General features: G+C 60.2%; 7 protein-coding genes across 11 annotated transcripts; 4 read left to right on the forward strand and 3 right to left on the reverse strand.

Annotated features, from left to right (window-relative positions):
• The first annotated feature begins 697 nt into the window (after nucleotides 1–697).
• On the forward strand, nucleotides 698–2,375 carry TMEM35B (transmembrane protein 35B). Its single transcript, XM_075438021.1, has 3 exons — nucleotides 698–867; nucleotides 1,678–1,858; nucleotides 1,954–2,375. Exons 1-3 carry the CDS (start codon nucleotides 760–762, stop codon nucleotides 2,082–2,084), a joined length of 420 nt encoding a protein of 139 aa, XP_075294136.1. The 5' UTR covers nucleotides 698–759; the 3' UTR covers nucleotides 2,085–2,375.
• A 2,017-nt stretch (nucleotides 2,376–4,392) lies between these two features.
• LOC142363405 (platelet-activating factor receptor-like) lies at nucleotides 4,393–5,376 on the forward strand. The gene has a single exon (XM_075437720.1). It carries the CDS (start codon nucleotides 4,393–4,395, stop codon nucleotides 5,374–5,376), a length of 984 nt encoding a protein of 327 aa, XP_075293835.1.
• A 2,584-nt stretch (nucleotides 5,377–7,960) lies between these two features.
• Nucleotides 7,961–33,621, forward strand: DLGAP3 (DLG associated protein 3). 4 transcript variants are annotated; one of them, XM_075438023.1, is made up of 12 exons: nucleotides 7,961–8,118; nucleotides 24,012–24,095; nucleotides 26,582–27,659; nucleotides 28,612–28,817; nucleotides 29,236–29,350; nucleotides 29,482–29,716; nucleotides 30,197–30,537; nucleotides 30,665–30,750; nucleotides 31,391–31,815; nucleotides 32,117–32,208; nucleotides 32,417–32,560; nucleotides 32,806–33,621. In XM_075438023.1, the coding sequence occupies exons 3-12, from the start codon at nucleotides 26,640–26,642 to the stop codon at nucleotides 33,022–33,024; spliced, it is 2,883 nt and encodes a 960-aa protein (XP_075294138.1). In that variant the 5' UTR covers nucleotides 7,961–8,118; nucleotides 24,012–24,095; nucleotides 26,582–26,639; the 3' UTR covers nucleotides 33,025–33,621. The 4 variants fall into 4 exon arrangements, with proteins under 4 accessions (XP_075294138.1, XP_075294140.1, XP_075294141.1 ...); XM_075438026.1 differs by having other exon boundaries at nucleotides 7,962–8,118; nucleotides 29,284–29,350; XM_075438024.1 differs by lacking the exon at nucleotides 7,961–8,118 and adding an exon at nucleotides 9,373–10,257.
• Nucleotides 33,622–35,380: 1,759 nt separating this feature from the next.
• SMIM12 (small integral membrane protein 12) lies at nucleotides 35,381–36,802 on the forward strand. The gene has a single exon (XM_075437943.1). It carries the CDS (start codon nucleotides 35,634–35,636, stop codon nucleotides 35,910–35,912), a length of 279 nt encoding a protein of 92 aa, XP_075294058.1. The 5' UTR covers nucleotides 35,381–35,633; the 3' UTR covers nucleotides 35,913–36,802.
• Nucleotides 36,803–43,103: 6,301 nt separating this feature from the next.
• GJA4 (gap junction protein alpha 4) lies at nucleotides 43,104–46,261 on the reverse strand. Of its 2 annotated transcripts, none has more exons than XM_075437854.1 (2): nucleotides 46,171–46,261; nucleotides 43,104–45,319 (listed from the first exon to the last, which is right to left on the reverse strand). In XM_075437854.1, the coding sequence occupies exon 2, from the start codon at nucleotides 45,296–45,298 to the stop codon at nucleotides 44,273–44,275; it is 1,026 nt and encodes a 341-aa protein (XP_075293969.1). In that variant the 5' UTR covers nucleotides 45,299–45,319; nucleotides 46,171–46,261; the 3' UTR covers nucleotides 43,104–44,272. The 2 variants fall into 2 exon arrangements, with proteins under 2 accessions (XP_075293969.1, XP_075293970.1); XM_075437855.1 differs by lacking the exon at nucleotides 46,171–46,261 and adding an exon at nucleotides 45,983–46,007.
• Nucleotides 46,262–49,151: 2,890 nt separating this feature from the next.
• On the reverse strand, nucleotides 49,152–49,958 carry GJB3 (gap junction protein beta 3). The gene has a single exon (XM_009935943.2). It carries the CDS (start codon nucleotides 49,956–49,958, stop codon nucleotides 49,152–49,154), a length of 807 nt encoding a protein of 268 aa, XP_009934245.2.
• Nucleotides 49,959–56,756: 6,798 nt separating this feature from the next.
• On the reverse strand, nucleotides 56,757–66,651 carry LOC104332832 (gap junction beta-5 protein). The gene is made up of 3 exons (XM_075438149.1): nucleotides 66,599–66,651; nucleotides 59,128–59,239; nucleotides 56,757–57,922 (listed from the first exon to the last, which is right to left on the reverse strand). Exon 3 carries the CDS (start codon nucleotides 57,896–57,898, stop codon nucleotides 57,083–57,085), a length of 816 nt encoding a protein of 271 aa, XP_075294264.1. The 5' UTR covers nucleotides 57,899–57,922; nucleotides 59,128–59,239; nucleotides 66,599–66,651; the 3' UTR covers nucleotides 56,757–57,082.
• Nucleotides 66,652–137,200: the final 70,549 nt, after the last annotated feature.

The raw sequence follows: 137,200 nt of genomic DNA on the forward strand, positions 1-137,200 counted from the left end.
GGTTGCTCAGCAGCCGCGCTGCGGGGGGCTGGGTTTCGCTGCCGCTCCCGCAGGCTCCCGCAGCCTCTTCCTCCTCGCACTGTTACTCCCCAGTAACTTGTCCCGATTTCCATTCTGCTGTTCCTGCCTGAAGGCGATCCCAGCGCCCACCCCCGCCTCCTCCCGCACTCCGGGTGCGGGGGGTAGCGGCGCGGAGCTGCGCACCTCGCCCCTAGGGTACCGGCCTCCGGCTGGCACAGCCCACCGCCTCCTCGCAGATATTTCATAATTAAAAACCGGAGGCGGGGGGCGGGCGGGGGGGACCGGGCCCAGCCGCGGAGCGGGGGCCCGCAGGCTCGGGAGCGGCCGGGGGCTGCTCGGGGCCCCGCCGCTCGCTGCCGGTGCGGGAGATGGCGGGCTTCGCGCCCCGGGACTCGCCGTTCTCGGGAGCCTCGGCGCCAGCGGTGGTGACGCAGGCGGTGACGCAAGCGCGGGGAGCGCACACACACATCCCCCCCCCCCGGGGCCTTCCCGGTGCGGCGGCACCGGTACCGGCCTGGCTGCCCGCCCCGGGGCTGCGGGGGCTGGTGCGGCGCTCCGCCCACCCCCAGCTGCGGGGTCTGGGGGGTCTCGCTGCCCTTCACTGGGCGCTGGCGGGGGGGTCACAGCCCCGGGGGGGGGGGGGGGGGGGGGACGGGACACGGCCCATCGGAGCCCCCCCCCGGCCAGGGCCCCGCCCCTGCCTGCCCCCGCCGGGCTGAGCCGGCCCCGCCCCCCGCCATGGCGGCCGCCTTCACCGCCCTGCGCGTCCTGCTCGGGCTCTTCTTCCTGCTGGCGGGAGCCGCCAAGCTCTCGGACCGGCTCTCGGCCGAGCTGCACCGGGACCTGGTGAGCTGGGGGGGCGGGGGGGAGCCCCGGGGCGCGGGGCTGAGCCTGGGGGGGGCCGCGCGGCTTGGGGTGCGGGGCTGAGCCCTGGGGGGACGAGCAAGCTGGGGTGCTGGGCGGGGGCTGAGCCCTCGGGGGGGGCTGAGCGGGTTGGGGTGCTGAGTAAGTTGGGGTGCGGAGTAATTTGGGGTGCTGGGCATAGGCGTGAGCTCTTGGGGGGTTGAGCCCTCGAGGGGGGCTGAGTGGGTTGGGGTACGGAGCTGAGCCCTGGCGGGACGAGCAAGCTGGGGGACTGGGCGGGGGGCTGAGCCCTTTGGGGGGGCTGAGTGGGTTGGGGTGCTGGGCATGGGGCTGAGCCCTCGGGGGGCTGAGGAGGTTGGGGTGCAGGGCTGAGCCCTTGGGGGATGAGCAAGCTGGGGTGTGGAGGAAGTTGGGGTGCTGGGCATGGGGCTGAGCCCTCGGGGGGGGCTGAGCCCTTGGGGGATGAGCAAGCTGGGGTGCAGAATAAGTTGGGGTGCTGGGCAGGGGCCTGAGCCCTCGGGGGGGGGGGGCTGACAGGTTGGGATGCTGAGTAAGTTGGGGTGCTTGGCATGGGGCTGAGCCCTTGGGGGTCTGAGTGGGTTTGGGGTGCTAAGTTGGGGTGCTGGGCATGGGGCTGAGCCATTGCGGGGGCTGAGCAGGCTGGGGCACAGGGCTGAGCCCTTTGGGGTGCAGGGCTGAGGCCCTGGGGGTGCGGGGCTGAGCAGAGCAGACCCCCCCTGGAGGAGCTGTACCCCGCAGCCCGGGCTCAGGGCTGCCCCGCGCCCTCGGCAGCAGTCGCAGTTCGTCCGCTTCGCCGAGGTCTTCCCGCTGCAGCCGCTGGGCCTGGCGCTGGAGCCGGGCGGGTTCCTGGCGGCCGTGGGCTGGGTGGAGGCGGTGGCCGGGCTGCTGCTGGCCGTCGGGCCCCAGCTCCTGCAGGAGATCAGCAACTTCGTCCTCAGCGTCGTCATGATCGGTGAGAGCCAGCGGGCGCCCGCCGCCCCGCGCGGGGTCTCGGGGGGGGCCCCTCGGGTGGGGACCCCCGGCTGCCACGCTCCGCTCCTTGCCCAGGGGCCATCTACACGCTGCTGGTGCTGCGCGAGCCGCTGGCCACCTGCGCCCCGGCCACGCTCTGCCTCGGGCTCCTGCTGCTGCTCAACGTCCGCGGGCACGCGGCCCCCGCCAAGGCCAAGCTCGACTGACCGGAGGGCGGAGGATGGACGGCGGGGAGCAGCGCCCGTACGGTGCTTTCGGGGTAACTTCCCGCTGCTGCGCCGTGTGTCCTCTCCCGCAGACCCCGGTGCTGGTTGTCCCCGCGCGGTGGCATCCGGACCGGTGCTGGGGGACGGTGGCCGTGGCACCGCCGCCGCTCCGGCAGCTTCGTTGCTGAACTCGTGCGAGGTGTCTGGCTCTTCCCGGCGTTTGGCCGCGCCGGGGCTGGCTCTGCTCTCCCGGGAGCTTTCGTGTTTTGGAATAAAGCCTCTTGTTTTTCACCTTTTGCCTCCCCCCGGTTTATTTCTGCCTCCCCCCCATACGGAGCCGCAGGGGCTGAGGCGATGTCGCGGGGCTGGAGACCCCGATCCGCCAGAGCGGTGCCTGGGGACGAGACCCGGGGACAGGCAGGAGCCGGTGGCAGCTGGCACAGAGACAGACAGCCGGTGGGGAGAGCCCGCTGGGACAGGAGCCCCCCGGAGCCACCCAGCGATGTGACCCCCCCCAAACCCCGCACCCGGGCAGGCAACGTGGTTTTTGGGGACCTTGCTCCCACAGAGACCCCTTGGCCACCCCGGATGGCCACGGCCAACGCCGCCCGCGTGGGGTGAACCCCAAGATCGCGCTGGAACCCGGTGTGTCTCCCAGCAAGGCAGCTGGGATAGCGGGGGGGGGGGGGGTAGACTGGCCATCTTGGGCTGAGCAGAGGGGGTACAACACCCCCGCACCCCCAGCGGGACCTGAACCAGCTTGGGGTGGCACCTTTGGTGTCCCAAGGGAACACCCACAAACTGCACGGCAGTCGGATGCTGACAGAGCTTTCTGGGGGGGGCTGGGCTGCTCTCCCCCCCCGCAAAAAATCCAGCTTTGAAGCCAACAAAACCAGCAAGAGCTGGGAGGGGGCAGATTCCTGCTTTGATCCCTTTCAGGGTCAAACTTGCCCCCAGCGTGGGTGGGAAAAGGGCTCTGGGAAATGGTCCTAGACGGGGTTGGGGGCACGCAGGGGGGGGCTGGCCGCGCCGGTACCGGCGCGGCCAGCCCCCCCTGCGTGCCCCCAACCCCGTCAGCCGGCGCGGGGGGTCTTAGCGTGGCTCCAGCGCGGAATCCCCCGTTACATACACACGCAGGTGCTTTCCCCCCTCCAGCTGCCATCCCGCAGGCAGTGGGGGCTTGGGACGGGGAGGAGAAGGGGGGGGGGGGATCAGGCAGCCCCTGCCTCCCCCCAGCACTTAAAGCCCATTCCCCTCCCGGCTGGACCAGACGGCGAGGAGCAGCCGGAGGGGACGCAACCAGTCCAGCTTGGGGTGAGTAACTGGCTGGGTGTGGGAGAGATGGAGCATCCGCCATGCCATGGGTGGGGGAGGGAATGGGGGACTGATACAAGAGCTGGGGGGTCCTTGGGGGTCTGCCCTGGCTCCACAGAAGAAGCGAAGCCCACCGGGATGAGCCCTGAATCCCTCCCCTAGCTCGGCAGCTCGTGCCCTCCGTGCCTGGGCGCGGTGTTGGGTGCTGCGTGTGCCGAATCCGGCCCTGCCGTGGTGGAGAACACCCGCTGGGTGACTGGGTGCTGCTGGTGAGGGGTGGGCAGGCGATGACGGGAGGTGACATACATACAGCGGCTGCGGCACTGCCTGGTTTGCTACGGCCGGGGACTGGCAGGCAGTGGGGTGGCAAACTAGAGGACTAGTTAGGTGGGACTAGATGACCCACAGAGGTCCCTTCCAACCCCTACCATTCTGTGACTGTGTGAAACCTGCCCTGTGCAGGGCTGGGGGACACGGGGGGCTGCCAGCCCCATGCTCGTACCCCCACCTCTCTCCCCTCCGGTGCACGCTGAGCTGCTGGGTGACTGCCCCGTGGTTGGGCTCTGGGGGGTGGATTTGGGGTGCTAGGAGCGGGATGGGGCCGGGTGGTCCCATCCGGACTGGGCTGGTGGGAGGTGTTCAGCCCCCCAGAGCCGGTGCAGCACCTCCGGCCATGGCTCTGCCCCTCGGCGCAGCTGCGGCTGCTGCTCCCGGGGACCCTTGGCTGGGCGGCCGGCGGTGGCCTCGGGGGTCCCTCCTGGTGTGGGGGGGACATGGCCAGGGCTAGGCTGGGAGGGGGTCCCGCAGCCCCTCGTCTCTGGCAAGGAGCCGTTGGGAGGCTGAGCCCCTCTGGCAGACGATGGCATCCCGGCCGCGGGGCTCTGCCGCCGGTGCCTGGCAGCTGCCAGCCGGAGGGGTCGTATGGTCCGGGCTGACGTCCCTTCCCTGTCCCCAAGGGCTGCTGACCGTCCCCTCGTCTTCGCAGGAGCCCGGGATGAACGGCTCGGCGCCGGGGCACCCTGGCGAGTGCGTGCCCAGCGACCCGGTGCAGTTCGTGCTGGTCCCCGCCGTCTACTGCCTGGTGCTGTGCGTGGGGCTGCCGGGCAACCTGGTGGCCTTGCTGGTCTTCCTGCAGAGCGGCAAGGTGAGGAAGGCCATCCGCATCTACCTCATCAACCTCACACTGGCCGACATCCTCTTCAACCTCACCCTGCCCCTCTGGATCCCCTACTACCTGGCCGGGGGGGACTGGGGGCTGTCGGAGGCCGCCTGCCGCCTGGCCGGGGCTGCCTACTACCTGGCGACCTACAGCGCCGTCACCTTCATGGCGCTCATCAGCTTCAACCGGTGCCGCGCGGTGCGGGCGGCGCGGCGGGAGCGGCCGCTGGCGGGGCGACGGGCGGCCGTGCTGACCTGCGCCGCGGCCTGGCTGCTGGGGCTGGGCTGCGCCGTGCCCACCCTGGCCGCCCGGCAGAGCTTCCCCGCCCGTGCCGGGACCACCGCCTGCTTCGAGCAGCACGGCCGGCAGCGCCTGTACGCCTACGCCATGGTGGGCTTCTTTGCCGCCGCCCTGCTGGTGGTGCTGGGCAGCTACGCCTCCATCGCCCGAGCGCTCTCGGCGCCCGCTGCCGCCTCGCCGGGCTCCCACCGGCAGCAGGCGCGCGCCATGGTGCTGGGGATGCTGCTGGTCTTCGTGGTCTGCGTGGCCCCGTACCACCTCACGCTGGCCCCCTGGGTGGGCAGCCGGCCCCCCGCGCCGCTCTGCGGGCCCCCGGCCGCCCTGGACGTGCTGCACGCGCTGAGCGTGGCCCTGCTCAGCCTCAACAGCTGCCTCGACCCCCTCGTCTACTGCTTCTCCCTCCGGCGCTTCCGCGCCGACCTGCGACGGACCCTGCGCAAGGCCGGCCGGTGCCTCCCGCGCTCCCCCCCAGCGCCCACCGCGCCCAGCGTCCGCGTGGCCTCCTGCGCTTCCTCGTAGCTGGGCGGGCGCTGGGGTCCTGCCCCCCCGGCTGCCCCAGCGCCGTGGTCCCAGTGGGATGGGGTCCCCGGTGCCAGGCTATGGATGGGGAGCAGCGTGGGGGGAGCGCTGGCTTTGTGGACCCCCCGAGATCCCCTCTGCGTGTTCCCGTGCCCTCGTGGCGTGAGCCGGGCTGCTCGGGGTGGGGGGGGGGGTGGGGGTCTCTCCTGCAGCGGGCCCGAGCCCGGACCCACATCCCGCCTGCCCTCGGCTGGGATTAAAACCGGATGAGCCAAAGGCTGCCCCGGTCTCGTTGCTGGCGGGCGCCTGCGCCACGCGGTGAGCAGCACTGGCTGCTCCTGTGCCGTGGGGCAGGGCCTGGTGTGGGGCAGCCCCCGGCCCCCAGCCACGGCCCCCCAGCCACAGCCATGGACCCCCAGCCAAGGAACCCCAGCCACAGCCATGGAACCCCATCCCCACCCACGGGCCCCCACCCACAGCCACAGCCCCCCTACCATGGCCCCCCAGTCACCACCCCCCAGCCATGGACCTCCAGCCACAGCCATGGCCCCCCCAGCCATGGCTCCCCATCCCCAGCCACGGCCACCCACCCATGGCCCCCATCCCCAGCCACAGCTCCCCATCCCTATCCAAGCCCCCCATCCCTAGCTGCAGCCCCCCAGCCATGCCCCCATCCCCATCCATGGCCCCCCATTCCCAGCCGCAGCTCAGCCCGGCTCGTGCGGCAGGACCCTGCCCCAGGGACTGCCGAGCCCTGCTCCCTGCTCCCCGCGCCCCGTCCCCCACCCTGCCCACGGGTGGGTGGCCATGGTGGGCGCAGCGCAGCCCCCAGCCCCGCGCCCGCCTTGGCGGTGAGCCCCGGCGCGTGGCGGGGCCGTGGGCGGCTGCGTGGGTGGCAGATGGCGTTCTCCCAGCCCTGGCTGGTTCCTGCTGCCGCCGCAGCTCCGCTCCCCGGCGTGGCACGGACCACGGCAGCGGGCACTGCGCAGCCACACGGGCTCCGGGACACACGGGGGCCGCGGGCTGGGGGATTGGGGGTGCCTCAGTGGCCCTCGACCAGGGGTCTTGCCCCTGGCACAGGGCTGCTCTCTGGCACGCTCCAGCTCCCCAGTGCCTGGGGAGGAATCGCAGAATCCCAGCATGGCAGGGGTTGGCAGGGCCCTCTGTGGGTCCCCCAGCCCAACACCCTGCCCAAGCAGGGTCACCCAGAGCAGGGGGCACAGCACCGCGGCCAGGCGGGGCTGGAATATCTCCAGAGAAGGAGACTCCACAGCCCCTCTGGGCAGCCTGGGCCAGGGCTCCGCCACCCTCAGAGGGAAGAAGTTCTTCCTCGGGTTCAGCTGGAGCTTCCTCTGCTTCCGTTTGTGCCCGTTGCCCCTTGCCCTGTCGCTGGGCACCACTGGAAAGAGTCTGGCCCCGTCCTCCTGACCCCCACCCTGCAGATATTTAGAGGCATTTCTAAGGTCCCCTCTCAGCCTTCTCTTCTCCAGGCTGAACAAGCCCAGCTCCCTCAGCTTCTCCTCGTAGGAGAGATGCTCCAGTCCCCTCCTCATCCTCATAGCCCTCCGCTGGACTCTCTCCAGTAGCTCCTCATCTTTCTTGAACTGGGGAGCCCAGAACCGGACGCAGCACTGCAGATGGGGCCTTGTTCATCCTGGAGAAGAGAAGGCTGAGAGGGGACCTTAGAAATGCCTACAAATATCTGCAGGGTGGGGGTCAGGAGGACGGGGCCAGACTCTTTCCAGTGGTGCCCAGCGCCAGGACAAGGGGCAACGGGCACAAACTGGAGCAGAGGAAGCTCCAGCTGAACCCGAGGAAGAACTTCTTCCCTCTGAGGGTGACGGAGCCCTGGCCCAGGCTGCCCAGGGAGGCTGTGGAGTCTCCTTCTCTGGAGATATTCCAGCCCCGCCTGGCCGCGGTGCTGTGCAGCCTGCTCTGGGTGACCCTGCTTGGGCAGGGTGTTGGGCTGGGGGACCCACAGAGGGCCCTGCCAACCCCCCCAATGCTGGGATTCTGTGATTCTGTGCCCCCCGTGCTCGGGGCAGGGGCTCCCACGCAGCGGGTGGCTTCGGGCCGTGCTGTGGCTCCCGCCACCGCGCCCAGCGAGGCGTCCACCAGGTCACTGCTCCGCTGCACTGTCACCTGCACACCCGTCATTATTATTATTATTATTATTATTATTATTACAGCAAATTGCTCGGCGCGGTGCGAGGGGCTCGGTCGGCCCCGGTCTGCGGGGGGGGCTGGGCCCCCGGGGGGGCTGCACCGTGCGCGGGGGCTCTCCCGGTACCCGGCAGCGGGGTGATGGGGGTCTGGGGGGGTGACGCGTCCCGGGGTGTCCCAGGGGGATGCCCACGGGTGGGTGCCCCCCCCCCACCCCCCCCCCCCACCCCACCCCCCCCCCAGCACCGCGGGGCAGACCCCCCGCTGCGCGTCCCGCTGGCGGCAGCCCCCCGGCCCCAGGCTGGGGGGGGGTCGGAGGGGTCCGGGGGTCGCTCGGCGGCGGGAGGCGGGGGCAGAGCCGCGCCGGAGCCATCTTGAGCCGCCTCCTCCTCCTCCTCCTCCTCCTCCCGCTCTGACTCCCGGGGAAAATCCACCGCCGCGTCTTGGCTGCGCCCCCGCCCCGCGCCCACCCGCGCCCACCCGCGCTGCAGTGCGGGGCCGCCACTCGCATGCTGCCGCCGGGCCGGGCCGCGGGGAGCCCCCCGCCAGCGCCCGCAGGATGTAGGCGGCGGGAGCGGGGTAAGAGCGGCGGGGCGGGGGGCTGCGGGGGCCCCCACCGGGACCGGGGCATCGCCGGGCGGGCGGGGGGCTGCGGGCCGGGGGCTGCGGGGTGCCCGGGCGGGCGGGGGGCTGCGGGGCCGGGGGATGCGGAGTGCCTGGGGCGGGGGGGGCTGTCCCCGGGGGGATGCGCGGGGCCGTGCGGGACGGGCCGTGTCCCCCGGGGACCGATCCGTCGCCGCCGGGCGGGGGGCTGGGGGGGGTCGGGGGGGTGGGAGGATGGCTGGGGGCATCGCAGCGGCACCGCGGGGAGCGGCTGGTCGGGATCCCCCCGTGGGAGTGGGAGCAGGGGCGCGGGCACCCCCCATCCCCCGGTGCGCCAGGCGTTGGGGAGGGGGCTCGCAGCCCCTCCAGCCTCCCCCCGCACCAGCCATGCTGGGGCCAGCGATGGGCAGGCCCGGGAGACCTCTCCCCAGCCCGGTGGTCTCCCGTCTCGCCGGCCTGGGGGGCTGCGAGGCCCCCAGGGTTGGTGCTAGGCTGGTGCTGGGTGCGGGAGCCGTGTCCCGGCCGCGCCGGTGCGGGTGCGGGGCTGCCGGCGGGTGCTGGGAGCTGGCACAGAGCGGGAGCCGAGCGGCGACCCTCACCGCGCATCCCGGCTCCGTGGCAAGGGGAGCTTTTGGGGGGCCCGGGTCTGGGTGCCCCTCTCCTCTCGTCACCCTCCTCCCCCCGGACGGCCGGGGTGGGTCGGGGGAGCCAGCCGGGTCCCTCCAGCCCGTGCCAAACCCGCAGAGCAAGTTGGCGCTGGGACCGCTGGTCTCCATCCATCCATCCCGTGACACCCAGCCCCGCACGTCACCTCGCTGGCGGGGCGCGGGGCAGCGCTGCCCGCAGCGGGTCCCTGCCTGCTCCCCGGGCGGGCGGGAGGGGACAGAGCCGGGCTGCTGGGCGCCAGCTGCCCCGTGGGAGCCCGGGCTGGGAGCAGGAGGCCTCGCGTGGTGTAAATCGGGGCAGGATCTGGCCAGCAATGCAGATTCAGCTTTAGGAAATGGATGTCATCTCCAGTCTATCTCGATTCCTCGCCCTCGTGCTCCCAGTGTCCTCCCGCACTCGTCCGCGGTGCCCAGCCCTCGGGGACCCCGTCTGCCGGGGGACGGAGCAGGGGGACGGGCACGGCCACACGCGGGAGGCTGGGAGGTGGCACGCTGGCCCTCTCGCAGCGTTGTTCTGGCACCGGCAGGTCCGAGAGGGAAAGAGCAGCCATCGAGGTGACCGCGGAGCGTCGGAGCGGGAGGGGTCCCTCCCGGCTGCGGGGCGGCGCAGGCGTGGGCTACGTCTGGGGCAGCCGTGGGTGTTGTCACCCCACCGAGCCCGGGCTCCGGGCATCCCTGCTGCGGGGGAACGGGGTGACACCACCGCGGTGTCCCCAGTCCAGCCTGGGCAAGCTGGTGCTGAGCCCTCGGCGCCCAGATCTCCCTCCTGAGCGCCAGGGCTCGTCCCATGCGGGATGGGGATGGCAGGGTGGGCTGGAGGGGCAGCACCCAGCCCTCCTGCGGGCCGGGCCCCCCGCAGCCGGGAGCGGAGGGTGACTGGGGGTCCCCGAGGGGTCCCTTCCCGCACCCTCGCCGTTGTGAGCTCGGTGGGGACAGAGCTGCGGGATGCAGAGCCGCGGGACACGGCGCCCGTGCGGAGCCCCGAGGCTGGCGGCCGCACCGCTGCGTGCGTCTCCACGGCTCTGCCCACCCGCGAGGGCAGGATCCGGCCCCGCGCTGGGGTCTCGAGCCCAGGCGCCGCGGCCGGGGCTGGCGCTGGGGCTCCAGATCCAGGTTTTGCAGGCGCTTGCGCCTCTCTGACGAGCTGAGCCGAAACCCTGGATCCCACCCAGCCAGAAATTTGGATCTGGAGCCAAAGGTGACTCTTGGCCCTTCTGGCCGTGATGGGCGAAGTGAAAATCTGGATCTGAGCGGCGACGTGAGGAGCCTGGATCCGGCTCAGGAGCTGGATGCGTGGCTTGTGCTCCTTCTGCCCATCACGTTGGATTTCCCGAAATAGCCTGTTGAAGACCAGAGCCCGGCAGGGACCGAACGACGGGTCACCAGGGGTGTGGAAGCCTCGCCACGATCCTGGCTGCCTGCTTCGAGACGTTGGCAGCCAGCAGTGATAGTAAGATACGGTGCCATCGCCGGGAGAGCGCAGAGCCGGGGAGCTAAGAATAGCAGGCGAGACGTGCCGGCAGCGGGGGGACGCGCGGGGAGGGCCGGGGGCCGGGGCCGCGCGGCTGGATGTGTCCCGGGGGACATCCCGGCCATGGGGTGCGTGGGGGTGGCTGCCTGCCTTCCTCACGGGGGGAGGACGTCACCGCATGGCGGGGCACGGCGGGTCCCAGCGAGGGGACAGGGACGTGCAGGGCAGTGCCCGGTGCCACCGAGCCTGTGTGGTGCCCGTCAGCGTGGCCTCGGGGCTCTGCCGGCCCCGAGAGCTGGGGGTGCAGCCTGCGCTGTCGAAGTGCTCCGTGCCCTCCGGATTGCGCCCATCTTGATGGCCCCGTGACGCCCGGTCCCCCTGCGAGCAGCAGCACGGGGCGGCGGGCACCCCGGGGTGATGGAGAGGGCAGCACCCCGTGTTGGCTCCCCTCCACCGGGCAGGATCGAGCCCCTTCTGCTCCCCCTGCCCTGCCCAGCTCCCCGGGCCCGTACGGCGTCGGGCGCAGAGGGACCGAGGGGACGTGGCCGCCGTGGGCACAGGAGCTGTGCGAGCCGTGGGCACGCCGGCAGCACGTGGCAGCAGAGCAAGGGCCCATCAGACGAAGCAGAACGAATCCCTACTTCCCCCGTTTCCTCGGGGCCGGGGGTGCTGCGGGCGCCCGGTGTCCCCCTCCCGTGAGCAGCTGTGCTCCCGCAGGTCCCGTGCCTGCGCCTCCACCCCCTGCCCTCCATCCTCATTAAATTATCCACGCCGTGTCCCCCCCCCTCCCCGCGAAGCTCACTCCTCCCCGAGCACCGGCTTGGGCAGGAGCCATGACGTGGTTTCTGATCAGCTGCTGAATCCGGATTTCTCTCGGCTGCCGTCACAGGAGGCTTTGGCTGCTGCTGCCCGAGTGGGGGGCTCAGACCCCGCAACCCGGAGCCGGCGGGTGCCGGGGCTGCGGTGCTGTGCCGCCGGTGCCGTGCCGCCGCCGCCGTTCTGGGACCCGTTCCGCGTCGCTCCCACGGGGCCGGGGCGGGAGCCGGGCACCGTGCCCCGCGCACCCGTCCTGGCACAGCTCCGCCGCGGCCGCTGCGGTGCGGGGTTTGGCTCCTTTCCTGGCACCCGGCGCTCGCCGGCCGCGAGTTGTGGCTCTGAGCGAAGCCAGGGGACGGAAACGTCACCCAGCGCTGCCGAGCCCCAGTTCGTAGCCTGTGAATCGCGACGCCGCTGCAAGAGCAGCTGTTTGCGGCGCGGCTGCCAGCGCTGGGCGTCGCGCCGAGGGTCTGCGCGGCCTTCAGCCGGCGGCTGCGGGCGGTGGTGGGACCCCGCTGCCTGCCCGGCCCTCTCCCCCGGCGCGGCCGGGAGCCGTTTGGGCCGGGAATTGGCTGGAGTTTCTGGTGGGCAGAGCGGAGCGGGAGAACAGCCTGTCCGTGGGCGTCTGCGGGTGCCGCCTCGGCGCGCGAGGGCTGCGGAAGCTGGAGGTGCCGAATGCCGGCAGCGTGCCCGGCGGGCGACCGGCCGGGGTCCCATCGCCTGCGCCACCGCCTTGGCTCCGGGGCAGCCCCCGTCTCCCTGAGGGGCTGTGGCAGGACCCCCAGGCTCTTGGGTTTGGGGGTTGGTGAACTGGTTGTTACTGGGGGTACTGGGATGTGGCTGTCGCCACCGTGGCGGTGCGGGGTGGCTGGGTGGGTGTCCCCAGCCAGCGGGTCGGGGCGAGCCCCCGTGTCCCCGAGGGGCTGTGGTGGGACCCCCAGGCTCTTGGGTTTGGGGGTTGGTGAACTGGTTGTTACTGGGGATACTGGGATGTGGCTGTCCCCACCGTGGCGGTGCGGGGTGGCTGGGTGGGTGTCCCCAGCCAGCGCGTCGGGGCGAGCCCCCGGGGGGGTTGGAGCACCCCGAGCCGGTGCCGGCCACGCAGCCGGGCCCAGGGACGGTCACGGTGCTTCACGTCACGACACGCGTCTGCCCCGGGACCCCCGGGACCCCCGGAGTGGGGGGAGCGGGGAGGGCCCCGCGGCGGGTGCCGGTGGGCGTGCGGGGGGGGGGCTGCGTGCGGGGTGCAGAGAGGCGGGGGGGGTGGGGGCCGCCGCGGGGTGGGTGTGCGGGGGGGTGGGGGGCGTTTGCAGGGCCGTGCGTCCGCCCGCGCGTGGGCGCTGCGGGCGTGGGCAGCCCCGTGCCGTGGGGTGCGGGGCTTGCGCGCGGGGGCGGGCGGAGCGCGCCGGGGAGCGCGCGCGGGTGTGTCCCCGAGCGCGCGGGGAGCGTGGCCGCCGCCGCCACGCGTGGCCGTGACCCGGGGGACCCGGAGCGGAGAGAGCCCCGGCGCCGCGCCCCGCCCCGCCCGGCCCCGCAACCCCGCGGCTGGCGGCAGGGTGAGTGGGTCGGGGGGGGTGCGGAGGGGTGCGGGGGGAGGGGGTCCCCGCTTGGCAGAGCCCCTCTCCCGAGAGAGCTCCGCTTTGTGCCCGGATGCGCAGCGGGGGGGGGGGGGGAAGCCGAGACCACCCCCAGCCCAGGCCGAGCGGGAGCCCCCCGCGCAGCCCCCCCCCCCCCGCTCCTAACCCCTGCGTGGCCGGGTTCCCCTCCCCGCAGCCCCCTCCTCGTCGCGGCGTGCAGCGGGGGGCTCCCGGCCAGCCCTCGCCCAGCGCAGCCCTGGAGCTCGCCCGGCCGGGCGGGGGGCAGCCCCCGGCCCCGGGGTCTCTCCCCCCCTGTCCCCGCAGCCCTGCGCTGGGCCGGGGCTGGGGGCTGCGTGCACTGGGGGTCGCAGCCTGGGCTGTGCCTGAGCTGAGCTCACTCTTGGGGATGTGGTGGTCTCAGCCCTGGGGACACGCTGTGCTCAGCTTTGGGAACACGGTGGTCTCAGCCCTGGGGACACGGTGGTCTCAGCTCTGGGGATGCGGTGGTATCAGCTTTGGGGACGTGGTGGTCTCAGCTCTGGGGGACACGATGTGCTCACCCTTGGAGACGTGGTGGTCTCAGCCCTGGGGACACGATGTGCTCACCCTTGGGGACATGGTGGTTTCAGCCCTGGGGACACGATGTGCTCACCCTTGGGGATGCAGTGGTCTCAGCCCTGGGGACGCGGTGGTCTCAGCCCTGGGGACGGTGGTCTCAGAGCGGGCGTGTGCTCAGGATGGGGGAGGTGAGACCCCCGCTGCTCCCGGCCCAGCCCTGCACTGGGCCGCACTGCGCTGTGCCGGCTGTCCCCGAGCTGGGCAGTGCTGGGGGCCACGGCCGGCGGCGGGGGCGAGGAGGGAGCGGGCTGGGGGGGGGGCTTTGCTGCGTGCTCAGGGCAGGGGGGACGTGCGGGCCTTGCCCGAGCCCCCTGTGGGGCGGGGGTCCGTTTCCCTGCCCGTTGCGTTCCAGAGCGTGGAGCAGCGTCCCAGGGCGGCCGGGGCGAGCGTGTCCCGGCAGTGTGGGGAGCGGGGTCCGCACCTCGCTGTGTGCGGGGCGGGGGTCCCCTCCCGGTGTCCTCTGTTGGGCCCTGGGTGCAGCCGGGGAGCCCTGGGCCGCCTGCCTGCCAGACGGCCTCGCTGCCAGCGAGCGGCACGGCCGGCGCCGACATCTGCGCCTCGAGCCCTGCCCGTCTGCGGGTGGCTCCTCGGCACAGTCGCGTGGCCGTCGGGTCCCTCCGTGCCTCTCCATGGTGTTCCCCCGCCACCTCACCTCTCCGTCAGGCGAACCTCTGTTCTCCGGCGTGCTTTCTTGGAGGGGAAACTGAGGCAGGGGGGAGGGAAGTAGCAGAGCGCTCTCCTGGTTCCCCATCCCCCTCCGGCTCGATCCCACGCCCCACCCCACCCTGAGTTGTTTTTTCCCTGCCAAGCGATGCCAAGAGCCCGGGGGAAGCAAGGGCGTCCCGGGACACTGCTCCCGGCCGTGTCTGCTCCAGGCCCTGGAGCCGCCCGGCTCCTCCTGCCGCCGCCTGGCGCGTCCCTGGCCTGGGGCTGCGAGAGGGGCTGGTGGCGGGGCTGCTGTCTGCAGTGACAGTGGTGGCCATGGTGGCTGTGGTGGCTGTGATGGCTGTGTTGCCCATGGTGGCTGCAGTGGCTGTGGTGCCCATGGTGGCCATGGTGGGTGCAGTGCCCATGGTGGCCGTGGTGGCCTTGATGGGCATGGTGGGTGCAGTGCCTGTGGTGGCCCTGGTGCCTGTGGTGGCTGTTGTGGCTGCAGTGCCCATGGTGGCCATGGTGCCCGTGGTGGCGATGGTGGTGATGGTGGCCGTGGTTGCCGGCCATCGTGGCTGCAGTGCCCGTGGTGCCCATGATGCCCATGGTGCCCATGGTGGCCCTGGTGCCCATGGTGCCCATGGTGGCTGTGGTGGCCATGGTGGCCGTGGTGGCCATGGTGGGTGCAGTGCCCATGGTGCCCATGGTGGCTGCGGTGGCCATGGTGGCCGTGGTGGCCATGGTGGGTGCAGTGCCCGTGGTGCCCATGGTGGCCCTGGTGCCCATGGTGGCCGTGGTGCCCATGGTGGCCCTGGTGGCCCTGGTGGCCCTGGTGGCGGCGGGCGCTGTCCGCGGTGCTGACCGGCCCCTCGCCCGCAGACGGGCGGGGGAAGGGGCCCCGTGTCCCGCACCCCCCGGTCCCCCCGGGGCTGCCGCTGGGCGCTGCGGGGCTCGGGGCCCCCCCGCTCCCCGGGACGTCCCGGCCCGCCCCGGCCTTTGATGTGCGGCGGCTGCGGACGGGGCTGGCGGGCCCGCAGCCCCCCCACGGCCGGGCCGGGAGCCGGGCCGGGGAGCGGGGGGAGCCGTCGGGCCCCGCCGGGTCTGGACCAGGCCGGGGAGCTGCTGCCGGCTCTGCTCGGGGCACCCCGAGGGTGCGGGGGGGCCGGGGCAGAGCTGCGGGATGGGGACGCTGTGCCCACCGCTGCCCCCCGCCGCCGTGACCCCCAACTCTGCCCCCCGCCTCTGCCCCCCACCGCCGTGCCTCCCGCCTCTGCCCCCTGCCACCGTGACACCCCCTCTGCCCCCCAGTTCTGCCCCCCGCCTCTATCCCCCCGCTGCCGTGCCCCCCAACTCTGCCCCCCGCCTCTGCCCCCCGCCGCGGGGCCGGTGTCGGGGCTCCAGACCCAAATGTCAAACCATGCAAATGAGGCTGCGGGAGAGGCTGATTGAAGGGCCCTGCCCCGCCTCGGAGTTGCAATCAAATATGCAAATGGCTCCCGAGGAGGCTAGTGAAGGCTATTAATAGCGGGGGGGGGGATGAGGCTGTGAGAAAGCATGGCGTTCCTGGAGAGGGTGAGGCTGGGGGCTGAGTGGGCTCTGCGTGTCCCTGTGCCCTGCGTGTGCCACCCGGGTGGGCGCCTGCCTCTCTGCCCATGCCCTGATGGGTGTTGGGGGGTCCCCAGGGGTCCCCGGGGGCTCCAGGTACCGCTTTGGCCGCCGTGACCCTGTGCAGAGCGGGTGCTGCCCATGTCCCCGCGCTCCTGCCCGCCGTCCCGCATCAGCGTTGCGTGTCCCCGTGCCGAGCGGCTCGGAGACCCCACGGGGGAATCGCGCCGAGGTGGTCCCCGTGGGGAGTCCGGCCTCGAGCAGAGAGGAATTAGGAACCCCGGGGGGGTTTGCTGGGGCTCGGTCTGGCGGGGGGAGCTCGGCCTGAAGCAGGCGTCACCGTGTCGGTGTAGGGAGGGAGGACGGGGTTGGGGAGGGCTCCTCCCGGCCCCCCATCCTTCACCCTCCGCTTCCATCTCCCCTTCTCCCTCCTGGTTTCGTGCTGTTGCCGTCGAGGCAGAGGACGTCCCTCTCCTGCCAGCTCCAGTGCGAGCACGAGGCGGGTTCCCGCTGTGGCACTGGTGGGGACGGTGCTGTCCCCAGCGTCCCCAGCCAGCGTGGGGGGCTCGGTGAGCCTGGGCCCCCGCCGCAGCCCCGCTGCCTCGTCTCACGGGTTTCAGGAGCCGGGAGCCACCTGACCTTTTTAGAAAATTGTGGAAGCAAGGCTGGAGACAACGGTAACTAATTATTTAAAATCTGAAACTGCAATAATTAGCCCAATTAACAGTCTCAGGTGACATCTTATACCATCTGATAACAGCCTGAGGAAGAGGGGAATTAATTAACCCGTCAGCCTGACGTTTGTAGGTCACCGCTGGCTCCTTGCACCCGGCCGGGCGGGAGGAGGGGGCTCGGGGGGGCCCATCCCGCTTGGCACAAGGGGTCTGCATCTGTTGGGGGTCTCGGTGTAGGGAGGGCGGCTGCGGGTGAGCCCAGGCACCGGCCAGGGCAGACGGGCTGGGGGCTGCTGGGTGGGGGGAGAGGGTGCCGTGGCCTGAGGCCGGGGTGATGGGCAGGGGGCCGGGGCTCGGCGTCCCCCAGGACCGCCACCAGCGCAGGTTCGTTAGCGAGGTGGCAGCTGTAGGCCTGTGAGGTTGCTGTGGAAACGGTGGTTTTCGTTAACGGGAGGAGCCTCCTGCTTCCCAGGCAGGGCCCCCCCATCGCTGCGGGAGGGGGACCCCCGCCCTGGACACCCGGGGACGCGCAGACCCCCGTGTCCGGGGAGGGACATGGCGAGGCCACCGTGCTGCTGGCTGCGCAGCTCCCTGCGGGCCGGACCCCCTCCGCCACAGCCCCCCCAGCCCGCTTGGCGTGGCCGGTGGTGCCAGGCAGGGCTGCACATGCCTGCACACGCCTGCACACGCGTGTATCCCCGCACAGCACGGGGTGCCAGGCAGGGCTGCACATGCCCGCACACGCCTGCACACGCGTGTATCCCCGCACAGCGCGGGGTGCCTGCGTGCGCAGCTCCCCGGGCAGCACCGCCAGGACCCCGCACCCCCTCGGGACCCGGTCCTCGCACCTCCGCCGGCACGGGAGCGGGCACGGGAGCGGGCACGTGTGCACGTGTGAGGCCTTGGTGCCGTGCTCGGCTCGTGGAGTTTTAATGAGGTAAATGGTATAAAAAGCTCCGTTTGCCCTAAATGCCCATCGCTGCGTGAAGCCGCTGCGGCGCAGCCCGGGCCCACCCCGGGAGCTGGGCAGGGGGCTGCGGGGCTGGGCACACGCTGCTGGGTTGGGCACATGGCAGCGGCAGGAGGAGGAGGAGGAGGATGAAGGCGTTTTAGCACATTTGCAATCATTTCCCTCCTCCCCCCCCAAGTTTACAGCTTAGCTCAGCGGCTTATCAGCCTCCAATCTCATTAAATCAAGCAAATTGTAGCATCTGATATTTTATGGAGATTAAGGTGTGCGCCCAGACTCTGTAATTATCGGCAAAGATGTATTTACAATACCTTGCTGCTAGTAAACAAAAAATAACTTCGGATCAAAGCGCTTTTACAGGGAAATAAATCTGCCGATAGAGCCCCGCTGCGGGGGGACGTCGGTGCTGCCCGGGGTGGGTGGGCATCGCGGGGGGACGCGGCGGGGGGTGGTCTGGGGATGTCCCTGGTCCTGCGTGGCCGTGGTGGGTCCCCTGTGCTGGGGCCATCCCCGCGCCTGGGTCTCTTGTCGGCAGCTCCCATGGGTGCCCACCCCTCCGGCCGCGGCTCTGCTGGGGATTTCCACCCCGGAGACCTCCCAGTGCTGCTGCTGACACAGGACTGGGATTTACTGGCTCAGGCGTGGTAGTACCTTGCCCCTCGATTTTTCCTCGAGGTGGGCGCGCTGCGGATTACCGATGCGGCGACGCTGGTTTATTGCTGCCTGAGGTGGATTTATCCGCGTGGCACGGCCCGGGCTCGCCGCCGGTGTAAATCACCGCAGCGCGGCCGGTGCGAGCCCAGCGCGGTGGCTGTCTGCCACCGGGCCAGGGCGTTCCAGCCTCCCCCGAGGGGTTCGTGTCGGGGTTCCCCGTGGGGCTGTACCCTGCACAACCCAGCTTGGCTGCGTGGCGGTGGGCATGGCTGTCCCTTCTCCGTCTCGCTCTCCTGCCCGCTGAAACGAGAATAAAACGGTGATAATGCCGCAGACGTCCTCTGGAAAGGGCTCTGAGGCAGATGAAAAGCCCTACTTAAAGAGTGAGGCCATTATTATTAATAACTCGGAGCAAGGCTGTAAATTCAGCCGACACAGCTATTACGGGAAATGAACCTGCTCCTGCGCCGGATCCAAGGCTGCGCGGGCACGGGACAGGGATGGGGACAGGGATGGGGACAGCAGAGCGGGGCTGGGCAGCCGCGGGGCTGCTGGCTGGGTCGTGTCCGCAGCCGTTGGGGCAGCATGGCTGGAGGGGGCAAAACCTCTTGGCAGACCCTGGCTCCGTCTGGGCTCTCTGGGACCACGTCCTGGCATTTCTGGGAAGGTCGGAGGTGTGAGGGAGGGGACCCGGAGCGCGGGTCTCCCCCCAGCACGAAGGGAGGTGGCTGAGGTTTGCAGCAAGGCTGAGGCCTGGCTGGAGCTCAGGACAGGGGTGATGCGGGCTGCGAGGAGCGCGGCTGGGGCCGGTGCCGGGGTGGGCGCGGGGAGAGGGGCCGTGGTGCCGCAGCCGGCGCGGGGCTGAGCTGGGCAGGACCCGCCGTGACCGTCCTGGCGCAGGCTGTGCCCATCTGGGGAGCGTCCGTGGGAATATTACACCCTGGCAAAGGTTACGTGAAAATAAAAATAACCCGGTGCCATTTGTCGCCTGGCGCCTGCAGCCGGGTCAGCAAAAGGCGAGGAGCTGCCGCGGCTCCCGCTCCGTCGGGATCGCTTCACCCCTGGCCACGAGCGGGGCTGGGGGGCTGTGGGTAGCCAGGGTGGGTGTGGGGCTGGGCAGGGGGTCCTGGGGGGCGCGGGGGGCCGTGGCCGTGGGCTCGTGGTGCTGCCTGCACCCGGCTCGGGAGCTTCTGCGGGGGAACGGGCTTTGATATAAATATCTTTTTGCTCAGCGCACGACCTACTTTCCAGACAATGCCATTACCCTCCCGACTCCCTCATTCATCTTCGCCGTCCTCCCCCAGCCCGCCCCGCACCCCGTAACTCGCCCGTGATGTGGCGAGGCAGGACGGGCGCCCGGCTCGGGGGCACCGTGGGGACCCCCGTGCTGGGGCTCGGGGCCAGGCAGCAGCCCCGTCCCCACGGCTGGCGGGGGTTTCTGCTGCCCGGCCCCTACCCCTGCTCGGGGCTTGCAGGGGGTGGCCAGGTCCCCTCGGGGGTTTCTCCACCCCATCCTGGTGGGTGCTCAGCTCCGTCATCCCTTCCCACTCCCCCTAGCCCCATTCCCTGGCTCAGTCCGTGCCCTGGCTGCCCGACATCCTCGTCAGGGACATCCTCGCTGGGGCAGGGTGGGAGCACGGTGGAGCAGGCAGCAGCCAAGCACTGGCTCAAGGCTGGCCCATGGGCAGCGTGTGGGGGCCAGGGCCCCCCTGAGCCCCCCGGAGCATCCCTGGCGCTGGGGCCACGCACGTGGTTCATCCGGGGACGATCCCGTGGGAGCTCCCGTGTGGCGGCAGAGGCCGTGCCGCGCAGTTGGCAGCCGGCGAGCGGCTGCTGGGATTCGGGGCAGGTTGGGCAGGGGGTGCCCGGTCCCACCGGCGTGGGGCTGCCCAGCCCCCGGTGACAGCCCTGGCATCGGTTTTGCCCTGAGAGCTGGAAATGCCTCCCCCGAGGCAGGGCAGCCCCCGCGCCCACCGCCCGCACACCTCCACGTGCGCCCGGGACCGAGCCCCCGCACCTCCCCTGCAGCTAAAATTAAATATTCAATTTGTATTGCTGGTAAATCCTGTAAATCTCTTTTATCTCTAAGCTCTGGTAGCAGGAGTATCGATGGTGTAATCTCCGCGGGGGCCTGTCCTGCCACCCTTCGCAGCTCTCCGGCTCGGACCACGCTCTCCTTTCCCCACGTCTCCCCAGGGGATGCTTCAGAGCGAGGTGGTGGGGTGGGACCGTGGTGCCCGCGGCAGAGCACCCCGCGGCCCCTGCCCTGCCTGTGCTGCCCGCTGCGGGGGTGATGGGGAAGCAGAGGAAGCTCCAGCTGAATCCAAGGAAGAACTTCTTCCCTCTGAGGGTGCCGGAGCCCTGGCCCAGGCTGCCCAGGGAGGCTGTGGAGTCTCCTTCTCTGGAGATATTCCAGCCCCGCCTGGACACGGTGCTGTGCAGCCTGCTCTGGGTGACCCTGCTTGGGCAGGGGGTTGGGCTGGGGGACCCACAGAGGTCCCTTCCAACCCCTGCCATGCTGGGATTCTGTGCCTGGGCGACCGACGTGGTCCTGCCAGAGAGCCCGCCATGCCCCCCGCTCGCCAGCCACGTACCCCCACCTTGCTCTGCCCCCGTGCCAGGCCTGTGCTAAGAGCGTTGTGCAGAATTATGTATTTAAATATTTAGGCTTTCATCAGCTTTGCAAATGAAGCCCATCCATTAAAGCAGCAGTTTGGGTCCTCCGCTGGCGAGCTGGGCTGCGCCGTGCCCCGGGCTCGCGGTGCCGGTGCCGGCGCTGGCCCCGAGGGACGCCGGGGGTGGGATGCAGCCTGGGAATGGGGCATGGCGGCCTGGAGCATCCCTGCCGGCACAGGGACCAAGGGCTTTGCTTCCTCGCCGTTCCCAGCTCCTGCTTGCTGGAAACCCCGGCCCCTGCGGCCCCGCTGCGGGAAGAGCTGTGGGATGGGATGGTGTTGAAAGGGAACTGGTTGGGCTGGGTGCTGTTATTTGAGGTTGGAGCGGAGGATGCCGCACGCAGGGAAGGCGCAGAACGGAGAAATGGCCGGTGGCAGTGAGAGCCCTGGCACGGTTGAGCACCTGGCGGGAGCGGAGCTGGGGATGGAAGCGCTGGCTTGGCAGGGGTGGGCAGGGGACGGCCGGAGATCGTCGGCACCGCTGCTCTCGGCGCTAACGCCGTGCCGCCCCGCGCTCGCCGAAGCGGCTTTGAAGCGATCCCTGGCTTAAGCCACTACGCCGCGTGGCCGGGGACATGAGTGGCTTTTTAAGCCGAGGCAGCACGGCCCATGCGGGTGCGGAGGGGGAAGCGGCACAGCTGGGTGGGGAAGCGGGGTTCACCCGGCACCGCTGCCAGCCGGGGGTCCTGGCACAGCCAGCAGCGCCCGGGGGGCTGCCGTGGCCCCAGGTGCCTGGAGAGGGTCCTCCAGCGGGAGCAGGTCCGAATCCAGCGGGATGTCTGGAGCCCACCGCCTGGCGCTCCGCTGGGCACTGGAGCAAGGTGCCCGGTGCGGATGTGGGCAGACCCCCAGGGTGAGCGCGGAGTGGTGATGCCCCTGCTTGTCCCTTCCCTTTGCTGCAGGTGGACACTGTTGGTCTCGCGTTGGCTTTCTGTCCCACCGGGCTCCCTGGGGTCACCTGCGTGTCCCCCCTTTCCACCAAGCACTGGAGGGGCACCGGGGGAGCGTGCTGGCTGCTGCCGGCTCCGGGCAGCACGGGCAGATGTTGAGTGTGTCCGTGGGAGGGAAGCTGTCCGTGGGCGTAACTGGTGATGGGTGCTCATCCGTGCGGCGCAGCGCCCATGAACCCTGCGCCAGCTGGTGTGGGCTGGGGTCTCTGGGGCGCTGCTTGGCCTGGGGGTCCTTCCAGGGTGGTCTCCCAACTCGGCTGGCTGCGCTCCTGCTGCTCTGGCCGTGGGGTCCTGGCTCCAGCCGGTGGCTCCCCGTGTGTTGTGCTGGCTCCCGTGGGCAGGATGAGCATCCCTGGGGGGCCGAGGGCGCCGGGGGTGCCTGAGCCTTGGGGCAGCGCACCCCTGCCCGCCCTGCCTCTGCCCGCGCCCGCCCGGGGATGCTGCTGCGGCCGCTTCTTTGCTTCTCAGCCAGCTTCTCTGTGGGCTCTGGCCACTGGCCCCGGCCGTTCCGGGCTCGTACCGGGCTTTTGAAGAGGTGGCTCTTCCGCCGAGATCCAGGTCTGGGCTTTGCGAAGGTGGAGCGCCAGGCTCCCTGCTCCGCTGGCTTCGCCCCGGCAGCTCGGGGGTGTCCTGGCTCCCTCGCACAGGAGTGTGGCCCTGGCCCTGGGGATGTCGGCTCTGGGGACCCGGGTGTCTGTCCGTCCGGGCGGTGCTGGGCTGCGCGTGCTGTGCGGGGCGGGGGTCCCGTTCCCCCCGCAGCGGCGGCTGCGTTGCGGCGGGGAGTCCCGGCGCTGGCGGCCGTGCCGGGATCCCTGGCAGCTGGGGTGTGTCGCGGCCGTATTTCCTCGCTCTGCTCCAGGAGTAATTGCTCAGATGGGGACTTGGGGCAACTCCCATCCCTCTCCCGGCATGGTAATGAGTCAAGAAGACTCAAAGACAAATGGCTCATTAAGAAGCAGTGCTGCATTGCAGGATTTTTCATCCCACCAACCGCTGCATCAGCAGAGGCAGCACCTCTCGCGCTCGCTCTCCCCAGCCCTGGAGAAGGAGCTGTCAGGCAGCCGGGGCCGGTGCCAGAATTAATCATGCGCTTAATAACCCTCCCCTCCCGTCGAAGGGCCCGTCCTCAGCCTCCCCGCACGCCGAGCACGGCGGCAGCGCTGGGCTCCAGCCCTGGGCACCCTGGGTTTGGTGCCCGGGAAGCACCCACGCTCAGCGAGATGCCAGGGGAGATGCCCCCCAGCATGGGGGTGCCCGGGACCCCCAGCCCGGCTCCGTCGGGGGGCTGGGCAGCGCGATGCCGCCGGCCCCTCTCGGCAGCCTGGGCAAACACCTCTTGCTCCGCTCACATTTGCAGTTCTGGTGTTTGTCCTCCATCACTTCCCACAAATCTTGCCTCATCGCTTGTTCAGAGCCCGGCGGGTTCCTGCCCCTCACAACCCTCTGCTGGGTTTGCTTTCGTTAACAGTAATTGGCTTTGATTTCCTCAGTGCATCGAGCGCATTTGCTGCCATCTTTGCACCCTGCTAGCTCCCCTTCCCTTCCCTTTCCCGCTCCCTTTCCCCATCTCCTTCCCCTCCCGGGCCCAGCCGTGCCGGGGTGACGAGCCTCTCCCTAACGACGCTCCCGTCCCTGCCCGACACGAGGAGTGAACCAGCGGTGGGCTGCTTCCCGCTAATTCAGCTTCTGAGAAAATAATGACTCGGCGCAGAGTTGTGTACTAAATTAGGTGATCTCTTACTAAGCCCCGGTTCTTTTTTTTTTTTTCCAGGCTGAGTAAATTTACTAATACAGCCTAATAAAATAACAGAGCAATTAGTAATAAAATAAAATGTTTGCTCTCCACAATCCTTCTCGCTTACCGTGAGTTGGGAAAAAGTAAATAGATTAAAAGCGCGGTGGAAGTGACCTGGCGGTATTCCATATTTATTTTCTTCCAACCACTGTAGATCAAATTTGCTCGGCTCCGAAGTGGGAAGACCACTTTATTTTTTTTTTTTCCCGCAGGCTCCAGCTTGCGCGCGGTGCCAGGCGCTCACGCTGCGCGTTTGTTCTCTCCTGCTTTCATCCCCAGCCATAAAGCTCCCCGGCAGGACCCGTGCTGGCAGAACCTCGTGCTAATTTGCAAAGCAGAACGGGCCGAGCTCGCGCCGCTGCTGGGCCAGCGGCTGGAAAAAAAATCCCTTTGCTCGCGCTGGAGGGCCGGGGCGGCGGGAGGAGGCTTTGTAGAGCGTACGGCCGGATCCGGAGCAAATCAAAGTGGATGGCGAGGTGGCTGCTGGGCCAGCCCTGGCACCCGCTGGCAGGGGATTGCATAAGAGGATGGGGCTGGGGATGGTTTTGGGGCGAAGCTGGGCGAAACACGTGTCCGCGGCCATGCGGAGCCCTCCCCGTCGCTGCCGGTGCCTACGGGGCGGCCTCGGGGGAGGAAGGAAGGCTGGGCTGATGAAAAAATACACGGAGAGCTGGGTCAGGCTGGTTTGGGGGAGGAACACCCTTGCTCTTCCTCCCTGGGCTTCATCCCCCTCGTGTCGCTCCCCCAGAGCCTGCTGCCCCCGGGAGACCCAGCGTGGCGGAGCGGCCGGCGGCCGGGGCCATGAGGACGGCATCCCCCTGAGCGCCGGGCGGTAAGTGCCAGCGCCGGGCACCGCTGGGACCCCGGCAGGGGGCTGGGGACCCCCGGGCACAGGGCCGTCGGCCCCAGCTCGCGGGGTTTGACCTGGCGATCTCGGGAAGCCCAGCTTTTTCCTGCGCCGGGGCGGTTTGCCGGGAAGCAGAGCTGCCTCTGCCAAGTGCCCCCGTGGGAAATTAAGTGTGGGGGGCTGAATTTCGGCATGGCCCGCAGTGCCGGGGGCTGTGGGCCCCTCTCCTCGCTGCACCGACCCTCGTGGTGGGGAGAGCCGCGGTGGGAGCAGACATCAGAGGGAAGGTGGTGGTGGGGGAATCGCCGGTGGGAGTTTCTCCAGGCTTTGGATGCAATAAAGGCAAGAAGTGAGTTATTTGTAATGGTAATTATCCTCTTCCAGTTTATCCTAGCACATAATTGTGTGGGCGGTAGGTTCCCACTGGTGGTAATTACCCTGGTGTTAAATGGCACAAAATTCAGCCGGGCTGGGTTGTCCCCCCCCTTTTGGAGTCTGCGGTTGGGTGGTGCAGATCCCCTCCTTCCCGAGGGCTGCGCGGCGAGAGCGGCCGGCAGCAGGGCACGGCTCTGGCTCTCGGCCGTCCACCCACGAGCCGTGCTCCGGCCGGCACCTCCTGCCCACCCTGCCCGGGGAGAGGAGGGGGCTCGGTGCCTTCTCCTGCCCTCTGCCTGTTGCCATCCCCACTGGGACATGGGGATGGGGACCCTCGGCCGCGCTGCCTGTGCAGAGACCTGCAGAATGGCTGCCGACCCCTTCCCCATCCCCAGGGTGCCCACGGCGGGTCCGGCCGGTCCCTGGCCAGGGTGCGGGCACCTGCGTGGCGTTGGTGAGCTGGGGCGCAGCGTCCTTCACCGCGGCACGTCCCCATCCTCAGCCCGTCCCGCGGCCGTGGCAGAGCTGCCGTGCCGGGGCCCAGCTTTGGTGAATTCCTGCGCCTGCTGAGCACAACAGCCCGCGGGGCTGGTGCTGGCGGGATGCTCAGCTATTTTGACTCCCTCTTCCCACCGCAGCGGCAATATTTGGATCAGCTGAGGGCTTCCCTCCCCAAGCAGGAGATGATAGCTCAGCCCGTGGAGGCAGAGCTGGGGCTGGGAGCCCATCGGTCCGTCCGTCCATCCTGCTGTCGACGGCCAGGGCAGCCCCCTCCCACGCTGCCGTGCCCGCTCCGCGCAGCTGCTCTCCCAGGAGGGCAGAGGCAGGTCTTTCTGGAACGGGCTGCATCATCAGTCGGTTCAGATGCAGTAATTAGGGAGCCTCGTTAGAGCAGGAGTGCGGCTGTGAGGGTGTGGGGAGAGGCGCAGGACTGCGCCGTCCGGCCTTGGAGCCGGGGAGGAAGGCGGCAGGGGCTGATGAGCGCAGACGCCTTCCCCGGGTGCTGCCACAGCCCCGTCTGCCGCTCGCCGCCAGCGCGCCCGTCGCGGGGTCCCCGGCCCCTCGCCCCTCCGTCCCTGTGCATCCTCAGCCCTCCCAGCGGCTCCAGTCCCCACGTGTCCCACGGACCCCCGGCCCCTCGCCCCTCCGTCCCTGTGCATCCTCAGCCCTCCCAGCAGCTCCAGTCCCCGCATGTCCCACGGACCCCCTGTGCCTTGGGGACCGTCCCGCCGTCACCTTTCCCTGCAGCTGGTCTCAGAGACGGGCTGTCCGCAGCACCCTGCCCAAAGGTGGTAATAAGAGCGTTGATGATACCTCTTAATTAGCCAGGCTACACTGGAGAATAAGTAATTTCCTCATTTACAGTCATACCAAAGGCAGAGCCTTTGAGAGACCGTAAGGAAGACAAACCGTGATGGGTGCGTGCATCTCCAGCGTCCCGGCAGCCGGCGCGGGGCTCGACGCCGTCCGTCCTCCTCCTTCTGCGTGGGGATGCCCCAGGCGTAGCCGTCTCCGCTCCCCGGCTCCCCATCCGCGGGGGCTGGCAGGGCCGGGGGGCCGGCGGGGCGGCCGCTCGTGGGGCTCCATCGGCAGTGCCACGGCCAGGGCCGTGCCGGGGGGACCGGCTGGATGGAGACGTCAGAACGTGGCCCCCCCCGCGCCCCGCAGCGGCTCCGTGAATCGCAACGGCTGAAAAACTCAGCCGGAACCGTTTTCCTAATGGAGAAACACTTCATAATATTTGGTGTCGGAGAAGAAAACAAGTTTCTGATGATGGCAGCGTGTCCTCCCTCGCCGTCTGCAGGCCCCGCGCTGCCTGCGTCGCTGCCAGCGGCACCTTCTCCTTCCCACTCCCCCCTTAGCGCTGCCCGCGCCGAGCTGGGGGTGACCCCGGATGCCCGGCCCCGGCACTGTGCCCCCCTCGCCCCATGGTTTCTGGCACTCCAGCCTGGCTTCAGAGGGGCTCAGCCAGGGCTGGATCCTGCCCTGGGAGCTTCCCAGCCCCCTCGGTCGGTTCCTGCGGGACAGCCCCCAAGTTTCGCCGGCGGCGGGGCGCGGGGGGGAGCGTGACGCCAAGGCTGTCCCTGTCCCCGCAGGTGAGCCCGCAGGGACGACCCTGCAGGATGCCGAGGCTACGGGGAGGATGCTGACACCATGAAGGGCTACCATGGGGAGCGTAGCCAGGCACAGCCCTCCTCCGGCCACCGCTGCCGCTGCATCCCAGAGGACTGCGAGCATCCTGCCGACTACGTCCAGCACGGCCCCGGGGGCCGGCCGCCATACCTCCTCAGCCCCAGCGAGCCGTGTTCCCTGGAGCATCCCTACTGCCCGGCACGGAGCCCCGGCGCGGCCGGCGAGTGCCCAGGCGGGCCCCTGAGCGAGCCGCCCTCCGCCAGCGCCAGCAGCACCTTCCCGAGGATGCACCACGCGCAGCAGCCCTACGACTCCTGCGACGAATGCATGGCGACCGCCCACCCCGCCAGCAAGATCAACCGCCTGCCCCCCACGCTGCTGGACCAGTTCGAGAAGCAGCTGCCGCTGCACCACGACGGCTTCCACACGCTGCAGTACCCGCGGGCCGGCGGCGCCGAGCCCCGCAGCGAGAGCCCCAGCCGCATCCGCCACCTCGTCCACTCCGTCCAGAAGCTCTTCGCCAAGTCCCACTCCCTGGAGGCGCCGGCCAAGCGGGACTATAACGGCACCAAGATGGACGGCCGCGGGGACGGCTACCACCACCACCACCACCACCACCACCACCATCACCACCAGTCCCGCCACAGCAAGCGCAGCAAGAGCAAGGAGCGCAAGGTGGACTCCCGGCACCGGTCCAAGGTGATGGGCTGGTGGAGCTCCGATGACAACCTGGACAGCGACAGCAGCTACATGGTGTCCGGCCGGCACGCCGCCGACCAGGGCACCCAGTACTGCGTGGACGCTCCCGAAAGTGCCTTCAGAGACTTGACCTTGAAGAGTCTAAAGGGCGGCGGGGAAGGCAAGTGCCTGGCCTGTGCCGGCATGTCCATGTCTCTGGACGGCCAGACGCTCAAGAGGAGTGCCTGGCACACCATGACCGTCAGCCAGGCCCGCGAAGCCTACCCCAGCGCCGGCGGCACCGAGAAGACCTTGATGCTTCAGGAGGCAAAGGCCAAAGACCGAGCGTACCAGTACCTGCAGGTGAGGGGCTGGGCAGGGTGGGGGGCTGCCCCGGGGACCGCGGCTCGTGATGCCGTGGGGCGAGCCAGGGCTGGGACCCTCCACCCGGCGTGGTGCAGGGATGCTCCAGCTCCGCTCCACGTCCCCAGCGCCTGCGCCCTGTCCCTGGGGGTCCCGTGCTGGTCCCCGCTGTCCCCTCGCCGGCAGCATGAAGCCCCCCATCTGCCACCTCCTGCCCCGTGCCCGTGGGGTCAGACCACCGCTGTCGGCTCGGGGCTGCCGGTGGCCCCGAGCCCGCTCTCGTCTCGCAGCTTTTATCCTGCTTGCGCCTGGCCGGGTGCCAGCGCCTGCCTCGTCACCAGGCTCCCTTCTAGGTCACCCCCCCTTCCGATTAAAAACTAATTAACTCTTCTCTCCCTTTTCCCGGGGGAAGGAGACAGCAATGCCGCGCTGGCCAGGGGTGGGGGGCGGCCGGGGCCTCTCTCCGCCGGCAGCGGGGGCATCGGGGCAGGGTGACGGCCGCCCACCCTCCCCGTGGGGCCCGGGGGACGCCGTCCCACCGCCGCAGCCCGGTGAGGACCCCGTGGTGCCGGCGTCAGCGGCGCGTGGCGGGACTGGCAGCCGCTGCGTCAGCCGGGCGGCCGCGCTGGCATGGGTGGGATTTGGCCCAGCCGGGGGGGCCGCGAGGTGGGACCGGCTGCGCTGCCCGGTGCGTTGGGATCGGCGGGGAGCCGTGGCCGTCAGGAGCAGTCAGCTCTCCTGCATTGAGGGGCTCTCCCAGGGGCGTCGGAGCCCCCAGGGTCTGTCCCCACCACCCCAGGGTGCTGTGGGGAGGGCAGGGGGGCCATGCCAGCATACGCACCCCAGGCTCGGGCCGTGCCCGCACGCCGGGTTCGAGCCACGCGCATGCGTCAGGGTCAGGCTGGGACGGGGCTCGGCCGCCGCGTCCTCCCACGCTTCCCTCCTGCCCCAGGTGCCGCAGGACGACTGGAGCGGGTACCCCGCGGCGGGCAAGGACGGGGAGATCCCGTGCCGGCGGATGCGCAGCGGCAGCTACATCAAGGCCATGGGCGACGAGGACAGCGCCGACTCGGACGCCAGCGCCAAAGTCTCGCCCAGGGCGGCCATGCGGCGAGACAGCTACCGCCGCTCCTCCAGCGCCGACCAGGCCAGGACCAAGTAAGGGCTGTCGCCTCCCAGCCCCGTCTCAGCGCTGCGGGCGGCAGCGGGGCCGTGGGCTGGGGGTCCCCGGGAGCTGTCGCTGCTCTCGGTGGGTGCTGGGGGGGGATGGGGCTGCGCCGGGCTTCGGGCTGGGACCCGATGCTGCAGCCGTGAGCGACGGCTGGGGAGGAGAGACGCGTTCAAAAGGAGACGACTGGGATGTGACCCAGTCCTGGGGGGTGGCAGGCTGGCTCCTGGTCCCCAGCCCCTCTCCCAGGGGACAGGTCCGTGCCCCCAGGACCGCGTTTCGGGGCAGTTGGGAGCAGGGCCGGCGGCGGTGGCCGGCGGGAGCGTCGCTGCAGCTGCGTTTCCGAATGCTCTGCTTTGAAGTGTTGCTTTTGGTGCGACCCCTTCTGTTCCCACTGTCTCTCATTAGGTTTGCGAGTAGGCACTATTCTGATTCATATATCTGTAACTGTCCCAGCTGCTGCACGCCGCCGCGAGTGCTCCCGCGGGGACAGAGCTACGGGCGATCCTTCACCACCGGCCAGGTAGGGTCCCAAGTCACGGGTGCCGTGGGGCAGGTTGGGGCGCGGGGAGGGTGGTGGATGCTCCTCTGAGCATCTCCAGCCCCGCTCGGCCCCGGCTCGCTGCCGGCCGCCTCACCCGCCGCTCTCCGCAGATCAACGACGAGCTCAACCACCAGTTCGAAGCCGTCTGCGAGTCGGTTTTCGGCGAGGTGGAGTCGCAGGCCGTGGAGGCACTGGACCTGCCCGGCTGCTTCCGCATGCGGAGCCACAGCTACCTGCGGGCCATCCAGGCGGGCTGCTCCCAGGACGACGACTGCCTCTCGCTCTTCTCCATGTCAGCCCCCGCCGGGACGCCCATCACCAGCAGCATCCTGAAGCCCAGCACCTGTGAGTCCCGGGGGGTGAGGGGGGCTTGGCCGCGTGAGGGACCCCCCCGCGTCTCCCTCCCTGCTTGCCCCGGTCCCCGCCAACGGCGGCTGCTGCCCCTGCTCCTGCCCCCGGCCCCATGCAGCCCCCAGCACGGGGCACGAGCATCCCGCTCGTGGCTCAGCCCTGGTCAGAGGGCTGCTCTGTGCCCCCAGCACCCGCCTGCTGTTCCCTCCTTCCCCCCACTTCTTTCCCCCTACTTTGTTTCCCCATCTCTCCCCCTTGCTGGGAGCTGCAGCGGCATGGCCAACATGGGTCTGGGGTGGTTTCCAGTCCCTTTCTGGAGATGAACTGGCCAAACCGCTCCTCTGGGCTCCAGCCCAGATCTCAGGCAGCCGAGGTGCAAACCCCCTTTCCCCTGGGGCCCCCCATTCGCGGCGGAAAATGAGCAAATGCCTGTGTTTTCACGAGCCTTTTCATCCTGCGCCTCTCCCACAACAGCCTTCAGTTACAGAAAAGCTCCACCTCCCATCCCTCCAGGAACCAAAGCCAAACCCCTCATCTCCGTCACGGCGCAGAGCAGCACCGAGTCCACCCATGAGAGCTACCTGCCCGGCGAGGCCGCCCGCAGCTCTGCCTGGTCCAAAGACGCCGCGGCCCGTTGCAACTCGGCCGAGAGCCTGGAGAGCTCCAAGGTGACGGCCGTGGCCCTCGACCTGCCGCCGGTCCAGCCCCGCACGGCTCCCAAGCCCTCTACACTCATCATCAAGGCCATCCCCGGCCGGGAGGAGCTGAGGAGCTTGGCTCGGCAGCGGAAGTGGCGTCCGTCCATCGGCGTCCAGGTGGGCTTCGCTGCTCCCTGTGGGCTCCGAGCCGGCTCCGAGCCTGCCCGAGTGGCGTGGGCGATGCTGAGCCGCTGTGCCACATCTCGGGGCTGCCCTCCAGCGCTCTCCCTCTGCCCCTTGGCAGGTTGAAGCCATCTCTGACTCGGATACAGAAAGCCGGAGCCAGAGGGAGTTCCACTCCATTGGGGTGCAGGTGGAGGAGGACAAAAGGTACCGCACGGCCGGGCTGGGCTGAGACCTGCCACGCTCGTGGCACCAGGGGGCTTGGGTACCCCCAAGGCTTCCTGAGCTGCCCCACAGCGTCTTTTCGCTCGCTGCTCTAGCTGAGGCCCCCAGAGCTCAGCACCGTCCCCATCGCAGGGCACATGTCCCCGGACTGCCCGGGGAGGGGGCTCCCCTGCTCCCACCCCGCACTCCGTTCTCCTTTGCTGGGGCTCAGCCCCGGGGTTGGAGCCTGGCCCAGGCGTGGATGAAACCTCTGGGCTTTTCTGCAGTGAAGCATGACGTTTTGGCTGGGGTGGGAGTGCCACGTGCCGGGACCTGCGCGGCCCGTGGGAGGGGAGCTCCGGCAACGTGCCCACGCAGCCCTGGTGCACGCTCCTCTCCATCCTCGGTCCAGCACCGGTAGCCATGGAAACGGGCTGAGAGCAGAGGAGATGAGGGACCGATGGGTTGCGTTGTGGCTGCTCAGGGCTTTCCCCGCAGCCCCGAATGCTCCGGGATCCAGACCGGCATCCCCAGCCCCACCCTGCCCGCAGGCACCCCTCACCCTGCCCACCATGGCACCCGGCACGGGGACAGGGCAGCAGGGCTGGCTGCAAGGGTCCCCACGCGCTCTCGCTCTCCGCAGGCGAGCCCGCTTCAAGCGCTCCAACAGCGTGACGGCGGGCGTGCAGGCGGACCTGGAGCTGGAGGGCTTCGCCGGCCTGGCTGTGGCCACCGAGGACAAAGCCCTGCAGTTCGGGCGCCCCTTCCAGCGGCACTCCTCGGAGCCCGAGTCCGGCCGGCAGTACGCTGTCTACAAGACGGTGCACACGCAGGGGCAGTGGGCGTACCGGGAGGACTACCAGCTGCAGTACGACACGGTGGAGGTGCCCCGGCGGGATGCCTGGATGGAGCGGGGCTCCCGCAGCCTCCCCGACTCCGGCCGGGCCTCCCCCTGCCACCGCGACGGGGAGTGGTTCATCAAGCTGCTGCAGGCGGAGGTGGAGAAGATGGAGGGCTGGTGCCAGCAGATGGAGAGGGAGGCGGAGGACTACGACCTGCCGGAGGAGAGTGAGTCGGGGCGGTTGTGCGGGTTGGGAGGGACTGGGGGTCCCGTCGGGCTGGGGGGACACAGCCATGGTTCTGCAGTGCTCCCACCTTGGGACCACCTTGGAGCGTTTCCCCTGCCAAGGCTGAAGAGGTTGGGTGGGGGCAAGAAACTCTGGGACTTGGTGGGCTTTGGAGAAAGGAGGAGGCACTGCATGGGTTTGGGGGTCCGAGCTGCCCAGGCTGTCCCGCTGCCCCTGAGGGGGTGCAGGGGGGAGGCTCCGTGCCCTGTGGGAATGCTGACCTTGTGCTCTCCCCCCGCCAGTCCTGGAGAAGATCCGGAGCGCCGTGGGCAGCGCCCAGCTCCTCATGTCCCAGAAGGTGCAGCAGTTTTACCGCCTCTGCCAGCAGAACATGGTGAGCGCCGGGCAGCGGTGCCACGGGGTCAGCCACGCGGGCAGGGGGTCTCGTACCCTTATCCGGTGGAAAAGGGGCTTTGTAATGCCCTGGGGGAGAGCCAGACAGAGAAACCCCCCAGCAGCGTGGGGCTGGGGTGGCCGTGTGGCCAGTGGAGCCGATGTCCCGCAGCGGACATGGATGACGCGGTGTCCCTCTGTCCCCGCAGGATCCCAACGCGTTCCCTGTGCCCACCTTCCAAGACCTGGCCGGCTTCTGGGACCTCCTGCAGCTCTCCATTGAGGACGTCAGCATGAAGTTCGCCGAGCTCCAGCAGCTCAAGGCCAACGGGTGGAAGATCGTGGAGCCCAAGGTAAGGGCAGGGCTCTGCCGCTGGCGCTGGTCCCCTGTCACCTCCCTCCCTCCTCCTCCCCAAGCGCGTTGGTGCCCAAACTGCCGCTGCCGGGCTGTCGCCGGTGACTGCTTTTAGCAAACACTCGAAGAACAGAGCTGGAACACAACGAGGATGGAGAAGGGGCTGTGCCGAGTCCGCCGGGACACCCATTCCCCGGAGGTCCCGGCCCCGTGCCCACCCTGAAGCCCCCATTCTCTGTGCAGGAGGAGAAGAAGGTGCCTCCCCCGATACCAAAGAAGCCGCCGCGGTCCAAGGTGCACCCGGTGAAGGAACGCTCCCTGGACTCGGTGGACCGGCAGCGGCAGGAGGCCCGCAAGCGGCTCCTGGCAGCCAAGCGAGCTGCCTCCTTCCGCCAGAGCTCGGCCACCGAGAGCGCGGACAGCATCGAGATCTACATCCCCGAGGCGCAGACCCGGCTGTGACCGCAGCCTCCGCTTTTCTACCCGGACTGGACGGCGCGGCCGTAGCTCACTGTGATGGGGGGCCGCGGGGACACCCTGGGGCAGCTCTTGGCCCCACTCACAGCTTCTCTCTTTTCTATCTTCGACCTTTTGTGGATCCGACGGCGGGTGAACGCAAGCCCGGTTCTGCCCCGTTCCGTTGCCCCCCGCCCGCATGCCCCTGCCAGCCTCTCCCGGGGTCCGGGGCTCTCCCTCCCTCTGCCCTCCCTGGGGCCGTGTCCCAGCTCTCTGCCCCCTTCCCAACCCCCAGCCCTCCTGCACCCCCCCAGCCCGTGTCCCAGCCGCAAGAGAGGTGACCCTCAGCCCCCAGCCCCGCCAGGCTGGAGGGGAGGGGGCCGCAGGCAGGCCCCCCACCTCGCTGTACTCAGTGCAATCCCCCCGCCTGCAGCAGGGACGGGGCCCCCAGCCCCCCACCTGGCCAGAGCCCCCCAGCCCCGCACCCCGGCCCTGCCGGCGCGAGGCTTCGGGACGTGGCGGGGACGAGGGGCTCCCCAGGGCCCCTTCCCCTCTATACATATATAAATATAACCGGAGGAATAAACCAGAGGCTACACGTGAGCAGCGCCGTGTTCTGGCTGGTGGGACGGCCCGGAGCAGCAGAAAGCCCCCGTCCCGGCGAGCCGCCCCGCTGCCGGAGCATCGCGACGCGCTTCCCCGCTTCCCGCTCAGCCCTCCTCGCCCATCAGTCTGTCCCCCCGTCTGTCCGTCCGTCCATCCCTCCTGCCAGCCTGGGGTCCGGGAGCACCTCTGCAGCGTGGCACCAGCCGGCGACGGGGGAGAGGGTCCGGCTGCCGGTGGGATCCGCGTCCCTGTGGTGCCGGGGACCGCGGCGGGATGGGAGCATGGACGTGGCCAGCGGCTGCCCCTTGAGCGCGGGGCTGCTGGAGATCACCCCGGGGGTCACCCCTTCTTCTCCCTGAGCCCCCGGTGCCCGTGGGGATGGGACACCCCGGGATGCTGCTGCTCCCAGCTCCCCCACTGGAGCCGGGGGGTCCCCAAGGTCCCCTGCAGGGCAGAGCAGCATGGCGGGGCAGGAGGTCACATCTCCCCCGTTTCTGTGCCCATCCCCATCCCTGGTCCCTCTCCGAGCATCCCGTCCCCCCTCAGTGTCCCTCTCGGTGGCAGAAGGGGGAAGACGCTGTCCCCAGCCCTGCCGCGGCCATGCCAGGGACCCCACGCAGCATCGCCAGCCACCCCCCAGGCAGGGCCGGTGGGTGCCGGGCAGCTCCCCAAATCCGGGGCCAAACCTCGCCCAGGGCGGTGGGGTCGGAGGCAGCCGGGACCCCCAGCTCTTGCCCCCCATGTAGCGGGGGGGCCGGGGTCCCTCACCCCGGGGCTCTGTTGGTGCTAAAGACCCCCGGGACGGCAGCACCCGCTCAGCCACCCCAAAGCCCTTCCCCACCCCACTCCCCCCCCCACACCCCAGATTTAGGGACGTGCCTGGGAAGGGCCCCCCGGCCCCCGCCCCGGCCAGCGCCGTGCAGTGACCGTGACACGTGGCTCCCTTTTTATTGTAACGAAACCGCCGCAATTAATAAAGACGACTTTGGTTACTCCGAGTCAGCGGCCACCTCCCCCGGGGACGCGGCCGGCGCTGGGGTCACCCTCCCCCCCCCGCCACCCCTTGGTGTCCGTGGGGCGGGAGGGGGGCAGAGGCAGATCTCCCCGTGGGGTCGCAGGGGGTGTCTGCGGGGCTCCCCGGGGGTCTCTCCCCAGAGATCTCCCTGGGGGTCTCCTTGCGTGGGTCTCCCCATGGCTGTCTCTCCCGGGGGGGTCTCTCCCACGATGACCCTCTCCGCGTTGCATCCCCATGGCTCTCCCTGGGGGTGTCCCCATGGGGGTCTCCAGGTGGCTCCCTGCCCCGGGTCCCCCCAGGTCACTCCTGGGTCAGGGGTCTCTCCCTGTGGCTCTCCCTGGGGGTCTCTCCCTGGGGGTCTCTCCCACAAGGAGCCTTTCTGCGTGGGTCTCCCTGTGGGTTACCCCGGGGGTCTCTCCCTGTGGGTCTTCCTGGGGGTCTCTCTCCGTGGCTCTCCCCCCGTGTCTCTTCCCCCGTGTCTCCCCGCCCCCCGTGTCTCTCCCCCCCGTGTCTCCCTCCCTCAGGTCTCTCCCCCCCGTGTCTCCCCCCGTGTCTCTCCCCCCCCGTGTCTCTCCCTCCCGGGTCTCTCCCCCCCGTGCCCCTCCCCGGGCCGCTCCTCCAGCGCCGCCGATCCCGCGCTGTCCGCCAGGGGGAAGCACCGCCTCACCCGCGGGGCCGCCTCGCCCCCTCCCTCCCCCCGTCCCGCGCTGACCGGAAGGGGCGGGGCGACGGGGCCGGCGGCGGCGGGGCCGGGCCCAGGTGAGCGGGGGCCGCCCGGGGCTCGCTCCGGCTCCGGCTGCGGCTGCGGGGGGGCCCCGCGGGGGCCGGTCTGCGGGGGGGCCGAGTGGGGGTCCCGGCGCGGCCCGATTCCCCCCGGGTCACTCCTGAAGGGCCCCGGTGCGGCCTTGCCCGCCGCCGGCCCGCAGGCCTCGGGCGCCGCGGTTGGGGCCGGGCCCGCCCGGTGCCGGCCGCGCTTGGGGCCGGGCCCGGCGCCATGTGGTCCGTGCTGTGGGCCGCCGTGCGCTCCAAGGCCCCCTACGTCACCTTCCCGGTAGCCTTCGTGGTGGGGCTGGTGGGCTACCACCTGGAGCGGGTCCTGCGCGGGGACCCCCCGCCCGCGGCCGAGGAGGAGCGGAGCATCTCGGAGCAGCGGGAGGAGCGCAAGCTGCGGGAGATCGCGGGCGAGGACCTGACGCAGGTGGTGAGCCTCAAGGACAAGCTCGAGTTCGCCCCTCGGGCCGTGCTGAACAGGAACCGCCCGGAGAAGAGTTAAAGAAAGTGACTGGGGGCCCGGCGCGCCGGTTCCTGGGGCTGGGGCCGGCTGCCGCAGGGCCGTGTCCCGCCGCTCCGCGCTGGGGACTCGCCTGTCACCTGCGCATCATCTGCCAGCCGCAGAACCACAGACTGGTGGGGGTTGGCAGGGCCCTCTGTGGGTCCCCCAGCCCAACCCCGTGCCCAAGCAGGGTCACCCAGAGCAGGCTGCACAGCACCGCGTCCAGCCGGGGCTGGAATATCTCCAGAGAAGGAGACTCCACAGCCTCCCTGGGCAGCCTGGGCCAGGGCTCCGTCACCCTCAGAGGGAAGATGCTCTGTGCCCGCTGCAGCTCCTCACCCTCCCGGGGTGTGCCCACCCCGCAGAAGCGCTCGAGGCGCAGCCCCCAGGCCTGCTCTGTGGCGGAGCGGGCGGGGAGCCGTGCGTTGGAAGTGGAGCGTGTCTGGGACTCTGCAGCTCTCGGCCTGGCCCCTGAACCACGAAGCCCTCTTGGCCTGGTGCCGCCCACGTCTCCGTAGGTTTGGTCTCTTCTGTGGCATGAAGGTAGAAGAAACTTGGACTGAGTGACATGGGGTGGGGTCAGCGAACTGCCTGCGGCGGGGGCTCTGCTGTCCTGCTTGCAGCTCTCCCGTGCGAGCCCCGGCCTCAGCACCGCGCCGCCATGTTACCCCCACGGGAGCCTCGGCGGCGGTGGAGATCTCTGGGGAGCCCCTCTCTGCCCCATCCCCAGGCTTCGCAGCGAGGAGGGGGGATGGGGGGAGGTGGAAGTCCTGGCCCTGCTTCCATCGTCGAGCTCCGAGCATGGCAGTGGCTTTGGGCTGGTGTGTAGAGAAGGGGGAGATCTCTGCCCGGTATGGGAATGGCCAGAATAAACTTCTGTCAGCCCTTGGGCCTGTGTGTCCTCTGCATCAGCACCTGGCCCCAACCCTGGCTCAGGGGGTGTTTCTGCTCCCCGTATTTTCAAGAAGCAACCTCTTCTACAATGGGAGAAATGCTGTCGCCGTCCCTGGCCTGGTGCTGAGCACGGCCTGGCACGGGGTGGTGGGCAGAAAGGAGGGGAGGCACCAAAATCCTGGCCTGTGCTGCGGCCGTGCCTCGCTCCGTCTCCCCCCGCCATGTCATCTGCTTCCTTTCCACCTCCTTACCTAGCCAAGGGCTGGGGCCGTGCCGGGTGGGGGGATGGGGGGGTCCCGCTGGGCTGCGGAGCAGGACAGTGTGTGGCTGGAGAGGCTGGCGGCGAGCGCTGGGGACCGGTGTTGGGTCCCCTCCTGCCTCGAGTGTCCCCAGCATGGCAGGACCAAACCCTGGCTGCCCGAGCAGGGCTGGCCGCGTGCCGGGGCTGAGCGGCCGTCGCCGGGGTTATCGCTGCCTCCCGGCTTGTTTTTTCCCCTGATGCCTGCGCGAGGCCTCGCTGCTGCCCCGGCCCGGCCTTCCCCTCCCGGGGATGATAAATCTGTCGTGTGCGGTGCGAAGCCCTGAGGTCAGCAGCCAGTTCAGCGTTTCGTGTTGCTCCGTCCCGCTTCCTCGAGGCTGCCTCCTGCCCCGCTGACAGCTTTACTGTCGCAGGCCTTCGCCGTCGCGGCGCGGGAGGCAGCTGAGGCTGGGTTAGAAGGTGCTGGAGGAGTCTGAGGGTGATGCAGAGGCTGTCCCAGCCCTGCCCCACGGCCGCCGCCTGCGCTGGGGCTCACAGCACCCCTCGTGCCACTGCCCCGATCCCCTTGGCAGACTGGCACTGTCCCCTGGGCCGGCCCCTGCCCTTGGCCTCCTGCTTTCCCAGCCTGGCTGCGGGGTGACGCTGGGCGATGGCTGTTCCCTATTGTGTGCTGGGGTGGGAATGGTCCCGTCCCTTCCCCCAGCTCGGAAACGTCTTCCGAAACCCCTTTGTTCACCCCGCGATGGAGCGGCTCCCTCGGCTCCTCACAGCCCATTGATCTGCCTGTTCCCAGGGCCGGCCGGGCACAGTCACGCTTTGGGGGGGCCTCGCTGCCCTGTTTCCTCCCCTGGGCCCACGCGGGGTCGGCCGGGGGGGCTGCTCCGGCACAGCGCTGGAGCGATGCCCTCGGCAAGGAGGGAGACCCCTGACGGGACCTGGCTGGGCAGCCCCTGCCCTGCTCCCACCGCGGCTGCCTTGCTGGTCCCACCGTGTTTCCAGCTGGTGTCCGTGCGGCTGGGGACGCTCGGCCATCCCCACGACGGACGAGACGGCATTGCTGCGGGGCCACGGTTCCCCGCAGGCGCTGGGGCAGGGGGGAAGCCGCTTCCCAGAGACCAGCAGCCTGTCTCCTAAACCCTCAGTGCCGTAAACCCACCCTTCCTCCCATTGAATCCCAACAATGTGCTGCCTGGGAAGCGCCGGCGGGACAAGAATAGGAGCTGACAAGCACTCACGGCTGGGCCGAGCAGCCACGGTGGCTCGCGAAGGGTGAGAGGAAGCTTTATTGACTAAACCACGGTGGCAAAAAACTGGCTGCCCACGCCTGCACCCAGCCGCTCCAGCGCCAGCCCTTGGTCCGGCCCGGCGAGGCTGTAACCCAGCTGTTCCCAGCACGGCGCGTGGCGAGGAGCCGGGGCTGTGCGAGGGGGAAGCATGTCCCGGGGCAGGAGTGCCACGCCTGGCCTGGAGACCGGTGTTTTCACAGAATCACAGAGTGGTCAGGGTTGGAAGGGACCTCTGTGGGTCCCCCAGTCCAACCCCCTGCCCAAGCAGGGTCACCCAGAGCAGGCTGCACAGCACCATGTCCAGGTGGGGCTGGAATATCTCCAGAGAAGGAGACTCCACAGCCTCCCTGGGCAGCCTGGGCCAGGGCTCCGTCACCCTCAGAGGGAAGAAGTTCTTCCTCGGGTTCAGCTGGAGCTTCCTCTGCTCCAGTTTGTGCCCGTTGCCCCTTGTCCTGTCGCTGGGCACCACTGGAAAGAGTCTGGCCCCATCCTCCTGATGCCCACCCTGCAGATATTTGTAAGCATTTCTAAGGTCCCCTCGCAGCCTTCCCCAGTTTTGCTGGGCAGCATCCACCCAGGGCTCGTCCGGCTTCGGGGCTGTCCCTGCGGCAGGGCTGGCCGCGGCTTCACGGTGCCGCTGAGCAGGGATGGAGTCCGGCAGCTGCCGGAGTGCTGCCTGTCCCTGCCCAGCCCGCCGTGGCCGTGCCCCGGGCTCAGGGGAGCAAGCGGCTGCTCTGCTCTTGGCGTGGCCCCGCTACCTTGCTGCTTCCCCCCCTTTGGCTCCGAGGGCGGCTGCAGCTCCCGGGCTGACCCTCGTCCCTGCTCGGGGCTGCGGTTGCTCCCGGTGTCCTTCGCCAGCGGCGTGCGGGACGAGCCGGTGGTTCCCGGAGCCAGGATGCCGGGAGCGAGCCGGGGCTGTGGCAGAGCCAGGCTGTGCCCCGGCTCACTGGGGGTCCTGGAGGCCAGGACAGCTGCTGTGCAGGCAGGGACAGGGGGGCCAGAGCCCCTCCGGCAGCTCGGCACAGCTCGGCACACCTGGGCGGATGTCCGGTTGGATCAGAGCAGGGACACCCCAGCTGCGCGGGGCTGCGGGCGCTGTGACCCTGCGCTGGCACAGGAGCTGCTCAGAGCCACCCGACCCTTCTCGAGGCCCGGAGCCACGCTGCTCTGGGGAGGAGAGGAGCGGGGCGGAGGGCTGGGGCCCACAGGGACTCACGCTCTGGTGTCCTGTCCTGGAGCAGCGCAGTCACCCGGGGCACTCGGGGTGAGCCCTGGGACACGGAGGGTGCTCGCCCCGGCTGCAAACGGCGCGTTCCTGGGGACATCTGCTCCCTCCCCTGCCCCGGCCAGCCGAGGCTGTTTCCCAGGCTCCGGTTTTGCCGTTTCCCCGAGGGCGGCTGAGCCCTTTCCCAGCCTCATCTCGCTCGCCTCTGCCTTGCCGTGCCTGACTTCTACAGCTGGCAAAAGCCCTGAAGCGCAGCTTTGCTCTACACCAAGACTCTTTCCCGAGCCCTAGACAGGGACATCTGGAGAGTGACGAGTTCCCTTCCCACTCGGCATCGCCTCTTCTTGCAGCCACAGCTCAGGGCTGACTCCCCATCCCCAGCACCCCAGGGCTCCCTGCTTTTAGACCACATCGCCCTCCCCATGCCAGGAAAAGCCCCCAGCTCTGCAGGCAGCAGCCCCTGCCCTCCTGGTGCTGCGTCGGGACGATGCCCCGCGCCGCTGGCAGGGGCAGGACCCATCCCGGGTGGGCACGGGGTGCTGGGTGCCGTGGTCCCGTTCGCCCCGCGTGAGGAAGCGGCGGGAGAGGAGCGACAATGTCAGGATGCGGGAAGTCGTCGGGGCTATTGAGCGCGTTTCCGCCCGCCCGCGGTTCTCACGCGGGGCCGCATTGTCTGCCATGCCCGCGCGTGGAGGGCTAAATATAACCCGGGGGGGAGGAAGGGAGCTGCTTGGGGTTTGCTTCTCCTTTGCTGTGCACTGTTGGCAGCGGCGCTGGTGAGGGCAGGATTGTGCCTGGCTTGGTGTTGCCTCAATGGTGGGTGCTGTGGGCACGGGGTGCTGGGGGTCGGGGGCCCATGCCTGGCCCAGGAGGATGCTCCTGGCTGCGCCCACTCTGCCTGGGGGCTGTGGGAAATGGGGTGCTGGGAGCTGTGGGCAGAGCCCTGGGCATGGCAGGATGGGGGGGGCCCATGCTGTGGCCCCGGCTGGCACCCCCCTGCCCAGCCCTCTGCCCGTCCTCCCCTCCCAGCTGCGATTTTGCTCCCGCCACGGCTCTTCCTGCAAGCGGGTCGGATTTAGACACTTGCTATTTTCTGTACGCTGGGAAAGCTTAAAAATAAACTCCTTGGTGCTCGGCCAGCGCCTCGCGCAGAGCCTTGCAGGCAGGACATGCTGTGGCAGCCCTCGTGGCTCCTCTCCCCCAGCCCAGGGCAGAATAGTGCAGGGGGAGACCAGCATGGACTGGGCCTAACTGGGAGGAGGGCAGGAACCTCCCTTCAAACCTGTGGCTGTGGAGCAGAGTCACTGGTGCGGGCTCCTGGGGGCTGTGACTGGTGTCAGAGCAATGTCCCCTGCAGGAATTGGGGTCCCAGAGCTGGCAGAGCTGCCCCAAAGCCTTTCCTGACCCAGGGGGTGCTCTGAGTGTGTCGTGTCCCCCCCCCCCCCCCCCCAAGCATCCTCCCGAGGTGCTGTCGGGCAGCAGAGGGGTGACAGCGGTGCTGGCCATGCGCCGAAGGGACACCCTGTGCCTGTGCACCCCCAGCCTCAGGCTGTTGGGTGCCAGGTGCCCGTCAGTCTGTCCAGCCACCTCTCTGCTGCTGCCTTTGGCTCCTGCAGCGATGTCACCTCCCTCTCTGGGCACTCGCTTGCTGCCAGGGGCAGAGGACGCGGGAGCTGGTGGCTGGGCACCGCGGCACGGCACAGGCAGCTCTCGCTCCCCGAGGTGCTTCTGGGGGGCTGCAGCTGGGAAGGTCCATCCAGCCTTGGACTGGGATAAACCCCACAAGGCTGTTGGGTAGGGGTACAAAAGCTGCTCTCACCAAAAACCCATGCCTAGGGCAGTGCCACCGTGGGGGTGACAGCCTGCGAGTGGCCACAGGAGCAGCCCCGCAGTGCTCCCTCCCCATGGGTGCTGCTGCTGTGCTGGCTGGGCGGCTGCAGTCAGTCCCGGTGCCCGTGCGTCCAGGCACGTCCTCGGGGCTGTGCTTGCTGCCCGTTATCCCAGAGCTGGACCCGGGTGCCCACGGGCAGCCCCTCACCGCAGCCCCCTGGCTACCCGTGCCGCTGCAGGGCTCAGCATCACGGCACGGGGCCGGGCTTCGGGGCGGCGAGCGCGGTTCCCAGAACGGGACCGGAGGGGCCTGTTTACTCAGGAGGGAGCGCGGAGGTGTGAGAAAGGCCGTGCGTGTCCGGCCGGCCGCTATCTGTCCCCGAGCCGTGCCAAAGGGCTTCACCGGGCCAGCCCGCACCCTTATCAGCCGCAAACTTTTATTTGCCTAAGGGCCGCCCGCCCGCGTTCTGGGGGGCTGCTGCCAGCGCCGGCCCCCGCTGCCGCCCCACCGCGCAGGTGAGCCCCTCGCTGTTGTTGTTGGCTTGCGGGTCCCGGCGGCGTGGGGGTCACGCCGGCCGCCCCGAGCCGCCTTGTCACAACACGGGAACAATAGCGGGACGTGGAGCCGTGTTTGCGCAGCGCCCGCGGCCGGGCACCGCGTCCAGGCAAGGGGGTCTCGGCCGTCTTGTTTTCCACCTTGCAGGGCCGTTCGGAAAAGCGTGATGCTCCCCCGGTGCCAACAAAAATATCAGCCCGGGCGAGGGGAGGCGAGCGGGGGTGTAAACACGCGGCACGGCTGCGCCGTTACCTTTCACATGGGCATTTCCTCCCGGCCTCGCGCGCCGCGCTGCGCTTGCCAGAAAGCCACGGTGCTGGGGGGCTTTGTGGCACCACTGATGCCTGGCTGGGCTGTGGCCCCCCCCACTGCACTGGGATGGCTCGGGGGGTCCCCGGTGAGCCACGGTGGGAGCAGGGCAGTGTCCCTGCAGAGATGGTGGGAGCAGGGCAGGGTCCCTGCGGGCGGGATCTGCCCCGGCATCCTCATGGAGGGCGCTGGGGAGGGCTGGGAGCTGGCAGTGGGCACCCCGGACCCCCACCCCCGGGGATTTCGCACCCCCGGCCCCAGCAGGGAGGGAAGCCAAGGGCAGGCTCGGCCGCCAGCCCAGGCTCGACGTGGAGGGCAGCATAGCCGGGTGCCTCCCTCTCCGCTTCCTCCAGTGGCTGATGGCAGCGATATCACCCCGTATCACCCATATTTCATTTTCTCCAGGGTATTTTTAGCCCGTCCCACCCTCGCTGAAGAGGCCCTCGGCGAGAGCAGGCTCTGCCCTGGGCTGGCTTGGCCAGAGCAGCTAAACAAGAGCCCCAGCCACATTGTGTGCCTTTATCTGCGGCTCATTTCCACCTATTATGCGGCCGTGAGCAGCTCCATGGCCTCGGCCGGGTTTATCTGCGGCAGAGGGGCTGGCTGCGGGGCTGGGCTCCCCGTCGGGTCCCCCAGAGCCTGCGCCCTGGGCTGAAGCTGGGCTCAGGACACTACAGCAGCGAGGGTTGCGACACCAGCAGCACAGCTGGAGCTCAGAGGGTGCCCACGCTCACCCCCCCACCCACGGGACAGCAGCTTCCCTCTCCCGCAGCCCCCAACCCTCGCCCCCTTCCCCGAGTCACGCCACACTTCACCCGTTTCATTCCTCCAACTTTATTCAACACGACGCAGCACTGAGTCTGCCGGGGGAAAGGAAACAGCGTCGAGGAGCAATGCCTGCGTCCCACGCTCGTGCCCGGGTCACGCAGGACCCACAGCCCCTCAGTCACGGCACGGCCTTCCCCTCTCACAGCATCGGTGGGCCGGGGAGGTCAGGGCAGCCGCTCTCCCGGTGGCAGCTGGTTCTTTGGTCCCCCAGCACCTCAGCCCGCAGCAGGAGATGACCAGTGCAAAGTACTAAACCCAGCAGCCCCCCAAACCAGCAGTTGCTGGGCTGATTGCTCCCCAGAACCCGCAGGGGTGGAGGGCGCGTGGCCCAGGCTGGACCCCGCTCCCCAAATCCCCCGCACGACTGCAACTTTAAGGCAGAGAGCTCAGCGCTCAGGCCAGCAAGTTAAAAATAACTTAGAGAGACACATCGCATGGGAAAGGGTCCAGGGCCAGGAGGCAGGGGGGGGCTCGCACTCCCGGGGCACCAAGCAGTGACCCTGCAGCCATCGGGACCGGTCGGTCACTGCAGGGTCACCGCAGAGCCCCGGCTGTGCGCTGCCCCTGGCTTAACCCCCCCGGTGCCCCGTGGGGAAGGGGCAGCTCCTGCAGCAGACCCTGGGCAGCAGCCGCTGGCTCCCTGCCGGGGTGACAGAACAGGACAGGGCTGGTGGCCAGGACCCTTCGGGCAGCGCTGCCCCAGCCCAGCTCCCCCCAGCCCACCCGGTGCGGAGGCTGGAGGCGAGCGGCTTCCCACGGCCGCACGCCCGGCTCTCACACCGGTGGCGGCTCCGGCAAGCTCCGGGGTCCGGCCGAGCCGCGGCTCCCGAGGGGCTGCAGCCTCCCGCCACGGCCCTGGGGACAGCCTGTTCCCAGCCAGGCGGCTCCAGGGATCGCTCCCTTTCCCACGGCGAGGCACGCGGGACGCGCCGTCCCGGGGAACTTTCCGCAGTTTCCTTCCTCGCGGGGTCTGTGGGGAAAACAGGCGGGAGCGGAGGCTCCGCTCCAGGGCAGCGCTCGGCCCCGCTCCCGACCGTCACGTCCCCGGGGTGGGCAGGGGACCTGTCCGGGTGGCACAGCACTGGGCAGGAGCCGCTGCCTGCCTGCGGCCAGCACCTTCGCAGGCACGAGGGACCGAGGAAGGTCCCCTCGGCCGGCCGGGCCAGCCCGGCACTAGACATACTGCTTTTTGGAAGCTGAGCTCCCGGGCCGGCTGCAGAGCTTCTCCTCCGGGGCGGGGGCTTCGGCAGCCCTGGGGGCGTAGGGGTCTGACAGGGGCCCGCTGCCCAGCGCCAGGTTCTCCTCGTTGCGGAAGTTGGCCCAGTTCTGCTCGCTGGAGAGCTTGTTGTAGGCCTGGTAGGGTGGCGTGTGGCTCTCGGCCATGGGCAGGAAGGGGTAGTGCTTGGGCGGGTAGGGACCCAAGACCACGTCGTCGGCAAAGGCGTCCCGGCTCAGGCCAGCCGGTCCCGACACCTTCTTGATGTTGCTAAGCAGGTTCTTGCAGCAGAGGTGGAACAGCTCCAGGAGGTTCAGGATTAAGGAGATCAGGCCCATCACCAGCATGAAGATGATGAAGATGCTCTTCTCAGTGGGGCGGGAGATGAAGCAGTCCACCTGATGGGGGCAAGGGTCCCTCTTGCACACGTAGCGGGGCACCATGGAGAAGCCGTACAGGTACCACTGCCCAACGAGGAAGCCAGCCTCGAAGATGCTCTTGCAGATCACGCTGATGATGTACGTCCACATCAGCGCCCCTCGGATCTTGAGCCGCCCGTCCTCCGTCACGTAGATCTTGGACATCTTCTTCTCCACGGCTGCCAGGGCCTGCTCGATCTTTGGGTCCTTGCTGTGGATAGCCCGAAGCTCGCTCTCCTGCTGCTTCAGCTTCTCCTCCTTCCGGGAGAGATAGATAACGTGGCCGAGGTAAATCAGGGTTGGGGTGCTGACAAAGAGGAACTGGAGCACCCAGTAGCGAATGTGGGAGATGGGGAAGGCTTTGTCATAGCAGACGTTGGTGCAGCCCGGCTGCTTGGTGTTGCACACGAAATCCGACTGCTCGTCCCCCCACACGGACTCCCCGGCCAAGCCCAGGATGAGGATGCGGAAGATGAAGAGCACGGTGAGCCAGATCTTCCCAATCACAGTGGAGTGCTCCTGGACTTGGTCCAGCAGTTTCTCCAGGAAACCCCAGTCGCCCATCTTCTAGGGAACCCCGTGCCTCTGCCAGCAGAGAGAGGAGAGCAGGGGAGGGGAGAGGAGCCAAGTCAATTCTCCGTTTCCACGCTGAAGAGCACGGGGCAGACAGGGCTGCCCAAACCCCAGGCGTTCTCAGGACACGGCTGCTCTGCAGAGGGTCCCCGCAAACCCAGACCCACCGAGGAGCACCCTACAGCTGGGAGAGGGAGCCAGGCAGGATTTCTGAGCCCAGGAGGGCTCCCACTGCACCCCACTGCCCAGTACAGACACACGGGGCTGGGGCAGAAGGGGCAGCGCAGGGATTCACCTCCCCCAGCAGCACCCAGCCTGCAGCACCCACGGCTCCCGGCTGCCCCGGCCCCCCACGATGCAGCCCGCAGCGAGGGGCTCACCGGCCGGTTTGGGGCTGCCCCGGGGGTCAGGGCCACAGCCCCCAGAGAGGGGGCACGGCGGGGGCTCGCCAGAGCAGCCCAGATTCGTCTCCCACAGCCCCCTGCCCTGGCTTCACCCAGGGGCAGCGAGCAGCAGGGTGTGTGTGGGGGGAGAAGCAGAGACCCCCGGGGTACAGCACCCACCCTGCTCCCCTCTCAGGGCTCACCCCCAGCTGAAGGGACAGCCCCCCCACCCAGCTCCCTCGCTGCGGGGCGATGCCACCCCCTTGCCCAGGGGACCCCCGGGACCACTCACCGCACGCAGCCCCGACGCCGCTCCGGGGACCCCCGGCCAGCCCAACCCCGCATCCCCCCCGGCACCGCGGGCAGCTCAGCCCCGCAGCCCAGCAGCGAGAAAGGAAGCGACCGCAGCCCCGGCTCCTAATTAACCCCTGCCAATTAAGCAGGCAGAGGGGCCGGCTGGGCCGTTCCGGGCTCACTCACCTCCGCCGGGCACCTCCCGCCTGCCGGGGCCGCGCTGGCTGTGAGCGGCCGGGCCGGGCCGGGCCGTGCGGGGCCCGGGGGAGGAGCGCGGGCAGGAAGCGGGGGCCGGGGCTCGGGGCTCAGCCGCAGGTGTGCAGGGCCGGCCCGCTGCCCCCCCCGCCCGAGGGGGCGGCCCCGACGAGGCGGGGCGGGGCGGGGGGTCTGCGGGAACAGCCGGGACCCCCGGGGGCTGCGGGTGCTGTCGGCAGCGCGGGGTGTCCCTGCCCGCTCGTCCCCGGGGGAGTGCGGGGACAGCCCGGTGACCGCTGCGGCTCCGCCAGCGGGACAAACTCGCTGAGCGGGGAGGACCCACCCGCACCCGCACCCGCACCCGCACCCGCACCCTGCTCTCGGGTGGGACCCTCAGCACGCCACCCCACGCCGCGCCCCTCAAGCCCCCGCGCTGTCGGTGCCCGCACGGCGGGCGGGGGGCTCCAGGGGAGCTGGGGCCTGGGAGATGCCCCGGGGTGGGGGTCCCGGGGGTGCCCCGTCCCCTGCCCGCGCCCGGGCGGGCGCTGGGTGGTGCTGGAGCCCCACCGGAGACCGGGGCTGCCCCCGGCCCCCCCCCCCGGCCCCGCTCCGCCGGGCATCCCCGGGCTGGGACCCACCGCCGGGGGCTTTGCTGTCGGGGGGCTCCGACCGGGCGTTGCGGGGGGTGCGGAGGCAACGCAACAAGGCGGGGGGGGGGAACAGCAGGAGGGCAGATGTTGGTTTTATATGCACGGGCTTTAGTCCTGCTGCCTTCGTGGGGGGGGGGAAAAAACCCCCGTGTGTGCCACCCCCCCCCGTCCGGCAGCGGCCGAAGGGCTGGCACGCTTGGCGTGGGCTGCGTGGGGCCAGCCAAGGGCGGTGGGCTTGGGGTCTCAAAACCAGAAACTGGGCCAGTCCGCACACCCAGCTGGGAGCTGGGACCTCTCCTGCACTAGGACGTGGCATTTCCTCCGCACAGACCGTGCTGGGGCTGAGCGGAGGGCAGAGCCGGAACAGCGTCGTTATGTTTAATATGAAATAATCACCGTGCCTCAGGTAGTGCCCACGTGCCGCTCGGTGCCGTGGCACCGGGGTGCTGCGGGCCCCGGCGCCTGTCTCCCAGCCAGCCCACCGTGACCACTGCTTCCCCGTCCCACCGCCCCGGGGTTGCACGGCCCGCTCTCGGCGCCTCTCCCCAGTGATGCTCCGTGCCCCGCCAGCCCTCGGTGGGTGGAAATGATCACCTCTGGTGAGCTGCTCCAGAACCACCAAGGAACCGGAGCTGCCCTCACCCGCGGCTGTGCCAGCTCCCGCCGGGAGGACGGTCCCCAGCACGGGCTTCACCCGCGCCAGGCACAGGCCCCAGTGAGCTGTGCGGGTCTCCCAAAGCGGACCCATGCTGGTGCCAGAGCCGCTTCCCCGTCAGTCACCTCGTGCTGTTCACCCCCCTGGAGCACCTTTCCTCTGGCACAGGCTGCCCCGTGCGCGGGGCTGGCACCAGAGGTGACACGGGTGACACAGTGCTGGGGTGCCCACGGGAGCAGCCCGTGCTGGAAGCACTTTTTCTGTGTCCCAGCACAGACACGTCACCCTCCTGGCAGCGTGGGCATCACTGTCACGGCCTCTCGCAGCGGCACGAGCCCCGGCTGTGCCAGCACGCACCACGACACGCTCGTGGGTCTGGGGGAGTGGGGGGGGCCGAGCAGAGCTCCGGCAGACCTCCACGTAGCGCTGCTTCAGCAGAGATTAAACGGGAATAATTTCTATTTATTGTAATATTTATCAAGGGTTAGTAAATAATTGATGCTGATCCCTCCTTGATTTCCTTGGGGTCCAGTGTGTGATTCTGGTGAATTAAAGTTTAACGACGCGTGACAAGCTGGGAGGAGGCGGGGCGGGCGGACGCTGGGCTCGACCTGCGCTGCCCTGGCACGGGTGGGAGCGAGGAGCACCCGGCCGCGGGCTCCTGGGGAACCTCTGCAAATCCATTTCTTCGGCCCTCACCGGTGCCCTGGACTGACGGCCCCAGAGCGGGTCCCGGTGTCTACGAACAGCGCGGTGTTCCCGGCGCTTTGGGCTGAGGCGGTGCGTGACGCGGCCGGCTGAGGCGAGGGGGGACACGGTGGCATCGAGGGGAGCAGCAGAGCCAGCAAAGCCATTTGGGCAGGACATCGACACGGCACTCGTGGGGGAAAAGCTGCTCCCGCCCCAGCTGGCAAACTGGGGACTGTCACCGCGCTGGGGTGACACCAGCCCTGACCAGGTGCCGACCAATGCGTTCATACCCGGCGTGGGAGCGGCAGAGCTGGAGGACCCAGGAGAAGCTGTCGGGACACGGGAGCCCCCCTGGTGCCCCCGGCCAGCCCCAGCCCCGTGTGCCCACCAAGGTCAACAGCTCCGTCCCTGCAGCGTTCGGCCGGGCTCGCCGCCGGGCCGGCCAGCGCTGGCTGCCGTGGTGGGGCTGCTCGGCAGTGGTGCGCGGTGTCTGTGCGTCGGTGTGATGTCCGAGCCCTGCGGCACCACCGCCTGCAGCCGGCAGAGCTCCGGGGCTGTCCTCGCCTTACCTGTGCTGCTCGGGCACCCACGGGCGTCTCGCAGGTGACTTTGTTGGGTGATGTCTTTTCTCACGCAGGGTGACTCTGAAGGGTTTGGGGACTCGGCAGGCTTGAAAAGCTGCTGGGCTGAGGGGAAGGCGAACCGGCTGGGACGGGTAAGCTCACAGCTCCTCTCCTCTGTGGAAAGAACAGACATCCTCAGGCATGCCAGCACCCACCAAGCGTGCCCATGCCACCAGGACACCCAGGGACGTGCCCATGGCCCCAGGCAGGAGAGTTCCCGTGGATGTGACCCCCTCCGCTTTAGAGCCGTCGAGGTCCTGGATGAAGAGTCTGGTGGTGGCATCACCGGTGGCCATCTCTGGGGCCAGCCATCCCTGGACACGTCTCCCTCCCTCTTCCCCTCCCAGCACCCCATCAGCCAGCAGCCAGGCTGGGGGCTGAGGCCCGCAGGGCTGCCACAGACCTAGACAGGGACGACTTGTCCTTCTCCTCCGTCTTGAGGGGGTACCGGCAGTTGGAGGCTTTCGTGTAGCTGATGGAGCGCTTGGTGGACTTCCTCCACTTCTGTGCACCCCGCACAATCCGCTTGAAGATGAGGTAGAAGATCTCACAGACGGTGAGGACGATGCAGATGGAGGAGGCTCCGACCATGAAATAGGTGAAGATTCTCTTCTCGGTTGGCCGAGCGATGTAGCAGTCCACAGTGTTGGGGCAGGGGTCCACGTTGGTGCACTTGACCAGCCTTGGCAAGTCGAAGCTGTCCCACATCTTGTGGAGGAGGTAGAGGAACAGGATCTCTATGACAAGCTTGAAGAAGAGGCTGAGCAGGTAGGTCCACCACAGCCCACCGTGCTTCTTGCCCGTGTTGCTGTAAAGCCTGCGGCAATTCTCCCCGTGCTTCTGCCGGTTCTTCTTCTCGCGGTCCTCCCGGTAGGCCACGTGCATGATGACCAGGAGGGAAGGGCAAGTGACAAAGATGAGCTGCAGGGCCCAGAGGCGGATGTGGGACATGGGGAAGAAGTGGTCGTAGCAGACGTTGGTGCAGCCCGGCTGCCGTGTGTTGCAGTCAAAGTCCTTCTGCTCATCTCCCCACACGCGCTCAGCTGCCACCACATAGACCAGCACGCGGAAGACGAAGACCACGGAGAGCCAGATGCGGCTGAAGGCCGTGGAGTACTTGTTGACCCCGCTGAGCAGCCCTTGCAGCGTTTTCCAATCCATGGCGGCTGGTGGAGACCAGAGTCACCCGACCTGGAGGACAGCAGCAGAAGCAGTAGGTGAAGAGATGCGACGGGTGACAGTGACGGGGCAGCTCATCTCTCGCGGCACCTCATCTCCTTGACCTCCTGACTCTGTCCCTCGCCACGTTACACTCATATGGGCTGGAGGGACCATCCCAATCGTGGGCAGTAAAGCCCAGCCCTGCACTCTCCTGGTGACAACCAGGGGTGACTCAACCTCTCCCCACTTCCTTCTCGGATGCTCCCGGGGGGCTTTTTGCAGCCTCTTTGCCCTCGCAGGAATTCACCCAGTTCTGCGGGTCCGCGCGCGACGGCGAGGACACGCTGCGGGCCGGCTCCTCGCAGGGCTGCGGGGGTCTGCAGCCGGGGGTCTGCAGCGCCGGGCGCTGGAAGGGATGTGCCGGAGCCCGGCAGGAGCCCAGCGGGATGGGACCGGGGCCGGGCGGGCAGCACCGCGGCTGGCAAACGCTGCCAGGGGCAACACGTCCCACCTATCACCAGCCCCAACGTTTTATTTCTAAAAGATATGTTTTACCTAAGAAAAATACGGGTTTTTTCGGACAAATGCTGTGCCTCTGGCTGCTGACCAGCCCTCCTGGGGAGTACGGCACAGCCCAAGAGCCAACGGACCGCTCCAATCTCAGGCCAGATCGAAAGCTTCGTTCTCCCCCAAGCGCTAATTCCTCGTTTCCCCGCTGCTCCGGCCGACCCGCACCGCGCGCTCACATTCCCGGTGGGAGCCCCGCTGCCGACCCGGTGCCCCCCGAGACGTACCTGGAGGAGGCTCAGGCTGCTTCCCCGCTCACCGGGGGCTGTGGGGTGGGACGTGCCCAGTGCTGGGCATGGCCGGGGCACGACAGCACACGGAGATCAGGGTCCCCTGGCCCGGGGAGGGCTGCACCGTGCCACGAGGAGTCCTGGAGCTGGAGGGAAGGAGCAGAGCCTGGAGCACTGCCTGGAGCCCACCGGGCTGCCCGGAGCCTGTCCCTGGCTGGGACCACCCCACCGCGAGCCCTGAACCTGCCGCTGTGCTCCCATGTTGGTGGCTGGGGGACGCATCGAGGAGCGCGGCTGAGCCGAGCGGGGCTGAGCTGGGGTCCTGTGCCAGCGTGTGCCAAGCGCCGGGGCAGCGTCTCTGCCCAGCCCTGCACCCCTCCGCTCACCGCCCCATCTGAAACCAGGAGATTCTCCTCGCCAGCAAACCCACACCAGCGAGCCGGGGTGGGGAGCAACCGCAGCGCTCCCGCCCGGTCCTTCGCTTTAAATTTGGAAGAGAGGAGCTGCTGCTCTCCCCTCCTCAGCCGAAAGCTGGAGCTGATGGCCAGAGCCCCTGCATGCCCCCACTGCCCCCTCACCAGCCTGAAAATTCACCCGTGGCCCCATCCCTGGTGCCCCGCCAGCGATGCCACCCAGCACCCACCTGCCCGGCTCAGCCCAGCACCGGCTCCGGCCATGGACCCTCCGGCCGTGGGACCCCCGCAGCCCGGCCGGCGCTGGCTGGCAGCCGGGCAGAGCGGGGGCAATGCTCCTGTGCTCAGCTCTGCTCGCAGCGCTGGTTTGCCTCCCGTGACACCCAGCACCCTCGCCAGCCCCCGACGTGCCAGCCCTCTGCGTCACGGCCGGGTCCTGCCCCGCGTGGGTGCAGGGCGTGGGGCCCGAATGCGCCCGGCTCCTGCACGGGGGGCAAACGCGGCAGAGTGGGGCTGTGTGCCTTCTCCTGGGGGGGCTCAGCCTCTTTTGGTCCCTGGGGAGGGCGATGGGACAGAGCAGCAGGGCCTGTGGTGGCCGTTCCTGCTCCTTGGGGTGCCACGCCGTGCCACCCCCTCCACCACCCCCCAGCTGCGCAGACCCATGGGTCAGGGACCCCGGCACTGCCCGCAGGGTCCCGATGTGGCACTGCACGATGTCGGGGTCCCCACCTTCAGCCACCGCCGGCGCAGCAGCCCCAGCCGTAACACCGCTCCCACCGGCCCCGTTAGCGCCGTGGGGTCCGTCCCCCCACAACCTGCAGGTTGTCAAAGATTTTATTCTATTCTATAATCAATCTTTATAATCAAGAGTGGCCCAACTCTGAGTTGTGAATAAAGCAATACCTAGGGTAACCCACTCATGTGAGAATAAAATCTTTAACAAGGTCCCCAGCAGCCCAGCGAGCACCCTTGCCTCTGCCCCGGCGCGGGAGGTACCTGCCCGGCTGGCGAAGCGCTGGAGGGACGAGGCTGGATCCGGGCAGCTCTGGGAGCCGGGAGGCTCTCGCTCTCGGCCGGGTCGTCCGCAGCCCTCCTGCGTGCCCGGCTCTGCCCGCAGCGCCGAGTGTCTGCGGGGAGGGGAAGGGTGGTTTGTTCTGTTCCCAGTAACTGGGTGAGTCTGGCAAACAGCTCCTGAAGAGGATCTTGTCTGCGCACATGCACACACACGCTCGGGTTGAACAATAAAGGCGGGTCAAATCCTGCGGTGAGATCAGCAGGGCCGGATTCCTCTGCCGGCAACGCCAGCGGCCCCTGCCAGGTGATGCTCCGTCCCCTGCACGGTGGCTCTGGGCGCTGCCAACCCAGCAGCAGACCCCGGGCAAGACCAGGGCGGCCGGGGGCTGGAGCCGGGCTCACCGCCCACCCAGCGATGGGGCAGCCGGCGACCCTTGCTAAGAATCACAAATTGCGCAATCACAACCCACTTTCCAAATGATTTTGCCTTAGTAAGAGTTTCGCAACAGCTCATCGGTATCTCCAACCTGCAGCCACCGCCCTGCCAGCGCCCAGGCGTCCTGGATGAGACCTCTACCAAGGCGCAGCGCGGACGCAGGGTCCCCACCCTGCCAGCCCCTTCCAGTGACATCCCCGTAGGAGCTGGGACTTGTCCCTGCGGGCGATGTCCCTCTCCGCAGAGCGCCGGTGGCCCGCGGGAGGCTGAGTCAGCCCCTCCCTGCCCACGCAGCCGGGTGCCCCGTCAGCCTCTCCCCCCGTTTCGTGCCTCTGCAGACCTGGCCCGGGCAGGAATGCGTTTCCGCTCACCCGTGGTTCACCCAGCCTCTCAGACACCCCGAGGCTTTCCGGGCATCGCTCCGAGCACACGGCGACGTTCTCCTGGGTGCTGCCAGCCCCGCAGAGCCCCCCGCAGCCCCTTGCCAGGGTGACCCCTCCCACGGGGACACGTCCGAAGAGCCCCGCCGGCGCTTGGTGCTGCGGGAGGTTTGCTCCCCGCACCCGTGGCAGACAAGGAGCCACTCACCCAGCACCTTTTTGGCTCCTGGACATCAAATAAAGCGTGCGGGGGTTTGCCGGGCTGGGGAAATGGTGGGGAGAGGCCACGGGGATGGAACCCAAGAGCAAACCTCTGTGGGAGCCTGGGGGTGCGGAGCAGAGGAGGGGGCAGACGCAGGCACCCGCACCCCGGGCGAGAGCCAAGGGAGGGCTCCGGAGCGGCCAGCAGCCTCCCCTCGCCCGGGAGCTGCCTGTGCGCGGTTCTATCGACAGGATCAGGAATTTGAGCTATGTTGTAGAGAGCCGGCGTGGCTGGAGCTCCGGCAGGAATCTGGGGGCTGTGGCCTTCGACACGAAAAACCCAGGAGAGGGGGAAGAGAGCGAGACCCACCCGCAGGTCTGATTCCTTGCAAAAGGCAGCAGCTCCTTGCCCAGTGGTAAAACCCCGTAAGGGCCTCAAGAGTGGGGCCAGATCCCCCCCAGCAACCTCTCGCCTGCAATTTTGGAGCTTCAGGAGAGGCCACGTGGCCACGGTGAGAAAGTTCAGGTGCCTGTTGGTGCAGGCAGGAGATTTCACTGAAGGCAGCTGGGTGGGGAATGGAAACACCCCGTGTTTCGCAGTGTTTTGCAGTGCTGAGCCGGGTATTTGGGCGTCCCAGCAACGGGCAAGTCCCTGCGTCCCCTCCGTCAGCCCTCTGCCTGCTGATTCAGCGCGGGCACAGGGTCAAGGTGCCAATGTGGTTCGGCAGCTCGCGGCACTGGGGAGCCCTCGGAGGACCCCAGCTGCCTGCCCGGAGCACGTTGCCCTGCTGTCACCCCGCTCCGACTCGGTGGGGTGACGGGTGAGAGGCTTCAGCGCCAGATGTGAACACTGAAAGCACCCAGTGACTTCCAGCGGCCCGACCTCGGGTCCTCCATAAGGGAACAGCCTGAGCAGTGCAGCAGGCGGACGCCAGACCAGCAGGAAAACCTCAAAGTCTCTTTAAAAGGGTCTCAAACGGGGCATTGCGGGAGGCAGCATTCAGCCGCCTGCCGGGGCTGGGACCCAGCCCTGCCAAGAGCCATCGGCTGTCCCACTCCAGGGCTGTGTCCCCAGGGAGGAGACCCTGGGCGCTGGGGCTCGGGAGTCGCGGGGGCCTGGGAGCCGGCAGCCGGGGCAGCCGCTCGCTCCGCCACGCTGGACGTCAATCAGAGCTCCCCTTCAAATCCCAGCAAACGGGCGCGTTTTGGGCAGGGGACGAACAGGCACCCCCGGGAAGGAGGGGCTGCCCCGACCGGCACGGCCGCACGCGAGCCCCTCCACCTCCCTGGAGCTGGGCTGGAGTCACTGGCGGTTTTGTTTTAAATCACCAAAATTCAGGGGGACTGCTGGGCACCCCCAGAAGCAAACGCAGCCCCCTGTATGACGATGCAAAGTCTGGGACATATTCAGCTCTCCCTGTGACGTCCCCCGGTTTCTTCGCCTTACCGCCGACGCCGGTCCTGCCGCTCAGCCCGGAGCCCTGCGTCCCGGGAGGTGGCACAGCCCCCAGCCCCCCATTCCCGCAGCGGGGCAACCTCAGCTCCCCAGGGTGCAGAGCCCAGCGACCGAGCCCGAGCCCCGATGGCTGCAAGCGAGACAAAGCAGGACGACGACAAACGGCGACCGGATCGTCCGGTCTCTCGCCACCGGCAGCGGCTTCGATCTGCGGGAGCGGGGCAGGCGGGCAGGGTGGGTGCTCTGGGTCCCATCTTTGCAGAGCTTCGGGCTTGCAGCTGGGGAACACCTCCGGGTTTCGCCGATCGAGGACAGCCTTCGTCAGGAGCAGCCAACCTTGCTTGAAAACAAACAGCCCAGCCCTTGCTCTTTAGATCGGCGGCGATGGCTCGTGCCCAAAGAACGACTCCTATCCGCTGACGTTAAAGGCTTCAGTAAAGAAAAATTTCAGGTGGATAATCCAGCAAGCACAGCCAGGAGAGCGGACAGCAGGCAGGCAGCGATCAGAACAGCTTCACATGAAGCAGGAGGAGGAAACCCACCTGCGTTTCACCGTCTGCCTCAGCCCAGAGCTCTCCAGGCTCGCCAGTGTCTCTGCAAGGAGCCACCGTGTGCTCAGAGGGTCCCAGGCTGGTGGCAGGGATCCCCCCAGGGCTCCTCCACCCTCCCCAGCCTCATGGGGTGGCCGGTCTGGTCCCATGCCCCCCCCTTTCAGCCCACCCAGGCCGGTCCCCGTCCCCAGGGTGGGCCATGGGAAGGAGCTCAGCTCTGCCCAGCGAGGGTCTCGGGTGGGAGCTGGTTTGCTGGGTCACTGCTGCAAAGCAGCAGGAGCTGCAGTGACCCGACTCGGAGAAGGGCCCTGGTCCCAAAGGACGGGGTGACAGCATCCCCCAGCCAACACCGCGTCCTTCGCAGCAGAGCCAGCGAGTGCTGGGGCTGCCGGCGCTCATGGGAAAAATAATAATTGTACCCTCTAAATAAAGCGAAAGCAGTAACAGATCGAGCTGCATGTTCAAAGTTAATGTTACTTACGAGTGCATTTGCCATGAAATGATTGTTAATTATTCATCCCGGCTAATGCTCGGTTACCGCTGATGGCCTTAGAAATTGCAGTGCCGCCTGCGTCGTGGCAGAAGGCAACGTATTACAGCAATAAAGGAGATCCTATTCTGCCATTTAGTGTGATTGTTTAATCAGTGGTCGGGGTGTTTTTCCTCTCTTTTATTCAGCTGTTTTGCTCGGGTGTTTTCCTTGGGCTGGGCAGGAAGCGCCGGCAGCCCACAGCGGGCTCTGCCTGCCCGGCCAGATCCTCACTCCCGCACTTTGCCATGGCTGCTGCTGCACCAAGCACGTGCTCTCGTCCCACTCAGCTAATGAGCGTTATTAATGATGATTGCCTCAGTCTGACACGGCCCTAACACTTGCGGTGCAGCTTGCGCAGGGTGGGGGAGGCGGGGTGCCCCAGTGAGGGGTTCCCTGGGGATCTCCAGGGTGCCCGTCCCGGCTGGCCCCTCTCTCCCACCACCTCCACGCTGGTTTGGAAACTCGTGACATGTTTAAATGGCTCCAGCCTGTCCCCGGCAGCAAAGGGGTCTCCTGCCTGCTGGGTGCACCTGCCTGTGCCCAGCTGCCCATCTTAAATCAAGAATTTCTTTATTTTTTTTAAAGCCAGGGAGCACAGGGAGATAATCACGCTGTCCTCCTCACTCACCTGCATCCAGTGCCTGGTGACTGCAGCAAGAGTTTTGCCACTGACTTGCTGGGTGCAAGGACAAGCCCTTCCCCAGGCAGCGCAGACCTCGTAGCACCCCATGCATCCCAAAAACCGCCCACCCAGCCATGGCACTCCCACCCCTGGCCAAAGCCATTGCTCATGCCCAGCTCCAGGGGCTGCTCCGGTTTCCAGTGGCTTTTCTCCAGCAGAATGGAGCCTCCAGCCAGTGGTTTGCCAACTCAGCTGGTCCAAAGCCAGCCCGGAGCTGCCCGCGGGAGCGATGCCTTCCTGGGGGTGACGCAGCCCTGACTGCCCTCTTGACAGCGTTGTGCCCGAGGAGCAGGAGAACAACGGCTCTGGCTATCAATTCGTTGTGACAGAAATTTTTATTGACTGCAAGGACGTGCTCAGGACCAGCTAAGCCAGCCTGGCTGGGACGGGCTTGACCTCCAGGCACCGCTGCCTGTTCACAGCCGTGGCGGAGCCGCTCGTGCCTGTTGGCTCTCCAGGACCACACGAGTGTCCTGCAATGCTGGGTTTACCCCGGGCTCGCAGCAGAGCGATGCAACGTGCCTTCCCCAGGGCAGGAGAGGCAGAGAGCCCGACTCTGAGGTGCTGCCACCCCCCACACTCCAGGGGCAGGGGGACGGAGGAAGGCGAGGAGGAGGACGGTGCGGGGCAGACGAGGGGCTCCTGCCTTCCCCTGGGCAGCTCTAGGGTTGATCCTCCTCCCTGGGCAGCATGCCGGGGCTGGAGGCCACGGTGGGGACGGGGGCTGTGGGGGGTTTGTAGTCTGCCCCGTGGAAAACCTGTCCTCCCGCGTCCACAGGCTCGGCGCGGGGCAGCTTGCGGTCCCGGCTGAGCCGGCGGCTGGTCAGGAAGCTCTCGCAGCACCGCTTGCCGATCAGGTAGGCAGCCTCGATGAGGCTCAGCGCGATGCAGATGCAGGTGGTGATCACCATGAAGAGGGTGAAGATGTTCTTCTCGGTGGGTCGGGAGATGAAGCAGTCCACCACGTTGGGGCAGGGGGGCAGCTCGCACTTCACCACCCGGGGCAGGGTGTAGTTCTTGTAGAAGCGGTAGAAGATGTAGAGGAAGACCACGTCCACGCCAGCCTTGCAGACAAGGCTGAACAGGTAGGTCCACCACAGCCCGCCCCGTTTCTTGCCGGGGTTGGTGTAGATGCGGTGGCAGCCATCCCCTCCGGCAGCACGGTGCCTCTTCTCCTTGCCCTCCCGGTAGGCCACGTGCATGATGACCAGAAGGGATGGACAGGTCACCAGGATCAGCTGCAGGGCCCAGAGGCGGATGTGGGAGACGGGGAAGAAGTGGTCGAAGCAGACGTTGCTGCAGCCCGGCTGCTGCGTGTTGCAGTCAAAGTCCTTGTGGTCATCGCTCCAGACCCGCTCGGCTGCCACCACGTAGACCAGCAGGCGGAAGATGAAGACGAGCGAGAGCCAGATGCGGCCGAAGGCCGTGGAGTACTTGTTGACCCCACTGAGGAGCCCTTCGAACACCCCCCAGTTCATGGTGCCCCGATCCCGTTAGCGAGCCTGGGAGGAGAAAGACAGTACAGTCACATCGAACAGGCAGCGAGAGGTCCCCGTCGCAGCACCTGCGTGCCCCAAAGCACTGCCTCCCACTTAGGTGGCCTCAGGGACCATCTCCCGCCTCTGCTTGCACACAGGGACGCGCACCAACATGTGTCCCGGCACAGACCTGGTCTGGGCAATGCGTCTCCAAGGAGCACCGTCCCCCTCTGCGGGGTCCCACCAAAGCTTGCTGGTTCTGCTGTGGCCAAAGCACCCTTCAGCCAGCGCCCACCACAGTCCATGCCCAGCTCAGCCCTTCACCACCCTCCACCTCCCGCTCCATCTCTCACCTCGTTGCCCAGCTATGTTATTAATTTTCCTTGCGTTGCCAGTCCTGGCCCAGGCAGACGACAAAAGGAGCAGCCGGGCCATGACTCATCACGGCCACGTCCTCTCCCATCGCTGGAATCTGCCGCTGCCTCCGCTCCCCAGCGCGGGAGGAGCCCGGTGCCGACACACGGTGGGCACGGCGAGGGGACACCATGGAGCGGAGGCAGCGGGCGAGCTGGGGGGGCTGCACAGCCCCAGGCAACACCGAGGGGCTGACCCAGGGCTTGGTGGCCGCAATAACTGATTTTCATCAGCTCAGAGCGATCTCAGCCCATGGCAGCACCAGGAACCTGAGCAGCCGGTTTGCCCCTGGATTGCATCGCGCCGGGTAAACGCACCCCACATGGCGCAGGGCCGCAACCAAGCGGGACCCCCAGAGCTGTGCTCAGCACCCACCCCTTAAACATTTTACTGATCAGTAAAATAACAAGAATCCCGCTCACTGGTAGTGCTTTTGGGGGTGAACACACCCCGCTGCTCCGCACAGCCCAGCCCGTGCAATGCGCCTGCTCGCGGGGCTGCAGTGGGTGCCGATGCTCCCGGGGCACTTCCCTCCCGTGGGAGCTGGCAGCTCCCATCTCGATGCTCCCCGGGCACTTCCCTCCCGTGGGAGCTGGCAGCTCCCATCTCGCCGGGGCGATCCCAGGGGACACGCACACAAACAAACCCCAGATTCCTCCTTCCCCGTGCTCTCTTCTCGCAGCGGCCCAGGACGTGCCCATCGCCCCGGCGTCGGGTCGGGTGCCACGGCGTGTGGCAGCTGCCCCGTCCCCAGCCCCAGCGCTGCTGGCCCAGGGCTGGGGGCTGCAGCAGCGCAGCGTTCCCGTGCCGCTTACCTGCGGGGCGTCCGTCCCGAGCCAGCGCGGCTGCCGGTGGGTGCTGGCCCGCAGCGGGAGCGCATTGCCCGGTGCGAGAGGTGCGGACGCCGCGTGAGTCATCGCCGGGCTCCTGGGAGCGAGGAGGAGGTTCCGATGGGGCAGGGACGGGCGTCGAGCAGAGCCCCACGTGTCCCGTCGGCTGCCAGGTTTCCTGGGGTGAAGGACTGCGCCGCAGCGTCAGGGGCCCAATCCTGCTGCTGTGCTGGGGTGGGCTGCATCAGCTGCTCCACAGCAGGGTGGGTGCTTGGGGTCTTCTGCACCAGCGATGCCAGGGTGCCCAGCATGAACCGGGGTCCTGTCCGGTCCTGTCCAGTCTTGTCCCCCCCTCCCTGTGCCCATCTTTGCTCGGACTTGCAGGGGTGACGTGGCCAAAGCCCCAGAAGCCACTTCCTGAGACACCCAGAGCTGCTCAGCCAAACACCTCCCTCTATAATCCTTTTTTACTCAAACTTTGCACCATGGCAACAACTCCAGAGCCTTTAACCCTCCCCACCTTCTGACGAGTGGGCGGCAGTTGATTATCTCCCTGGGAATTAATTAACCACTTTCCCTGCGCTTCCCTCACCTGCAAGCCGGCACAACCCTCCTCCCCAGCACCCCCTCCCCGTCGCCAGAGCCCAGGAGCCCTCCCGCGATGAGACCCTCACTCAGAGAACCCCCTCTTCGAGACCTGACCCCCAGCTTGCGGCTTGGGGGTGCGGCGGGGAGCACAGAGCAAGGGTGGGGGTCCCAGGAGTGGGTGCTGCCGCGTGGGGTGCGAGAGCTCAGGTGCAGCTGGAGTCGTCTGAGGTGCAAACACACCTCTCGTTTGCAGTTCTGCTGGGTTTTTAAAAAAAAAATGTAGAGAAACAAATCTAAACAGCTGTAAAGTAAATTACCACTGTTTGCAGATGGCTCCAGGGAAGAGTTCTGCAGTTTGAAATCAAACAAGCCCATTTTAATTTATTTTTTTTTAACGTGTCTGTGCGGTGGCTGTTTCGGGAGGGGGGTTCCTGGGGGCTGCTGCAGGGAGGGCACGGAGCAGCACCCATCCCGCTGGCACCCAGCGCTTGCTGGGGGGGACGTTCTGCCCCAGGCGTGCAGGTGTCTGAAGGGGCCCTTCTGCCTTGCTGCTCTCTGGGTTAAAATCCTCTCTTTTGGGGAGCTGCTGGACGTGATGGGCAGTTCCGGCGGGTGTTGGGCTCCAGGCAGAGCACCCCTCCACCGCTCCACAGCACCCAACGGCCCTCCTGGGAGTGCGGGCATGGCCACCGCGACCCCACCTCGTCCCCCTGCCCGGCTCTGATGGCAGGAGGAGAAGGTGAGCAGCTTCCCTCCACCTCCCACCGGTCAGGGCTGCCTGGCTGAGCCGGAGCGGAGATCAGCCCTGGCTGCCTGGCAAACACCTGCTGGAAGCACGAAAAGAATTAAACAGGCAGGGAGAAAAACTGAGTGAGGTGCAGCAAGAGGCAGGAGCTGCTCTGCCAACGTCTCTCCCTCCCGAGCAGCAGACGGGGCTGATGCCGGCCAGCGAGAGCCATGACGGGCAGCAAAGCATCTCGCCGCCCGTCCTCTGCCCCTGGGCTGACGGGCACCCAGCGCCTGCCGCCAGAGCTGCCGTCCCACCGCTGCGGTTTGCTGGAGAGTCCCGTTTCCCAGAGGCTGGGGGGGTGCTGAAGGCTGCACCCTCCGCCAGCCGAAAGCAGCCAGCCCGCGGCGCTGGGGACACGGAGGTGTGTTGATGGCAGCACTTGTATCTTCCAGGAACAAGCCCCATTAGTATATTTTCACTATGACATGAAATATTAATAACACTTTGCATTTATATAGCATCATTCATCCAGGAGTCACCAGCCGAGCTGCTGACATGAATCAAACAGCACAGCCAGCTCCCAAGGGGGCAGGTGAGCAGGATTATACCCATTTTCCTGCTGTGCACATCGAGGCACAGCGTTTCCTCCCGGGCACTGGTGCTTTGTGCCGATGCCCGTCATGGGTGAGACCCCCAGTGCTCCTCTGCCCACCGTCAGAAGATGCCACCGCTCAAAAGCTCACGGGGCCGCCTGCCCTGCATGGGGCATCTCTGTGTGGCCCACCCGCTTGGCCGGGAGTTTTGCTGTCGTCAGACAGAAGCTGCTGCAGAAACACAAAAGGCTTCCTTGGGTCACTGGCACGTTGCTTTTCCTTGAAGGTTTTGGAATTGCAAGAAAAGTTTTTCCACTTTGTAAAACAACAACAACAATAATAATATTCAGAGCTTTTTTGGTCCCTTCTGTGACAGATTTTGCAGACGTGGAGCACAGCAAACCTTGTGCCTGTTACTTCACCCCTTCAGCACAGCTGGACGCTGCTCCGCTCTCCGGGACGCGAAGAGCATCGCTGGGTGATACTTCAAAGCATCTCCTGTCCTTCTGCCAGCAGCTCCTGCAGGCTTTGCTGCCCAAGGTGGGCAGGAGCCAGCGTGTCACCCGGAGGGACGCTGTACGGCTGGCCCAGGAGTGTTTCTGCTGGCTGCTGCAGCCCCTACCCCAGCAACCCAGCTGCGTGAACGACCTCGGCGTTGTTAATTCACCTGCGGCAGCAGCAGGGCAGTTGGGCAGCAGCACGGTCCCCGCCGAGCTCGGGTCCCCACGGCTCTCCACGGCCGAAGGCTGAGCCCCAGGTGGGCGCAGGCAGCGGCCGCAGCCCCACGCCACGCGGGTGACAGGTTCCATCTCCCTCCAGCGCATCTCCAGGCTGGGGGACCTTTGCTGCGGGCGCCAGCAGCCCGGCTGCGGCGTGCCGGGCGGGGGCTGTTGGCTTGGGCTGAAAATCACCGTCAAGGAAGGAGGGATGTTCTACATTCGTGCTGTGAAGAGTGAGCTGCCTGGGTGCTCTCTTTGGAGCAGGACCCCACGGGCACACGGCTGCTCTCCAGGACCGTCTGCTGAGCTTCACCAGCTCCAGGGACTCGCAGGGTCCCAGCAGACCCGGGGCACCGCGATGTCTGGGAAGGTCCCGAGGTCTCTGCTTTGCTTTTACTCCGGTGAAACCACCATCGACAGCTGGGAAAAGTTTGATTTTCTGAAAAAAAAGTCGACCTGTGGCAGTTTTGGGGGCCACAGCGCAGCCACATGGGACCAGCAGCCGCTGCCGGGTGGCCCTGGCTGGCGCTGAGCCGCTGCCGCTCGGCTGCTCCGACGCGAAGCCGTGCCGGTGTTCAGCGAGGGGAGCCGTGCGGTGCGGCCAGGAAACCTGTCAGCCCACGGACACAACGCGAGGGCCCCTGCGGCACGAGAGAGCGAGCAGCAAACCAGTGGGGAGAGGGCTATTTTCATCTTATTCGAGAGCTTTATCCTCAAACCCTCCTTCAGGTCTGTAGCACAGGATGACTGCAAAGGCTTTCACACTCTGACTCCGCAGGAATCGCTGCTGCTGCCGGTGCCGTTGCACGCAGATGCTGGTTAGCAGGGTGGAATCCCACTATTGATGCTGGATAAATATGAAAAAATAGGTGCTGGGTGCAGGCACGGAGCGGGGGGCGAGCAGGGGGGAAGCGCTGTTTGCACAGACCCGCCACCGGCTGCACCGCTGCTGTTCAAAGAAGCAGGCACCTTGTTTGCAGATAATTAAAAACCCCAAACAGATTAGTGAAAACTAAACACACAGAGCAGGCTGGATGCCGGCTAAACCGCCAGGAGACCCGCGTCAGCCGCCGTCGCTCCTGCAGCCACACCGCTGCGTGCCTGGGTCAGCCCCGTCCACGGCCCGTGGCTCCCCGACGGGCTGCACCCTGCTCCCGTCCCGGGGGTCCTGCGGGCGGTCGGCACCTCCCCACGCTGCCAACGCCTTGCAAGGCTTGCAGACCCCCCAGGGATTACCTTGGGGGGCTCCCACACCTTTTTTTGGCCTCCAGCCCTGGCAGGGAGTGCCAGGAACGGGTGGTGACAGGTCCTGCAGATGCTGGTGGCTGGGGGACACGCGCTGTGGGACTGAGCTCCCACCTCCCAGCAGACGTGAGAAGAACCAGCGCAGCCCCAGCACCACAGCGGGGGGCTCAGCAGGAGGGGAGGGGGGCGCGGGGGCTTCCAACCCTTGTTTTTAACAGGTCCCAAGGGGCCCTGGGGAAGTTCTCACCCAAGGTGCTGCTGGGGAAGGAGGGAGGCTACAGTGAAAGGGAGCACGGTGAGAAGGTGGCACTGCTAACGAGGCCGACGGCAATTAAACCGCTCTGCTGGCACAGCAGAGGTGAGGGCAGTGGTGCTGCCTGGCGAAGGCACCTGGACCCAGCGGCACCAAACGGTGCCAGGGCCGTGGTTCTGCTGCGGCTGGACCTGTGGGTACGCGGGGCGAGGGGTGCCGTACCCCCGGCACCCACCACACCGGCTCCCAGCCCCGAGGCACGGAAAGGACCCTTCGCTGCCCCGTGTCAGCACCAGCCCCGAGCTGCCCAAAGAGCCGCCGGTGGTCACGCTTCCCTGGTGGGGATGGTGGCCTGCAGACATGCTGGCTCTGTTCAGAATGTCTCCCGTGGCAAACCCATCTTCGAGGACTGTCTGGACGAGGGCAGGCAGACCCTCCGCAGCCCAGCCTGGGAGCAGCCATCTAACATGGCCAGGACCCATTAATCTGCTGATATTTAGAAGTGAGACTGCAGGGAGTAACCTCATTTCTAGGGAGAGCTTAATTAATCACGGAATCAAACTGACTCGAGGAGACGCTTTGCTACCGAGGAGATAAATTCGCATGGTCAGTGGTGGCTGAGGACGGGGATGGGGTTAGCAGGGACCTAAATCATGGCAGCTGATGGTGGTGAGCAGAGCAGGGGACAGGGTGAGCTGGGGGACAGGGCACGCCTGGCTGCAAACCCTTTCTCTGCGCTGGGAAGCAAGCGAGGGGGGCACAGAGGGGAGATGCTGCGGTGGCACTTTGCCTCTAAGAGGGCAAAAATAAGAGCATTCCCAGTCTGTGCAGACCACGTCCCTGCAATGACGCCAAGGGAAGAAGGCAGAGGGCAAACTCACAAGCTGGAGGGGACCGTGGGCAATAACCCGGCCCTAAAACCCAGGCAGGGAGGGTCAGGGTCTCGGGATGCTCCCCAAAGTGGGAGCAGAGTCCAACCCAGCCTCAGACCCTGCTGACTGCTGCGAAGGGGCCCGGTTACGGCTGTGTTGGCTTGTTTGGCCAAACAACCATCGAGCAAACGACATCCTTGCCCTTGCCGCTGACCTTGGCGGCGTTCAAACGGGCGACCTCCAGGTCAAAGTCTTTCTATCCTATTACCAGTCTCCTGAGTCACGCCTGTCCCCCGGCAAGTTATATTCTTCTGAAATGGCAGCTAAACGGGAAAGAGGTCACGCTCCCAATATGGTGACAATAGGACATGACAGCACTTTTCTGAGTGATTAAGCCTCAGGTGATGTCGGGGCTACGACACAAGTGGCTGAAGGCTGAAAGACTTTAATCACCCTGGACATGTCATTGTATCCTCACGCTCCATCCTGCCGGGGTGGGCGTCCAGTGCGAAACGGAAGAAACAGAAAAAATAATCAAGCCCAACCTGCGCACTCACCAGTTAGTTATCCGTGCTGCAGGTACCGCTGTTAATAATCAGCTGGAGCAGCCTGTTGGCCCTCAAAGACCATTCTGTGATAAATAAGCTCTGATGCCTTAAAATCAGTGTCTGGGGCCGCCGGAGCAGACGCTAGATGGCATTGGGAGAACGCGCCGTGCGGCGCCGGACGCCTGCCCTGGAACAGTCTGGCAAAGCAGAGCAGAAAACTCAGGATGACGGAGCAGAAAATGTCTCTGCCGGGGAGAGGCTGCCCGCTCACCTTCAGCCTTGCACCAACCTTGCGTCGGGGCGACTTCCCGGGGATGAGCATGGCAGCGTGGTGGAGCTCACGGTGCTCAGCCGCTTTGCTGAGCTCAGAAAACAGTTTCTCCCAATATATGTTATTTTTTTTTTAATAAGGAGCTGGGGGCTGGACCCCGCTGGCTGCTCCCTGGAGCCCGGCTGCCCCGGTCAGCACCCATGCGGGGCTGCGCGGGTGCCTGCTCGGCCGGGTGTGTGTGCAGCCGGCCGCCCCGCACAAGGGATGGCTGCGTGGAGCAGGGCTCTGAAGTGAGTTCAAAGCTGAACGCTGCTGCTGACCTGTCCCTCCCCTGTGACACCAGAATCCTGCCAGCTCCCCTCGCACCAAAAGGAAGGGCTTTTTTTACCAGCAGACAGAGGAGTCCGTGGGGGAGCGGGGAGTGGGGACTCGGGGGCTGCAGCCCCACAGCCAGGCAGAGGCGTCAGGCACAGGAAGGTGGCCGAGGGTTCACCCTGGAGAGGGCAGGGGACGGGCAGCTCTGCTTGGCAGGGGAAGGCAGAGCAGTGCCAGGGGCTAAGATGCCCCAATCCACCCCAACTCGGTGCCTTGGGAACCCCAGCAAGGCAGACCCTGCCTGCCACCCGCCGTCCCTCTGGCCTGAAGCGCCTGGCCCTGGGCTGATTTGCCCCAAGAGGTCTCTGCCAGGGACAGGCTCTGCATCAGCCCAGCTCGGCGTTTCGCCCCGGAGTGGTGTTTGCAGCTGTAGCCTCCAGCCAGCTCGGGGCTGTGACAGCGATCAACCCCTCGCTCCAGATCAGCCTACCAAGGCCTGCCTGTCTGTCTGTCCATCCACCCCTCTGCATCTCGCTCACCCCCTCACCTGGGTGCGTCGGGGTTTATTTGTGTCACCACAGCATCCCTAGGGCCGGTGTGGACTGGCCCCTCCTGGGAACAAGCCTGGGAGATTCCTAATGGGGCGGCTCGCTGAGCCCCCCTGACCTGCAACGCTGGGTTGGAGCCAGAAACTGTTTGCAGCTGCCACGATCCCGTTTCGCCTCCTCCCACCCCGCAGGGCCAGCGTCCCCTTCCCCCAGACCACCTCCCGCGTCCCCACCGAGCCCAGCCGTCTTCTGTGCTTTGCCTCCCGAGCGCTGCATCGCGCAGGCAGCCCCACAGCCCCCGTACATCTCCTGAGCGCAGCTCGCTGCCTTCCAGCCAGCCCCGGCCTCGCAGCCCGCGTCTCCCCTCTGCGTCGCTGGCGGCAGACGGCACGGCACATGGCATGGCACTGCCGCAGCCCACCCGCTCCTCCCCTCCCAGGGGTACCCCAACAGCCTCCAGCCCTCTGCAAACCAGAACGGCCGGGCTTCGCGTCGCTCTGCTCGCGCAGGGGAGAGCTGCTGGGGTGATGCTGCTGTTTCTGGGGTGCAGGCTGCTCTCCCGCCCCAACCTGCCCCTGCACCCCGTCCCGTGGGGCTGGGACTCCCCCTCCCCTGTCCTCCCTGCCCGAGCAGAGCCAGAACTCCAACACCTCTGCCACAGAGCTCAGATTTGTTTGGAGATCTCTGCCCGGACAGTCTGACACTACAGCATTCTTCCAAAGGCTACAAACTTGCTCACACCCCAAGAAAAATACTACATTAATATCAACTCACCGCCTCCCATTTAATTTGCCTGCACCACTCCCGGGGACTCTGGGCAGCGAATGTGCGAACTGAACTCTGAAAAGGGCCCAGACTTGGCTCAAAGCAAGAGTTTCTGCATCACCGTGTCTTAAAATGTCAGCACTTTAATTAGCTGCCATCTGAAGCTGGAGTAAGTCTGTCTGGAAAACAGCTAGCAAACTGTTTTGCCCCTCTCTGTTTTCAGTTTGGGTTGAGAAATTTGTTCAAGCTGACCTTTTTCCTCCCAGACCCAAAAAAAGTTCCCAACCATATTGGCATTTCCTAAAAATAGGACAAAGCATCCCCCCGCAATACCAGCCAGCTGTAGGGATGATGTTGTGCTCAGCTGAACTGCATCACCCCCGTGCAGGGAGGAGGACTTCAGCAGCAAGATTCCTGCCCTGGGAGAGATGTGGAGATGCTCCTGGGCTCCCACGGTCACCCACAACTGTTGTGTGCCCCAGCACATCCTCCTGGCATCTCTCCAGGGCTCCCACCGTGTCTCATCACCTCTTCATTAACCCGGAGGGCTCCATGACACTCATTAGGTGCCGGTCTGGGACGTGCAGCAAACACCATGGGACGCTTAACGAGCTGGAGATGCAGCCACTCCATCAGCCTGCCCGCGGGCTGGGAGCTGCGGCTGCCCGTGGCTGGCTGAGCAGGGATGGTGGCACCGTGCTCCTCACGCACGCAGCCGCCGTCCCCAGAGAGGCAGGGACGGGCTGGCATGGCAAACCAAGCAAGCAGGGCGAGCTTTGGGGGATGCAGGGTGCTTTTGAGGGGAAGATGGTCCCTGCCATCGCGCGCTGGACCTGTCCTCAGGACCCAGGCTTCTCCTGGCATCTCCCTTGAGCAGCACTGAGCCCCTCTCCAACCCTCTGTGAGCCGGGTCTGGGCGCAGGGATGACACGGAGTGATCAGCACCAGCCCCCAGCCCCCCCCGGGAGTCCCCAGACTGGTGCCCAAGGGGATGGAGCTGCAGGGCATCGCACTCTGCAAGCAACCTCCCAAGGCAACGCAGGCTTCCCCGCTCCTCTTCTTCCTCCAGCCCAAATTCACTTGCCATTACCACCAGGGTCAGGGTTTTCCCTTTCATCTCCTTCTGACACTGCTGTCAGGTCCCCTTCATTCAAAAGAAATCCCCCAGCTAAAGTCATCTCAGATCAAGGTGTCACCTGCTCAAAGTTTTGCAGTGCATCATCTAAATCTCCAGTCTCACTCGTGCTTTTAATTTTATTTTTTATACCCGTAAGGCTGCCGGAGTCATAACTTACACTCCAGGATAATTTCTTGCTCTAAAGGATACAGTGAATTTCTTCACAATTTGCTGACCAGCTGAGAATGCTTCTCCAGGTGGGTTACGCTGGGTAATTATTGGATTTCAGCTGCTGGAGATGGAGGTTTGAGCCCACTTCTGCTCTCTTTACCTGTGTTAAATTAATGAAAGCAAAGCCAGAGGAAGCACCTGAAAAAAACACAGGAAAGTGGGAGGCCACGATGCTCCACCATGGCTGCCAGATTTGGAAATCTCGGTGCCGAGGTGGCACAACACCTCAAAGGGCTCTGGAGCCCCAGCCAAGGCTGTCTCCAGCACGGCATCTAAGAGCAGAAGCCACCAAAAGCCAGGGGCTGCTGTCAGAAAGGCCCACACAAACCTCCATCATCGCTATGGCTGGGTGCTGTGGAGGGCTCAGGGATGTTTTGGGTCCAAACTTGGCTCAAAGCCCAGCGAGCGTCTTCCAGGAGTGCGGCTGCTGCTCTACCGGCCACCGGCACAGCCCAGCACCGTGGGCCACTGCCCTCTCGAGATGGCAGAGCAGCAGATGGTCCCCTTTGCAGAGCAAGGGAAAGCTCGAGCCAAAGAAATACCTTCCTCAGAGCCTAATGATTCTTCAGCACGTCAGAGGAAGAAGAGCGGGATCAAAAGCATCCTCCCTGCCTTCCTGCTCATTGACGGAGAGCCTGGAGTCCTGGCCTCGCGGTGCTCCGGCTTTGGTGGAGTGCGACACTCATCTGCGGCGCGGCACGCAATTATGGCTTGAAAAAAGAAGGGGCAGATCGCCCCGGGCGCGGGAAGAACAAGAGCCAGCCGCCTTTCATCCGCACCCCACCATCCGCCGCCTGCCGCTCACTATTCTTCTCCCTCCTGATCAAGGAGAAGCGTTTCCTCCTCCTGCAATTGAAGCCCGGAGCCCCGGCATTGCTTGGGTGGTGCGGGGAACCGTCCGGCTGCGCCGAGCAAGCGATGGAGCTGCTCCCGGCGTCACGCTGTGGGGCACAACCCTGCGCGGGCGGCTTTCAAGCTCCGAGACCGCCTCGTGGAGACAGATATTTATGTACGTATACACGTACAGCTCCACCGCTTCTCGCACGCAGAGGAAGGTCAGCCTTGGTTCACGCTTGATGTGGGAAATGCCGTAGCTCAGCTGATGGCAGGCAGCAGAGCGACCATTCATGCACCTGCATTGGTGCTAAACAGAGTTTGTGCCCTAGGTAAGAGGAGAAAAGGAGCTCTAGGAGGAAACGTTGGTCACTGGGATTTAAAAATCCCCTCGTGTTCTCCTGAGAGAGACTCCAACTCTAGGTTTCTGCTTGGGCAACTCTGCCCTGAGTTCTAGTCCTTGTGAGAAAAACAAGCTCCTACGAGTTACGATGGCAACTGGTTGCTTGGGGGTTGCACCATGCTGCCTTGGAAGAAGATGGAAGTTGCTACCAGCTCCACCCATGAGTAGAAAGCAGAGCTGCCTTGGCGGCAAGAAGAAAAGATTCCCCAAGAGCCTGTGTCCATTCAGCCCCCGCGGCAAGGGCTGATACCCAGGCCTGACAGGGTAACACGAGTTCAGCAAGTGCTTGAAGAAGGTGGCTGGGTCTGTCTGTTCTGATGTGAAGCCAAGTCAGCAGAGCTATCCCAGGGACCAAGAACATTTGAGGAACAACCAAGAGACACCAAACTCACCTGGTGCTGTTCACAGCTCCCATCTGCTACCAGAAGACTTTCCTCATGCAGCAGACGAGCGCTGCTGCTGCTTCCAGGCTGCCTTTGCCACTTCTCTCTGACTTGGCTGTCTCTGGTTCTTACAAACCACTCCAGGAATTAACCAAGCACAAGGTTTTTGGAGATGCTGGAAGGGTGCACCAGGGAGCACTGGGCAGATCTCCAAGAGAAGGCTCTGCACACATCCCTGTGCCCTCAGGAGCACAGCCAAGCTGGGTCCACAGCCCCCAGACAGCCCTGGGGCTGGGTTGGAGGGACCCCACCGAAGCCAACCTTCACCACCACGTGAGGCCCTCACCGCTTCCCCGGCTGGAAAGCGTGCTGCGGGCAGCCTGCCCTCCCTCTCCCGCAGCTCCATCTGAGCTCCCTTCACTGCAAGGATCTCACCACCGAAACCACCAGTGCCGGGGAGACCCAAACTGCCCGTTCTCCCACCCCCGGTCCCTGCACAGCAGGCAGCCCAGCCCGCCGTGGCTGCAGCCGGGATGGCGGGCAGCAGGCCATGTGTTATTAATTGGCTGGGAGAGGCACCGCTACTCCCAGGCTCCTTCCTAGCATGTTCTTCATGTCAATACAGCTGCAGAAAATCAGCTTCATTATCCTGAAGGATCCAGGAGCTCTTCCCAGATGCCAAACGCAGAAGCAGCCCTGAGGGCTCTTTTAGAGAAATAAAAGTCCAGTAAAAGTTCGTTCGCTCCTTGTTTTACTCCCAGGGAACTTCTCGACACCGACCCCAAGCTCGCCGGCGACCGACGTGCTGACGGATGAAGCCCTGCGTCTCAGGAGCTGTGTCTCATCTCCGCCTCGGTGGAAGGCTTTCGTTACACTACAGACTTCATTACGAGGACATTAAAATAAAGGCTTTTCTTTTTTTTGTCTATGATATTGGGAAATAAAGGTCACTTCTCCCACCTCATCGCTGCACCTCTGTGTGTGGCAAGCAACTGCCAAGCAGCAAGAGCAGAGCCGTCAGGACAGCCGGGGTCTGCTCCCAGTGCTCCCAGTCACCCTGCTTTGAAACTGGGGGAAAACCACTGCCAGAAGTCCATGGTCAGAGAGCTGTGCCCCAGCTCAGTCACCGTGCCCAGCATGGCCGCGGGCAGCCCCGGCACGAGCGCAGGGAGCTTCCACGTGTTGCTTCTGCTCGTGATTTCTAAATATCTGAGCGAAATCAGCAGTGGCAGCCGCCGGGCTCCCACTCACCCGCGGCCGGGACAGCGAGGGCGGCTGAGCCCCAGCTGATGAACTGGGAAGGAAAGGATGACAGGCCCCATTTACACATCACTCTGCTTTTTTATGTAGAATAAAAAGCAGGGTTTCTTCCCTGTTTCCCAAAAGCAAAGCCCAGGTCCCTCCTCACCCTGTCCTGTGCTGGGCTGTGCCCCGGGCTGGGGGCTCAGGGCGGCAGGAGGGGGAGCGAGGGGCAGGGGGTGGCTCTGGACCGCGATGCGAAGGGACACCTTGTCAACCTGTGCATCCCCACCCCGAGCCACCCCTGCTCCCACGGAGCCGCTTCTGCCAGACCCACGAGCGACGTCGCGACCCCGGGTAGCGCGTTTCTGAGCACAGGTACCCTCCTTCTGCGCGTCTAACGACGGGGGGGTTGGGAGAGGCCACGGGCAGCGGCAGCAGGACCCCCATGGACCGCACAACCCCTCGGCAGCGCTGCTCTCCCGGGAGGCTGACGGCAGAGCTGGAAAGCGCAGGGCAGGACAGCGGTGCCCGGCCAGGCAAGGCGAGGGGTCACCGGTGTCACTCTCACTCCCTGGTCCCGGCCTCCCCTCACTGCCGACGTCTCCGGCTGCGGAAGACGGGGCTGGATTGCCTGGAACAAACCCAGCAGCCTGCTCCTTCTCTTTCCCAGGCTATTTTTATCCTCCTCCCAATGACAGATTGAGGGCTTCAAAAACAGCTCCGTGAACTCTCTCCTGCTTCCCCACCATGGAAATTGCTGCACAGTGGCTCGAAATGGAGAGCAATTTGCAAAACAAATAAGTCTCCGATTAGCTAACGAGCGGCAGGCTGACCTTACAGGGACCCTTTCATTAGGAGACACTTATTTCCTGATACTTCTCTACAGAGCACCGATTAACTGCGTTGGGATGGAGGGAGCTACTTCGTACTGATTTAATGAATTAAATATATGCTCCTATTTAGCTCTTAATGTTAAAAAAAAATATTAAGTACAGTAATTGTCACGTTCCCAAAGCCAGTCATCTCTCTACCTAGCAGTTCGTCTCTACTTTCCGCTTCCTACCACAAAGTTTAATCTGTTAATGTGCTTCTCCGTGTCACGGTATTCTCCTCCATTAACACCAGCCCATCGTCGTGTCCTGCACAGCGAGCTCAGGAGCTCTCCCCTCCCGCTCTCCTCCCGCTCTCCGAGGGTACCCCAGCACACAGAGCAGTGCTCCAGGCCCCGTCCTGGCCACCATCCCCTGCTTCTCCTCTTCCTTCTCGCGGCACCTGGCAGCGCAGCAGCAGCAGATGTGCCTCCTCTGCCGGGGCTCGGCCAGCCCCTGCTCCTGCCCGGGGTGATGCTGTCGGAGCAACGTGGCTCCCGAGGGACGCGGGGAGGTTCTGGGGACAGGTTAGAGGGGCTCGCGAGGAAACATCTTCTCCTGGGATGTTCCTCAGCCTGCTCGGCTGAGGTGACAGTCACCTTTGACTTTCTAGAAGCACATCCCCTCCCGGGATCTCCGAGGGGTTGGGAAGAATCACAGAATCACAGACTGGTAGCGGTTGGAAGGGACCTGTGTGGGTCATCTAGTCCAACCCCCCTGCTGAAGCAGGGTCACCTACAGCAGGCAAAGAGAAGGGGAAAAAATAACGGCAGGGAAACAGTGGAGGAAGCAAGGGACCGAACATCCCAGCCACGGGGCTGGCTGGCCTGAAGCTCTCCCCCGCTGCCCACGGGGCTGCAAGCCTCACACGTTACGTTGGTGTGCCTCTGACTGGCATGTAATTTAATTACCACGTGCTTAAAAGATTAAATCCCCGATTAAAAGAATTTATATGGATTAGCACAGGATGATTTTAAATCACCGCCAGCTCACGGCAAAGCAAACCAGCAATCTGCAAGCCGCAGTAAAAGCACCGGCGATGCGGAGGGCTGGGCGGCTCCTCGGGGAGCAGCAGAGCCGGGCACGGGGAGCTGCCGAGAGCCCCCAGCCCCTTCCCGGCTGCTCCGCGTCCCCGAGGCGGGCGCAGCCAGCTCCGTGCGGCAGCAGCACAGGCACTGCCGCAGAGACAGGAGTGGTTTCACCTCCCCAGCACGCTTCTCTGCTGCTCCATCACAGACATCGCTGCTGGGGAGCACTCCTCTCCGAGTCCCCAATCACGAATTTCAGGCTGTTGTTCAGCCCATCTGTTATTATTCTTAAGTCACTTACTGGATGTTCCTTTGTGTGAGGGAGAAAGAAGCTGGATGGGAGGAGAAACAAAGCATGCAAACTGGGCAGATTTGCAAAATCAACCGGTTTAAATCAAATTCACAGGTCTCCAGCTAAAGCTGTGATCCAGCAAGTGTTATTGCTTCCCTCTCAGGGGCGAGCAGGAGAATGAGAAACTCGCTTTCCTGTGCCGGGAGGGGAAGGGAGAATCAAGGGCAGCCTTTTCACCACACTGCCTCTTCCAAAACAGCCAGTTGCAAATCTGCCTCCCTTCACTGGAGCAGCCACCTCACCTGGCTACCGTGGGCATCCCAGCCCGGGCAGGGATGGAGACCGAGCAGGTCCCGCGCCAGCCCAGCGCAACGGCTCTGTTGGCTCAAGCCAACATTTTGCAGCATCTCTGAGCAAATTCTGTTTCCACGGACGGCGACTGGAGCGGCCACCTCGCCCCGCTTGCCTGCCACCACAGAGCAGACAGCTCGCGCTGGTGCTGGGCTTTGCCCTCGCTCCTCCGGCCGCGCGTGCCCTGCTCAGCTCGCGCCGACGCGTGCGGCCGCAGCGCCGTCTCCTGCAGCCCCCGACGGCCGGACCGCTGTGAGACGCCAGCCGGGGACACTGCTCCAGCCCCCTGCCAGCAGCACGGCCGCGCGAGGGTGCCGAGGACGGCTCCCCGACCTCCAGACCTCCGTCTCGCTGCTGCCTTGGGATCGGTTTGGGATCTTCGCTCGCAGCGCTGCGGCGCGATAGCGGGCCCTGCGCAATCCGCTTGATTTGAAATATTAGCGAAGAGATTAGAAACAGTGCTCATGATTTTGTGATGCATATGGTAATTAAAGTGTTACATTGCAATTATGATGTAATTAAACTGTGGGATGCTCTTCAAGATGCAATTGCTGCTCATTTGCATAACTGACGGATTTGCTTATTATCACCCTTTTAATATATGTATTAGAAAGAGCATCAAGAGCACCAGCTCTGGAAGCTTGCAGCAGCTCTGCGCAGCGCTCAGCCTTCCTCCAGCACACCGCAGGGCTGGGCTGTTGCTCCCCGGCTCCAACAGCTTCTGATTCACCTCCCCTGGCTGGGGCTCCCCCCGCCAGGACTCGAGAGCGGCTCTGCTGAGCAGCAAACCCCCGGAGCCCAAGCCCCCCGGCCGGAGCAGACCCACCATCACGCACGGCCACGCCAGCCCTCGGCAGAGGCTCGGTGCAGCACGTCGCGGGGTCCCCCCAGCAGCTGCTGAGCAGCCTCTGGGTCACCTCTCTGGCACAACCACAGCCAAGCTCTCCCCTGCTCCGTAGCTGCCAGGGTTCCGTTTCAGAGGAAGAGGTTTTCTGCTATTCCAGCCTCCCTTAGCTAGTTCTCGGCTATTTACCCTTCCAAGGATGCTGTTTGGGGGCCTCTGTCTGGAAAGCCCCAGGAACCCACCCAGTTTGACATTTCCCAGCAATAAATACAAGCTCTGACACCCTGCTGTCCCCCCCAGCTGCACACATCTGGCGCAGCCACCGAAAGGCACACGCTGTGTGCGAGAGCTATTCTCAGTCACGCAAAGACCTTTCTGGCTCTGTAGATTTCTGTAGGTACTGGGGGAAAAAAAAAAAATCACTTTACAAAACAAGACTGATTTTCTCCTTTTTACACTCATCAGAACTTCCTCAGAGGAGCTAAAATAAAAATAACCTCAGAACTGTGCTGTCCATAGCCTTGTCCCGATCAGAGGGCTGTGAGTGGGAGTAACACCGCAGGGACGCGGGGACACGCTGGGCAGCCCGTGAGGGACGGCTCAGGAAGAGAAATCTGCGCTGAAAGCCAAATCCTGTGTCTGGACTTTGCTTTTATCCAGGGAAGGCCATGCCTTAAAACGTTGCCGACAGCTGATAATGCCTCAATCTGACTCACTGAAGAGCGCACAAGAAAAGGAGAGAGGACTTTTCAAATGGCTCCTTTTATCTGCTGTTCTAACCCGCACTGAGAAACACAAGATTCCTGAAAAACGTGACGTCTGGTACTCTGCGGAAATAGATCGGCCAGGAAAGTAACGGTGCTGCTCTGCGAGGACGCTGGGTCGGGCATGCTGCACCCCCCGCCCAGTGAGACCCCGGGGAACGCGCCCAGGTTGAACGCTCTGCAGCGCGGCACCGGGCACGGTGCTCTGGTGGCACGCGGGCAGGGCACGGGGCAGCTCACCCCATCCCACCTCCGAGAGACGCGTGGCTACGAACCACTGAATTACCAGGCTCGCTGCTCAAAACGTTCTGCGTTTTCTTAAAAATACATTTGTCTTTGCATAATTGCCTTCCCAAATGATGTCTTTCATTACAGATTCTGTTAGCCTGCTTAGAAAAAAAATGAATATTGATTCAGGCAAACAAGACTACGTCTGCTTAGACTCCGAGCACATCCCCGCGGTCCAGGATCAGGTCTCTGGCTGCAGAGGACCAAGTGCTGCTCAGCCGCCCGGCGCCGAGCTAACGGGGAACGGCAGCCGGGCTCTTCGCCGCTGCGGGGAGGAGGTCGGCTTCCTTCTCACCCGAAAACGCTCTGCGGGAAAACCGGCGAGCGTTTCGCTACACGCCTTGGTGAGATTCCAGCTGCACTGCCCGGGGGCACTTCGGCAGGCAGCGAGTCTTACAAAACTGGTACAAAACGAGCACGGCCGCGCCGGTTTCGAGGCACTTTTGGGAGTTGCGCTGCAGAAGAAATTTCAGCTTTGCTTTTTCACCTCCTTCTGAGCAGGGCTGACCTGAAAAATCGCAGCCTGACCTGCAGCCTGGCCATGCCGGCGGGCACGGCTCTGCGCGGCCGCCCCAGCTCGCTGCGGAGCCGGCGCTGGCTCTGCCGGAGAGTGGGGGGTGCTGGGGTGCTCCTGCTTCGGGTGCTCGTGGGGCTCTCATTCGTCTTCAAGGGAATATGACCACTGCAGGCCTAACTCGCTGAAGATTTAATACAGCTGGAGGTTAATTTTAGTTAAAAAAGGACTTGTCAAAGTTAGGAATATAAGTCCTCAGTGAAAAGATTCAGATGTATGGCTCCGTGCTTCTCCTTTTTTATTCTTTCTTTCCCCCTCCCTTAAAAAGCTGCTGTCAGGAGGCAGCGGCACTGCCCACGGGGCGCTGGCTGAGCTGTGGGGCTGGAGTCAGGACGGCCTTTCTGCAGCGCGTGGCGGTGCTGCCAGGCTGCACGTCGGGGGGTTGGTACCCAGGGATGGTTTCTGGGCTCTGCTGATGGCTGTGGCTGCAGCGTGGAGGAGGCTGCTGCTCCCCCTCCAACCCGAGCCACACGGTGCAGTGGGTCGGGAAGCGGCTGGCGATGGAGGTCTCCATCAATCAGGTCAAACACCAGCCCATCAACTGCCATCCCCCTGTGAACCATGATCTCCGAGAAAAAAACACTGATAGTCATTTAGAGGCAGGTAGAGAGAAAGCTTTTCCCCTTCCCTCTAAGCTACAACAGATCTATGATAGGGCTTTTCAAACTTCAGCATTCCCCCTGGTAGCCAGTCTGTTCGGCCTGGAGGTGTAACTAAACGACTCCTCGCCAGATTAGAAGATCTATGTGACAGCCGAGCAGGGCTGCAGCTGAGGCACGGCGAGCGAGCGCTGAGCACGAGCCGGGCCGTAGGCTGCCGGTGCCGGGAGGGTGCCCGTGGGGCTCACTCTCCCTGGCAGAACCAGCTGAGACCCCTGGCAAGGGCTGGGAACCCGGGCTCCCAAAACAAGCCTCAAGCAGCAGCGCCCATGTCCTGGCAGCACCCTCCCCCTCTCCCAGTTTATTTGGGTTTAGTTGGGAAACTGTAGAAGCTTGCTAATTAAAATTGATGCCATGTTCACCAGAGTCCAATTCCGCATCGAACTCCTATTGCTTCCTCCTCCACGAGAGCGGGTCTGCCATACTTAGCCAACTTTTAAACTCATTAGCAAAAGCAGATGCTTAGATCCGCAGTCCCTAATGACTGTAAATGAGAGTATTAGTTTATTGATGGATGGCCTAATTGTTGCCACCATGACCACAAGCGATAGCTTTAAGCCCAGGTGCCCTGGGCTGAAGGACACCCGGCCTGCAGGCGAGCAGGACAGGCTGTCCAGCAGCACCCGTGATGTGACCCACGTGCAGAATCTTGAAATATTCCAGCATTTGAGTAGTCAAGCAAAGTTAATTAAGTTACACTTTGCCAAACAGAGGTCAAAGCCTCGGAGTGTGTGTTGATGCATCACCTTTCACAGGGTGCCTTGACCTGCCCGTGCTCTTCGCACGGTAATGAAGAGACTGCTGGGGCCTGTAAAGAGCAGCAAGTGCTGTCCTTCCTCCCTCCCTCCTTCCTCCTTTGGTTGCCCATGAAATTGGAAATCCAGGGAAGGAGGGGGAGGCTGGGGCTCGGTCCCTGTGCAGCCCTGCAGTGGCTGGGAGCTGTGCCCGGGGGACCTCCAGCCCTGTGACAGACGGTGCACAGAGAGCTCGTCGGCGCAATTAACTGTGGCTCTGCTTTATTAAAAGCATCTACAACCTGGCCCTGACCTGGATGGGCGCAAACCCCCCTGAAATCGAGAGGTCCTGAGCACGTGCCCGAATGGCTCGTCGAGCAGGGACAGACCAGAGCCACGGGGAGACACGGCTGCCGCGGCTTGCTGCTGGGGAGACAAGGCACCTCGCGCAGGGCAGCTGGCTGTGGGTGCATCTCACCAGCAACCAGACCGAGAGCCACGGGCAGACCCGCAGCGGCCGTGCGAGGTTTGGCCGGCAGCAGCCGCGGGAGCTCCGCACCACGTTCCCGAACCCCCGAAACACGGACACGGCATCGCGTCCACCCAGCGGGCTTCGGGGAAGAGAAATAACCGTAAAGAGAGCTGTCGCTGCCTTAAGAGTTTGGTTGATGATTCTCCAACACCTAAAAAATCAACAGAAAAAACACAGATTTGCAAAAGGATTTAAGAGGCATCAAGTTGCCTGGATACCAGGTCGTGTAAGTACCCAAAAAGTAATTATAAAGCAAGAAATCTGTCTCAGCTAAGCAGGCGGAGGGGAAATTGGAAATCCATTTGTGAGAGACTTCCCGCTTCCTAACAAGACAGGTTACAGCTCACCCCTCTTCGCAGCAGCCGCAGGCTCCTGCTCCCGACCCTCCCCGCCTGCACCTGAGCAGAACGACGCTTCCCCGGCAGTCCCGGCGCCGTCTCGCTCACACGCCGCACTCGTGCCAAGCTGCCACGGCGTTGCACATTTCCAACGCAGCTCTCCCCGCTCCGCCAGGCGAGGGCTCGCCCAACCTGCACGCAGCAGGGCCACCTACAGCAGGCTGCAGAGGACCTTGTCCAGGCGGGTCTTGAATATCTCCAGAGAAGGAGACTCCACAGCCTCCCTGGGCAGCCTGTTCCAGTGCTCTGTCACCCTCAGAAGGAAGAAGTTCTTCCTCATGTTCAGACGTCCCTCCATGTCCCCAATTCACTGCACAGGCTCTGCTCGCCCCTGGCAGCCCCACAGCTCCGGCTCATCGGCCAGTGCTGCGTTTGCAGCTGCCCAGTGAAGCTCTCATGGAAGCTGGCAGTGCAGCTCAGGGTTCGCTGGAGCCTCTTCCCCCAGTCTCCTCCCCTGTCATGCCGTGGGGTCTGGCCCATGGAGCCAGCTGGGCACGGCCACCCCAATTAAAATAAAAACCCGATGGCCCCGCCGATGAGAAACCTGCAGGCCTGGGATGTTCCTCCTGGGGAAAGGAGAAGAAAAATTAAGAAAAATAAAAAACCACCCCCCCTACAATCACAAGCTCCAAATGTCTTTGCAAGGACTCGCTTCAAGCTCAGCAAAGCGGGCTCACACCAGCCCATAACGAGCGCACGGTCCAAGAGCAAGGACCTGTTGGGGACGTTTCATGGAGCATCCAACAAAAGTCCCCCGTGGTCCCCCCAGTTATTTCTGCTCTACGTCCCAGCTCCAAAGCAATAATTGAGAGTAAGAACATAATTTGTTTCACGTGGACAGGGTTTCAGGTGCTTTTGAGGGATAAGCCCCAAACATTTACCTATATACGAGTGAATACATTCACACACACACACAAACCTCAGTACCTCATGCACAAGGACACGAGGTTCAAGGGAGCACCACTTTCAGAGACCAATTTCCGCAGTCACAAATATTTCCGTTTTAATAATCTCCAAAGCAATAATTTTTCAAATTCTATTTTCTTCTTAACGCTCATTCCCACTTCTTGCATTTCACTCAATAAAATATAACTGCTCAATTTCCCTTTGCTCTCCTGCTGCTTCTCACCGCTTCCAGCTCTCGGCCCTGCTGCACCGGGGCAGGGCGAGCCGCGGTCTCTGCCCGAGGACAAGCTGCTCTTCCCAGCTCAGCTCTCTCTAGGTGCCCTTCCCTGGATACAGCTCACTTCAATCCCCAAGAATAGGTGCAGTGTTTCAAACGGCGGTGGCAGGAAGGATCCGAGGCTCGCTCAGACCACATCCCTCTGCAGGCACGGGCTGCGGGGACCAGGAGGGGTAGAAACGGAGCAGAAAAAGCTTTCTCCTCGCTGGTCCCCCCACCTCAGAGACTCAGCCTCCCCGTCACCCCACGTTGCTGCAGCTTGGCCATGCACCTTTACGTACTTTGAAGACCGAGGTGCAGGGGAGCTTCAAACGCTTTGAAGGAAAGTGTTTGGTGTGAACAGGCCGATCTCAGCCCCACGCTCTGCTCCCTGCATGGGCTGTCTGCTAAACGGGGCAGATTCCCGGGCTACAGGTAACACAGCTAAGGCACCGTGGAAAGGAGCCGCGTGCAGCAGAGCCCCTGCGCTGGCAGGAGGTCCCCAGCCGGGAAGCGTGGTCCCCATCGCCGTGGCTGATGTTCTTCTGAGCCATCGCTACACCAAACACTGCCATGGGAGACACGCGGGCGCGATTCAGGGCTTCCCACGGCTCCACGCACCCGAAGCCCTTGGGCTGAGCCTCGGGGGGATCTCTAACCACGACCCAGCCCCATCCACCTTCCCAGAGCACAGCTGGCCGCTGCACGGCCAGGAGTGCGGTTATGACTACGGCAGCCTTTTGCTGCTGTAATTGTTTCCGTGGGGCCTGGGAGGAGATGGGTTGTGCTGGAAGCACGAGGGATTTTGCTGAAGCATGAAAAGAAAAGCCATTTAGTTTAGGTAGCAGCTCCGGAGCTCTCAGGGTCAACAAACTGAGAACTTCAGGAAAATGCTTTTCAGGGCAGTTCTGTCTGAGGACAGGAGAGGAAAAAGGAATTGAGACAAGACATTTATTAAATGGCCCATCTACCCCCCCCCCCCCCCCAGTCTCTGCTCCTTTTCAGCAATGAAACAGAAGCCACAGAGAAGAATTACTGGTGGCACAGCCAGCAGTCACCGAGGAGGCAGGGTCCAGGGGCAGTGCGGTGGGAGGAAAAAATAAAGACAGGGGAATGCAGTGACAGTGAGTCTGAACTGCAAGAAATTGCAAAAAGAACGGCTGGGAGCAGAAACTGGGAGGAGAAGCCCAGGGGCAGCCAGGTCCTGGCTTCCGAAGCCTGTCCTGCTCCAAGCCACACCGGCTCCTTCTCCCTCCCAGTCACTCCAGAAACTCCCATCTGGGGATCCCTCCTTTACACGCGATATTTCTTTTTACAAGAAGTCACATCAACCTGCATTTTAAGTCAGTATTTTTTGACAGGATAAAGGGCAGGTTGGGAACAGTCCCTGTGTAAATCAGCTCATTAACACCACGATACGCAGGGCTTCGCTGCCTCACTCCAGCCGGGGAACTGCAGACCAATGTACGCGAGGTATCTGATATCTGTGGAGTCAAAGGCAGCGTCGTCCCGTGCCATGGGGGCTGGCTGAGACATCAAGGAGGACGGCAGGGACGCGGTAGGTGTAGGAGTAACCCTACAGCAAGAGGTGACCTTGACCCAAAAGATTTCTTCTTCTTTGCTTTTTCTTCTCACCCCTCTGCAGCACAGGCAATGTTTCTGTTTTCAAAGGCAAATTCCGGCTCCAAAGAAAGGAATTGCTAAACATTTATCACAACTTGCCTGGAGGTATGTAAAATACAAGAGGAAACCTCTCCCCCTTCGCCTCCCGCTGCACCCTAACCAGAACGCAAGAGGAAAAGTCATCTGAGTGATCTTAGCAGAATCAGAACACGCATTTAGTGGTCTTCAAGGACCCATAAAATACTTCAGTAGTTTGCTGTTTTATATCTATCTTCTACATTAGCCATTTAAATTAAAACATTTATAATTAATTGAACAAATCATTTCCTCTCACCCCCTTTGGGGACTGGAGCGCGTAAGTCTTCAGTAAATTTTAGTCTCTTAAGCAACAGGGGTATCCATTTCTTTTATAGGGCTTATTTTCCTGCAGGGTGGGAATCAAGGGCGGGCAGAGAGCAGCTTTAACTGGAAAATCAATTGATAGGAAAGACAAATTAGCGCGTATTTTTTCAAAAGAGGAAATGAAAAAGAGAGCTCTGCACTCGCAGCCTGCCCGACAGGCAGCTGCCTGCCCTCTCCTCTGCCCGTGGGACCCAGCTGCTGTTGGCCTTGGCAGCGCTGCCGTCAGCAGGAGCCGGGGCCCGGCTCTGGGGACCCACCCAGCCGCTCGGGAAAACCGTCCCGACCGTTTGGGAGCTACGGTGGTGGGAAGCCTGGGGCTGCCCAGGGTGGTGCGACCTGCCAGGGTCCCGGCTTCCCCCTGCCTTGCTGGAGCTGCACCGGGACAGCCCCGAGAGCAGCGATGGGGGAGACGGAGAGGAAGGGCTGGGGGGGGGCTTGCAAGGAGAAGGGGGGCCTGGAGCTGAGTACGGACGTGAGGCTCGGTCCTGCCCCAGCCTCGTGTGAGGAGAGGGGCACGCACGGCGCCTGGACGCGGGACGGCAGAGAAGTGCGGGGTTATCCCGGCAGCACACAGGAGTCGCAGGTCGAGGGCTAACGCAGCCTATGGTTTCTCAAGAACCACTTTCAGATAAGAAGCTTAAACAGAAGGATTATCTGGGCAGCGTGATCTTCCCCACCCTACAACTGCTGCTGAAGACAACATTGGCAGGACCTAGTGATGCCAGGAACAAGGCATTCCCTGGACAAAAGATGGTCCAGACAGCCCTACCCGAGACCGCCCAAGCGAGGGGGTCTCCGTGGCAAAGCCCCCTCAGGAGAGGCAGCTGGGACCATCACTGCAGCCTGGGCTGCTCCACGCTGCCCCAGCCACAGCAGGACCCGGCCAGAGGCTGGTGCCGCACGGGAGCTGGGATGCACTTGTCCAAAGAGCAAAGTCAGAGCCAGAAAGGGAATCAGAGGAAAGCGCCAGGATAAGAAAGCAAAGTCAGATCAGGCCAAGGCTCAGGAGCCCCATAACGAAGAGGACCGAGGGCAGATGGGCTCCAGCAAGGCAGATCGGGTGCTCCTGTGTGGGCTGGCAGCTGGGCAGGGAGAGCAGGGGATGAGCTGAGGGACCAGCATCATGGAGAGACAAAACTGACCCAAGATACACCGTGCACGGGACTGCTCTTTGTGGGTGACAGATGGAGTAACTCCTGATGGGGCTCAGGAGCCAGAACCAAGTCTCCCAGGGACAGCTAGTCTGGCTGCAGAGGCGAAGGAGCCCTGGAAGAGCCCTGGTCTTCACAGAAAATACAGTTTATTTTGATGTCCTGGAAATGCCTTTGTCAGCAGATCTATTCTTTCATTGTGAAAAAACCTATTAACTTCTGCTTTCTACTTCTATGGGAATTTATTCCTCCATCAGATCTTCAATATAAAAGTGCTTCCCTTACGGAGATTGATACCGCGTATATGAAAAGCTCCGTGTGCCTCTGGGCAAGGCAGCCCCTTCCCTTTGGGAGGATGAAGGATGGCTTTGAGAGCAAAGCACTGAACAGCTCAAGATGAAATCTCAATTCCAAGGTCTGCTGTGACATCCTGGTGACCTTCGGCTGTCACCGGGGTCCCCGTGCAGCGCAGGACGTGCTGAGCTTTCAGCAGGAGAGCAGTCCCTGGCCATTGCTGAACCCTCACCGCACACACACCCCACACACACCCCCATCCCCGTCCCCTGCTGCTCAGTGGGCCCAAATCTGGGGGCCACACGCTCAGCTACACGGGGTCTGCGCAGCCGGAGCTGGCTCCCAGCCGGCGTCGGAGGGGAACACGCCAGGCAGCTCTGCTCTGAGGAGCTCTGCACAGCGCTGATGGGACGCTGCGCCCTCAGTCCCCGCCAAGCAAAACCGAGTCCCTTCTCTCTGCTCAACCAGTTAACCAGGAGGCAACGCCACTCGCGGCATTTCACCGATTTCTGTCCCTTTGCTTGCAACCCAAGCAGCACCAAAGCTCCCAGCACCCCTTGAAGTACCCTCGAGTCCCTCTGCCCGTACCTCTGGCCACGCCAGGCTGCCTGCGACGGCGCCGGTATCAACAAACCCCAACAGCGGGAGGAGGAACGTGCTCGGCCAGCCGCACGCGTCTCCTGAGCAGCAGAGAGCAGCGGGCTGGAGGCACCGCACGCGTGCTGTGCACGGAGACAAACTTCTCCAGCGGCCCGGATCAGGCGTGGGGAGTCACGTCTGCCTCCAAACGGCTCCGGCACCCGCTGCGCCGGGCAGCGTGGGCACAGGGTGCTCCCTCCGCCGTGGTACCCCTGCAAGCACCCAGCGGCCAGGCTGGTCCTGTCCCTGCCTGCCCAGCCCTCTGTGACCAAACGACAGTGCTGGGGTGGACACTGACCCCCTCCTTCCCAGCAGAACCCCCCAGCTCCGCCTGCACCCAGACCCACTCCTCTCTGCCCATCAGCAGCCCCCACGCTCCCAGCTCACTGGGAGCAGTGGCCCACAGCATACCAGTGGGGACCAGTGCGAGATTAAAATAATAAATAACAATAATCATCTGCTCGGGCCGCTACAGAACCACATTGCCATGGCAACCGCCTGCTTGCAGCGATGCTGCCTTGCTGATGGGAAGCATTTTCTTGGGACAGATGCTAATTCCTCCAGCACGCGGGGAGAGGGTGACGAGGACAGGCGGTGACAGGGGCAGGAAGGAGCCCTGACTGCCCGTGCACGCGTACTGCAGAGGGAGGCAATCACAACCAGCCATGCCAGAGCGCTCCGGCAGCTCCGCACGGCCCCGATACCAATGCGTGACACTGCCAGCCAAGGATGGTTCTTCAAAGCCAAGCCACAGAATAAATTCTCATCAGCAAAGAGCCATCACGTTGCTTTTAATTATCAAGAAAGGTCCCAAAGCATCGCAGTCTCTCTAACTTGAGCTGATGGAAACATATTTGTCACAGTTCTATTTTTTTTTTTTCCCTGCTGCATGTTTTTTCTTAGAGCAAACCAGCTGGAGAGATGAGCCCAGGTGGAGCTGGGGGGAAGAGGACAGGGCATGCTAACCCCAGGACAACAAACCTGCACTCAGGCTGCGGCTCTGCCCACCGCTTCCCACCGCTGAGCCGGGACACAGGCAGGCTCTGGGCTGGGGAACATGACGAAAACACCAGGTGGGAACCTCTCCTGGCTCTGCCTGTGCCTGCATAAACACAGGATTCACACTGAAATGGGAAAAAAACCCCCAGAATTATTTAAACTCCAAGATGCCCAGGCTGAGGGTGCTCCTCTGAAATGTGGTGTCCTGGAGAGGAGGGTCACGTCACTGCTGCCGCCCTTTTTATCTGGCCAGAGTCAAATTGAATATGCTACAGCTTTATACCAGGCTCTCTCAATTTAATCATCAAAATACCTTGCAGGGGATTAACTGCCAGTTTCCGCTCTTAATCACTATCGATATAATGAGATGACAGCCAGCTTTGCAAGGAGGGGGGGGACTTATTTGTCAGGAGGGCTTTAGCCACTACTGCGGCTCGCTCTCCGTTCAGCAGAGGCTGAGGAGCTCATCCGAGATGGAGGAGACGCACGTGTGACATGCCTGTAAGAAAGCCAGACTCGTGTCCCCAGAGTTGAGGCAAGAAAGGTGAGGTAGAGATGCAAAGAAATCTCTGGAAGTCACCTGCCCTGGGTAAAGTGTCCCTCGGGTGCTGGAGCACGAGGTGCCCGCTGGGCCGGTGGCCTGGGCATGGCCAGCGAGCGGCAGGCAGAGGGCTGCTGGGGGCTGGGGGCTCAGCGCTGCTTCAGCGGCCGCTTTTCAGCGGTGCCTTCCCCTGGGCGAGGGCCAAGCCCTGCCTGCAGGAAAAGTCCCCACCAAACCCTGCCTGGGAGCTCCTGCTCACGGCACCTGAAGGGAGGCAAGGGCAGAGCATCCCCCCTCGGCGGGGCACACGGAGAGCCCGGGCAGCTCAGCCCCCCCAGCTGCCATCCCCCTGCCCGGTGCGCAGAGAGCTCTGCTCCAAGGAAAGCGCTGGAGACCCTGCGCTCCCACCCCCCTTCACCTTCCCAAATAAAAAACAGGGAATTAAAAATTTATTTTGCCAAGCCATAAATCCCTCGATAAAAGAAAAGCTAAGGCGGCAGAGAGCGCCAGGCTTAATCCTCATAGTTTCCCCCCTTCTGTTCCGGTGGGACGATGGCTTTCGGAGAGGATGGCTTCCCATGGGAAGGCTCCTGCCCCAGCTCACCTCTCTGTCCTGCTGAGCCCATCGACATCACCCCAAATCCCAACCCCAAGGCAGCTTCTTCCACCCATAAGGATCCAGAAAAGGCTGTGAACTCTGGTCAACACCTACCCCCTTCCCGCTGGCTGACATCGAGACGATAACCCTGCCTATAAATCATATTTTGCCCAGATTTAGAGGAGAACGGAGCTATTATGAGAAATAGATCAGAAGTGACACAGCTCATTATTACGAGGTGAGCCCGAGTTGGTGACAAGGGCAAAGCTAATAAAAAACGTATCCAATCCACAATGGTAACTTTAATTGTTACCACTAATGAAGCCTATTTAGGATGGATTATGTATCTGGCACTTCAGATGCAGCCCTCAATTCATCTTCCGCGTCAGATGTCTCATCGCATCAGATTCAGATGCAGAGAGAGGGTTTTTCCCCTTCTGATGAACAACGGGGGTTGAAAAACCAATTCTGCTTAATCCATCAAGCGAGAGGACCGGCTGCCCGGCCCAGGGCAGGGGCTTGGCGGAGATGCCCACGGGGGCAGCTCACCCCAGCACGGCCAGGAGCTGCTGCAGGGCCAACGGCTGCAGCACCAGCAGCGCAGACCCCGCTCGAGGGCAGCCCCCTGCCCACCTTTCCGTCACCCTCCCTACAGTATTTCCAGCCACCACAGCCACCAAGGCGGCTGCTCAGGGCCGTGGGAGGTGGCAGGCGGCTGCAGCTCTGTGACGGCCCTGCCCAGGACCAGCCCCCTTCTCCCCAGCCTCCCCCCAGCTGGTTTTCTCCGCACACTTCTGGAATTAAGGACAAATTGTAATTACTTTCCTCGGTAACAAAACCTTTGGAGGAAAGGGCTGGTGATAGATTTCAGGTTTTATCGGAGCTGACAAGGAGCATTACTCGCTCCGCACGAGAACTGGCACCTCGTCAGACACAGAGGTCTGTGGTGACCATCCCCTGGGGCACCAGCAGACACTGGGATTTTTTTTTTTTCTTAATATGGGAATTAAGCACATTGTCTTGTTCAGTTCCCTCGGCCCTGCTGAGTGGCGAGCCCGGCCCTGGCACATCATCGCTGCCGGGCACGTCGGGCGTGCGGCACGAGCAGCCCCCTCCTCCTGCCCCAGAGCAGGAGCTGCGCTGCGGGGAACGACCCAGCTCCGCTCCAGCCCAGCAAAGCCACAGCAAGGAGAGACAAGCAACCTTCACAAAGAGCAGGCAAAGAATGATTTAAACTCCAAGATGCCCAGGCTAGAAAAATTTCTAACACCGAGTATAACGACACACCAGACTGCGGCACAGGGGGAGGAGGCAGAGCCTGCCACTGCAGCCTGATCCCATTTTGGGGCAAGGGATTTCAGAATCCTTTCTCCCCCCGTTTTCCACGGCCACATCAACAACTCTCCCCCCGACAAAGCAGCTGAGGCTGCACCTGCTGCCAAAGCCAGCGAGGTCCCATCGCTGCCCACGAGCCGTGCGGGAGGGATGCCGCGTCCCGATGCGTCGCCTGCCCCGACACGGCGCGTTCCCACCGGCGAGGCACAGCCCACACCCTCACTCAGCCGCTGCCACCAGACTGGGGCTGTGCAACACTTGTTGATTAAAGTTATAATCAACCAATTAACTAATTGAGCTTGTTCTGTTTGATCTCTTAAGCCTAGCTTTAAAGACCATCTCTTCCCACGAGTCACCTGCACACGTTAGCCTCCGCTTCTCCTGGGTGGACAATATTTGCGGTCCATCTGCTTTGTCCCAATTTAGCTGTCACCTGCAGCCATTTACTGAAACTGTTGACTGCTTACAAGGAGGGGAGGTCTCAGGCACATTTCAGCCCCGCACACCGACTGTCTCTCCAAACCACTGCTTGAAAGGTCACTGCAACCCGAATATCAGAGCGAGGAAACTGCAATGATCAAGCCAGGGCTTCGGTGTTAAACTCCCCATGGAAATGGGGCACTGCCTGGGTACGCCCAAGCCAAACCCAGACAAAGGAGCTGCCTGAGCCAGGGGTTTGCCTCTCCCTGCAAGCAGGCATGGCACCGCACTGGCACGTCCCTGGTGAGTGCCCGGGAACCAGCAGCAAGACGCTCCGAGACGTGGACACAACGTCAACATAACCGGCCCCAGAAGGTGAGAGCAACCCCTCCAGCACCCAGCGCCTGTGGACTCCTGGGTTCGCACTGGGCCGTGCCTCGAGCATCAGTAATTCACCCCTGCTCAGCCTCGATTTAGCTGGATGTAGGCATTCATTATCACAGCTTCATCATGACTTATGACGACTGCTGCAGCCTCCCCCGAGCAGGGAGCCGTTAGTCACCCAGCCTCAAATGGGATCATTCTCCCTTTCGTCCCCATTTTCCCTTCTCAGCAGCACGGTACAAATGGGCAGCAAATACCTTTTCAGCGCACTCAGGATTTTCTGCAAGGCAAATCAGGGCAGAGGAATTAATTATGAAGGTGATTACTCGGCATTCAGGTAGGTGCCACAGCTGTGCCCGGAAGAATTCTTCCTCTGCCCTTTAGCAGGACACGGCTGTGCTGGCTGGAGCGGTGGCAGCTGGCAGCCCCCAGGACCCCCCCAGCACCACCCCTTCCCAGCAGCAGCGAGGGGAAGGTGCTGTGCAGGAACCTGAGCATCCCACTGTCCTCCAGCTTTGCTCACCCTGAAAACAGGGGACTGAAATCAAGTGAGTAATGGGAGCCATTGAAAGTCTGAGATGGATGGATCCATCTCATCTTCCACCCATTGTATCCATCATACCACCGTATTTTATCTCTGTGCCCCTTTATGCTGCTTGCTTTCCACTGGGGAGGGAAAAGAAAAAAATCCATTAAAAAGAAAAGGAGGTGGTGGGGAAAAGGATAATTATGTTCCACAAAAATTAAGGAAAAGAAAAATGATGTAAAGAAATTACTTCTCATATAAAAGGGTATTTTATAATGGACCTTTACAGCATTCCATCAAGTAAAACCAACACATTTATTTGATGTGTTAAAGAGGACTCTTCCATCAATCAGAGAACTTCATTTTTACACTGTAATGAATTCAGTTGACCTTTGTGTTGCAAAGATACAGTGCTTGAGGCAAGGGGGGAGCCTGCTCCGAGACACGGCCTTGCTGCTGCGGGTGCCCGTCTGCAATGCCCCACGGGCAGCACGGCCGGCTGGAGATGCCCTTCGCAGCCACGGACCGGGAGCTGCAGCCCTGCTCTGGGGCTCTGGATTTAAGGAGTCGTTAAGGAGACTTCAGATGCGGCACTCGGGGAAGGGGCCGGCCACTGCGGCAAGAACAGACATCACTGGAAACTCGCTCGGAGAGGGATGCTTCTGTATGAAGTCCTGATATTGAACCTCTGCTCTCAAAGCAATTATTACCAGCTAATGTGAGCTGGGACATCGCCTCTCCCTTCCCACCATTTGAAATCCCATTTTGTCCCCCCACATCGCAAATGAAAGGACATTCACTTCGTAACCCCTGAAAACTAGAGATGAAGCCTGTGGCCGGAGTTTCCCATCCCCGAGTATTTTGGATGCACTGCAAGCTCGCACAGAAGCGGAGCCAGAGGGATTGTGGGCATCACATCGCTTTGGAATGGAAGAAGCTCGGAGCTGCAAGCTTTTTGGGAGGATGGTTCCATCTCTCCTGCACCGATACTGCCCAGCACCAGCGCCAAGAACAGGCAGCTGCAGCAGAGCAGCCACTGGCTGGGGCCAGGAGGGGAGGCGAGGCACCCCCTTTCCCATGCTGGTCCCTAAATCTCCCCATGACATCAAACAGTCCCTCCTCACCGTCAGGCACTGCCTGGGCTGGTTCTCTCGGAGGTGCAGCAGCCCCGGGCCCAGCTGGGCACCTTCCCCGAGACACCCGAACCTCTGCTGCTCATGGAGGGGGGACCGGCAGCCCCCCAGCCTCCTCTCCCGCGTCATCGCCTGGATCAACAGTGGTGACTAAAAATACAGAAAAAGCATTCATTATCGAGGGAAGAATCCCTTGAATTGCACCCAGGCTCATTAACATTTATACCAAGCGCACTCATCACAAACGTATCTTAACCTTTGAAGCACACATAAGAGCAATTGGAAAGCACATAAGGAGAGCAGGGAGACACCAGAGCACCAGCCTTCCCTACGGAAAATGCCAGCCTTGTCTCCTCCTGGCTGAATTTTGAAGCACTTTCCCCAAAATCACCCATTTTTCAGTGCTCCCGAGGTAGGTCCTCGACACCCCCCGGCTCCCCCCTCCCCGGTCAAGAAACAGCTTCGCCCCCAAGAAACAGCGAGCGGTTCTCATGGCGAGCCATGCCGGAGAACTCAGGAGAAAAATGAAGGATTTAGTCCAAGATTTAAATTAAAATAGCAATCAATATTGCTCCTGAAAGCAGAGAGAAGAGCAGCCATGATGCTGTGATGTCCTTAATGGTTCCAGTCAAAGTCATTAGCAAAGTTAGTTCCCTGGCTGCCTTTTTCTTATTTGGGAGTGGTGCGAGAGACCCAGCATCCTCAAGGAAAGGCAGAGAAACATGAGAGACATCTGGGCAGCATTTGAGCTACAAAGATCTCTGCTTGACAGTTGGGCTGGGAGGGGCAAAGGGAGGAGGAAAAGAAAACTTCAGAAAGAAAAACTCTGTATTTCTTCACCGAACTTAACCTGTGTGGTAAGGAAACGAGCAAGTGGTCAATGTCCTACCTCCTTTAACAAGAAACTAATAACGACCAATATGTGCTCCTTAGCCTCCCCTGCCCCCACTTTGTTACTGGAACTGGCACCTTCCCACCGCACCACATTAACACACGAACGTGGCAAAGCCAAACGGATGAATGGCCATTTCTGTTCGAAGACGCAGCTTCAGACTGCAGCAGTAATGCTACCCTGCGGGGCAAGGCATGAACCCGGGTCCTCCAAAGAGCCTTCTAATTTTTATATATAGTGCTATATATATATAGTGTTCCATTTTTCTCTATAGTAAATGATATATTTATACACACACACGTATGCGCATCCCTGAGGGGGTTCAGGGCTCTTTGCGAGAGGGCACTGCTCCACCACGGGCTGCACCCCGGGGCAGGGCAGCGCGGCCGGGTCTCCCCACCGTACCCCAAGCAGCTCAACCCACTGCAGAATCCAGCGAGGGGTCAGGGAAGGATTCATTTCAAGAGCCATCACCAAACCCAGGGCTTTCGTTCGCTCAGCAATCAAGAAGTGCTTCGGATTTCAGCCGTGTTCAACTCCTCATGAATCCTCCCATAGTCAACAAAAGCCAAAGTCATTTAACTCCACGTTAATATAAAAGCAAGAAGGAAGGAGCTCTCGCATGGCAGGGAGCACAAGACTTTCTAGAGGAACAATGAGGAGCAATTATGCTTATCGGGAGCTGGGGTGGGATCCGGCACGTCTGCAGGCTGGTGCCAGTAATCACAGTTAATTTTACAAAGTCTGGATGACATCTAGGGAAGATTTAGATGTTCTAATTACTCTGCTGAATACCAGGGGTGCTGCTGATGAGGGAGGCAGGCACATGCACATCCACACATACACACTCAAAGCCAATTAAGAAAGAAAAACAGCAACAAGGAGCCTGCAGGCTCACAAGCTCTTAGTAAAAAAATACGTCTAAGCTGACCTACCCCTTGCTGTAAAACACGGCAACCACAAACAAGCTAGATGACTTCTGCTGGCCAGTTCCCAACAGCGATGACTTGAAAGCTTTGCACAGGGCGGGAGAGGAGTCCAGCCATCAGCCAAGCTATAAAGCTTAATTTTTAGCTAATAGCATCATGGTACCTAATAGCAGCACATACAGGGTCTTCCACCCAGCGAGGACCAGGAGCCAGGACCTGGGGCGGCAGTGAAATGCAGCTGATGAGTAAAAGCCTGCCTCTCCAACTCGCAGTTTTCTTCGCTCTCACTGGATGCCTGCAACACGCCCTGCCTCTGATGCAAAAGAACCACCCCAAACTCAAAAGCCACCACAGCTCATCCCTTACCAGTCTGCATCATTGCACCAGACTCCAGCCTTACGCGACTGGCACCATTTCTGGCCAAGCCACAGAGAACCAGTGTGAGATCGCGACAGCAAACCCCGGGGCCTGGTCAGCCAGGGCTGCCCAGGCAAAGCTCCAGCAGAGCCAGCTCCTCTCACCAGCACGGCCGGGCAGTGGCTTACCTGGGGCTGGTCCTGGCATGGGCTGGCAACCCAGTTCCCGCTCTGCGCAGTCCCAAGATCTCAGCAAGCTCAGCCGCTCCGAACTACATCTCCGTACACCTCTTTCTAAGTTTGGACCATAACAGCTCCATTAAAACCCCTATTTGGGGTTGTGTATGCTTCTAGGTCAGTTGGATGCTCCTCGCTCCCCAGCAGCATCTCTTCACCCCTCCTGGGCTGTTGCAGGGCAGCTCCCTCATAGCCAGCATCCTCGTGCCCCCAACCCTGCCAACATGGCAGACACACTGCCTAGGGGCAGCAGTCTCATTAAGTACCAGGTGGAAGGACTCATGTGCTGGGTATTAGAGCCTTGAACCAGATGGAGCTCCTGATTTAATCATGTTTTCTCCTGACTAGTCTGAAACCAACCTATGGGCTCACCAGAAGACCAGAATATTGTTAATAGGATACAGGTGCCTCCCTCTGTCCTCTCCTCCAGACTCTGCTGGTAGCAAGTCCCCTGCAGAGGAATATGGAATACAGAACTCAAGCCTATAAAAATGAAGTGGACTTCTGGCCCTGGCTGGGGGCCTGGGAATAATCCAGCAGCAGGAATTCAGAGGTGCCTCAGTCCTGTGAGCACTGGGATGCTGCACCGAGCACACCCTGCGAGGGGAGCCCCGTTAGTGACGGGGAAGGGGAGGCTGGCTGGACAAACAGTGCATAAAGCAGAAGTTATAAACAACCCCTGAGAAGCAGTGCTATTATCAATGTTATTTATTGCAGAAATTAATATTACTACACTTATTAATACATAAAGCTGTAGCATTATTACTAAAACAGCTGCAAAACACTGCATTACTATTAATGCTGACACTAATATATTAATAATACATTATTACTCATTTGTTTGGTGGCTTATACTTCCCTAAAATAATTTTTTCTCTCTAAGTTTTGTTCCTGTTTGTTCAATATTTTGGCAAGTAGCTAGGTCTAATCAGCAATCAGGGCCCAATTTGCTAAGACACCAGACAAAGAGTGTTTGCCTGAAAAAGCTGGAAGCTTTATGCGTGGCCCAGATTCAGGGCTGGGAGAGGAGCTGGCTGAGGAGGCCAAACCCCGACGCTCAGCGATCGGCTTTTCAGCACAGCCGTCAAAGAGGGCACACGGAAGAGGGTTCCCCGGAGCAGAGGCTGCGAGCGATGCCTTGGGGGGGCTGCCACCACCTCACCCCCTCCTTTGCAAGCCCCAGCTCACTGCTCAGCGCAGCCGGGGTCTGAGTCCTGCCCTGGGCACGGCCACCGAGCCACCGAGCCGTGGCAGCCTGGCACACAGGCTCCGCGAGAAGAGCGTCATAAATCCTGGCACCGGGCAAGTGACGTTCTGCTGGGCTTTCTCCCAAATCGCACTCATTCCTCACACTGAAATCCTACCCTGTTTTGGCAGCAAATCTGCAAAAATGAGCAGACATGGTTCCGCGTGCTTGTGCAGGAGGAAAGTCAGCGTGACAGCAAGTAAATGAGGCAGCACTGGGCTCTCAAGGCATCTCGAGATTTCTTTGCAAGCAAAGTCAGGCATGACTGAGTTTCAAGCTACCTAAGGAGGAACTGGACCCTTTGAACAGCACGAACCATTCGTCTTCCCACCCTGGCCCAGGAGCAGAGCCATCGAAGGCAGCCGCACCGGCAGAGCAGCAGCAGAGCAGCCACGCAGAATGACCCAGCCTCCAGCCAGCGCTGCTCCGAGCCGGTCACCGACCCCTCCTCTGCACGAGCTGCAGGCTGAAAGACTCACCACGTAGTTTGGTCTTCACCCAAGGAGTCAGGATCAGCTGCACTGTCGCAGTCTCGCTGGATTTGGTACCTAAAAAGCAGGACTGCCACAGCCACGCTTGTAGGAAGAGCCCGTGCTGGCTGATGCTTCTCCTTCAGCGCCAGCTCCTGGAGTCAGGTGATGGTGTAGAAATCTCAGCTTTGGTTTTCCAGTGATGCTTACATGTGTGGATGAACGCTAGAAAGCACAACCTGAAAGATTTCCCAAGCAGAAGACAAACATAAACATCAGTATTTCTGTTTTCAGTCTTGTCACTTCTACCCCAAGCCGGGATTTATTCTGGGGCAGGGAGGGCTTGTAATCAGCAAGGGCTGCTGCTCCTCTAATGCCTCCCTGGAGGTTACAGTGCTGAAAGGGAGATGTCAGCGAAGGAAAAGGACTTTGTTGTGCAGGAAATGGTGTGTTTGAAACGCTGATTTAGCTTGTGTCCCAGAGCAATACAGAGCAATCTTGCTCCCCTCTCCTTGTCTTCCAGTATTTAGAAAACATCTTTTTAAAACAGAGAAATACATAATCGAGGAACTTTTCATTTCCTCTGTGGTCAGGGGCAAATATTTGCGTTCACAGGGATGAGAATTTGATGTTCTGGATAAGCGCAGACTTCTGCTGTCCAGAAAGGAGACACTTCTGCCAATTCCTGTCCACTTCTACATGTAATAAAAATATCGCTGCCTTCATCTTGGTTCAGAAAGTTCTCCCATCAAACATCCACGCAGCGAGCTGGAGCTGGACCCCCACCACTCGCGCTGGCGGGACGGACGGAGAGCGGGGGGGACGGGAGGGATAGTGGGGGTGGCAGCGTCGCCCTGCCCTGCTCAGCCATCAGCTGCTCCGGCCGCGAGGGTACCAACTCCAGGCGGAGCTGACCCCCCTCCTGCTCCCACCATTGCTCTGGGTGCAATACAAGTGGGAGCTCACAACTCCTAGATGGCTCCAGAACCACTTGCAAATGTTGCTTCTTGCAAAATTGGGTGAGTGTGAAAAACGCAGGCTGGGCACCTGCTGAGAGGGACAGACAGACTCCACCGGACCGCAGTGCCAGGGCAAAACCGGCCCGGGGCTGCACGTCCACCGCCGGCACCGGCTCCTCGGTGCAGCACGCTTCTCCCCACCCCTGCTCCCCTTCCCTGTACGAAGAAAACAGCACTTATCTAGTAAGGGCTTTAAAGATACATGGCAGCAAACTCCAGCCAACAAGAAAGCTGAATCCTCACATCTTAAATACAAATTATCAGAAACCTCAAAAAAAATCCTGAAAAAATAAAGAAAAATCTAAAAGTACAGAGCTTAGTTTCAACCTTGCTGCCATACAGGCTATGCAGAAATCTCTGCTGCTGTTGATTGACATGGAAAACACTCTGACACCCGGCGGACAGACAGCGGGATGAGGCACGAAGCTAGAGGCAGAGACCACGACCCCACGGCCTTCCACCGGTCATGAGCGCCCAGCAAAAGCAAGCAGAGCGGGAGTTACTCGGAAATTCATTCTGGTCTCCAACAAGGCAGGACCAGGGTGCTCCCTGCCACGGCTTCTTCGCCTCACAGCGTTCCGCAGCGGGGAAGAGGGAGAGGCAAAGCTGTGCGGCTGCTGCAGCGGGCAGAGCCTCCCCCCGTGCCCCCGCCTCGCTGCCCGGCTCGCAGGGACCCGGCTCCTCGCAGCCGGCCAAGTGGAGATACTGCAAGTTTCACACAAAAACCTGACTTATCTTGCCGGGGAGAAAGTACTGGCTTTTCTATGCTACATGTTCAAACAGAAAATATTCGTCTCAGCCTCTGAAGAGCTTCATGCAGAACACAACGTCATTTTTTCTTAGGGTGTTTTTCCTCCCTTGCAATAAAAAATATCCGCTATCAGCGTTCTTTCCTTAACGCGTACGCACATGTTCCTCCTTCCTTCCCTTCCGTAGCTGTGCCATTGCCAAGGCTTTGACCTTTTGGAGCCAGCTGGGCAGGGGAAGCCCTGTGGCAGTCGGCCGGGCAGCAACAAGGAGTGGGGCTGGACAGTCACCCGGCCAGAATCCGAGACCCCCAGACCCAGGGAGACAAAGCCAAGTGCAGCTTTACTTGTGCAGCTAAACGGGCCGTTGTTGGCCACTCATAACTGTTCCACATAACCACTGCTGGTACTGGTGCTCCTTGGGAGTGCTGAGGATCGGTAGTGACCAGACTAACGGGGCACTGGCTGGTGGTGTAACCGCGGGCTGGTGGTAGGACAAGACCTGGTTTGCCTTTCTGGATCAGCACGTGACGGTGCGAAGCGCTCGGAACAGCTCTGCATCTCGTCGCAAATCAGCAGAGGGGTTCTTTGAAGACACAACATGTTTAAAGTAACTCAACCTGGAACTCCCCCGGGAGGTGAGCACTATTTCAGCAGTCAGTCCATACCCACCACAGAATCACAGAATCACAGAATGGTAGGGGTTGGAAGGGACCTCTGTGGGTCATCTAGTCCAACCCCCTGCCCAAGCAGGGTCACCCAGAGCAGGCTGTAAAGGACCTTGTCCAGGTGGGGTTTGAATATCTCCAGAGAAGGAGACTCCACAGCCTCCCTGGGCAGCCTGGGCCAGGGCTCCGGCACCCTCAGAGGGAAGAAGTTCTTCCTCGGGTTCAGCTGGAGCTTCCTCTGCTCCAGTTTGTGCCCGTTGCCCCTTGTCCTATCGCTGGGTACCACTGGAAAGAGCTTGGCCCCATCCTCCTGACACCCACCCTGCAGATATTTGTAAGTATATATTAGGTCCCCTCTCAGCCTTCTCTTCTCCAGGCTGAACAAGCCCAGCTCCCTCAGCCTCTCCTCGTAGGAGAGATGCTCCAGACCCCTCACCATCCTTGTAGCCCACATCCAGCGGCTTTCTTGAAATCCGCGTAGCTACCGACCAGCTCGGCCGTCGCGCTGGGGAAGGTGGTGGGGCACCGATGGGTACCAGGGGTTTCACCTCCAGCAGGCACAGCCCCCAGCGAGCTCTGCCTTGGGGCAGGAAGCTCATCAGCTGGGAAGAGAAGGTGTTTAATTTCCTTTGCATGCCTCTGTTTATCAGGATGTTTGTTTATTTCTGTGTTCACTTGGTAATTGCCTAGTGGGGAGGAAGAGAAGGTGGTTAAACTGTTTTTTCCCAGGCATTTCTTAATGCATTTTTAGCATTCCTACAGGCTCTGAATCAGCAAAGCACGAATTTAACTTTGAACACACTGAGATGACATTTTTGTAAGGCGCAGCGAGGCTGAGGGCCCGATCCCCCTGGACCGGTGAGACCCCAACCAGCAGAGCCCCCACTTCGGCTCCATGAGATGTCGCAAGCGTCCCTGCAGACGCCAGCCACGCCGCAGTGGACCCGTGCAGGGGACTGAGGGCAAAATGTCCGTCCTGGAGCACTGCTGTCCCAGTGCCTGGCTGGAAAACACGGCTCAGCCCCTGGGCTGGGAGCCCCCGGGCTGGGATACCCCGGGCTGGGATCCCCTGGGCTGGGACCCCCGGCAGCACAGGCTCCGCTCGCTGGCTGTGCCCCAGGGTACACGGCTGGCACCGGCTGCGGGACACAGCAGGGACCCGCGCTGCTCTTCTCCCAGCCCATGGGGGAGAAGTCACCATGCCAGGAGTGAGCTGCGATTTCTCTCCTGAAAAGAACTGAAAACCTCGGTGGTATTTTCACAAAGGGGTCAGGGGAGAGAGAAATTACACTGCTGTAAAATCATTGGGGTTAAGAAACCAATTTCCTTTGCAGCTCTATGACTGAATAGGAGGAGAATCCAGCTATTAATGACTTACAAAAGTTTCGGGCGAGAACACACTAGAGCCGAGCAGGGAACGAAGCCTGGACCTCCTGCGAGCCAGTCCTCACTCACAGGCACATCTGCAGCCACTCTCCTCCCTGAAGAACGCTCGGCACTCTCTATTTTTATCCTCTTTTCAGTGCACATCCCTACCTGTGCCAGAAAGGAAGAAAGAGGATAGAAAGTTCATCTCACGTTGAGAGTCAAAGAGAAGATAAATAAAAGCCCTGTTTGCTCGAAGGCAGCCCTCCAGGGTCTCAAACGCTTTTTTTCCTCTGGCGCTGCCGGTCTGGAGCGGCACTGGCCACAGCTTTGTCATCTCTCCCCTGGCCCAAAGGCAGCAACCCATCCCCGCCTTCGCGGGCATCGGCAGCCTCTTTCAAAGGTCAGGAGGCAGGATTTTGTCCAGCGTGTACGCTGTGATCCTTGCCTTCTGCTTGCTCTTACCTTCACTGCCTTCCTCTGGCCCCGGGCGCTGGGAACGGGCTGCTCTGTGGGTTTGTGCCATGAAGCAGCACCCAGCCCCGTGCTGGGGGAGGAGGAGGGAGCGGAGGAAGGAGGAAAGATGTGCAGGTAAGCACAGTCTCCATCCAGGAGTGAGTGGGGCTGCTTGGAAAGAAGCAGGGCACTGCTGATTCGAATGCTTATACAACCCACTTCATAAAGTCCAGCATCCTCCAGGCTTCAACACCTGTACAGGTAGGTCATTCTCTCACTCTGGGAGGAGGAGAAGTGTGCAATAAAATGTATATACAAATGTGCAGCTTTGAAATGATGACAGGGAAGACAAGCTGAAAACCGACGCATGGCACAGCAGAGCAGAGCAGGCACCCAGAGCCCCCGCAGCCGCGGTCCCAGGAGCGCTGCAGGAGCTCTGCTCCCGGCAGACCAGGGCCCACGGGCAGGGCTGGCCAGCTCTGCACAGCCCAGACCTTCACCCTGCCCGCACCCCGGCCCTGAGCGAGCTGGGGACTAGCACTGACCCTCCTTTACTTGACGAAATTAAAGATAATATCTGAAAATGCCAAAACTTGCATTGAAATTAATGGGACTTAGATGCCAAAATACCTTTCTGTATGTGGTCCTCGAGGTCTTTATCTTGATTCAATACTCTTTGGAAGTCAGTGTAGAGTGAAGGATAGGTTTTCATCTAAGATTCTGCTGACTAGAAGTCATGGGCTGTAGGTAAATCTCACCTGGTAATATCTTACCCGTCAGAGCCCTTTCAAAACTCTGGGTAGCACAAGCATCCATCAGGGCTGACACATTAATTCAAACAGTGTTATTTTCACATCATTTAAGGCCTCTCTTCCCATTTTTGTTTTGCAATGGAAAATATTTTTGAGGCATAACACAACTGCCATCCTCACCCTGCTGTCTGCAACCACTGCCGTGGTCCACAGGGGACTATTTGCATTCCAGTCAGAATTAAGCATTTGAAGGGGTTTAGATTTAATCCCATCCAAATACGCATTTTGCTTAGGATAAAAGAAAAAATAGCATGCTCCTGCTGAAACAAATCAAGCCCAGGTGATGCTGACGATGGCAGGGGTTGCTTTACACCTCATTGCGTATGCGGGGAATAAAGATAAATCAGAGGAGCTGGGAGCAGAATTAGGCTCTGGTTACGAGTAACGCGGCCTCGGCCAAAGCTGCCGCAGCAGGATTAACGCAGCCATTTGAGAGAGATCACAGCCTGTGCGCTCCGACGACACCGTATCATCACGTAGGACTGGGGACTGGGAAGAGGCAGTCTCTGCTCTTCACCAGGAGGAGATTTGCTGTGGAGGAACGTTAGACCTAGAAGAAAATCAGTGCTAATGCGGACCTGACGAGCCGCGAGCATCCTGCGTGGTCACGCTGGGTCCCAGCAAGGTTTGTGGCCCTGTGCTGAAACTGTGTAGGTGAGAGAGGACTGTCTGCACGTCTTGCCTCTCCAATGGTGGGATAAATGATGCCAGGACTCAGGGCACGGGTGGGCAGAGTGGGAGAGGCTGGTGCACAGCCTTTCAGCAGCACACCCGGGCAGCTGCCGAGCTCCGCGCTGCCCCGCTGCAGCCGCCTGCCCGGACCTGTGCCGGTCAGCTCCCGCTCCCTGGAAGCGACGATGCTGGGGCTGCTGCTGCGAGGCCGCGCTGGAGGGAGTGCTCCTCACAAAACCACTGCCTGCCGGGACGCGAAGCTGCTCCCCTCAACCTCAGAGCTCCGGCAAGAGACGCTGCGAAGCCCCGGCTGCCAGCCGCGGCGTGGGGAGCGGATGCCGGCTCTGAAGAGAGTCACTCGTCTGTTCAAGTGCCCAGCAGCTCGCCCTCCGCAAGAAGCTCAACTCCACTGACTTTTAAAAGCAAAGGGGCTGAATCCTCGCCAGTTAAAATCCCGCTTCCCCCACTTACAGCGACGGGAGCGGCAGCTGCCTGCTCTCCAGAGCCCCGCGCTGCGGCCGGCCTTGCTGAGGACCGAATGGTATCTGCAAGACGTGCTGGGAACCCATTAACCTTCACAGGCCACAGGGAGACCTCAGAGCCAGAGCTGCTAAAAATGCAAATTGGCCTCTGCCTCCGTGCCCTCTCCTGTAATTACTTTGGAGAGAGTTTTGTGGGATCAGCTGGACTTCAAGGGGGGCTCTCGCCAGCCAGCTGCTGACCCCCACGCTGTCCCCGGGCTGTGCAGAGCACCCAGCGAAGGCACCGGCCTCGCAGAAACCCTGGGAGAGCAGCAAAACCCCAGCAGAAAACGGTTCCCAGCCCTTCCATGTCAGCCAGATGCTCCAGCCGAGCCCAGGGACAGGAGAGCCAGCTCGAGGGGCTGCCCCTGCCCTCCCCGGCCGGTCTCGGTGTGCACGGCTCTGCCACAGCGCTTCTGTCCCCCCCAAGTTATTAAAAGCCTTATTCCAGACCTCCCCTCGCTTTCTGTGTGTGTCTGAGCCATAGCCCTCTTCTCCTGTGAGGTTTAATCCAGTTTTCCTCAGTTTCAGCCAGAGCTGGAATAACCTAAAAACCGGCATCGTTGAGGATTTCGCTCCCTTCCCCAGCTTCAGGCAGAGACACAAACTGGTCCCAGATGGACGCGCAGGGGGGGGGCATTCAAAGGGCTGCTTCCCTCACTGGGAGGGCCATGAGGCTCCAACAGTCGTGGGCTGAGTTTTTCGCCTTCTCTGTCCCCTGGTGAAGCTTGGAAATCTCCTGCTCCGGAGCTGCCACATCCCTCCCAAGCACAGTGAGAGACAGAGACACCAACGCGGGCTTCCTGGCCAGAGAGACGCTCTGATATCGCTTGTTTACGACAGGCAGAAAAGTCAAATTACTGAAAATGTAAGCTGGAAGTTAAAAAATGGGGACATGTTAAATGAAAAAATAAGCATTTCATCTTGTAACGTTGATTTTTCATCAGTTTAAAAAATGTTCATTTTGAACACTTTTTTTCCAGCAGGGGGGGAAAAAAAGCACAGCAGATAATAAACATTTCCCTCTTAAAAAAGTTGATTCTGATGCAGCTCATATTTCAGTCGTTCAGCAGTAACTGCTCTGCCATGTATCTGGATGAACGTTTGAGGGAAAACAGTTTGCTGCGTTCGTTCTGCTCCCGTGGCGGACTCGGGTCACATCCACTCCGCGTCCAGGGAAGAAACAGCACCAATCTGCCTCCGTGCAAACTGACCGCTTGGCACCGAGCGTCCTCCTTCGAACGGACGCCAACAGCTCGACGTGGGCACTGCGGCACCTGCCCCCGCTCGGTAGCCAGCCACAGCTTACAGCTGCCCTGAGCGCACCCAGCTGCAAAGCCCCCCCAGCCAAGACACCCGTCCTGCTCACCCACCGTACCACCAACTCAAACAAACCACGGCTATCAAGCTGAGCTGCTGGACAAACAGGATGGATGAAGTGCAGGCATTGCTGATGCTTCGGGGCACGCGGCTCTGGCCTGGAAGATGGGTTACTCTGTGCTCATAGGCTTCTGGCGTGGGAAAATCCCCTGGCTGTGCCTCAGTTTCCCCCTGGCCATGAAGCACAGTGGCTGCCAACGCGAGCCCTTTCCGAAAGGCTGAAGACAGCGGAGTGACCTTGGCAGGGCTGACACCCAGCAGCAGCCGCTCGGGCGCGTGGAACCGGTCTCCAGCAGCGCAGCAGAGGTCTCCCACGCTGACGAAGGCGGCTCTGCTCCCGCCCGACGGCCGGTGCTTTCGCAGTTGCCTGCTGTTGGAAGGGCACATGCGTCGCTGCTCAACAAACACACGCCTGCAAATAGACATTTTATTAAGGGGTTTTTTTGCTTATACTTTGTAATTTAATACAAAGCATTTTCTTGTCCTGAGCACCAGCAAGAAGCTCTCGGATCCACTCACTTTCTCATCCCTTTGTGCGATAAATCATGGCAGCATTATTAACGTTTCCAGTGAGAGGGGATATCAAAGTGGGTTTGGTTTCCTGTGTGAGCTTTTAAACGCCTTATGGTTTCTCAGCACATTTTCTTCTCTTTGTGTGGTGCATCCACCTCCCTCCTCTTCTTTTCTTCTCTCCAGGAAGGCTGAGATTTCTTTATAAGCAAAGAAAAAAGATTTTTTTTCTCTTCTTTGTTCTGCTGCTACTTTCTAAATAATTCCTCCTTCCTCTCCTGGGCCCCTGCTGCCCTCTCCCCGAGGCAGCACCTCGGGTGAAAGCTCCCGAGGCCTCGGACACCACGGGAGCCCTTGGCCCGGGCTGCGGCTGGCAGCAGGTTGTAGGCAGGGCTGGCACAGACCGAGGTGAGCAACTCAACCCAGCACAGGGGCATCCACGGGCGGAAGCTGGGGAAACTGGCTGGGATGCAATGGCAGGGGTTCCCTGGCTCTGCACTCATGGCAAAAGAGCTGAAGCTCCCAGGTTAGCCCCCGCAAACCCATCTCTCCTGGTGCTGCTGGGTGGTGGTACCCAGCAGCACCCCGCAGCATCCTCAGCTGAGCGGGGCGAGGATCGCCAGCCGGCCGTGACGTGGCCGAGGGCATGGGCAGAGCTGTGCCGCGGCGCGGGTGCCAGCTGCGAGCTGGGTGTCTCTGGCTGTGCAGCTCCTCCAAGGGCTCTGCCACACCGTGTCACCCAGCACAGCAAGGCTACGATCTCCGCCAGCTACTACAAAGCAATTAAGAAATCATTTCCAAGAGCGCAGTGTCATTAGCATCTCGCACTTGGTAACCCCAGCAGCAAGTCGAGGTTCAGTGCATTGTCTCAAGTCAGGCTGATTTACTCTGACAGTGATCAAATGATCTTAATGATTTGTCAGGCAGCCGTCATATCCAGATCTGTTCATGATGAGGACCAGAAAGCAAAAGCAATTCATTTCGTTTGTTTACCATCAGGATGGGCCTGGACACCCCAGAGTCATTAAAAGAAGAAAAAGCATCTCAGAAAAGCTAGAGCTATTTGATTACAACAGGCACCCCGAGCGGGCTTTCTCCAGCGCAGCAAAAGACTTTCAAAGTGCGTAAATCAAAAACTACAGCAGCGTGAAATTTGACCAAAGCAAGCCAAATTAGTTGTCCAAAGCCCTGGGCACGAGGGCTTTTCTTTAATAGCTGTGGTGACCTTTAGGAGCGGATAACCTCTCGGCATGAAATGAGAATTTCTCCGATTTGCATGGCTTATCTGTAGATAAGCTGCAGGCGCAAGCGGTCTGGGAGAATGCGAGTAACGAGGTGCACGAGATGGGAATCACACTTTGAATCAAAATGCCCAGGAGAAGTGGACACAGCCATGCGCACACAGTGAAAAACGTGACGGCCTTCAACCCAGCCGGCAGGTCCTGGGGGACCCTGGGAAGTCCAGAGTGAAGGCAGAGGCCGTGGTTAAGGAGGAAGAGGATGGCAGCAGGGGAGGGGTCCTTGAAGCCCTGTACCGAAGGTGCCAAGGTCCAAGGTCCAGCTCTGCTCCTGGTCTCAGTGCCCTGGGAATCAGTGCAGCGCCGCTAGCAAAGCCTCGGAGCTCTGGTTTTTCCAGACCGGCACTGTCACGCAGACACAGCCGCCATTGCGTCCAGCAATCATCCCAGAAGAAGTTTTGGTGTCACGTTCCTGCGAACAACGCCCTTTCTAACCAACTGGCACGTCCTGAGGAAGCTCAGCTTTGCTGGAGTGCTCCCAGCCAGCTCTCTATGCGAGCAAAAGCAGTTTGCAAATCCGCACCTCATCTTCTATTCCATTTAAATGATCTACCATCTTTAGCAGGGCTGAGCCTCTCCAGAGCCTGTATCCAAGGCAACAAGAGCTACCAGGGAAAAAATGGATCCAAGAAGTTATTAAAATCACAATATCCTTTCTGAGCAAGGCAGAGATAATGAGCGCGCGTTACGCTGGTTCCCTGCACCATGGGCTGGCTACGAGCCACCTGCTGGGTGAAGCTCCCTGGCCGCTCACCAAACACCAGCTTTGTGGAGGCATTTAAGGTCCCTCAAGACACCAAACGCTGCCTCCGTACTTCCAAACCTCCACCCCAACCCATAAAAACCCAGAACTTATTCACGACCTGTGGAAGCAGCCTCCAGCGCAGGACAGCAGTGTTTCCAAGTGTTAGGAAAGGGCCTGTATTTCAAATTTACAGACATTTGGGGAATTTCAAGATGTTGAATCAGTAGTTTTGCAAAGAGGAAAACGTGAAATGCTGCCCTGGTTTCCAAGCAGCGCTCGTAGCACCCAGGACCCCCGTGCCACGGATGAGGCTGGGGCCCCAGGGTTGCTGCTGGGTTCCTTGCCCTGCTCTTCCCCTTTCCACAGAGCAGGAGCCAGCACGGAGATGTGACGAGCCCAGACCTGGAGGCACTGATGGCCCTGGAGCTTCTGCGTTGGGCAATACCCTGCAGACCCCCAGAAACGACCGCCGAAAGCAGCGTCTTTGCGTGAGCGTCAGCGCTGGGGCGTTAGAGGCGAGCGGCCGCGGCAGGCAGCGACCGAGCGCTCTCCCTGCTTTGCACGCGGGGCCACACGACGCTGCTGCAGTAATGAATCACTTCTGTGTGTGTCGCTAAGCGCTTTATAAATCCCAGGATTAGGAGAACATGTCAAAACGCTCACACTCTGCGTGAGCTTGGCACGAGACGAAACCTCCTGGAGTCAGACCGAGAAAAAGATCGCGGCGTAATTTGTTTTGATGTCTCGGGACTGCAGATCCTCCGGTTCCATCGCAGGACGAACTCCCACTGATTTTACAATGAAGGACAGCTTTGACTTGAAGCTCAAAGTCAAAATCTGGGATTATCTTTCCTCTCCGCCTCTCCAGAGCAATGCACGACGTTAAAGATTTGATTTGCAAAGAGACTGTGCAAACATTTCTCTTTATCCGTCCCTCTGTTTGAGCCGCTCAAAGATTTTCAAGCAAAACGCTGATCTCTCCTGGGATTTATACTGAAACCAAAGGAATCGGCTGAGCATCAGTTCCACAAACTGCATCCATATTTGCTCAAAAAGGGAGCAGATTCTCATCAAAATAAGCCCAGGAGCAGCAGGCAGCCAGTGAGCTGAGGCGATCGCCGGAAAGGCTGCCAGCGACTCTGGCAAACCCACCGCAATCTCCGCAAACCAGGTCCAAATTTCTGCTTACACCAAAACCAGGAACCAAGAGGTTTTTGTGGCATTAGCGTGCAAACGCGGGCTGACATCGAGACCACCGCCGGCAGCTCCACCGACCCCCCCGGCTGCGCCTCTGCCGCGGGGGTGGGGGTGCCGGCCCACCGTGCGCCGCGTCGGGAACCAGCACAGCGCGCCCGCGTGCCAGAACAACTGCATCTGTCCAGGGTCTGTCTTGGATAATTACGACAGCAAAACAACTGAAACGTTTTATGATATTCTTCAGCTTGCAAAATTATACCAGTATAGCTTTTAAAACGACGATTAACCAAAATTCACAGCCTCAATCACTGAATCATTAATTCAGTGGTTTTTAGCATATTTTTCAAATGAAATGCTCAACAAAGAATATTTATTCCTTCTTCCTTGCTTTCTAGCTGTAAAAAGTAATCAAATTAAATTTCACTCTCAAATTCAAACAAGACTTTAGCAGTAGAAACAGTCAAAACAAGCACAGGAGAACGGCAAAAGTGCTTACGACATTCTCCCGCTCTTTCCGGACCAAAACTCCAGGCTTTGATCACTGGTTTAGTTTGGCAAATCCTGGTCGAATAATAGGAGCAAAAACCCCTCATTAGCAACATTTGACCTTTTTTCTCAGTTCTCCCTCTCTCCAAAATCAAAATTTTGAAGGAAATACTTGTCAGTAAATGAACAAACTGGGTTTGGGGCTTTTTTGTCCGTTTCTGCGACAAATAACCCCTTTATGGTAACTTCAGCGCAGCACTCGCCCGGCTCTGCCCGCAGCCATGGCGGGGATGCTGGGGACCGGCACCGTGGCAGGAGCCGGGCTCTGCCTGTGTCAGCCGCTCCCCGACACCGCGCCGCAGCCGCGTCCCCCCCGGCTCCGCAGAGCCGAGTACCAGCGAAACAACTGTTTCTCTAAAGAGATGATCACAGCAATGCCCCAAAGGGCCCTACCTATATTTGTCTGGTTTCCTTTCATCCTCCCAGTGTTAAAACATTTATGAGGTTTCTCTAAACTGCACGCCTGGAGCACTTACATGCGCTGGGTGAAACGCCCACACACCGGCTCTCGGGCTTTGGGCTTCGCTCTCACCTCCAGCCTCGCTGTCCGCACGGGACTGCCCTGGGCTTTCCCCTTCCCCCTCCTGCGGCCCCTTCTCGGTGCCCAGCGCCCCAGGTCAGGCTCCGCGCTCCTCCGGCACAAGGAGCATCACCCCTGGGCCAGGCTCCGCGCTCCTCCGGCACAAGGAGCATCACCCCCGGGTCAGGCTCCGCGCTCCTCCGGCACAAGGAGCATCACCCCCGGGTCAGGCTCCGCGCTCCTCCGGCACAAGGAGCATCACCCCCGGGTCAGGCTCCGCGCTCCTCCGGCACAAGGAGCATCACCCCCGGGTCAGGCTCTGCGCTCCTCCGGCACAAGGAGCATCACCCCCGGGTCAGGCTCCGCGCTCCTCCGGCACAAGGAGCATCACCCCCGGGTCAGGCTCCGCGCTCCTCCGGCACAAGGAGCATCACCCCAGCAGCTCCCCGGCCACGTCCTGGACAGGTCGGTGCAGCGACAGGGGGTAAACCTGGCGAAGCGGGAGGTAAGCGCAAACCAGCGGCACGCTGCCATCGAGGGCATCTTCCGAGAGCCTGAGCTGAGCTGTTCAGACACATGGCCTGCACAGGGACGTGTGTGGCTGACCCATGGCAGACCTGTGTCGTCCCAGTGCGTGTCCCTGGGTCTCTGCTCTGACTTCCGTGGGGTGTCTGTGTTTGCAGCTCTGCGCTTGGAATAGAAAGGCCAGCACCACGTCCCACGTGCAGCGAAGGAGAGCCCACCAGCATGGGGTGTGAAGCGAAGGAGAGCCCACCGGCACGGGGTGTGAAGAGAAGGAGAGCCCACCAGCGCGGGGTGTGAAGAGAAGGAGAGCCCACCGGCGCGGGGTGTGAAGAGAAGGAGAGCCCACCGGCACGGTGTGTGAAGAGAAGGAGAGCCCACCGGCACGGGGTGCGAAGCGAAGGAGAGCCCACCGGCGCGGCGTCACCCGGCTGGCCCTGCTCCTGCCTCCCCAGCCACGCTCCCCACGCTGGCCGCAGCCCCTGCCCGCAGTGTCCGCAGGGCCAGGCTGGCGACGGGGCCCCACAGACACCGCGTTTCCAGCGCCTCTGGGTCTTCCGTCTCAAAGCCTGACTCCATGCTGAATTTACCGGGAAGTGAATAACGAGGAACAGAGCGAGGTGACACGTCCCTGAGCTGCCACATTTTGCCACTGCACAGGGGAGCAGCATTTGCAGCCCAAGGCTTGCAGAGGGGATGTGCGGCTTTGGGGTGCTCAGCAATGTGCCTGTGATCAAAGTAATTTCCTCTGCTGTCAGACACCCACAAGGCTCACACGGAATCAGAAGAGATCTCCTCTGCAGGGAGCAGGAGGGAGATTTTCCTTTTCCTTTTCTTAAAGGGATGTAAATACGGAAAGCAGCAGCAGTCAGGCTGCCAGCCCTAGGACAGCATCTCTGGAGCTTATTCTCTTCACCATGGGGGTTTGATGAAGGCAAACTTTCCTGACTCACTGCAGCACATGCAAGAAAGAACTTGTTTCCAAGGAAACAGGGATCTTTCGCATGTCCAGCATGTGGTCAGAGATGGGGAAAGGTTGGGAAGACAGAGCCTGCCTTCCTACATGGCCGCTGCCGCCCTCCCTCCCGCCCAGGCAAGCACAGAGCATCCCCAACACACCCCACGGCATCCCAGGTGGGCACATCAGGTTGGAGAGGAGGGCTGGTGCAGCTGCAGGTTCTAACAGCCAACAGCAGCTTTCCACACAGTACTGGGGCGCTTGTTTTAATTTGGAGAAGTCGGAGATGGGCAGTTATCATCTCTGCATCGCCTGTAAATGTTAGGGACCGCAGCATCCCCCAAAAGTGTAACATCTCCAGCCATAAGGAGTCCAATAATCCAGGCAGGACTTGGTTACTCCTTCTCTGGCTTGCCTAGCCAGAGCAAACTGCCCCAGACCAGGAGCTCACCCCCAGAGCTTACCACCTCTCTGGCCAGGAATAGGAAGCAGGTGCCTTTTACTGGTCCAGGACGGAGACGTAGGAAGATGTCACGCTTACCACTCTGCCACGCAGAGGCTGAAGCACAAAGGAACATGTCACCCAGTATGCCACCACATTACCTGCCTCCAGCCTCCTTTTAACCAGGGAGATGTCAATAAACTGGTGTGAAGACAGCCTGTACGCCAGCGCCCGGCGGGGCCCTCGCCCTCGCCGCAGTCCGGCTGTGCCGGTGATGTGTGATGGGCACAGGTTGAGTCTTTAATCACCTTTCGGGGCCACCTCCTTGCAGCTGCCAGCCCCAGCAGGTCCCGCCAGACCAAAGCGGCTCTGCCCGCAGAGGGGCTGCGGCAGATGGGAACTGTGCTCTCGCACGCTGTGAGACTCCTGGCTAAAAGCTGTGCGTGGCTCTGAAGCCCTGCGCGTCTGCGGCTATACATTTGCAGACACTGTCTGTGCCTATAATTAATTAATGTTTGTACAGTGCTTTTAAGATAAAGTGGCATGTAAGTACCAACTATCATTATTATTAGACCCATCCTGATTTAAACCCATCAAAAGCCAGGAAACTGGGGGTTTAAGAGCCCGGCAGCCTGGTCACACAGCGCTGCTAAAACTCACATCTTTACGCTCTGTATTTTACTCAGCAGAGTAAGTGAAGTCAAATGTCGGCGGGGGATTTGCAGACTTAGCCCAGAATTTACTGGCTTTTGTATCTTGAAGGGAGAAATCTCTCACAAAAGGGACCTCCGTCAGTGGAAAAAAAAAAAAATCCCCTTAATGCATCAATTCAAGGGACCTTCACGGCCCCTTCCCAGGCGTTCGCAGGCGCAGCCGGGCAGCGCTGCCATCGGGGCTGGGTGCCTGCAGCGCCTGCCCTGCTCCCGGGTGGGACCGGGGACAGCCCGCTTCGCCACGGCATCTCCCCCGGCTGCCCTCTAGGCCAGGGCTTTTTTCCCCTCTGTGTTCCTATTATCAGCCCTGAAAACCCTGGTTACAAGAAAAAAAAAAAGTCATTTTAGCTGAGTTCATTTTAAATGTCAACCTCTAAGAGTTGGGGAGGGCTAATTAGTAAGGGGGAAGGGGAATGGGGATGTCGGGAACTTTAATTTCACTCAGTGCAACCAACCCTGAAGAGAATTCAGAGTTCGCTATTAGCTACACACCTTTAATTTGACTCCAAATGTTAGTCAATAACACTAACAAATGGCAAGAAGTTGCAGTGCAGAGAGTGCTAACGCCAGGCAGGCCCTGGAGTCTGGGTGCAAGGTGCTAACTGGGGTCTTAAATGGGTGAACACCCCCCACCCAAACCACGCCGGCAGCCGCTCACTGGGCTGCAGAGAGGGGCTGGCGGCTGAGCGCCGGAGCGGGGCACGGCTCCTGGGGCGCAGTAAAAGGGGTGCTGGAACGGCGTGGAACTGCTCTTGCAATCAATCGATTGGAGTATTGTGCCAAGAGAGCAAGAGGAAGGAAGGAAGCAAGAGAAGGGTGAAGAGCGAGAAAGGGGGACTGAGCAAGCAGAGGCTGCCGCGTCCTTCCCCTGAGCCAAGGCTGGCAGAGAGGAGCCGTGAGCGCTGCCAGGTCCCCGCCTTGTGCCTCACCTGCTGCTTCCCACCTGGCCAGCAGAAAAAAAGAGAATAATTTGCTCCTTTTACTTCCAGAGCTGCTTTTTCCTTTTTCAAATCTTTCATTTTTTTTTCATTTTCATTCTGCAGGACACTGACCCAGCACGTGCATTGGACCGTCTCCCCTCGCTGCCTACGAACTCCTGGTCTGGAGCAATGTCTCCTCAAACAGACGCAACAAAGTCCTGCCAACAACCCCTGCAGTCCCCTTCTCCACCTCTCCCACATCACAAGCTGTTTCCAGGCTCTGGTCATTAAACCTGTTCTCTCCAGTACCAGCAGGTGTGTGGGACTGCGAACGCACCAGTGGTTTGGACAAGGCCAGGACCTTCTCACGCAACCCAGGAGAGGCACCGTCTTGTAGGATCCTGGACATCACGGCTGAGCAACTGATCCCTCCCCTAACCCAGTTCATGTGGCACTCCTCTGGTCCTGGACACGCACCAAGCTGTCGGGGGGACTGAGAAGGCACAGCAAGGGGAGGTGGGGGTGGTGGAAGCCCTGGGGCTCCCTCCCTGTTTCAGCCCTACATTGTCTTTTCAACAAACACATTCTAAAAAGAGATCCAAAATGTTTTTGATTTCTTGGATTCCCTGCTGTTGTGGGACTGTGGCACCTAGCTCCGAAGCGGTCCAGAGCCTTTTTTGAGCCCTGCAATCTCAGGGGCAGGCAGAGCCCCTCTCTCCAACCCTGCACCAGCCACCCCAGCGCTGCTGAAGAGCTTTGCTGGATTCTGCTGGTGGTTTAGCCGCACCATCTCTGGCAGGAGATGCCTGGGAGCGGGCAGCTGCGGGACGGGCAGGGGGAGCAGGACGTGGGCAGAGCCGCCAAGGACCCTCTGCCTCCTCTGTCTGGCCTCATCCCTCGTCCCCCTTTGGACTGAGGTCCATGACGCAAGCACGGCTGCTCCGCGCTCAGTAGCCCTGATGTTCAAGCAACATCTTCCCAAAGCCTGCGCTCGTCTTCAAAACGAGGGAGGGATCAATCACAGCACGTTCTGAAGTGTCCAACAGTTAACTGCCTTCTCTGTTTAAAAAGTCAGCATTACGTCTTGGGTTAGATCATTTGAATTTCCCTATTCATTATTTTAACCCCTCTGTGATACAGACATCTTCCTCCCCAGCTGCATTCCCCCAGTACCGAGCGTCTGCCAGGCGCTGGGAAAGGCTTCAAACGTGCGTGTGATCTGCTGTACGTGCAGAGCCCAGCCCGGGGCCGGAGGGCTGCAGCGGGGGCTGCTCCTCTCTCCCACGCGGAGGCAGAAGGCCAGGTCTGCTGGCGCATCTTCCTGTCTAACCTTCTCTGTGCCAGGGGGAGGACGTGGTTTCAGATGCTGCCTGTGAAAACTGTTATGAAATATCAATGCTATAATTTTATGTACCTGCAGAACTGACAGGCATATTTCAACAGTGGTATATTATCAATTATAAGCCTAACAGAGCATGTTCTCCCATCTGATTGTTGGAAAAATCACTTGTCAAGGGCTGGTAAAGACCACAGCTGTCTTCGCATAGACAGCCCTGCAAGAGATGCGAAGCTTCTGTGGTACAATGCTTTTTCTTTTCCTTTTTCTTTCTCTTTTTCCTCTCTGGTATAATGGAAGGGAAGTGAATAGGGTGATTTCTATAGTGTCTTTATACCGACAATGTTTTACAAAGCAGTGAGTTAGATACCGGCAGCGCAGTGACAATGTTAATCAAACACCGCAGCCGCTGTGGGCGCAGGTACAGCTCACACACATCCGTCGGGAAGAGCCGAGCCAGCCTCGTCGGGCAGGACCCTGCTCTCCCCCTCTGCACGCCTCTAAGGAGGCTTCGCTACTTCCACACCAGCCAAGAAAAACCTCATTTCCACGAGCTGCGTAAGACGCCGTGTCCCAGTTCCCTGCACCACGGGGCGGGGGGCTGAGCTCAGGCCCGATCCCCCTTTCGCCTCCAGCAGCCACCGCAGCCGTCACCCTCTGCAGCACCCATGGGCTCGCCTCTTGGATGTCACCTCACCCTCCCACTGCCTTCTCCCAACCCCAGGGTGATCCCCCCGTAACACGAACCGGGGATCCGCCGTGGAGATGACGACCGATCAAGCTGCTCCCAACAGGCTCGTGCTTTGCGAGCGCCCTGCTTTGGTGCACAACCATCGACGCGGACCCGGTGCCAGTCAGAACTGCTTACAGACAGGACAATGCCAATTACAGCTGCTTACAAATGGGACGGGGGGATTTCTAATTATTAAAAAGCTTTAGCGCTTTAAAAAGCTACAGCGAGAGAGCGAAAAAGAAAAGACTTAATCAGTTTTGTTTTGGAGTTGCCTCAAATTTGTAATTCAATCAAACCTCCCATAGCAGTGAGGATGTCTTTCTGATATTCACAGGAGCTTTCCAGGGGCTATAATCTCTGAGAGATTTATTCATACTTTCTGCATTAGCTTAAGACTATTTTGGAAGAAACTTCTTTCCCTCCCTCCCATCAGCAGAGCTCCAGAGAAGATATTAATATTAAAACAATTCAATTACTATGACTTGGGGAGAACACGGGTCCTGGGGAAAGGGCCGTTCATTACGCCACGCCACGACAGCCCTCTCGTTCTGTTCCCAATATCCCCAAGTTGTCGTTCTGAAAGAGCTCACTGAAAAACTGAACAGAGCTCTTGAAGACCACTCGAGGAGGGAGCCCGGCTCTCCCTCCTCACAAACGCCAGCTCGGGGTATTGCACTGCTCTTTGTAAGTCCTGAGGTCCCGGTGAGACCCCAGGTAACACCAGGGCTTCCCAGTGCGAGCTGCCCGGCGTCCTGCCCCGAGCAGCCCTGCCATGCCCTTCCCACAGCCCACACTCTTCCTCCTGCTTCAGCAGCCCCGAGCTCCTAACGCTAATTAGAGGCAGCACCTCAGTACATCAGGACTGTCCGAACAGGCGCTTGGCTTCGCGGGCGCTTAGAAAAGCCAGTCCTGAAGTCCTGCTCCCAGTCCTCGCGCACAGCCCCCCGTCAGCGCAGCTCCAGCACCTCAGCAGCACTTTGCAGAAAGCAGCTGGACCAAGGCTGGGAGGAGGAGGAGGAGGAGGAGGAGGAGGAGGAGTGAGACCACTTCGGGGAGAAGGATGGGGAGTACTTTGCACTTCAAAGGACTCATCATCTCCTTGCTTCACAAGATCACAAGAGAGACGGAACAGCAAGGCTAGAGGATAGATTAACCTTCCTTTTCCCTCCCGCTTCCTTGTTTCATCCAATCCATCCTTCCCAGGCCAGCTAATTAAACATGAAACGAGAAGAGGGGGTGCTGAGCCTCCTGAGCTCCAGCTGTACATGCAGTAATCCTGCTTCTTCAGCCTTGCAGCAAGGAATGGTTTGGTGACGACGGTGCTGCAGAGAGAACCACAGCACGGTCCAGAGCGGGGCCAGCCCAGACCTGCCCGCATGCCCTCGAGTCCACCGAACCGCTCTGCCGTGCCTTCCTTTCGCGATGCCACGCTGAGAACCCCTCCTGCTGAGCTTGGTGCTGTTATTTCTGACCTCACCTAGCACAAGAATGCAGTCACGGCAATCACACTAAAGCCCATGGCTCCTGGTTTACACCAGTGCGGGAGGTGAACGCTGAGCTGCCCTCTGGATCAGAGCAGTGCTCACGACCTGAGCTGGATCCCAGCTGCACAGCACGGAGCAACTCCCCACAGCCCTGCGGTGCCAGCACGATAAATCCAACACATGACCCCGCACTGCCAAGGAGAACAGCCTTTGCAGCAGGAGGGCAGCTCAGCCCCTAAGACACACCTTGTGCTGACCTCTTCTGTAATCAAGAGATGTTCACCAGTCTTGATTTTGCTAACGAGTTCACTGCTGTGGGCTGAGACCTGACAAGCTCATTGGAAATGCAGCCTCAATTTCTACACAGCTCCCAGCCCACTGAAAAAGGAGTCAGAAGGGGCACGAAATCAAACTGATGGCAGAGAAGAGGGATCAGATTTTGAAATGGAAGAGAGTCAGACACCCAGCTGTCACACTCAGCTGTACGTCTCTATCCATCTATCCAGATCTGTGACATCTATAGCTCTCGATATCAACAACCATATATGAAAGCCCAAAAGAACTTTGAAAGAAAAATAACATCGCTGTGATGAGAATCTTTTATCTTTCTTCCTGGCTCTCAGGGGCAGCAGGCTGAAAGCTGTGATATGTGCAGAGAAACTGCCAGCAGAGGGAAGGAAGGTACCAACAAGGGAGTATATATTTTCCCTGAGGACACCGTTATTTTTCCAGCTTGCCAGTTCCAGCGAATGCCTGCTGCATGCGTGTCCATAGGCCAGCAGGCTGCACAGGATAAGATGTACCTTCAGAATAACCTCCTGGCAGAGGGGCAAAACCATTTTACCAATGCAGCCAGGCTCAGGGTGCCCCAAGGGTGCTCGAGATGGGCACAGCCTGGCAAGAAAACGAGCTGGGAGCCTGCTCCAAGCTGCTGCTCTGCCCTGTGCCTGCGGTGGGAATTGGTGCCTTTCTCCTACCCTGGCACACATCACACGCTCCCGGGTGAGGTCATTTTGCTGCGCCAGCAGAGATGCAAAGAGGGGCTACTCCTTCAGCCTTGCAGGCAGCAACAGAAGCTGCAAGCTTGAGGAAGGGCCAGGACCCAATTTACTGCCACGTAACACAGACTTCGTGACTTTGAATATCTATTTTTAACCTAATGCTGTGTCTGTTCTGTTCACTTCACTGATGGGACCTTATCAGGGGATTTATTACAGCAAATTCAAACACAGATGCACACCAGCGGGTTAAGCTGGCCAGGGATGATCTCCAGGTTCTCTGCAACACTAGCCCAGATGGCCTGACCTCCCCTCTCACCTTGTGACTACGAAAAAGTGGAGTAAAGAGACTTTGCTAAGTGGGACAAGCTCTTCAGAAGAACAACAGTTTTCTTTTGAACATGTATGAAGCACAATGTACTGCTGCTTGTCAGAGATTCAAGAATACAACTTGCTGCTCCCCACACTGACACTTCAACGTGCTTGCTCTCAGACAGGCAGCTCTGCAGAAAGAAGCCACCTCTGCCACTCCAGATCTTGCTTGCTTATAAGAAAAGCAGAAAGTTTTTTCTATTACTGCCTTCCAGCCCATTTTCTCCAAGCCCAAGCCTTGCTCCCCCTCCCTCAAACATCAACACTTGCACCTTTATGAAACAGCGGCTCCTGAACGAGGCAGCTGGTCCTCACGTCTTCCCCCCACCCTTCAACCATCTCCCTCCTTGCCTAACTAGGCAGAAAAGAGGGAAAGAGAGCCAGAGGGTCTTGTCCCCAGACCACAGACAACTGCACTATGCAAAGATGTTACAACCCTTCCTATCTAGCTCCAGTTCCCCGACAGCACTACAAGCGTTAGTCCACCTGAACAGAGCCCAGGAAATCCACCTGCACTTCCAGCAGCAGGTGAGAACGGCAAATGTCGCCGCTGGAGCCTCTCCCAGCTGTCAGCTCCGCTGCAGTGCCCCAGCCTGGCTAACCCAGCCCCATGCTCTCGCCCCTTCCCCGCAGCTCGCCTTGCCGCAGGGCCCTGCGCTGCCCGTGCCCAGAGCTCTTCCAGAAAGACCAGCCTCCACGCTTACCGAACGCAACTCTGCTGATTTTCTCAGTGGTTCTGCTCAGAAACAAGAAAGCAGAGCCTAGGAAAGAACAGAGCTCCAACAGCTGGAAATCACCGCCAGCGTCTGGAAACCAGTGCCCGCACCCAGGAAGGGACAGAAGTGATGGGCAGCTCCCATGATCCAGGTGAGCGTCCAGAGCAAGCACCTTAACAGCACTCTGTCACCCAAAAAAAAGACACTCGCACCAGAACAAACTTAAACAGAAGGTGCAAAGTGATTTGTTTGCCTGCTTCGCTCTTTCAGCTCCTGGCCCAGTACTATTTGGATTTTAATCCATCCAAGAAAGCATCCCACGGGGGTTTTCTTGTTGGTTTTTGTTTGTTTGTTTATTTTCAATATAATACTTGCAAACCTCAGTCCTAGGTTTCTGTTATAGTTCCTGGGTGCCTTCACGAAGAAAGATTTCCGTACATACATGTACCAACGCGGCAGACAAATGCAGGTACAGACAGGGAGGCAGATGGACAATCTGCTCAGCTCATCCAGGTTACAGGAAGGCTGCTGACAGGATACCAAGGTAAGGGAAAGGATGCCAGGAAGAATTCAGAGGGCAGATGCCTCCCCCTGTTGCCAGGTTTGGAAGAAAGGGGCTAAAGCCCAAACTCAACACCAGAACCGTGAGAGAAGTTCACCTCCTGGCATTGCCTAAGCCTGATGCCAGGCTGGGGCGAGTCCTCTGTCCAGATCACAGCCCCTCAGAGTTTTGGCGTGTCTGATCACGGCCTAATTAATGTCACACCACACGATGGCCAAAAATGAAAAATTAAGAAAAATATTTCTGACTGATGTGACATTTGCACTGACAGAGGCTTCCATAAGCAATGTCAATTTTTCTCAGAAATACATAAATAGGAAATTGTGATACATGAAAATCAAAAATGTGCTAAGAGTTTCTAACTCTTCTCTACTTCACAAGAATAATCAGATTTTGATTTTTTGTGTGCTAAAAACTCATTTGTCTTGTTATAATCCTGAGTGGGGCTTTCTCAGGACTGTCTAGATAGGATGAGCACATCAGTGAAGTCGGACTCCACATCTGTATGCGCCTGAAGCCAAGCGTGTTTGTGCTCAGAGCCGCAGGGCTGGCAGCTAATCAAGTGATGGAAAAACCCCTTCAGGTCCATGCTCATTTGGCCGTGGCAACTTGGCTCAGCAGCTCCTCAGAGAGAGCTCTCTATTCACAAACTTTGTGAACGCAGAGGTAAGGGGTGTTTTAAGACAGCACAACGACCTTGGAAAGACAACTGGCACGATTTGACTGGAACAGAAACAAGGGATCGAGCTGCTTTAACAACAGGAAACTGCACAGAGACAGAGCTCGCAATAACAGGCAATGCCTGTGTCCCATTGCAACTGGGATTAACTCTGCATGTAGGCAGGGTATAAATATGCAGATCTGATCTGAAAATCAAAAGTTTACCTAGAAATAGTTTTACTGTATTCAATACTCCTGTATCTGCACTGCTTCTCATGGGCACTTTGATGGCATCCGCTCTTATCTCCGAGGTAGTTGCTGGTTTCCACCCCACATACGTGAGGAATCCCCTAAGGAGGAAGGGCAGCCCTGCCATCATCAGCTTCTCCAGCACGACAGCACTTTCTGTCTGTCCCAAAGGTGTGGCACATCTGGAAAGGAGCGCTGGCACCCTTTGGGAGCTGCTCAGACAGAGCAAAGAGCTTCCTCAGGAACAAAGCATTTTGTGCCTTACCTGCACGTTAGACCCCTCTCCCTGACCTTCTCTAACACAGAAACCAAGCAGCGGGGCATTTCCACAGAACACCCCAAACCATGTGGAAAGACACACCACTGACTGCACCCAGCCTTCCCCTGGAGAGGAGAAGCACTTGAGGAACCACAGGCCCAGCTGTATTCCTGGAAGATGTCCTGACATTACAGGGAAGAAAGCGAATCCCCTACACCGAAAGACCTTTCTGATCTGGAGAAAACAGCTATTGTCAGCCTTCAACATCCCCACGGCTGAGGTCTTGAGTCATCTCAGTGTTTACACTAAAACTCCATCTTGAAAAGAAAAGCCTGATCTTGTTCTGAGGTTGGTTTGATCTTGTCCTTCATGGGCCTTGAAGGTAAATTCACCCTGCTTGATTCTGTCCTTACAACGCAATTATCACCCCCTTCTAATGAAATTCACCCCAAGCAGACAGCCAGCGTGAAGCTTCTTGTCCACAGCCAGGTGGTTCAGTTTTGTGCAGAGGCTGTGAATGAAATTCAGCCTTTTCTTCACTTCACAGGTCAATTCGAGCTCTTTCAGCTATGGATGTGAAATCCTTTTGCGAACATCAGTAAACATTTGCCTGCTCAATTAGACAACTCTGTAGTCATCCCCTTGCTCGCAGGGGGGCAAAGTTTCCTGCAGCGACTCACAAATAGCTCACCTTGTTGTCTCCGTGCCCCCTGGCTGTTCATGGCCCGAAGCCCCCCCAGCCAAGCAGCAACCCAGAATTCGCTGCAGGGGGCTGCTTTGTCTGAAAGTCCTGGCTCTTGACAGCTGTCCACTTCTCACCGGGAGCAATTGCTTCAGTCTCGTGGTGAGGTTTCCTCTCCTTTCCAGGGGTACCAAGTGATCAGCTAATAGTTTGAAAGTGTTTTCCCCAATTTTTTACTTTCTCTTGAGACAGGGATTTTCAAAAAAATGGCTCTGGTGTTTTTTGTGGGTTGTTTTTTTTTTTTTTTTTCCTTCCAAAAACCTGGCCCTTACATTTGGAGATGTATGTGAACTTGCCCCTTGCTGTCCTGTGATGCCTTGAAAATGCCAAGCACTGGTTCTGAGCTGGAAGGAAATTAATCACCAAATAATTTACACTGCGTGGCCTCCTTGCTGCAGCGCTGGCTGTTTGGGAGGTGCTCACAGCAGCAAACTGGGCGCCCGTGCCGCAGAACACCCTTCCCTGCCTGGGCACTGTTGGCTGACCACAACATGGGGCCTCACTGGAAGCAGCGAGGTTGGAAGAGACAACAGGGGCGAGACAAAGCTGGCACCACTGAGAAACAACAGCTCAAAAATCTCCCTGCAGCCCTCGTGCTGAGGGACAAGGTACGTTTCAATCCGGGTGGCAGGGAGCCACATCTCTATTTTGCTCCATGCACCTCCAAACAGCCCATTTCACTTGGACTGCATGGAGAGACAAGCAATTAGAGCCCTAATCAATAACATCCACAGCCCTCTCTGCTTCAAGCTACTTAATTGGCATCCCAGAGTCAAGGGGAAGGTGAAACTAGGTCTTCGAAAGCAAACAGAGGAAGAGTCCCTGGGTGTTGGATTTAACAACGTACAAATGAATCCCAGAGCACGATGTTCCGCTTCAGCCCTAAGTTTTGTTTGCTCTCTGCAGACAGAGGAGCGATAGGAGGTGGTGCTTCTGGGGAGGATAAGCACTTCTGATCCAAAGCTGGCCAAGCGTGCTATGTCTAAAGTAGCCTCCCCTACATGGATGCCCACATATACAATTTTGTCACATTCTCTGGGGATGCTCTACAGCCTAAGCAGCATCTCCTGTCAACAGGCTGCAACCTTGGCCCTTGTAAAAGCAGAGAGCGCATCTGGCTGCCAGGATGCAGCTGGCTGCCGCAACCGGACACATCTGCCGGTCCGGTCCAAGCTCCATCACCAGCCTCCCCAGGTGCTATGCATCCTCCGACATCTGAGCACTGACATACTCTCATGCCATCATTACAGAAGGATTGTGTCATATCCACTCCAATGTCAGCCTGGACAAGCAGCACACAGGCTCCTTTCCTCACCTACCGTTAGCACCAGCTGAAACAGGGAGAGAGTCCAGGCAGGACTGAACCCACACCCGCTTACCAGCCATTCCCAGAGCTTCTTTCCATTCCCCAGTCACTGTCACCAGAGAAGACAACGAGGGTGCCAAGCCACCTCTCCCCCATCCAAATGCTCCTCAGGTCCTCCTGGCTCCACATACTCATGCTGACTCTTGACCTAAATTTTTCTCTCTTGACCTAAATCTGCATACGAAACGGAAAACCAGTCTGCAAGGTTTTGTCTTTGAGGTCATTTACTAAATCTTAATAGTCCATAAATGACTAAATTTGACAGGAGCTATCCTGCCTTTAAACCATCACCTGTAGCATTCATGAGCATATCTCTTGATGGAAGGGATAAAAAAGAAATTCAGCAACTACAAACTACGCTTTTGTTTAAATTCTCTCCAGAACTGTCGTGGCTTCGTACCAAAAGACCTAGGCCTTTTACCAGGACTGCATTTTTTCTGTGAAGACAATCATTTCATTGAGCAGGCATCCTCCTTACAGAAAAAAGGGCACGGGAAAATCTGAATTGACACTTGGCCATTCAAGCTGTATTTCTGAAAAACATTCACACACTTAAACCTAAGTGTGTGCTTAAGTCTGCTCCTGCTCCACCTGTTAGCTACGCATCACCAGCCAGCGAACTCAAAGTGGAGCATAACTGCTGAGCTTGAAGACCTGAATGGCCAACAGGTCAGATCCCCATCCTTCATAAACTGCCTTTTTCCACTGAAAGCGAGGACAGCTTGTTCCAGCTGAGGATACATCCCGAGCTTTCCTACTGAAGCATTAAATTGGAGCAGCACTCCCAGCCGTCCCTGAACCAGGGCTCTTTCTAGCAGCAGCAGCGGGATGGAGATGCCCCATTCATCAGTGATCTCTTGCTTTGCCATTTCCCTTGACTTTAACTGTCCCATCATCGAGCGCTGAGGGCTGACGTTAAGCAATACTCTGTCATCCTTCCCCTTCTCCCTGACTATGCTGGGACCTCAGCTCGAGACAGCACTGAGCGGGAACGTGTCAGGGTGGCAGAGTTGTTAGTGTTTACAGATGCATTGCTCTGCTTAGCTTGTCACTGTAGACTCCACCTGGGAGATAAATAGGCAGAAATTAGAGGCAGATAGGAAAAAAATATCTTAATATATCAACTTGCTAGAGAGCAGCAGCCCCTGGGTAAGCACTCAACTCTTGTATGGCAAAGAGCCTACGCGGGCTTAGCTCAGCTGGAGGAGGCTCCTCGATGGCTCGGTCTGACATAGCTACACCAGCTCCTCCAGGATGAGAGTGGAGCAAAGTCCATTAAGCTGCCTGAGGGCTACAGGGGTCATTCACACCGCTGCTTTTGTCACTGCTGCTGCAGCATGAGGAGATTTGCTGTTACTGGACTGAAAATAGAGGGCAAGAAACCCCTGGGGTGATGGGAAGCGCGGCGTGGGAAAGGGGAGCTATGCTACGGGGTGCTGCTGGAGGAGGAGTTTCCTCCGTCGAGGCTGCAAACGGTGTCTGAAGCAATTAGTGGGTTACTTCAACACCACATGGGAGGCAAGACAAGATTAAGCCATGCCCTGTTACAGTCACACCGCGAGGTACTGGCGGACTGGGAAGAAAACAAAATTTTCCAAATCCTTACCGCTCTCGTAAGCTGTAAGCCACAATCCCAGCTGAACCTGCCTGTGCCCACCTTTCTCCCTCCTGCAACACTTAACATTTCAAGAGAAGAAATTCTTTATCATTGAGCTGGCATGATTTATTTAAACATTTGCTAACAAACACCAGGATGGGAGGCTGTTTTTCCAGCATTCTCACAGTGGAGTACTAGAGGAAACAATAACGGGCCCTGGGATTGGTACTGCGGGACTTCTCCTGCCAATTATGCTGAGTTACAAGTTTCAGTTATGGGATATAAAATAATTAATTTCACAAGGTCCAAGAAGAATTGCTTGCTCTGTACAAAGAATCTTCTTCCTCCAGCTTTTTATGCCAACATGATGTACAATGACTAGAGTTCAAAAAAATGCTGTGCAGACTCCATGTAACAGAATATTTCACTGCTTTCCCTGCTCACCACAATATTAATAACAAAAACAGGTCGGCAGGGTCATAAAAAACAGGTGAACGTCCCCTTCCTGCCCACATCCCCATGGCAGGAATGGGACTTTAGTTCAAAATAACACTGCATGAAAACAAAGTGCGTTTAGCAAAAGCTTTTGGAAACTTGTCATATTACCTTTAGCTTAATGAAAATAAAAATCAAATTAAAGACATCCAAGCTTTTCCTTGGGATTTTTCAAGTGATGAGATTTAATTACAAGCAAACAAGTTAAAAAAAAAAAAAAAAGCACACAGCATTGTATGGACTAGAAGAATAAGCCAGAAACAGAAATGCAGTCAGGTGAGTGTGCAGGGACTGGAAAGAAGGAAAAAGAGCAGGGTGCCCTGGTGGGGTCAGATTTCTTTCATGACCTGATGGCATCACCAGCAAGACTGGTCAGAAAAGTTGGAGGTATCGCTTCAGACTGGAGTAGTCTGCTCCTGCCCCTCTGGTTTAACTGGGCTGGAGAGGGTGTGAGGGCTGGGACTAGCAAAGAGAGGGGCTCCCAGCACCACGGTGCTGAGCCGGTGCTGCCCTCCACACGGAGCAGGGGAGGTTGGTCTTTGGACTTCACCTGATGGGTCATGACATCGCCTGACGGGGCGCAGGCCGCGTTTCCACTCAGAAGTGAGGAGTTTCAACCCAACACGTGCTCATGCAGTTAAACGCTGCGTCACAAGGCGCGTGCACAAGCGGGAAGAAATCGAGTCGCCCGATTCATGAAGGGTTCCCACCACCACCACCACCACCACCACCACCACCACCACCGGAAGCGCATTCACTGCATACAGACATGCTGTAAAAGCATCTCCTACAGAAACAAAGAAAATCAACCCCAGAACCCCAATTGAGTACTATCAGCCCTCAATAAAGATCTGAAATGTGTAGATGAAGGATCAGATTACATTTTGGATCCAAACTAGGTCGCGTTTGCTGCTAAAGCCAAAAACAAGCTCTTCTTCCAAAACCACAGGATAAACAGAAGCCTTTCCATCATCGTGGAGCATTCTTCAGCTTGATGTTCCTTTCAGAGCACAGTCCCTCTCATGCATAAATGCCATGGTAGGATAAGGATTCAGGAGTGGCGGGTTAATGTAATAATATTTTGCAAAATGAGAAAAATAATCAAATAAACCCTCAAATAGAAATGCTGGCATTCATTCCCAACAGTGCAGTGTCAAAAAAGGAGATTATAATTACCTCTAAGCCTCACAACAGCAAATGCGCTTTCCCGGGGGAGTTTTACCTCCATAAATTAAAAATATCCTAATTTACAAGTATGGGCTCCATTAAGCCCTATAGAACTACCGCCACAATCCTGCAAACTGTAAAGCCCTCTAATCCCACACCCAGACCTCGCAGCACTTGTGGGTGGTCTTTCCAGCTGATTAGAAGTAAGAGCTCTGTATTCAAGTGCAATTATTCCACTTTAAACCCAGGCAGGGTATGATAAGCAGGAATGACAGATGACTGCAGATACTACGTGAACCCTCAACTGGAGGATCTCAAAGCGTATTGCAGCCATTACAGAAAGCAAGATGATCATCCCCCTTGCAGCAGAGACCCACAAACCTGCCTGAACATGAAAGAACACAACTGATTTTCCACGGATGGGGTGCTGGGTCTCAGCTCAAATGCTAGTTTTGCTCCTTGGTGAGACACAACGAAACAGTGACAACATCCACCAGTGCTGCTTTTTGGTTGCTTCATTTATTTTGTGCAGTTAAAGTTGGAGGATCCCACCCTGCTCCTTCTGCCCCCTGCATCTGCTGACACCAGGTCCCAGACAGGACTGGGGACGGGCTCAGCAATCCCATGGAATCACTGATCCTCTGCTTTGACTAGTGGAAGCAGCTGATGGGTTCAGAATCCTTTTGGACAAGTTGTTTATACTACGCACACAGACCCAGATACCGTTTTTGGTGTTGAGGCTTTCCAGTAACTCTTCATGTTCTGCATGAACAGCCCCCAGGAGTAGCAATTTCCTTTTTAAAAAAAAAACCACCAAACAACTTTATCACTTGCCTTTAAGATCAGGGCTGTGGAATTAAACAAACAAACCCAGCAAAACACAACCATCTACCTGTTCCTTCCCCTTCCCCCAGGAAGAAGCCAGTTCTCCCAGGCTGTCCCCAAAATAAGAAGTTTGAAAGTGGCAGAACAAGGAGCGCAGCACGGACCCCTGGAGAGGTTCAGGGACCTGCCTCCGATCGCAGGGCTACGGCTTGAGAGGAGCCTCTTAGGAACACCTTACGATCCACTGATCAGAGCTTGTAACTAGCAGAAAAGATCTCCAGATAGCTTAGCTGATCAGCATGATGGTATTTTCCTAAGAAACAGTGATGAATATTTTGTTTTGCTGTAACCCAAAGCTGCTGGGTTTTACCTACGGATTCCAGAACTTCAGGAAGAATTTGCAAATAATTGTGTGGCTCCTCCTTCATCTTTGACTCAGCTCCAACCACAGCAACAGCACTAATATGTCTGCAATTACAAAGGTTTTTTCTAACGCTGTTTAACGACCATGCCAGCGTGTGTTTCCAGGCCCGGACTGCCCTTCAGCCTCTGGGGTTTCCGAGAGGGGCTGGCTGCTGGCTACAGCCTCTTTGGTGCACACAGTTATTTAACCATCGAACCTTGCACTGCTATTTCATTAGCAAAACCACAACCGCATGTGAAGAGTTCGAGTCATCTGTTAGTCAACTTCTTGCTGCAGATGCCAGGAGCAGCGCAGCACGCAAGCCGGGCCAGCAGCCTGCAGAAAAGGAGATGTTCTCTATGAAAGAGAATAAACTGTCATATCAGGCAGGACTAAAACTCAAGGCATGATCAATCCTTGCAGACGTTACTTAAAGAAAGAGGGTAGCATCCATCAGCAATCGGTAACACGGAGGGAGGCAGGACTGTCTACCTTTGCTCGTGATGGACCTGCTCAGTCCCGAGGAAGAGGATTCACCACTCCTCAGTGCGTTGTGCCTTCCCCTCTGGAAGCCCCAGCAGGGAACCATGATGGGATCAGGCAGCTGATGGGACCCGATGGGATCCCTCCTCTTGCTGCTGAGCCAGAAACACTGCAAATATCTCGATATGACGACAGACGTTATGAGACCAGTGAGCGGGAGAAAAGGAAGGATAAAAGGGGGGAGTAGCAAAGAACCACAAGTTTTTGGGCTAAAGTCACTCGGAGGCTGCTACAGGAAGAAGCTCCAGGTGGAAGGAGTGGCGGAGCAGGAGGGTCTCTGGCAACAAGTGGAAACCAATGTTGGAGAGACAGCGTGGAGACGAGAGCACAGCACGGGCTTCATCATTGGCATTGATTTTACACGGAAAGTATTTAGCTATGATTGCAGCAGGTGTCAGAACAAACCCCTTCAATTCGATCAAGGCCTTGAGAGACTCTACAGAGAGGATGATAAAATCAAGAGAGCCATTTCATGCCAGACCCATCTGAATCCGGCTCTGCTGGGCCTCAAGCTCTGACACTTCTCAGCTCATCTGACTCGTGTTGTGTTTTATTCAACGATGATGTACTTGTTCCTATTGCTTTTCTCCTTCACCATGGAACTTCTAACTTTTAGAAAATAACCAGCTGTAGCAAAACTTCTGTTTCTTCAGCTTTCCTCCTTATTACTGCTTCTTCGGTTTTTAAGTCTTCAGACATTTGACAAATAAAAATACTGCCTTTTCCACACAGCAATGTGTGCTACACTCGCCAACAAGCTACAATAACCACTTCCTTATGTTACAACAAAAGTTTAATCAAACAGCACTTTTCTAGTGCCTGCTCACACTCCACAGTATGAAATGAATTCCAGAGTCTTGCTGAACTCCAAGGCCTGACAAACTTTTCATTCTGTAATCATTTTTCAGAGGAAGGGAAAACAAAATACATAAAATAGACAAATGGAAATATCACTAATCCCATCATGGCCGCAGAGGAAAGGGTAATAAAGAGAAATATGACAGAGTGGAATTTTTCTGCAATGACTCTGCTCGAGTTCTTTATCTCCCGAGCTTTCCAGACCACTGCCTCACCTGGGGCAAGGCAAGGCAGTTCTGCTGATGGCAGCAAAAGGTCTGCTTTTGACTTTCAGAAGCTTTTAGCACCCATCACATTTTGCACTTCAGAAGAACAATGCAAAGAGGGGAGAAATGGTAGGAGCTGTCAACACCATTCTAAATACATGCAGATATGTGGATTTGTTTAACTATAGGAAAGCTTTTGTTAATATAGGAAGGTAATTATTAACTTTAAAGGCAATGAAAAACTTTACTAGCAATAAAAGCCACCACATTGATTATTTATGAGTGTTTGCTTGGCAGTGCTGTGCAGATCTGGTGTTAGACACTTGCATGCCATTTAAAGAGTGCATAGTAGTACCGGACTTAAACATATGCTTAACTGTAAGAAAAATGCTGAAATGCTTTGATGAAGTGAGGTTCTGCAAAAAGAATATAATCTATCCTTTCCTAACATAGACTCATTAAAACATTATCGATTCAACTACAACCATGAACCACCAATAAATCAGTCCTGCAATTATGCCCTGTCCATCTCTACGGTGAAGACATTGGATTTCCTTACTGAAGTCTGTGGCTAGCAAACAAATTACACCCACGCCACCCAAAAAAACCCCAAGCTAGTTTTATGAGTCCCAATCCTGCCAGCAAACTTCCCATATCCACCAATTACAGTCAGAGGGGAAAAAACGAAGGAAAAAGTGCTTCTCTGTGCAGCCCCTCCTCACTCTGGTACCCAAGCATTGCCTACGAGACCAAGCCGACCTTTACCTCAGTATGGGGTATCGTTCTTTGGGGAAGGACTCAAGGGATCGTGGAAAGAAAAGCCATTTTTAATTTTGTTTACTTAAGTCTTGCTCATTTAAGTATATTTGTCTTGATGGTTAAAAAAGAAATGTTTCACCTGTTGCAAAAGAAAAAAAGTAGTTACACTTGCTCTGGAAAGTACCTAAAAAACTCCCATGAGTCCAAATGATTTATTCTCTCTGTAGTCCCTCAGACTCCTCTTCTATTAAAAAACGGGTGAAGTTTAGCCCTCTGAAAATTAATTGCTGACAACTTTCTCCTATGATGTATATCTCCAGAGGTTTTGTTGGCAACTGATAGTTGCTGCTCCTCACATCTGTACTAAATACTGTCTGCTGGCCATAAATCCTGCCTGCTCCCTGGAGTCATGTATGCCTCTCGTCCCATATATATTCCGAATGGAAATGAAAGCCAGCTGGAGAGGCAGGGGGGAGCGGGGAATTAACCAGGCAGGCAGCCATTTCACAGCCAGCTACAGAAACCCAGCACTCCCCTGTACCTTCAGCTAACGAGGAAGGCTAAGCAGAGAGACAGCAAGAGCTTATTGATGATTTGGGATGACCGTCAGAAAGCCCAAACAATAAAATCACTTCAATTACTGCTTCATGCATGCAGGTTAAACCTCCTCCAGCTTTCACCATCATTTCAGTTCTTCCCCTCTTCCCCCTTCCCCTTCATGTCCGTAGGTAAAAGGAAAAGCTATTTTTGATGCAAAGGGAGGGGAAGAAAAATCAGCAACGCCACCATCAAGCAAAACCTCTTAAATTCCAAGCTCAGAAAGCTCAAACCTCCTTTTGTTCTTTTGAATGGGACAGGAAAAGTAGTAATGCATGAAAATTGGAACAAGGAATTAGTATTTATATCCACAAAGCTAAGGCAAAGGAACAGCTACTTGATAATGGCTTTCCTGCCACCAGCCTAAGAGATCTCAAAGAGAAGGATAAAAGCAGGGCACAGTCTAACCAGTTCAGCTCATGCAGAGTAAGAATGTTGCACCTCTCATCTGAGATGTGTAATTTGGCAAGCATAACCCTTGTTGGCTTGACGGGAACCTCATGAGCTTGAAAGAAACCTGGGGTCTAAAGATCTTTGGCATCTGGGAGTGGGAACAGCATCCATCACATGTATAGATTTTTCGCTAGCCCACAACCATGGTTTCAGTTCTCTTTCTTGCAAACAGTCGATACTTCTGCAAGTAAGGAGAAACCAGCAAGGTGCACAGCAGAACGCCTGGCTAAGCGTCAGACTGTCATTTCTGACATGGCTAATCTGAGTTATTAGTTTTGATCTTCTTGTCCCACCCCGGGAGAGCTGGCAGTTCCACCGCAGTCACCCATTTCAGAGGGGAAGCACTGCTCTCACTTAACTGCTGAAAAGTCAGCACTAACTTACTCCTCCACCGTGTTCCAGTTCCTTCTCAATGGCTTGGAAACCAAAACTTCATGCAGCTGGGAGCTACGGCTCAGGGAAGCATCACCCATCCTGCAGATGCAAACCAGGACTAAAAAGTTTTCATTGCTGAGTTTATTTTAAGGATACTTTGCTCTCATGTAAAGTCTTTCTTCCAGAAAGCAGATGCAATGAGGACATCAAACAGCAAGGAAGAAAAGTTGTTGAGTGTATAAACAGGAATAATAATATTAAAATGACTAATGGAAAATTTAAAACAGAATATTAGGGGAAAAATCTACCATGGAGCATCACTGAGCTCTGCCAGTCTGATCTGGAAAATACTCCTTGACATGGCAAAAGCATCAGTCCTGTCCTGCTCTGAAGAGTGCCAAGACTGACAAAACCCCAGCATTTCTGGCCAGTCGAGTAGCCACGAACACGCAGCCACGGCCGATTGCAGCAGCTCCACAACCCCCCCAGCCCACGGTTCAGCCTGTGACGTCCCGGTGTTCAGGGCTGCGGGGACAGAGGGAGGCCGAGTCTGCTTGTCCTGTTCCCTCCACGGAGAATTAGTGTCCCTGTTTTGCAAGGTGAACAGCTCTCTGCTTTCTTACCTGCAAACTCTGCCATGTTTTCCAGTAGCAGTTGCCCCAGGAACATAAACCAGACACATTTGTGCAGAAAGAATGACAAGGATTAAGTTTTGGTTTATGTTTCCTTCCTCTCAGGTAATCTTTATGCCAAGATGAGATGCAGATACACAAGGAGCAGCATACGACTCCACAATAAAACAACAACAGGTATAGAATCAAGCCATTTTAGAAGAAACAGCAATTTAACAAAGAAAAAAACAACTTAAAATATAAATAGTTATAGCAGGAGCACATACCAAGGAAGCATATGGTACAGTCTATTTTACTAATTAGTTTTCAGACCCAGTGGTGGAAATTAGAGGTGATAAACAGCATTTCTCTTTTAGGATCTAAAAACGTATGAAAAACTATAACAGAGTTGAGTAATTGCAGGAGGATATTCATAAAGAGATCTAAAGTCACTGACTATATTTCAGTACAGCATACTTCTTATCTCTTTAAGAAGGGAGTAGTAATAGCCTACATTCCTTTCTCATATGAAGGATTACAATTCATCTCATCCTGATTTTAAAACAGCAATTTTATGGTTTGGTTTTTTTAAAAAAAACAAATTTATGATCTTCTTTTGCTCCCCCCCCCCAAATTGCCCAGCGAGGCTGTCTGATGTACACGCTCACAGTGGACAGCCACAAGCTCGGGAGGTCCACAGACCGCCCATCACCCACAGACAGACATCCAATTTCTAACAGTCTATATCTGGTTGCACACAGCACATTTCATCAGCTCTCTGATCAGCTCACAAGTATTAATCAATCTTCAGCTTCCGTTTTGTAGAGCAGATAAAACAAAACGTTGCTATTCCCATTTATATCTAGAATCACAGATGGTAGGTGACTGCGCAGTAGAGCTAACAACCGAACCAGTCTCTCGACCATCCATTATTCAGAGAGGGTAAGTGATACGCAGTGGCAAAGCTCTCTCCCCAAATTCATTGCTGTGCCTGACACACTAACTTTGCAAAGGCAAGAGGAAGCAGAATTGTTCAGAACTACCCTTTTCCAGCCCAAATGCACAGAGATCTTCACAGTTTTAGTGCCTACCAATAGAACTTTCTGCAACCTTTCAAAAATTATCAAAACAGCACTTTCAGGGCAAAAATCTGCAGTTTTGCATAGAAAGAATTTATTTCCTTTTGTACTGGAATAGGCAGCATAAAAAGAATTGTTTTAGTATTAACAAAGCAAGCCATTTATAGTAACTCAGAAACAAAGCATGGGTTTCCTTCCTTGTGGATCATGAAACTCTGCAGGGAACACAGGACTGCCATCAGGAGGAAACCTGAATCTAAAGGCTCTGTGTAAAAACGGCCCCTCCGTCCTCCAGGCAGCTCCAGCGCTATGCCATCTCCAGCCCCTTCCAGCTGCCGACCGGCCAGCGTAGCTCCACGGCACGGGTCGCAGCAGCCTCAGTGCTCAGGGCATGAGAGAGGAATGCCCTCGGATCCCTGGGAAACCAGGTGCTTCAGGCAATTTATTGCATTTCAAAGAGAAGAAACTGTACCAAAACAAACCAAACCCACCAACCACCCCAATTATTCTAACCTGAAAAATGGTCAGAAGCCCGAAAACCCATCTTGCACCACAGAAGCTGGGCTCAGTCTTCACTCCCTCACTCCACTTACAAGGGTGTTGAGGTCCCTTGATTTCAACAATATTTTAAAGAAATCTAGAGTAAAGCAGGCTGGCATCAGCATGCAGCACTGTGCTTTCGCCTAGGAAAAGCAGCGGGGGCCGGGGCTGGCACCTTGTCTCTCTGGAGCTTCGGGCACCGGGCTGGCGGGGCAGCAGCACGGCACCGCACAGGGGATGCTCTCTGCCCAGAGATCTAAGCAAGAGACAGCTCTCAGCCCATATTATTCTGCATTACACTAGTCAGAGGCACTCATTCCCTGCAGCAATATCCCCTAGACCAAGAGGAACATCTGCCAAAATATTTCAACAGCCCTTCCAACAAGCATTCGTGAGCCATTCTGGCACAAACGCACACCTGGACCCATTTCTGTGAAACCATTTCCTTTCAAACCCAGCAGGACAGAACAGCTGTATTTTATAGGGTTTAAGCTTTATTAGTAGCAGTGGATTTATTTAATTGCACTGTGGCAAGAGCACAGTTATGTTGCTCAGCCACTCTAAGAAAAGGCCAGAAAACTCTGAGCATCACTGGGCAAATTCTCCAGCCTGCAGGCAGAGCTGGTGACTTTACACACGCACCCTCCTTTATTTTATTAACTACCAACAGTACGCAGGAGCTTACACCCAGCTGCTTCCCCAGAGTGCTCCTGCAGCGTGGATTAAGGAGAAAAGCAGAGCTTCTTTATGGCCACCCAGCCAGGGTGCTGTGTTTGCACCAACATCGAGGGGTCCGAAAGGACCACAGAGGATCAGAGGCAGAATGCCATTTCTCAAGTTAAAAAGAAAAATTAAACATTGTAACCATGAAGCAAGAGTAATAAAATACCCGATGGAAGCATGGGATCAAAGGGGCTGTATTTCAGACAGCTGCTTCCAGCAAGCACCACAGCAGAAGTTGTTACTCAGCACCTTTAGTCTGGGTACAGAGGGACTTGTAACTTCACCGAAAGCCCAGTGGCCCTCCTAATATAGTCCTGCTTTGAAGGTATCTAGGAAACACCAACGTGTTGTCAGAGCAGCTCAGCTTCATTCTTTTGGAAGCCCCTCAGAAGCCCACCTGCCACGCTGACGACACAGCACATCCCTCCCCCTGTCCCCAGGACTGAACTCCTTGGCTTACAGCTGAGAGAGAGACACAGCATTTGAAAGCAAACCACCTTATCATTGCAGCAGCGTTGCAGCCCCGAGGAGAGCACCAGCCAGGAGACTCCAGCCCGGTGGGAACAGCCAGGGACTCGAGGTGGTGGCAGGCAATCAACCCTGTGGGCTCCAGTCTCAGCAGCTCCCTGTGTCCCTGTTGCCTTCAGTCTTGTGGCAAACTCTGGTCCACCACAGGGCAGCTCTTCCAGCCTCACTCACCCTCCCATGACCCAACCCAGTGTCCTACTCCACCCATGGAGAGGAGAGCAGGTCTATTTACAGAATAACTGATTGCACCTGTCTTTGTACCCCCTCTTTCCCATTTCATCATGTCTAGGGCTTGATTTCAATCACAGACCTATTTTCACATTCAGCCCTAGCTATTTTTAGGGCTAAGTAAGTAAATGGCTCATAAATAGCTTCTTGATTCATAACAGTTTATATTGCTGTTACATGGCCTACTTCTCTCCTCTGAAACTTCTGTGCCTCCCTGGGGTCAACATGTCCCACCGCAGCTTGCCCTTAAGCGTTCTGTAACAAGGGAAGTCCAGTTCGAGGGAAGGGGGTAGAGAAGGACCAGGTTTCTGCAAATGGCCTCAGCAAACATCCTGACGCGCCCTTAGACATGCATATTCGGGGGACTGCACGACAACTTCATTTCACACTGGTCGTGATTAGACCTGGTAGGAAAACTGATTTCTCCTACTCCATTGCCCTCATTCCAGTTCAGAACAAACCACCAAAACTTTCCACAAGAGCAAATATTTAGAGAGAGATTAATTTCAATTGACACAGCTTTTTTTTTTCTTAGCTAATCAAAAGCACCCTCCTAATTAAAACAGTATGTAAAGAGGAGAGTGAAAATATAACTGCTGTCCTCTCTTTATGCTCCCTACCTGGACAGATTTACAACACTGCCCAGCTCAGGAGAGGATGTTCTGCTCAATAAAGGGGTGTGGAATAATCTCCCGCAGGGTTATGAACTGAGAGCAGCATGAAACAGGGGTGGGGGAAGGAAGGAGCTGTGCAATTACTGCTGGGCAGCCCTCACTAACATTAATCAAAACCACAAACAAACCCTCTGTGCAAGCAGACGGTATGCGGAGCGGCTGGGAGCCAGCACGCTTGGCACTGGCTCCCAGTGCACAGGTTCAGCCCGTAGCTACCCCAAATTTCAGACATTTATTTTCACCTGTTGGGCTCCAGGTTCCCATCTGGGAATCAGAAACAACCACCCTTCCCTACCAGCGTTGTAGGGAAACCTGCGCTGGCAGACGCGCAGCACTCGGGGAAGGCTCAGCGCTCCGGGCCGGACCAAGTCCAGCCAACAGCCCCCTGGAATCCAGCACTGAAGCTGAGCATCTCCCATACCATCTATCCCAAACACCCAGCTGCGGCACCGAGTTTCTAATCCCAGTAGCACCAGTTCAGCGATCACATTGCTCGTCTGTAAATCAACCTTCCTTAAAGAAACCCAGCCTGAGCCCCGAGATAGGGTGAGATCTGCCTGCCCTAGCCCCAAGGCCTTCAGGGCACTCGAAAAGCTTTAAACACTGAAAAACACAACACAAAGCAGTGAGGCCAGGAAAAGAAACTTATTAATAATGATGACAGTAATAAACCTGCAGCATCATTTTGCTGTACCACACATTTGTTCTGAGTTAATCTTCTTTGCCTTCTGAGGCTTTTTCAGGTATTCAATAAACAGAACACGAAAGCAGTGACAGATTCATCAGGTGCCCCGTACCAGCAGGGAAATCCTGCTCTGTCAATGAAACCCTCAAGCAGTCCCACTGCAGGAATATCCCACGCCAACTCTCCAGCACAGGCGGTTCGCAGCCCTCGGAGCGCTTTTCACCCCGCGGCTGGCAGAGGGGATCCCTTGGGGCCGCCCCAGCTGGGTGAGCCTAGGGCTGAGCCTTCCCCACCCGCCAGGCTCTGCTGGAGCAGGATCCTGCAGCAGAGCGAAGGGCTCAGGACCCCTCAGCTGCCCCACGGCTTCACAGATCAGTGACATCTCTTCACAAACCGTGCTTCATGTGTGACAGGGCGCGACACAGGGGGAAAAAAAAAGTCAGGGCCATGAAGTCTCTAGCAACGCTTTTTGGACGGCATGAAGTACACAGACAGCTGCTATTATGTCTAATGTAAGCTCCCCATCCCAGAAAAAGGTTATCAATGACTTCGCAGGTGACAACTTTATTTGTGTATTTATTCTTAAATATAGAGCTTTCCTAGAGACGTGGCAAGTGACATTTTATTTGGCATCCTTCTTAAACTGAGAAGGATTGCTCTACAGTTTGCAACTTACTGTAGATGTTTGCTTGTCAGTGAAGGCTACAAACTTATTTTAATTATAAGTGGAGCTAGGGACTGACAGCTGAACTGAGCTGCTTTAAAAAGAAGTGCTGAGAAGAGCCTGGAATGGGTTTTAAGTTTCTATAACAGCCCCATGTTTTATATCAACGGGAAATAGGAACATCCTTCATTTGCATTTTACACAGTTACCAAAGGACAATGGACTAAAAGCCAGAAGGCTTAGAACAACTCCACTTGGTATCAGCTGTCCTTCAGGATGTTTGCTCCATCAGGGAGGTGCCTGAGGCTCCTTACCCATGTCGTGTCTTCAAGAAGCACAAATCCCCTTCCTCCCCCCAACTTTCAGCAGCACAGTGAAGGGAGCAGAGGAAGAAAATTGTTCTGGTTTAACTTACCTACAGTAAACCCGGCATTTTGAGGAACAGCCGCCCTCTCAGCGGGCAAGGAGTTAAAAATGAAGCCCTGGGCTTGCCTGCAGAGCATCTTAAGAGGAAAGGGAGGAATGTCATCTAGTGCTGCACGATCCACTGACCACAGGCAGAGCCGGCACCCAGCAGCAGAACCGGGGCTGTGGACCACAGCTGGCTGCGTCGGCACAGGTTGACCAGAGCTTGCAACAGCTCTCCAAGTACAACCTCATTGAAACATAAAAACACACTTCAGATTTTTTTATAGTATATACAAATATTGTTTCTCCTACTGGAACATTTGAACATTCCGAATGAGAGTGTGGATCAATAATTCTTCTATTAGATAATTGAAACATGCCTCTTGATTTACACTAATGCACTTGTTAAGCAATAAGCAATCAGGCTGCGGGTGGGTCGGCATTCCTGAAGCACGGATCTGATTAACGGTCTGCAAGCAGGTGCGGGGCAGAGCGGTGCGGTGCAGCTCAGCCCCGCTGCGCGCAGTCCAGGCGCTGTGCCGACCCGACAGCTGCCTGCGGCACGCCGCTGCAGCACGAGCCTTGCTACCAGGGCTCCTCAGGGCGATGCGCCATCGAACAAGCACGGGGATGGCTCTGGGTTTTAAAGGGTCCTTCTCTTAAATTAAATGAATTTCTTTAGGTGCCTGCCAATGTCAAAAGCAACGGCGGAGGGGCCTCCAGGCACCGCTGTGCTGGTTCCCCCTTCACAGCATCTGCTGACACCAGCTCTGCCCACGGACAGGGCCAGGTCCCGCGTCCGGCAGTGACACCTCGGCTCTGCGGGCTGACAGTCCCTGTCTGACAGCTCAGCATCCTCACCCAAGACCCAGAGCAGAAAGCCAAGCCCTGCACACAGCGGGGAGGCACGAGGGACAGCCTTGGTAAGACGTTCTACTGACACAGGCTGCGTGTGCTGCCAAGTCCCAGCACTAAGCCAAACAATTTGGTTCATCAGAGATAAACACTTTGACATTGATTTGAGCTAAATTAGGCCGTGAATGCCAGGTTCACTACGTCTCCATGCTACTGCACGTGTGTCCAGCTTTGCGTCGGCGGGGCACTGCAGCACCAGCACCGTGCCAGGAGCAGCAGCTTAGCCCCAGCTCAGTTCTTGTTCAAGGGAGAGCTTGTGGTGCAGTTCCCATTGACCGATACATCATTCCCGGCTCAAACTGTATTGAAAAGTTCAGTTCAATTGTACTTTCTTGAAACTTCAGCCCTAATCAATGCACGACAAGTCAGCCAGTCTCCAGCCTGGTTCTGCTCCAGCACAAAGATGATTAATCCCCATCAGATGGGAAGCAGCAGGGTCTGTCTTGCACTCATTAGCGTGTTACTCAACCCCTCAAGGAGCAAACAGCTCACGTGCCATTTTTGGTCAGAACGGCCCGATAAGTCATCCCAAGTTCCTCAGGCAAGTCATAAACGCAGGACTTCTGCTCCCTAGAAGAGGTGGTTGGAAGCCTGATGCTCCAAGGCCTGCCTGATTTGCCCACAACAGGAAGCAGAACCTGCCGGATAGGTTCATGGCCACAGAGCTGGCTGGCTGAGCCGAATGCAGCGACCAGGAGACCTTCAAGGGCTGTGCTGGAGAGGCTCTGGCAAGCCCATCTACATAAACAAGGTTCCTAAGATCAGCTCCAACGAGCCACTTGAGCTGTGTGGCTTGGCTTCACCCAGGCCTTCCCTTTTCCTTGTTTACCCAGCAGCTCGCCTGTAATCAAAGTGCATAATGGAGTAAACCCCTTAAATTACACTTGTTAGAGCAGAGGCCTGGTGACCTGCAGAGCCCAGCTCACCCCAGAGCACAGCCTCCATCTCCTCCGGAGGAACGCACACCAATCACACACCGATATAATGAGCAGCCGGGGGAGAAAGGGAGGACAATGACATTATTTTACTGCCCTCTGACTAATGATGCGCTAACGTGCTCAAGCATTAAGGGGAAGCTGCCAAGCAGTCATGGGAAGCATAATTAATCCCTTGCTTATTAAAGCCTGTGGCATCGTAACGAAATGCCGACACCATTCCGTAAGCAGCACCGGTGCGCGAGTCATGCCCCAGCCCCTCATCGCAGCTCACCCCACGGAGAAGGCATCAAAGGGTCTAACTTGCAAGATGTGGTCTTTTAATAAAAACAACATGGGTTTGAGACGTGGCAGAGATGCCAAGTAACACTAGCTGAGGGTCCAGCCATTCAACCTGAGAAAAAGAGTTAAAATACAAATCCCTCAGATTATTTGGCCCAGGTTAGTTTAAAGGCTTTTCAGTACTTCGCATTCTCCTCCCCTCCCTTTCTTTCTAAAGGAGAAAAGGAAGGGGGTGCATATTTTTGCTTTCTGTTCAGCTTTGCCAGAACCCCAGCATGCCCGTCACACTCCCACCCAGTGGGACCTCACCCTGCCAGAGCAGCAGGAGGTCTCAGACACCCAGGGGTTATTTTCAGAGCAGTACAGATATCCTCTCACCCATGTGCTTGTTCTTCAGCCTTTGAAGAAGCATCCAAGTGCTCTCACCTCAGTAAAAAAGGTGCAAAAAAACACCCCAAGCAAAGCTGGATAAATAGAGCCAGGAGAGAGTCTGAGGAAGCCACCCAGCAAGCCCAGCCTGCAGCCAGCAGCACAGCACAGGCAGCCTCCCTACACCCACAAGGACACAAAGTCCACCGCAGCACCCACAGCAGGGACCACTTCTTGCCAAAGCAAGCAACAGCCCCATCTCACCTCCAGGCACTTCTCTGTCTTTTCAACACTCAAAGTGCTTTTCTTTTTCACTCTGCTCAAGCCATATTAAGTCCTTCATACCATTCCCAGAGCACATGGAACAGGATCCTCCAGCCTGCCCTTCTCCACAGCTCTCCCCCAAGGACAGGGCTGCCCACCCATCCCAAGGCACCACAGCATCAGCCCCTCTGGGCACAGAGAGCCCCAACCAGGCTGGGCTCCCCGCAAAGAGCCCAGACCTTCCCAGCACAGGAGGAACGGAGCAATTGCACCAGCTTAGGTAGTTTTCAGCTGATGCCAAAGCCCAGCTGGACACATTTATTTCAGTCTAGTTCAACTAATTTAGAATATTCTTAAGCCTAATTATACAAAAAAAACCTAAAAAGAGGGATTTTGCTTGTGCTTCAGTGACCAACTACTGTGAGTAGATGAGGCCAGAGGATCTCTTTACATTATTTGCTTCACAGCAACTGCAAGTAAATGCATCAATAGTTTCTCCAGAGTAGATCAGAAGTCAGAACAAGTCCCCACAGCCACAGAAGTAGGTGGGAGGATCCCAGCTGACTGCACAGGCTTTACGTCTCAGCAAGGAATGAGGGAGGTTTTCACGACAATTAAAAATTGAGAGCAGGAAGAGCTATGGTTTGCATCACTAGGGCTCAGATCCTTGAGTTAAACACACACATTTGAATGTAGAAATCTGCACGTGCAAGTAAGCTGCTCTGGCAGTAGCCAAGGGACTAGTGACAGGAACCCTTCCAGCAGGAATCACTGGGATCATCGCACGGTCAGCCACAGCCATCCTAGGAGCATCCTCCTGCCCGAGCGAGTGCTGTGCCCGCAGGGAGAGGGGGCTGACAGGAGAGGGTAGAGGACAGCAGAGTCCTGACCCCTTAATGCAGACACACCAACACTAATTGCTGCTAGTCTCAAGTGGGACCTGCAAGCAGATCAGCTGAGCTGGAACGTGTTTACATGTTGCTTTGAAATGATCCACCATTGAAGCACCCTCTAACAGGGTGGCATCAAACCAAAAACAACACTACGGTGGCAAACTCACC

The sequence above is a fragment of the Opisthocomus hoazin genome, chromosome 17, assembly GCF_030867145.1.
Source record: "Opisthocomus hoazin isolate bOpiHoa1 chromosome 17, bOpiHoa1.hap1, whole genome shotgun sequence".
Taxonomy (NCBI): Eukaryota; Metazoa; Chordata; class Aves; order Opisthocomiformes; family Opisthocomidae; genus Opisthocomus; species Opisthocomus hoazin.

Bases quoted from the DNA above. Each gene is read 5' to 3' on its own strand.
- TMEM35B (XM_075438021.1), top strand. From the start codon at position 760: ATGGCGGCCGCCTTCACCGCCCTGCGCGTCCTGCTCGGGCTCTTCTTC. The intron at 868-1,677 runs GTGAGCTGGGGG...CGCCCTCGGCAG, and splicing joins CCGAGCTGCACCGGGACCTG to CAGTCGCAGTTCGTCCGCTT. The intron at 1,859-1,953 runs GTGAGAGCCAGC...CTCCTTGCCCAG, and splicing joins CCTCAGCGTCGTCATGATCG to GGGCCATCTACACGCTGCTG.
- LOC142363405 (XM_075437720.1), top strand. From the start codon at position 4,393: ATGAACGGCTCGGCGCCGGGGCACCCTGGCGAGTGCGTGCCCAGCGAC.
- DLGAP3 (XM_075438023.1), top strand. From the start codon at position 26,640: ATGAAGGGCTACCATGGGGAGCGTAGCCAGGCACAGCCCTCCTCCGGC. The intron at 29,717-30,196 runs GTGAGTCCCGGG...CTCCCACAACAG, and splicing joins CATCCTGAAGCCCAGCACCT to CCTTCAGTTACAGAAAAGCT. The intron at 32,561-32,805 runs GTAAGGGCAGGG...TTCTCTGTGCAG, and splicing joins GGAAGATCGTGGAGCCCAAG to GAGGAGAAGAAGGTGCCTCC.
- SMIM12 (XM_075437943.1), top strand. From the start codon at position 35,634: ATGTGGTCCGTGCTGTGGGCCGCCGTGCGCTCCAAGGCCCCCTACGTC.
- GJA4 (XM_075437854.1), bottom strand. From the start codon at position 45,298: ATGGGCGACTGGGGTTTCCTGGAGAAACTGCTGGACCAAGTCCAGGAG.
- GJB3 (XM_009935943.2), bottom strand. From the start codon at position 49,958: ATGGATTGGAAAACGCTGCAAGGGCTGCTCAGCGGGGTCAACAAGTAC.
- LOC104332832 (XM_075438149.1), bottom strand. From the start codon at position 57,898: ATGAACTGGGGGGTGTTCGAAGGGCTCCTCAGTGGGGTCAACAAGTAC.